This window comes from Ictidomys tridecemlineatus, chromosome 3 (assembly GCF_052094955.1).
Source record: "Ictidomys tridecemlineatus isolate mIctTri1 chromosome 3, mIctTri1.hap1, whole genome shotgun sequence".
NCBI classification, from domain to species: domain Eukaryota; kingdom Metazoa; phylum Chordata; class Mammalia; order Rodentia; family Sciuridae; genus Ictidomys; species Ictidomys tridecemlineatus.
This window is the reverse complement of record NC_135479.1, coordinates 138,024,598-138,168,776: the sequence shown is the minus strand read 5'-3', so window position 1 is coordinate 138,168,776 and position 144,179 is coordinate 138,024,598. Positions and strand designations below refer to the sequence as shown.

Sequence of the window (144,179 nt, the reverse complement as noted above, 5' to 3'; positions counted from 1 at the left end):
AACTTGATACTGGAGATAGCTATTTTGTGGCTGATGGGCAGGTGACATACAGGGTGAATACGCTGGATGAATGCACAACTCACTTCCCAGGTGTGCTGCTGGGATGGCCCGAGATTTTATCACCTTGCTCAGGATGGTGCACAATTAAAACTTATGAGTGGTTTTAGTTCTGGATTTTTCCACTTAATAATTCCAGACTGTTGTTGATCTTGGGAAACTGAAACCATGGAAGGTAACAATGTGGATAAGGGGGGATGCTGAGTATCAGTGACTCTGCTAGACCGGGGCCACAGACAAAGGTTTTACCCTCGTGGTGCTTCTTACCTATTGGAGCAGGTGAAAAGGAAGCCACAGGTATACGTGTGACTACACATCGTTTCCAGTGTTCTGAAAGAAAGAATAGCAGGTGAGACCAGCGGCACTGGGCGGTGAGGTAGTGACATGCTGAGGCAGGTATCTGAAGATTTCTGTGGCCATTTGTCTTTGATACAGCTCAATTTTCTGTTAACCTAAATTGAGGGGTCTGCCAGATGGTGGTGTGCATAATTGAAAACAATGGTTTCATGTACTCTGACGTCACATTTATTTCCGAGGTGTAAGAAAGAAAATTAGAAGAGTCAGTCTGCCCTGGGCTGAATATCTCCCTTTGGGGGAGTTTGTAGTCAGAATAGATACTGTTGAGTAAGGATGCACGCATTTCTCTCTTATCATATGTGCTAGTGAGTTTCTAGTTAATCCTGACATACCTTCTCAGTTAAATCACTCAGTCATCCAAGGCTGAGAGATACGTGACTTCATGACTTCCTTGCTTTAAGGAAAGGGCCTTTGTTAAAAGAATATTACAATAGTTTAAGAGAAATCCACCCTGCAACTCTGCATCATCAGGAGGGCTAATCTTGCAGAGAATTAAGAACACATGGGGATTTCTGTGTCTGGCCATGATACAGTGACTGGTACACAAGTTTCCCTCATGTGAAAAAGTTATAAACTGGGGAAAAAATAGATAAGGTTAACTGTTGCTGAGCAACAGGCAAGAGAGGACTGTGGTTTCCAAGAGAAGTGAACTCCATGTGGGGAGTTCCATGGTCACCCCAGCTTTCTACTCAGGGGACTCCCCTAACATCATGGAGCTGGAGCTGAGCAGGGCTCTCTCTGAGCTGAGGAGACAGAGACTGAAGCCTCAGGCTACAGAAGAGGCTGGAATTTGTGGGGCAGGATAATAGGAAAAAAAGGAGCTGCATAGATAGGCAGGTTTCTGAAGGTGCATGGGGGATTGGTGTCTGAAGACATGAAGCAGATTTTTAAAAATCAGGATGCCAAAAAATTTTAAAAAAAACAAAAACACTTTCAACTCTGAAGTCTACCTCCAGTGAAAAATATGAAAATTAAAGACAAAAAATAAAGACATTTTTTTAACCAAAGCAAAGCTGAGTGAGTTTTTCATCAGCTAGAAAACACTAAAAAATTATTGAGGAAAGTACTTCATGGAGGATGAAGATAACAGATGGAAACTCAGATCCAAAGAAATTAAAATGTCATAAATGGTAAATCTGTGGATACATATTTGTTTTACTCATGGTGTTTAATTTCTTTAAAAAATTATTGGCTGTTTAGACAGTATCATGGTGTTTATAACAGATGATAAAACAAAACATATATTGTAAAGATAGGAGGCAGGAAATAGGAGTATATTCCTGTAAAGTTCTTAAATTTTACATAAGGTGATAAAATATAAATGGAAAGTAGACCATGACTTAAACATATGTGTTGTAAATCCTAGAGAAAGTTCTAAAATATAAATTAAAAAGGTATAGCCAATAATGAAGATTAACTGTAATACTAAACAATATTGAGTTTGGGCTATAACTCCAAGACAACCCTAAACATCATAATCCTGAATGTTGAGAAATCTCAAAATATAAAAGCCTATAAAATCTAATAATCTTATAATCAAAAGTTCTGAAATATCAAAATCACCAAAATATCATTCTGGACAAAATAATTTAAAAAATCTTTAAAAGGCATTTATATTTTAAAAAGGGATTTATATAAGAAACATATAAAAACATGACAGAACACTCCACAGACCACTTTTTTAAAAAGTTAATTAATTATTTTTTTAAAGATGCATATGACAGTAGAAGGTATTTTAACATATTACACATACATGGAGTATAACTTTTTCTAATAGTTATGGTTGAACATGATGTGGAGTTTCACTGGCCATATGTTCATATATGAACATAGGAAAGTTATGTCTGATTCATTCTACTGTCTTATTTCTATCCCCCCTCCCTTCCCTTTATTCCCAATGAAATTCTATCCCCCCACCCCACCCCTCATTGTATGTTAGCATCTGCATATCAGAGACAATATTGGCCTTTGGTTTTTTTGGCTTATTTCATTTAGCATGATAATCTCCAATTCCATCCATTTACTGGTAAATGCCATAATTTCATTCTTCTTTATGTCCATAGGCCACTTTATACAATAAAATAGGCAATAGTTAGATACATATTTTTGTAAACATAAACAATCAAGTAAATGAATGACAGTTGCACAGTAAAACAGTGATGAGGATCAGCAGATGGATCATATTCATAAAAAAATAGGTACAAAAGTGAAAGGTATAAATGCATATCACAATCACATGATACAAAATTATGTGCACTCAGCTTTATAACTTGTCTTTTGAAATACTGTGATAGCCAACCTGTCTTTTATGAGAGAGATCAAACACCTTGATGAATCTCACCATATATACAGTTGCCCAGAGACCCACATCTAAAGAATTTTTAACTTTCATCAATGTGAATGTACAAAAAGAACATTTCTTCACATATATATACACACAAGCACACACAGTACTTATATACAAAGTTAACATTGTAATAATGAACTTTTGCAGAGTTTAGTTTTTAAAAATGCATAAAAATGAGTTAGAATTATTTAAAAGTATTAAAATAATTTTTACCTCAAGTATTGGGAAAAAATGTGAAGATGATTTTTTTTAAGCGATGGTCTCACTGCGTTTGCTTAGTGCCTCACTAAATTGTTGAGGCTGGTTTTGAACTCATGATCCTCCTACCTCAGCCTCCCAAGCCACTGGGATTACAGGCATGCACCATTGCACCCAGTGTGAAGGTGAATTTTATCGCAAAGGGAATTATAAAAAATAATATTGACCAATGAAAATGATGGGAAAACCTTAAAAGAAAAAGTGACATATGACATATGTCAATGGCATGGACGTTGGTTCACAAGAGCTGGTTGACTTTCATGATCACTAACTACATTTTGAAGTCCTGCTCCAAGAAAAGCAGCTGCTTTTATTTTATTTTATTTTATTTTATTTTTCTTTAAGGACATATCTCTCCTTGAAGAGTATGCTCACATTCATCTTCTATCAGGTTCTGCTCTTTTTAAAATTCTGATTTGCTATTCATTAAATGAATACTCCCTATGAACTTTCCCCATCTTCTGTGCTGTGCTTCTGTGTTGTTTTGGGTACACTGAAACCTGTTCCACATGCACTCATATGCGGACCACAAATCTGGCAGGAATAATTCTGGTGATCAAACAGTAACACGATTGCCTAGACGTCTTCATGTTCTATGATGCACATAACTGTTTTCAAACCAGTTAGTAATTTGACTGTCTTCTTCAGAAAATGCTGCTGCAATCCACTGAAAGCTCTTGGAATTTCATCAACTGGAAGGAACACCAACCAAGACAAATGACACATTGATGCTGAGAGCCATAGCCAAGTAGGAATGACACATGACATTTTGGGGTTGAAAGGTGACCCTGCTCAGGGATTAGGGTGGCTCTGGGTTTAGGGTGAATCCTGCTGGGAATAGGGCGGCTTCAGGTTTAGGGTGGATCCTGCTGGGAATAGGGTGGCTCCAGGATTAGGGCATATCCTGCTGCCTCAGGCACCCACTCTTTGGAGTTCCCATGGAGTTCTTGCAGGGTTCTGAGAGAACTGGCGTGTGGAGCCGGGTGAAGGCAGTGTGTTCACGGGAAGTGTGGGCAGAGTGTCGGTGAGAGTTTTTATAAAAAAAAGTTTTTATTGTTGCTATACCCCATGCCAATCCACTCATCTGAATTTTCCACCAAACTCATCAGGCTTAATAAAAAAAAATTTATTGATATCACCTTGAAATTCACTGTTAGAACACTGATTGTGTCTAATTCCAAATCTGTCATTATGGTTTGGAATTCTGTTTTCTTCTGCAAAGCATATTTTCAAATAAGCATTTGTAAAGTGATTCACTTTTTATACACATAAATACATAAGCAAGGAGATAAGTTCTAGAATTTCTGAATCCAATAGGGATTCTTTAACATAGAATTCTTCTATGTTAAAGTCAGTGGTAAACATAAGAAGTCTATCTTCTTTAACAGTTAAATCCTTAAGCAAGAATAGTCCAACATTTAGTGTATTTTAACACTGGAGGATCCTCTCTATCAGCAAGTGTCTGTTTCAAAGAGTTGCTGAGCTGTTGAATTCTTTTATTCTTTTATAAAAGAATTTTTTGTATTTTATTTATTTTTATTCTTAGTTATTAATTTGTTTTAATTAGTTACACATGACAGTACAATGATCTTGACATATCATACATTAAAAGGCATTTTTTGAAGGCAGGGGGCAGAAATGGTATGCGATTGAAAAACTTAGCAACTATCTGTGTACAACTAAAAATTCAGTAATCCCTTCCCCAGAGTTGGCTTTCTACCCTCTCATAAAGCTTTTTGTTTTGTTTTATTTTGTTTGTTGCTATTGCTGCTGTTTTTCTTTGTTTTCAGTGGGAACTGAGGTTTTTGGGGATTTCATTTTTAGGATTTGAACATTTAGGATTTTGATCTTTTGGGATTGTGATCTTTAGGGATTTTAGACTTCTTGATCTCTTGTGATTTCAGCATCTGAGATTATGTCATTTGGGTTTGTGTCTTTTGAGATCACCAAGAAGATATACAATCCAAAAGAAGATAAGAGAAAATAGAAATAAATAAAAACCCAAACAAATAGCAGGATGGTAGATTTAAACTCAACCATGTCATTAATTATATTAAATATAAATGATGAAAATGCACCAATGTAGTGAATTGGATGGGGGAAAAAGGTAATATTTATCTACATGGTATCTACAAAAAAAAATCTTTTTTTTATAGTACTAGGGATTGAATACATCACTGAATTATATCCCAGTCCTTTTTATTTTTTATTTTGAGAGAGGGCTATATCCCCAGTCCTTTTTATTTTTTATTTTGAGACAGGGTTTCACTAAGTTGCTCAAACTAACCTTGAGCTTGAGGTCTTCCTGCGTTAGCTTCCAGAGTCACTGGATTATAGGTGTGCACCATTGTTTCCAGCAAGAAGCTCATATTCAATATAAAGATACAGGTAGGATATAAGTGAAAGAAAAGAAAAAGCTAATGAAAAATGGTAATCATAATAAAGCTGGGATGGCTTTGTTATAATGTTGTAATATAATCTGATATTGATATCAGACAATGTAGATGTTAAAACAGGAAAGTGATGGTAATAATAAAAGAGTTGATTCATCAATAAGATATAGCAATCCTAAATTTGCATGCACATAATAACAGAGCTTCAAAATACATAAAGCAAAAACTGACAGAATTGAAAAAAAAAGGAAATGGAAACAATCAGCACTTCCTTTCTCAGTAAGTGGTAAACAAATGTGTCAGTTACATTTGCATTTCTGTGACTAACATACACCTGACAAAAATAACTTAGAAGAAGAAAAGTTTATTTGGGGCTCCCAGTTTCAGAGTTCTCAATCCATAGATGCCTGAGTCCATCGCTCCAAGATAAGGCAGCCCATCATGGAAGAAAGGAGTGATGAAGGAGCACTACTCCATTCATGGTGCCAGGAAGAGGAGAGACAAAGAACAGAAGGGACTATAGGGAAGATAAGTCCTTTCAGGACAACCCCCATGACCTCCTCTTCCAGTCACTCCCCACCTGCCTACAGCTCCCACCCAATCAGTCCATGCAAACTAGGATGGACTGATTAGGTTACAACTCTCATAATCCAGTCATTTCACCTGTAAATATTCATGGAATATGCAAGAGCTTTGGGGGGACACTAAATATCCAAACCATAATAACCAAGTAGGGAGAAAAATATCAGTAAGGATATCACAAGATGGTAACATTATCACCAAATTGACCTAATTGATATTTATAAAGCACAATTCCTAAAATCAATACATAAACACAGATGTACTTGTAACACCCACAAGATGCATCATATTCTGGACCATAAAGCATATTTCAGTAAACTTAGAAGGTAATAAATCAAAAAGAACATGATCTGTGACCTCTGTGAAAATAGACTGGGAATCCAAAACAAAAAGTTCTGGAAGTCTCCTAAATGTTTCAGAATGAAGCAGCATACTTCCAAACAATGACAGGGCTCCTATAATAAATCATAAAAGAATGAAAGTATTTTGATTGATAATTTAAAATGCATCATATCAAAATTTGTGAGATTTCTGAGCACTTTAAGAATGTTCACTTCTGGGCTGGGGATATAGCTCAGTTGGTTGGGTGCTTGCCTTACATACACAAGGTTCCATCCTCAGCACCACAAATAAAATAAAATTTAAAAAAAGAATGTTCACCTCTGGTCAAGATCAAGATGAGTAATGGAGACCTGATTTGCCTTTTCATCTGAAAAAAACTAAAAAATAGACAACATATATATTAAATGACAGCACTCAAGACATTGGACATTCATCAGTGAAAGATAAAAATGAGACTGGAAACAAGTGAGATGAGCCCTACTGTTCCCCCACCTTGCTTCCCAGAGGAAGCTTACAAGCCATGACACAGGGAAGGAAAGCCCAGGGAGAGTCCTGTGGTCTCCCTGAGTCTAGGAGGAGCTAGCAGGTTGTGCAGCAAAGACAGCCGGTGGCCTTGTGTCAGAATGCATGAGAGGTGAGACTCATGAAAGTCTCAGAGAGTCCTCCATGAATCTTTGGCTGAATATTGATGAGCACATATATGAGAAAAGTACCCAAATCAGGGGAAGAACCACCTGAAAGAATCAGTGGAAATAGAACCCAGAGCTCGAACTGGGAATAGGGCTTGTTTCCAAACACTGGCATGGAAAACCTTCTAATTATGAGTTTATTAATCTGTAAGTGTAAATCGGGTCCCTATTATTCATCTTGAGCAGACACAAAAGAATACTTACAGGAGTACAAAAATATCCAGTATCCAACAAGATAAAATTTAAAATGTCCAGCATTCAATAAAAAATTACTAGGCAGGTGAAGACGCAGGAAAAAACAAATCATAATGAGGCAAAAACTGATCAAACAGACCCAATGCCTTACTAAAACAGGGTATTCAGTAATCAGATTATTTGATCAAAAGGACAGAATAAAATCCAGAAACACCTCACGTATACAATCAATTGATGGTTGGCAGACAATGAAGCAAAGTCAATATCAAAAAGAAAGTCTTTCAACAAATGATAATCGAATAAATGGACATCCACATAGAAATAACCAAAGCTGTCTCCTATCACATACAATTCACGAAACTACTTATGGATCTTAGACCTAAAACTAAAAGCTGAATAAAACTTAAAAAAAAAAGTTTTATATATATATATATATAGCTGGGGATGTGGCTCAAGCGGTAGCGAGCTCGCCTGGCATGCGTGCGGCCTGGGTTCGATCCTCAGCACCACGTACAAACAAAGATGTTGTGTCTGCCGAAAACTAAAAAATAAATATTAAAAATTCTCTCTCTCTCTCTTTAAAAAAATTATATATATATATATATATATATATATATATATATATATATATATACACATACATATATATGTTTTACATCTTGGAGTTCATAGAGATTTCTTTAAAATAACACTAATCACTAACCATAATATTTTCAAAATTACTGAATTCATCGAAATAAAATTGTTGTCTACTCATTAAATCAAATTTTAAAAACATGAAAAAGAGCTACAGCCCTGAACGAAATATGTATAATAATAAAGTGTCCCACTAAAAATTTGTGTTGCTAACACACAAAGAACTCCCATAAGTCAATATTTTAAAAAATAAACAATCCAATTGTTTTTAATTACAAAAGAACATAGAACCATGGTAAATCATGTGAAAGTTACATTCAACATCCTAACCATCAGAGAAACGCTTTCATAGGGCCTGAAATTCCATAAGGAAAAGAGACGTCGATGGAGCAATTGAATGGCTTTTTTGTTGTTGTTATTGTTGTCCTTTTTCGATATACATGACAGTAGAGTATGTTCTGACATATTGTTACATCCATGGTGTATAACTTCCCACTGAATGGTGTTTGATGGACACAATGATGGCAGTAACCTACTAAAAAGGAAGACTTGTTGGGAGCAGTCAGCCCCCAGTACCGGCAACAGGGAGGTAAATTATCTACAGCAAATTTTGAAACAATAATAAACTAAAAACTGTCTGCTTTTCATCATCACCATGTGACAGTGATCCTAAATAGTATTAGCAATTCTATACTCTTTCCCATATGCCCTTCCTCCTTCCTTCCCCACTCACACAGAAGATAGGCAAAACCATGTGACATATCTAATGTGCATCTCATTTCCCCCTTAGCATATTTCCTCACTAAAAGCTTCTGGAAATTGGAATTTTTAACCATGACACAATACTCCTTTACATTTTGTTAACTGACTTCTTACCATTAAGCATTAAGGCCATTCCAAAATTTTAATCTTATAAACAACATGCATAATCCTTGACTTTTTTTAAGACATTTTTTTTTGAGAGAGAAATATCTCTTCTTGACTTTTGATCTCTGAGGAAAATCTTGGACAATGAATAGCTGAAAATATGTAGATGGGAGTATACAGTAGAGGAAGTCAGTAAATATTTACACACAGACTAACAGAGGCAGTGAGATACAGGATGTGGACCAAGGAGCCCCGGATGACTCTCCAGAGAGAGGAACATGGGTAGGGTGCTCTTCGCTGGAGAGCAGAGGGGGAAATGAGGCCATGTCTGGACCCCGAACAGGGCTAAGAAGTGCATGACAGTTGCCATGTTCCTTGAGACTGAGTAGACTTTACCTCTCTGCACCTGTTTCCCTGTTATTAAAATGAACTAAGAAACAGCAACTAACTCTGTAACCCTGTTATGTTGGCTGAATAAGTTACTATTCATAGAGCACCTAGAATGTTACCAGGCACACAGTGGGCACCATATATATCTTTGGAAAAGAAAAGAACCACGTGTTACTTCTGGATGAAGCAGAGGAAAGCCCAGGCAGGAAATCCTTGCTGAAGAGCACACAAACTGGAGGCCTTGTTTCCCTTCCCGAGGACAAGTGACTGGCAGTGTTACCCTGTAGCTGCCTTCCAACAGAGCAAGTGCTGGAAGCCTGTGTGCACAGTCACTGCCTTTCTTTCTGGCCAGCATCTCCAAGATCAGCTGTGAGAAAGGAAAGACACACAACTGGGAGACCCAAGGCAGCTGCCCTCCTCCTCCATCAGTTCTTTGGGGATACCAGTCACCACTTATTAAGCAGTTTATGTCATTAAGCGTCTCCCTGGGGACCTGGGGAACCATAGGACAGTGTAGATAATGAAGATCTATTGCATAAGCAGAAAAAGCTCAATGGATACATGCCTCCCCTGCTCTCCCTGGCTGTCCCCACCCCAGCCCTGTCTCCCTTTCATTAGCAGCTTAAGAGGGTTCAACATGGATTTGATTTTTTTTGCTCGCTGTGGGAAAAGTCATTGATCCAGGCTTAGGAAGCCTCTCTGCATCTGTTTCCTTGGGCTGAGAATTGGGTTCCAGTTTGGGCTAAATATTCCTCTGGACGAAGGAGGATCACTTCCATCATCACTTCTGACCCAACTCCCTTCCCTTTTAGGGCCCATGAAGTCAAGCTAAAAGCCCACTTGCAGGCCCTTCAGGCCAAAGAGACCTTCCTCAACAATGAAAAGATACCTGGGAACAGGAACCAGGTGCTGTGATTTCCTCAAGGTCTTCAATTATAAAATGCCACCCAAGGAGGCAAGTACATGAGATCTGAGGGCCTTCCAAGGTGGACATTCTGTGAAGTGGGAAGCCACTGATGGACTAGGCTGCATCTGGATTCAGGTTGGGCTCAGGACAAGTAAGTTCACCAGAGGAGAAGTAGAGGCAAATGGGTCACCTGGCTCCCAGGTGAGTGGAGTCCTAGACACGCCTAACAGCAACCATGGCTTATTGTCCCATGTCCATTGACCTCTCACTTTTTGATCAGGACTGGGGTTGTGACATGACTGAACAGAAGCAGGTGAAAAGCTTCTCTCCAATTTCTAGCAAAAAGTCTCAAAGTCCCTGTCTGGGTAGTTTGGAGTGCTGTATTCCATTTCTGACCCTCTTTGGCCTTCCATCTTGCCTCTGTGCTCTGAACCTGGTTTACCAACTCATTTTGAGCTTTAGAAATACCATGTGGGTCTCTTCAGCTCAAATATGGGACTTGGAAGATCTCTCCACAACACCTCCCACCACAGTGTTGATTTCCATTCTTGGGACCCCCAAACACTTCTGCCTACCCCACCTCTCTTTACTCTTAGAACCAGAGCCCTGAGATCACATGAGACGCTGCATTGTAGTCACCCAAATTTGCTTTACAAGAAAAGTAAACACCTCTACCCTTTGCCTGCTGGTCTCTTTGGTTTGAAACAATGATGTTATCTGAATAATGGCCTGAAGTGAGTTATGAGAAGGGCCTTTCTATGGAGCCCTGTGACAGCCTCTAGTCTAGAGGCAGAGAGTCCATCAGAAAAGCTTCACCTGGAAAACAATCCACAGGCCAAGCCCAGAAGCATGTGAAGACCTGGAAGGACACACATGAACAAGGTGTGGACTACCTGGAGAGGAAGGCACAGCCCAGGGTATCTGTGTCACAAGGACCCTGAAGGGCAGCAGCGAGAAATCAAAGTAAAACACCGAAATTGCCACACTGAGAAATTGCTCTTTAATTCATTGTTTACTGATAACTTTGCTTTAACCAAACAGTCTTTGTTATAGGGTCTGACCTTTGCATTATGGGATGTATGAGCCAGAATTCCTGGCCTCCATTCACTCAATACTAGAGGTGCCTTCCCCCCATTGGTAACAATCACAATGTTTCCTTCTGGGGCCTGATACCTACACCCTTGGGGAGGCAAGTCCAGCCAGATGAGGGAAAGAAAATATAAAAACTTCCATTATTTCTATTTGATTATAAAGTGTTGAATTTACATTTATTAACATTAATGACACCCTTAGCCAAGATAGGCCAGTGAGATAACTGTACCTTGGACAGCTTGAGAGAGAAACCCTCATTTGTTCTATCACTTTCAGCTTATTACAAAGAGCTGTGGTTCACATGTGTCCAGTTAAGTGTATTTAGAATTATTTCAAATGACAAGATGGCAAGAATCCATGAAGATCCCACAGGTTACATCACAGCAAGGCACTTAAAATTGTGCTGCACGTTTTTTCTCTTATGAAAAAAACAATTTTTCCAAAAATTGGTTTTACTTGAATAGGTAGTTGTCTATAGTATGCTACCTTGTAGATATTTTAAATATAAACATGATCTATCTCTTCAAAGTAGAAGTGACATTCGACACAGAGTAAGAAGCAATATTTCTGGAGAAAATAGCATTTTTGGAAAATAGTTAAATAGACTGGAAATCTCTCTGGAAATTAAAAATAAAGATATTCTGGATAAAATATAACATGCTGTGCTAATCAGCTTCCATAACTGTAAATAGTACCTTAGACAAATCAAAGACAAAAGATTAATTTCAGCTTATGGTTTTAGAAGCTTCAGTCCAGGACTGATGGGCCCTGTTGTTTTGCTTGGCTTTGACCCTGTGGTAGCACATTTTGGTGAAACCAGAGAAGAGAGAGAGAGAGAGAGAGAGAGAGAGAGAGAGAGAGAGAGAGAGAGAGAGAGAGAGAGAGTCTTTCCACAATATCCTTTGATAAAACCTCCTAATAGGTCCCACCTCTTAAAAATTTCTTCCATCTCTCAATCAGGCACTCTGGAGAACAAACCTTTAATGCATGGGCCTTTGGGGGCACATTTCAGATCCAAACTAGAGCACATGCATACGTTTAAGTACAGAGCTGAGCTGACCTGAATTCGGAACTGAACTGAAAGTAAAGGAAGTCACCAGGAAACAAAACTGAAGGGTGAGTTTGAATGTGCAGCTATCCTGAGAATGTTGGTCAATCTCTGAAACAAATTTGAGTTTTAATGACCCTACAGGGAACAGAAGGCTAGACATTTTAGTCTTAGTAAAAATGAAAATTGGAGCTGAGACACCAAAGAAAGTAGGAATCCTCAAGAGCTATAGTCTCAGTAAAGGCTGGCCTAGAAAAAGTCATCTGGGAAAGAGAAAATAAGACCCATCATTCATATGCACAGGGGATTACATCCATACACTCATACTATGTTTACTAAAAACCGCCACCTGAAGAATTAACTTTTCTTTGCCCTGTTTTCCACTTCTCTACTACACTAGGGATTGAATTAAAAACCTCGCACATGCTAAACAAGTGTTCTACCATTGAGCTACTACAACAGCCCCAAGAATTACTGTTAGTCTGGAATCATAGCATCCCAGGGTCACCTAGCCAAAGTAAATGCACATTCTGTTTGTAATCACGTACTTAAAATATAGCTAAACCTCATGGGTTCCCACAGATAAATTCAGCTGCATATGAGCTTACAATTGAAAATTTTAAAACACATGAAAAATTGAATATAGATAACAGGATTTTTTTAAAAGTATGTTCTAAGGAAATAAACGATGTTTCAGGAAGCAAGAGGGAATAAAATGCATGAGCAAGGAACAAAAGACTTTCAAAAAGTCTCAGACATTTATGGAAAGCAAACAAGTATGATTTTAAGCATGGGAAAATATAATTATTATAATTAAAAACTAAATTAATGAGAAAAATCTAAATTAATTCTAAACATGAATTACAAACACCTAGAGAAAGAATTTGTGAACTAAAAGAAATATCTAAAAAATATACAGATTGTATATTGCTGAAGTCAACAGAAAGACAAAGTACAAAAGAAAATATCAACCAAGAATTATGAACCAAATTAAGGCATCAATCAAGAAAAAAAACAAATTAAAGACATTTTAGACAAATAAAAATGAGAAATTTCATCATAAACAGATTCTTGCTAAGGAAACTTCTAAAAAGAAGTTCTTTGGAGGAAGAAATCATTCTTTCCAGGAAATTTGGAGTTGTAAGAAGGAATGATTTTCACTTAGAACATGGATTGCTTCATTAATTCCTAATTATTAACAGTCCCATATAGAAATTTGCATAACTTAAGTCATTTATTTTATTTTATTATGGTAAAAAAGTATTTATTTATTTAGAATTAACCAACTGGTCTCAGGTCAGAAGATTCCAATTTTGTTGGCAACATCCAAAGTATCATAATTAGGAATCAGTTGAATGGACACCTTCTTCTCTCCATCAGGCCTGACTGGGTGTTCACCTTGGCCACATCAATGTCTCAGAGCTTCTTCACAGCCTGTTTGATCTGGTTCATGTTATGGTGTGGTCTTCTGCCCTCCTCATGGCAGGTGAAACTTGGTGATGGGGTATCAACTTGTATCTGCTGGGATGCTCCTCCAAGGCTATTTGAGCAGCCCAAGCACCCGTGTCTTGAGAGGTGGGCACCGTGTGGGACTCCTTTATTGGCTGTACATGCCCTTCAGCACTGCTACTTGGCTTTCAAAGTCTTTGCTTTGGCTTTGAATATGGGAAGGGCAAGAGCTTTCTTCCTTCTTCATTTTTAATATGGTCTTAGTGAAAAGGCTGCTTCAACCACTTAAATGCAGTGGTTAGATTTGAAAATAAAGTTAGGAGTTAAGGACTTTATTTTGCCTAAATTGAAATTTAGGCCTTTTAAAAAAGAGGAAAGGAAATTGGGAAATCATGATGATAAAAGCAAATGTTTGTTTGGAAATCAGTGGTAAATAAATTAGGAATTGAAATAAAACTCTTTTTCTTCCTTTCTTCCTTCCTTTCTTTTTCTTTTCTTTCTTTCTTTTTTTTTTTTTTTTTTTTTTGGTAGTACTGGGAATTGAAATCAAGGGCACTTTACCATTGAGCTACATCCCCCAATATTTTTATTTTTTATTTTGAGACAGGGCCTCACTAAGTTGCTGAGACTAGCCTCAAACTTGCAATCTTCCTGCCTCAGCCTCCCAAGACACTTTCATACATACCAAAAATAAACAATTGGAATTTGAAATTAAAAACAAAATGCCATTTATATTAGCATCCCCCAAGAGCAATACATTGGTATAAATATAATGAAATGTTTACAAGATATGTAGTAGAAAACCTACAAATCTCTGGTGATAGAAATGGAGAAACAGTTCATGGTTGTGGATAGGAAGACTCAATAGTGTAAGATGTGAGTTAGTCCCAACAATATTGAAGGAGAACAAAGTTGGAGGACTTATACTTCCTGACTTCAGGACTTTATATAAAGGTCTACTAACCAAAAACAGTGTATTGGAGAAAGAATAGAAAAATAGATCAATGAAACAGAATAGAGAGACCAGAAATAGACCCACATAAATATAGTCAACTGGTCTTTGACAAAGAAACAAAGACAAAACAATGGAGGAAAGATAGTATTTTCAACAAATGATGCCAGAACAACTGGAAAATCACATGCAAAAAAAAAAAAAGAAAAGAAAAATGAATCTAGATACAGATTTCAACAAAAATTAACTCAAAGGGATCAGAGATCCAAATGTATAAAGCAAAACTATAAAAACCCTAAAAATAACATAGCAGAAAATCTAGAACACCCTGGGTTGTTGAGGACTTTATAGGAATAACACCAAATGCAGGATCCATGAAAGAAATAAGTGAGAAGATGAGCTTCATTACATTAGAAATGCCTGCTCTGCAAAAGACAGTCGAGAAAAAGAGAAAAAAACAATCTACACTCTGGGAGAAAATATTTGCAAAAGACATTCACTAAAGGACAGTTATCTAAAATATACAGAGGCTACATATTATATGACTTCAGCTATATGACTTTCTGGAAAATGCAAACCTATAGAGACAATGAAAAGATCAGTGGTGACCAGGGTTTTGCAGAGAGGGGAACGATGAATCAATCAGGAGAACACAGAGGAATTTTCGGGCAGTGAAATGTTCTGAATGATGATGTAATGGTGGATACAAGGTAGTATGCATTTTCCAGAAAACAGATGACACACATGGTCCTAAACTAAGAATTGTAGCTAGTCATGATGTGTTGATAGAGTCTATCCATTGTACAAATGTACGGCATCAATGTCAGATGTTAATAGGGTAGGCAGTTGGATAAAGTATATTGAAAAATATTTGTATTTGCCACTTGGTAGCCATGGGACATTGGTTCCAGGACCCCTCTCCTTTAAGACACAAAAACCTATGGATGTTTAAGTCTCTTATATAGTATTTCCATCTAGCTTACACACGTTTCCAGAGACTCTAAACCATCTCTCGATGGGGTGTAATACATAATACAATGTAAATAGTGTATAAACTCTTGTTGTACTGTAGTGGTTAAAGAAGAAAAAAGCTTGTACATATTCTGTATTAATGCAGTTTTAATTTTTTTCAAATATTTTGGACCTGTAATTGATTGAGTCTATGAATGTAGAATCCTTAGAGGTGGGAGGCCAACATCTATTCAATTTTTCTTTGTACTCAATTTTTCTATAAGCTTTAAAGTTCTCTAAAAGAATTAACTCCATGAATTAAAAAGGAGAATAAATCAATTCAGTAAGTTTATAAGATATAAGGTTAACATGAAAAGTCAATTGTATTTCTGTATAACAACAATGAAAATTTTGTCACCATGGCCTTAATGTAAACCTGGGAGTAGTGGCCGCTATCTGGGACAATGCAGATGCAGGACATTCCCACCACTGCAGGAAGTTCTACAGGATGGCACCGTTCTGATACAAAATAATTGCTAGGACTTTTCACTAGAAAAATAAGAAAGAGTCTCTCTTTCTCCTCTCTCACGGGTTTGGGGACTAGTAAATAAAAAGATGTCTAAAGGAGGTTTTTCATGACCCCTTCCGGTATTGTCACACTTCACATTCAAGAAGCCCTGTCAGCCCCCTGGTGGCCTTGGTCTGGCAGTGCTGGCTGCTGGGAAGAGATCCCCTGTGGTAAACTACTGACTCTCTGGGGCCACCTTGGATATCTGAGTCCCGTCCTTTGAGTCTCAGTGTCCTTGTCTGGAAAACACAACAGCTGAATCAGATGCTGGGGACTAGTTTTGACATTTGAAAACCCTTTTGATCAAAAGATCTTTCTGTGATAAATGATTAAATAAATTCTGTCACTCTGTTTTCTAGAAAAGCTAAAATGTAACAAAAAGGAATCCGAACAATGAACCGGTTTTCTCATTTGATTTGCTCCTAAAACTTTTTGGTGAAATTTAACAATTAAAGATAAAAAAAATAATAATAAAATAAAAAGATTCACTTTCTCAGCATTTTGAAGAAGGAAGAAAGGGCCGAGCGGAGAGGGAAGCATGCCAATTTACAGGTTGATTCAACCTGTTTCGACTGGCAGCTGGGGTGGTGGGGCTGGGGACACTTGACCTCCATATATCTTCCAAACAAAGTGGGAGGGAAGGGTTTTCTGCCATCCTTTGTCATCAGGCAGGCCAAGCCTGGCTAATGGGAACTGTCACCTGGGCCTTTCCAGGTCAGAAACGAAGAACAGCAATTAACTCCTCTCAGGGGCTGTGGCCCTGAGCAGGCCCTGCTAGGCCAGGTAGCTAAATCATTAAAGACGCAGTTCTTTTCTGTGATAAATTGTGCAGGCGCGTGAAACCCGCTGCTGGCCATTAATCTGGGCTAATCAGGTTGAAAGCTGGGTTGTTTTATTTAGTAATTAACGGGTTATGTGAAAAACATGATCCATGGCCTGGGGTGCGTCTATAGAGCAGTGTCCGGGAGGAGAGAATGGAGAGCAGCAGGGATTCTCTGGAGAGCCACTCAGGCCTATGCAATTACAGCCATTGGCAGGCCCTGAAAAATGACCCTGGGCTTGTATTGACACCCAGGGAAAAAACATTCCTGCCAACAGCGCAGGCGGAGTCTTGAAGGCCGATAATTGCTCTCTCTCTCCAGCCCCTCGCTGTTGCCTGCTAAGCCAAACCCAAAGTTTCAGAGATGCACGGTCATGAGGCAGGGGCCATACGGCTCTGCATGGCTAAGGGCGGCCTGTGTTTGAAAGCAGGCTGATTGAAGAGTGGTGCTGTTTGCAGAAATGATGGTCCCGAAAGGAAGGGGAGCGGTGGGAGAGACAGAAGTGTCCTTCTTAGCACATTAAGATGTGGCTCAGAGCTGGCCAGTGCAGGTTGACCAGTTGGCGACTAGATGGATACAAATGAAGCTCAGGATAACAAAAGGTCAGTGCCTGAGCTGGGAGCAAAAAGAGGGGGATGTGATGTCACAGAGAGAGCCAGTGTCACTCAGGAGCATGTGTTCAGAGTAGAGAAGGCCTTACTCAGGGCCCAGGGAGGCCAAGCTGGAGGTCAGAGCCCAGGGTGCCTGGTGCCACTGGTACATTCTTCCTGGACGCTCTTGAGGCAGCAGAGACCAAGCCTTGCCTATTTGCCGTCTTAGCTGTCCTCACCTCTTGCCTGCTTTCTCCAGGACCTGCCTCCACACCAGGTACAGGACTATCTTTTGCAGTGACTGTGGCAATAGCTACCTCCTGTCTCTGGTTCAGTCTCCCCATGGAGCCAGGGTGATCTTTCCAAATTACAAGTCAGCCTAAAACCCTTGGGGCTCCCCTGAACAGTTTAAAGATAGAAATCACCATTCTTAATAGGACTGACAGGGTCTGGCATGAAGTCAAGGCCCTGCTTGCCTTTGGTCTCTTTTCTGGCCAGTTTCTTCCCCTTTGTCCATGAGACCCAGTCACATTAAATTTCACTTGCTTCTTCAGATATACCAGGTTCACAAATCCACAAATCTGTGCCCTCCTCTCAGAAATCTCTTCCCCGTGCCCCCATCAACCCTAACTCCTACTTCATCTTTGGTTCTCAGAAGAAATGGAAAACTCACCCAGCCCTTGAACTGGGTCAGGAGCCTTCCTTGAGATGCTACTGCTCTGTTGCTCTCTGAGCAACCTTCACTTTGTGGTCCATATTGATTTGCTTCTCTCTTCCCCTCCAAGCTCAGTGAAGACAGGGACCACATGCATATTGCTGTTAGCTTTGCATTTCCAGCTCCTAAAATAGTTTTTGGTACAAAGTAAGCGGTCAATAAAATGTTGAGTGACTGACTGAATGAAGATATTCATTGACTCAGGAAGGCCTTTTGAAGGGTGTTGAATCTCAACCTCACAAACACTCCTCAGATGGCTAATAACTTCTTGGGTCATGCTGCAAGTTAGTGGCAGACCAAGAAGGGTATGTTTGTCTCCTGCCTGGTCTAGGGGTCTCCCTGGGTCACCCCAGCAATCTCCTCCATTTGGATTCTCACTTGTCACCATTCACATCTTCTTTGGAAGATTTGTTATTTAAATTCCTTGTGGAAGGCCCTCAAACTTTTTGATCAACTTAAGCAATTCCTCCAGATGTGCCGCTTATTCCTATCAGTGGGAATATTTGACATTTCAGCATAATGTCAATGACTAGAAACAATGTCAGGAACTCCTGAATGTTTACATTAAGCTTCAAGAGTCCCCAGAGGCAGTTTAGTTGACAGTAAAAAGTGAGCATTTTGGAGCCAGAGAAACCTAGGTTTAAATTCTGGCATTGCCATTTATTAGCTATTTAATTTGGGGAAATTTACTGGAACCCTCTGTGCTTTTCTTACTTCATCAATAAAACAGGGAGTGATAACAATAATAGTGGCAAGTCAATTTTTGTTGTTGTTAATAAATGAGATGCTGATAAAAAAATAAAAGACAATATGTACTTAGTGCTCAGTACTATGCTTTCTATGTCTTCTTATTTCTATTTCATGGGTGAAAACAAAGTATAGTACAGAAAGTTTCAATTAATTGTCCAATAAAGGTCACAGTCACAAAGTGGACAGCCAGAATCTAGACAAGGGCCGTCTAGTTCACTTCACTGAACCATTCCCAGCACTACCTATGAAGCCCAGGGCTGACATAGGTGCTCCATCCATGTTACCTGGTTTGAGTGATAGCAGCAGCAAAAACAACATTAGAAGTCACATTTTGTCAAGTTCTTGGCTTATAGCAGGCACTCAATAAATGGAAGATTGCGGAACTATTGTTTGCCTAAGGAATCTGTGCCTGCAAATTTTTTTCCTACTGTTTCTATCCTTTCGGTAAAAGGCATCTGTTGGAAACCCACCCAACAGTTTTCTGGGGAGTGACTGATGATATTCTGGTCTTCCAGGAGCCAGTTCTGTGTGGGTCAGGTGTCCTGGCACTGGCTGGCTTCCAGAAAGTTAGCTGCTAGGACAAGATGTGCCAGGTCCTGAACGGTTTCATCTCCTTCCAGGCGCAGGGCTAAGTCCTGTGCACACAGATCAGAAGAATATCAGATCAAAATATCCAGGATCTGGCTGGTGCAGTCCCTGGAGGAGCATGCAAGACCCGGGGATCTCAGTTGTTCATGGGACAGGGTCCTGAGGGTCCTGGGTGTCAGTTGGAGAGCACATCCTGATGGTGGCCTCCTGCCCCTTCAAGGATAACCATGTCCTGGAGAAGACATTCTTACTGTCTTCTTCCCTCAAAGATGGGCATCTTTCACGGGTCTTACTCTCTAGCTAAGTCACTACCAGCCACTCAGGTCTCACCTAACAATATACCAATGGCAGCTGCCTTGGCAATGGGGGTTCCCTGAATCCCAGAAAGAGTAGGGTGCCTGCTTAGGGATCTCCTTTGAGGGTGGATGTTAGCATGAAGATCAAGAGCCTGGACCCAAGAGGTTTGATTCCAGGCTCTGTCTCTCGTTAGTTCTGTGACTTTTCTTAACTTTTCAGAGCCTCCATTTTTCCCTCTGTACTAATGGGAATAAGGACAATACCTATTTCATAGAGTTAGTTCTGTGATGATCCTAAGAGATAACCTATGAAAAGCATAGGGACATAGTGATCGTTCAGTGAAGTTCAACTAGGTATTCTTGTTAGTAGAACCTTCTTACCCAGTGCAGGAATCCTTGCCATCGCTAACCTACAGCTGCTCTCTCTTTGGCCACTTCATCAAAGTGAGTGATGGAAGGCTCACTTTCTTCCCAGGCTGCTCTACTGTTGCCCAACAACTCTGATTATAGGGTGGTTCTTCCTTCTCTATGTGGCAACTAAAAACGATACATGGCAAGCCTGAAATGAAAGGTATCCAAGATTTATTAAATGAAAAAGATCCAGCTGCAGAATAATATACTCATTAAAGTGAAAATTGCCCTGCTCAGCCCTGAGACATCTCAGTGACTAGTCATAGATATTGACCTCTCTCTCTAGCTGATTGGTTCCCAAGAGGGACTAGAGAAATTGCCTTCTCATGGTGGCTTTTTAAGGCAGCAAGGAAGGCTGATGGGCAATTGGAGGTGGGTTTAGGTGGGAAGATTCCTAGCTTCCTGCTGGTTTATTCTCAGAGCAAATCAGCCCCAGGAGCTTGATGAAAGGAAGCCCACTCCCTCAAAAAAAAAAAAAAAGTGGTTTAGGGCCTGGGGGGTGTAGCTCAGTGGTAGAACACTTGCCTAGCACTCTTGAGGTCCTGGAACTGGCGATTGTCAGCACTACCACCAACAATAAAAAGAGTTATAAAAGTAGTTTAGATCATGTTTTTGGAATGGCATCCAGGATATAGAATTAATGGGGATTCTCAAATCTGTCATTTAAAAATTTCCCTATATCCTCAAGAGTGGGCCAGGAATCTCTTATATCAAACATGGTGCATGCACCTTGGGCAATCTCAAAGAATTCTCTTTTAGAATATTTTAAGAATTTGACTGAGCACTTCTTGTCATCCTGGGATGATGGCCTACAGCCACCCACAGCACCTGTTCCCTCCCCAGCCCCAGGGGGAATCAGATTTCCTCTCTGCAACCATTATACCTGGGGAGGATTGCACTAGTATTATGTAACCACTGCATTAGCATAAAGAGAAGACTTGTCTATTGACATTGTTTCTGCCGAGGAGCTTTCTGTGGGCTCCTGCAAGTCTACAGATCTGGGCCACATGACTATGTAAAGCACCAGTCATTCTTTTATTGGCTCTTGCAACAAACCTATATGGTGGAGCCACTGGATCTCCATTTTACAGATGAGGAAACTGGGGCAAGTGGGAGAAAGCACCTCATCACACAGTTCCATGGTGGAAGGAGAAGCCCTTAAGTCATGCTTTGAAGAAGCACAGAATTCAACCTGATCAAGGAGGCCAGGTGGTGGGACAGCACCAGCACAGCTATTTCACAAGGCAGTGTCACTTGCAAGAGACAGAGAAGGGGAAAAGAGACACAAAGCAGATAATCGAGTCAATCCCTGTTGTGCTAAACATTGCCCCAAAGATCTGGATCCTCAGCATCTAAGAGAGAGCTGAGGCTACCTGACATAGCCACTCTGCTAATTTGGATTCTACTCTGCAGTCTCTACCTTGGTACCAGGTACCAGGTGCTAGGTACAAGGTAGACAGAAGGTCCTGTGGAGGATGTAGCCTGAGTGTGGGCCAAGGGGCCTGTTTAGGGAGGCACAATTGAGGGCATTGTCTTATGATGCTGCTGATGGGACCCTTCCCCACCCAATGGGACCTGAATCTCTGGAGTATTTTTCCAGTGGCCACCTGAGAATGGGAAAAGCTTTTTCCTTTCGAGCCAAACTTGATAACTTAGAATATTTATGCAATAAACAACCTGTTTTAGTCAGCTTTTTCATTGCTGTGCCTAAACGATCTGACCAGAACAATTGTGTAGCAAGAAGAGTTTATTTGGGGATTCATGATTTCAAAGGTCTCACTTCATAGACAGCAGGCTCCATCCCTTGGGGGCTCAAGGGAGACAGAATATCATGGTAGAAGATTGTGGCAGAGGAAAGCAGCTCACATGATGCAGAAAGCACAGAGAGACTAAGCTCAGCTCACCAAATATATACCCCAAAGGTATACGCCCAGTGATCCATATCCTCCAGCCACCCACTACCCACCTTCAGTTGCCTCTCACTGATTGGGTTAAGACTCTCACACCCCAGTCATTTCTCCCCTAAACCCTCTTGAATTGTCTCACACATGAGCATTTGGGGGACATCTCAGATCCAAATCATAACAACCTAAGAGTTTGAAGTCGGGGAGGGGGATCTTTCATAAGATTATCTCCTCCTGGGCTAGGAATACAAAGGAAGCAAGGTTTGCAGTCCATTCTTCTAAGTAAATGTTTCTTCCAGGCCTCACTTTCCCCATCTGTGGAGCAAAGGACTTTGAATTTCCTCTACTCTGTTCCTAGGTGACCGTAAACCCCATACCTTGACTTCCTGTGTCCCTACATGTGGAAGCCCTAGGTACACATATCTTAAATTTTATTCAAGAGGGAAGCATCTGTTTACAGAGGAAACCCCGGAATCAAAAGCAAGAAAGCACTCCATTTTTCTGCAGCAGCTTAAGATGTGTGCTGGGAGCCACATCATCTACACTGCTACCTGATGATATAATAATCATGCAGGAGTTCCCATATGTCCCTCAGCTGTGGCCTGCCACAGCTTTGGCCTGCGGTGCCCCGTAGATTCCTCCAGGTCTGAAAGTACCTATTTTAGGTCCTGGTGCCAGGTTATACCTGTTTTTCAGCCACTGAGGAATACTGTTTTTAAAAAAGAACCTAAAAAGTGGCACTCTATTATAATCCCAGCCACTCAGGAGGCTGAGGCAGGAGGATTGAGACTTGAAAGCCAGCCTCAGCAAAAGCAAGGTGCTGGGCAACTCAGAGAGACCCTGTCTCTAAATAAAATACAAAACATTGGGCTAGGGATGTGGCTCAGTGGTGGAGTGCCCCTGAGTTCAATCCCTGGTACCCCCCTCAAAAAAAAAATCTTTAAAAATTTTTTAAAATACACAGAAGACACACACACAAGCATGTGCACACACCTACACTTATTGTTCAGCAAATGTGCTCTTGGGCCCTGTGCTGGGTGCCAGGGCAGCAGGATCATGAGAGCACAGAGAAGACAATCACTCAGGAAGTGACATCAGGGTCTGGTGACTTACATGCCCCGTGCCTCGTGCATTGGGCATTTGGCATCACATCTGATCACAGGAGACTCAGGCTGAAGACAGAAAGCTCACCTCCCCCATTCACAGAGCCGGGGAGGTCACAGAGACCAGGCTGCTGACCCACCGGCCCCCTCACTCGCTGGTCTGATCACGTGCAGCTCCCTGGGGACCCCATTGTCTGAACAGACAAGCCGGGGTTCATTTGGGAAACCCGTCCCTGGGAATGGAAAGGGAGATTTCAACCATGGAGCTGGACTTTTGTGTTCATACAACTGTGTTTTGTTTGGGGGTTTTGTCTTTTTTCAAATAACACTACACAGAGAACCCTAAGAAAGTCCCCAGGCTGTAGCAGGCAGAAGCATCATTTCTTTTTATTCCATCAGCCAGGGGGAAAGGAATAAAAAAGAGAAAAGAAAGAGAAGAAAGGGAAAGAAGCCCCATAGGACCCCTCCTGTGTCCTTCCCATCAGCCACGTGGGTTTGCACAATTAAATCTCAATAGCTCCTTCCAGGGCTTTGTGGGGCTGCGGATGCCCTGTGAGGACGGTCCCTGGTGCTCAGAGTGACTTTGCTCTTCACATCAAGAGATGTGGGGTCGAGCTCTGCCTGCAGCTCCTTCCAACTGCACCTCACTGCACGGACCCCTCCAGGGGCTGAGTTGTGTCCCAGCAGCAGGGGAATCCCACGTCAGGCAGTAAGGGACCTAGGCTGCAGAAAATGACTGTATTTGCCTCTTAATTTAATTTAATTTTTTTTGTAGTTGGCAAAGAGAATTTATCACAAATGTTTGAGTGGTTTAGAGCAGGAATAAAAAAAGTGTTTTTTTTAAATTTCAGATCCATGAGAAATCATGTAAATTGGACATAATCTAGTGTTTTCTATTTAAAAAATCCTGAATTTCCAACTTATCTGGTAATAAATTATGAGCATGGAACTTAAAATATTTTAAGTGTGTGTGTGTGTGTCTTAAATCTAAAGCTATAGTATCCAATAAACCTTTGTCCCATTTGTTAAACAAAAAATGTAAGTAAGTAGAAGTAAAGCAAAGAAATTCTCTGGAATGGGGGTCCCTCATATTTCTCCCCTCTCCTCCCCTTCCATCCATCCTCTTCCCATTTCCAGGGCAGTCTTGGGCTGTTGTTTCCTTGGTCCCTCGGCCCCTTCCATAAATCGATGGTTTCATTCCCAGGGATTTCTCAAATCCCACTGCCTGCACGGAGCATCGCTTGATCCTCTCCCTGACCCTCTGAGAGTGACCTTGGCATCACCAGAGCCCTTGCAGATGTCTGTCTACATCATTGTTTTTCTACTTCATGCACTGATATAAGAGCTTTGCCAATCTGGTTTATCCTCAGACTTGTTCTTGTCAATGCATGTGTTCCCTGGTGCCACTGCCTGATGTGCAGCAAGTGCCCCACCTGTCTGGGCTGAACTTCAGGGCACAGATTGCGAGGCTGAGCCTGGCTAGCTGCCACCTGCATCCACCAGGATATTGGTTATGGTGCTGGAAGTTGCCTCTACCACTTTGTCCAACAAAAGTGTATTAACCCCATGAATCTGCTCAATGTAAAAGAACTCATTTGGTCTTGAAGGTGTGTGTGTGTGTGTGTGTGTGTGTGTGTGTGTGTGTGTGTGTAATTCTGGTCTTCCTGGTGCCAGAAGTGGAATGAGACTCTGCAGGAGAGGTGTAAAAGACACTGGATAAGAAAACCGTACAAGTCTGAGTATAAAACTGACCAGAATGGAAAGGAAGCCCTCTAGGTCACCTGGGACATGAAGGTCAGGTGGTACTGAAGAGTCTGCCAGGTGAATTAGTGGAGTCCTTGAAGTTTTTCAGCAAAGAAGTGCAGTATCAGTTCTTTCTGAGTGTGACCACTGTTTTGGTCACACTGGACTGGGAAGGGAGATGCCAGAGACAGAGACTCTTGCACAGGTGACTGAGCCAGTAGGCCATAGTGAGGCAGGGGAGGGCAGAGTAAGAGCCACACTGGGGGAAGGAGCCTCTGCAGGAAGCTGCGGGGGTGAGAGCCATAAAGTCTGGTCAGGTGCCTCACCTGGGCCTCTGGTGCCCTGTTGGTATGTGCTTATAACTGTCTGACGCTTGCATTGCTTGAGGCCTCAGAGCAACACTCATCCCCAGCTTCTGGCCCCGTGGAAAATGCTCAAGACTATCAATGTTGAATGAATAAGAGTAACTCAAATTTATACAATGTCATTAAAAAACAAAAAAACCAACAGTGAAAGGTAGGGTCCCTTGTTTAGAAAGGAGCTAAATTTGGGATAATGTGACCCCTGGGTTGATCCCTGTCCCAGGAAGGGTACAGCTCCTAGAGGCCTCCCAGCTTTGCCTTGGCTCTTGTCACCTAATGCAAATCCAGTGAGAACACTAGGCCAGCCTGGATTCTAATCCTGCTCATCACTGATAGTCAAGGCCAAGTTCGTGGGATATCTGTCCTGTGCTGGGCCCTGTGATATGACACATCATCTCATTTCATTCCACTTCATCTCATGATGATTCTTTGAGTAACAGGTTATAATCCCATTTTTCAAAGGTAGAAACTAAAGCTCAAAAAATTCAGTGACTTTCCCAAGGTCACACAAGATATGATGGACCCCGATTGTTATACCGTGAGCTCCTTGAAGGTGGAGTATACTATATTCACCTTTCTGTTCTCTAAACCTTGTCCATGCTCTGCAACTTTAAAATGTGTTGAATACATGGGGGCTTCTGACTGATGATATATTTGGGAAACCCAGGGGGACGTAAGCCCCCTTCCTTCTAGAATTCCTGAAAACTCTGACTGCAGACAATGCTTGCAGGCATCCTTTTGAAGACGTATGGCCTTCAAAGCTCAACCTACTTCTCATTAAGTCTTTATTGGGAGCCAGATCTGACACTTAAAACCAGCACGGTCACCTGCTACTAGGCACAAGAGCAAACTTTCCATCAAAAGCGGAACAAGCTCCTTTTATGGTGAATACATCTGAAACCTGCTCACTACCCAGCCACTGTCCCTAGCCTCTCAGCTCTACCCGCCGCCCCCATCTCCAGCCCTTTGTCAAGAAACTCAGAGGAAGGGACAGTTGAACTCAGAGGGGAACATCTTTGTGGCTAGAATGAGTTAGTGCTGGGGCTGCTGGCCCAGCCACTGTGCTAAAGTTTCAGCCGCTGTGACCACACAGAGCATGCCTTGTTCTTTCATGAAAGTTCTAGTCCTAGTTTCCTTACAGGGATGGGGAGACTTCAGCAGAGCCTTTGTGACCAAAGAAATCTCCTGGACAATAGGGACACCCTCCTATAAAGTGCCAGTATCACCCTAGAGGGAGAGCTGAGGCTCCCTCACTGCACAGCTGCCCAACACTTGTAGACCTGGAAAGTTCCATGAGAGCCCAAGAGTAACAGAGGACTCTGCTGTGCTAAGCTCCTCTTAGGCCAGATCACCACCCTTAGAGAACGTTGCTAACACCAGCCACACCACGTGAGGACAAGATGATAGTACACCCAGCTGAACTGCCTTGCTCAGGAGCTGGCTTTTCTGTCTGGTGTAACTCTCTCTTTTATAGAGTTTTTTTTTTTTTTTGCCAAGAATTTTATGATCAAACACAGAAAGTTTAATGGGAGATGGTAAGGATGGAGATGGGTGAGACTTAACTGAGCAATTACCTAACGTCAGTTATTATAGGAGGCACTTCAACTATAATTAATGTTCATTAAGCACCTGTTATGTCCCAAGCACCTTACCTGCATTATTTCAGTCTATATTCATAACTGTCTTATAAGGAAGGTAGAAATATTATCAACCTCATTTTATAAATGAGGATGCTTAGATTCAGAGAAGTTGAGTGACTTACCTAAGGTCATACAGTTTTCAAGTGGTGAAGCTGAGATTTAAAGGTAGGATGTGAATCCATGTCTGCGCAACATAGAATCCCATCTATTTTTTTCTTCATTGAAGTACAACTGACTTATAATAGACTCTATGTATTTTAAGTGCTAATAAGTTTCAGCATATGTGAAACCACATCACAATCCATGTAATAAACATTCATCAACCCAAAAGTTCTCTTGTGGGCTTTCTTCCTCCTGTATCCAGACAACCAAAGATCTGCTATCACTATATATTAGTTTTTAATTCCCAAAATGCATGGTTCCTGGAATCATACAGTGAGTACTTTTTATTATTTTTTAAATACATCTTTTTAAATTCAGCATAATCATTCTGAGATTCACCCACACTGTTGCTCACATCTGTGGTCCGTTTCTTTTGACTGCCGAGTGGTGTCCATTGCATGGTTGGAAAGAGCGGTTTGTTTATCCCTTTTCCTGTTGGTGGACACTTGGTTTATGTCCAGTTTGGAGCTGTTACAATTAAAGCTTCTGTGAACATTTGTGTGCAAATCTTTATATAGACACATGCTTCTCTTACTGGCGGGAAACACCTAGGAATGGAATGCCTACATCATATATGAGAGTTGTGTATTTAACATTTTGAGAAACTGCCCGCTATTTTACAAATGGTATGTCATTTTACATCTCCATCATCACTGCATGAAGACTCCACTATTCCATGATCTTGTCAACACTTAGTGAGGTCATCGTAGCCAATCAAAGAGGTGTAGAGTGTGCTATACTATCTCCCGGGTGCTGTCTGCCACTGGTGAAATCTCTCTTTAAATATATTGTCCATGTTTTTTTTTTTATTTTGTCTGATTGAGTTTTGAGAGTTTTTGTATATTTTGAATATATAAAGTCCTCCCTTAACCTGATATATGATTTGCAAATGTTTTCTTCCAGCCTGTGGTTTGCCTATTGATTCTCCTACCAGTGTCTTTTGAAGAGAAGAAGTTTTAAATTTTGCTGAAATCCATTTATCAATTTGTTTTTATGGTTTATTAGTTGTCCTATCAAGAAAAATTTTTGCAAAGGATTTTTCCTGTTTTTTTTCCTATAACTTTTGTAGCTGTAGTTTTTGCATTCAAGTATATGACCCATTTCATGTAATTTATGTACAGTAGTTGCCTCTTATCTGCAGAAGATACATTCCAAGACTGCATTGGATGCTGTATCCTTGAATGGTACTGAACCCTATATATATTTTTTCCTTGACATATACAATTGTGATAAAATTTCGCTCATAAATAAGACACAATAGAGATTAATAATAACAAAATAGGATAATAATAACAAAATAGGATAATTATAACAACTTACTGCAATAAATGTTCTATGAATATAGTCTATTCTTCTCAAAAATATCTTATTGTACTATATTCACCATTCTTATTATTAATAATGTGAGATGATACAGTGCCTATGTGATGAGATGAAGTGAGGTAAATGACAAGGTGTTGTGACATAGTGTTAGGCTATTCCATAAGGATTACTTGAACACAGGCATTGCAATATCATAACAGCAGATCTCATAACCAAACAGCTACAGAGTGATTAATAGGTGGGTAGGGTATACAGTGCAGACACACTGGAAAAAAAAAATGATTCCTGTCCTAGGAATAGAGCAGGATGGCTAGAGATTTCTTCATAATACTTAGAATAGTACATAATTTTAAAAACAGGAATTGTTTATTTCTGTAATTTTCCATTTAATATTTTCAGACCACATTTCTCTGTGGGTACCTGAAAACTGCAGAAAGAAAAACCAGGATTGAGAGGGGATTACTTTAAATGTAATGGTGAACAAAGGATTTTTTTGTTTGTTTGTTTGGTTGGTTTTATTCTTTGCATGTGGATGTCTAATTGTTTCAACACCACTTGTGAAAAAACTATCTACTTTGCACTTTTGTCAATAATCAAGTGCCTTTGTGTATGTGGATCCATTTCTATACTTTTCGCTGCTTAATTGATCTATTTGCCTGTCTTTATGCCAAATCACATTTTCCTGATTCCTCTAGCTTTCTAGTAAGTTCTGATATCAGGAAATGTTAATGCTTTCAGTTCTTCTTCGGCAAACTTGTTTTGACTTTCCTATTCCTTTATATTACTGTATAAATTTTGTAATCAGTTTGTCAATTTCCATTTAAAAATCCAGATGGAATAGTGATGAAACTCAAATCTCGAATTACATGCTATCATTCTGAACTCTTACCACAAATTGAAGATTTTTGTCATTATTCTTACCATTTTTTAATAATGTAAAATCCAAGACTCACACGGGTTATAGAATCTTTTAGTGACACTGTAAAAACTTAATCAAGTCAGCTGCCATTTTTACTACCAGACACCACATCATAGGACTTAAAGGAGCCAAGTGGATTGTAAATCACGTCCTCAGCTGGGATTTCCCACAGGGATAAAGCCATCATTAGGTGTTTTCTTCATTGCAAAATAGCTTTTCCAAAATGCCTTCTTCGTGTTACCTCTCCTGGTATCCTAGTTCTTCAGTGAATGGGAATAATACACACACCTATGCCTGCAGTGCCTCCTCTCCAAGCCTCACTAGCACCACCGTGATGGGAACCCATTCGCCTGACTCATTTATAAATGCTCAACTATCCATTACATAAAAGGCATGCACTCTCCTGCTCAAAAACACCAATGACACTCAAATGCTACTGAAATGAGGTGTTTTGTTTTGTAGAGTTATGCACATTGAGAGAAGAAAGCGGCTTTAGAGATCATCTTTACCAAAACAACAGAGAAGCAATGTCCAGCTGTTTTGTTTCAGATGTGCAGGTTGATAACCAAGCAGAAAAAGTGACTTGAAGGCAAGGAATTTGTAAGTCCACTCCCACCAGGTATTCTAGTCTTGATTCTGTTTTGTTTTCAGCTTTATGATGGGGTTTGATTCCAATCTCTTGTTTTTTTTCCTCTAAAATTGTAGAAGACTGACCCTTCCAGACCATTCCCTGCCCCTGCACCATCCTCCAGGTTGCCAGTGTCCACACTCTGTGCCTTGGCTTCTCCTGGACCCTCTGCCAGTGGTGCCCTCTCCGTCATCTGTCTACAATGGTTTGTTCCTGAAATGCCTTCACTCTCTACATTTGATGCTGATGTTAAATGCCACCTCTTTCATGAAGCCTTCTCTGATTGTCCCAGTTGCATAAGTAGGTTCTCCACCTACCACCCCCGGTTCTTATCATCCTGGGTCCGAGATGAAAACACACCAGATGGGATGAACAGCATGTTGGTGACTATAAAACAGAAAATGAGTGAATTTAAGGACACAGCAACAGACACATAAAATCAAAGCCAGAATGAAACCCAAAGAGACGAAAAGAGAAAAATCAAAAGAGCCTGGGGAGTCAGTGATCCGTGGGATAACTTCAGGTAGTCTTTAAGGAGTCACAGGAGAAAGAGGGTACCTAGAGTAATATTAAAGAAATCGTGGCTAAGGTTTTTCTGAGTGTGATCAAAACTATATACTCCCGGACCCATGAAGGTCAACAAACCCTCCAGCACCAGAAACATGAAGCTCAATCAGGCATTATCTTAATCAAATTGCTTAAATGTGGCTGCTATGCTTTGTATATAGCTGGTCCCTCAAATGTTTATGTGTTGAAAGCTTGGTCCCCAGTATGGTGGCACTGAAAAGTGGTGGATCTTTTAAGAGGAAGTGGGTCCTTTAAGAGATAATTAGATCCTGAGAGCACTACACTTAGAAAGAATTAATAGTTCTCACAGGACCAGGTTAGTTCCCCCAAAAGCAGGTTGTTCTAAAAGAGTGAGCCTGACTCCTCCCCATTCTCATGCTTCCTTGTCCCTGCCACGCACAGCAATTTCTGCAGGTAACCATCTCCCTTTCTGCTTCCGGGCCATGTTGTGATGTAACCATGAGGGCCCTTGCCAGTGCCAGCACTGTGCTGTTGGACTTTCCAATCATCAGAAACATAAGCCAAATAAATCTCTTTTCTAAAGCACCCAGCTTCAAGTATTTTGAGGAAAAAAAAACGAAGCAAAAAAGTTTGTAAGCAGCTTAAGAAAAAAGATGTTATCGATGTAATGGGACAAAGTATAGAATGAGAGCAGACTTCACGTTGAAATGATGCAAGTTAAAAGTTTGGAGCAACATTTTTCAAGTTCTGAAAAGTCAACCAACTTCTCTATATCTAGACAAACTATCATTTACAAATAAAGGGGGAAATAAAAATTTCTTCAGACTTATAAAAGCTGGAAGAACTCAGCAGCAGAACATCTACATCATAAGAAATCTTAAAGGAAATATAGGCATTGGGTTGAAGGAAATGATACTAACATCATCGGGGTCTGCAGAAAGGAATGGAGAGCACCAGGAATGGTAATTGCACATGTAGGTGCATAAGATCTTCTCTCATCATTTAAGTTCTTCTACAAGATTATTTTAAAAAGATAATTGCTTAGAAAACTAAGATGTCCCTCTCAAAGATTTTTCTCAGATTCACTGTACCTTCTGTTTCCATAATGAAAATCAAGACACAAAATGCCTTCTTCTCTCATAGGCTTTTCTTGAATTATATTTTCTACCTGTAAACTCAGACCCCCCCACTTCTGATTGTCTAAAAGCTCAGGTATTAGCAGTGCTTGTCTAGGTACATAATAGTCACTTATTTAATGTTTGTTGAATAAATTAATGATGGCATTTGTTAATGGGGGAAAAAGACATAACTGCCATTTAAAGCAAAAATAATAAGATATTGGGCATCCATAGAAGTAAAATTTATAACAATAGTACAAAGATTGAGAGAGGAGAAATGGAAGTATACTGCTGAAAGGCTGTTATATGCAAAGCATAACATTATTTGAGTTAGATATATGCACATAACCAAAGCTAACATCCCAAAACCATGTAGCTATAGCTAATATGCCAATGGAGGAGATTAAATGGAAAAATAAATTATAGTCAGTTAGTGTCATGAGCCACTCGCGGGCTGTGTGTGGACTGTCACACATCACTGCCTAATTGAATAGGGAAATCTGGTGTCTGAGAACTTCCAGTGGACATTTCCTCTGGCTGACTGCCCAGAGACATTGTGAGCTCAATTCAAGTTCTGCCAGGTCCCACACAGCAGCAGAGATGGGGTGACCTGCAGCCGCACAGCCCCTCTGAGATGGGTGTGACCTGCTAAGATGCCAATCAACCTGATGACTGAAGGACATCACCAAGCAAGACTCTACTCTTGAAACCTTACCCTTGCTTTTGATGTACCCCCTTAAATAAACCACAGGAGCCATTTTCTAATTGTTTAGCTCCAGCTCTTGCGTCGACTGAACCTATCAGGGCTCCATCTTTAAAACTATCCTTTCTGACTCTTTGTCTTTTGTTCTTCACTAATTATTCTAGACTTCAGTTTATCAGGATGCTTATCCCTCTGAGCAGGCAAAAATTCCCTGGCAAGGTGCTGGCCACCCAGCAATAAGTTAGTTCAAAAGAATGAAAAAAGAGAGGGAAAAGGAGAACAAAATGTCAATCAAACATGTAGAAATATCAAAATGATAGGTTGAAATGATTGGATTTACACCCAATATGTCAATAATCACACTAAATAGAAATGGTCTATACTTATAAATTAAAAGGCAATGTATGAGACAAATATAGAAGCTTAACAATTGGTGAGTCTGGTTGAAAAGTATTCCCATATATTTTCTTATAAATTTTCTATAACTTTGAAATTATTTTAAAAATTAAAATTTAAAAATCATAACCTTTGTAATTATTTTTTAAAGCAATAGATACTGTTTTTCTTTTAAATTTCTGTTCTTAAGTTCTCACAGGCTCTTGCTTTTCCATCTCCCTGAATTCTGGTGGGGTTGTGGCTCTGGGTAGGGAATCAAGACCTGAATTTCAATTCCTGATTCATAAGGCATATGACTTGATCTCTCAGAACCTCAGCCTTTTCATCTGAATATGGACACAATAAAACTTACCCCACAGGGAAACAGTGTGACGTGTACAAGGATGTCCAGTGCTGGTCAGTCAGGAGCACTTAGTTAAAGGCTCGATGCTCAACCGAAGCCTGGACCCAGGAATCTTGAGTCATTTTTAACCCATAGGGTGCAGTTGAGAAAACCCTTGTCTCAGGAGTGAAGGCTTAGGCAAGACATAAGAAAAAAAAAATGCCAGGAGTGGTCATTGATTAGCTCCTGGACAATCTGCTGTCCTCACCCACCTCCAGGAGATCCTTCCTGATGGTTGAGAACCATTCAAGTGCAGTACACACACCAATGACTCTTTCAACAGCCCCAGCAATGAGGGAGAGTGTGCCACACCACACGGCCAACCCCCGTGCTAGTGCTATCGGCTCATCTCCCTGCCCATTAGTGCTGAGACCCTGTGATTTCACAGCTAGACTCTGGTGACAGACCTGCAAATGGTCTCCTACCCTCCATTCTTGCTTTGTCAGCTTCCTTCTCATCTCCAAATTTACTCCTATCTCTGTACAATAGCCAAAGTGATGTTAAAATATGTATCTTTTAATAGACTGTGTTTTAGAGCAGTTTAAGTTCTCAGCAAAATTGAGAGGACAGTCATAGATTTCGCATATGCTTCCTGCCTGCCTGCATGCATAATCTCCCCCATTATCAGCATCTCCCAATTGGTACAATTGTTATAATTTATGAGCCTGTAATGATACATCATTATCTTTGAAAGACCACGAGGGTTACACTAGGTTTCAGTCTTGGTGTTAAACATTCAATGAATTTAGATAAATGTGTAATGATATGTATCCACCATCATAGTGTCAAATAGTAGTTTTGTTGCCCTAAAAATCCCCTGTGCTCTGCCTCTTCATCCCTCTTGCTCCTAACCCCTGGCAACCACTGATGCTGTGCCCACGGTTTGTCTTTTCAGAATGTCATGCAGTTGGAATCATATATCTGTATGTTTTTCACATTGTTTTTTTTTTTTTTTACTTAGTAATACACATTTCTGATTCCTCCTTGTCTCCCTCTATGGCATGTGTGTATGTGTGTGTGCACTGGAGCACGCATGTGTGGGTACATGCCTATACGTGCACTATATTATTCCTTTGTCCAGATATACTAAAGTTTATTCACTCACCTATTAAATGATATCTTGGTCATTTTCAGGTTTGAATAATTATGAATAAAGCTGCAGTCAATATCTGTGTGCAGGTGTTCACGTGGACATGTTTCCAACTCATTCAGAAAAATGCCACAAAGTACAATTGCTGGATCACATTGAGCATATACTTAGTTTTGGGTGAAACTGCCAAACTGTCTTCAAAATGGCTGTACCATTTTGAGTAATCAGCAGTATCCAATAAGGGTTTCTCACCATCTTTGTCAGCATTTGGCATTGCCAGTATTTTACATTTTGGCCATTCTAAACCACATGCAATCATATTTCTTTGTTTTTGTCTTTGTTTGTTTGTTTGTTTTGTTTTTTTGCTGGAGTGGGGATTGAACCCAGGGCCTTGCACTTGCTAAGCAAGCACTCTACCACTGAACTACATCTCTAGCCCTTTTTATTTTATTTTGCGACAGACTCTCACCAAGATGCATAGGCTGGCCTCCAACTTTCCATTCTCCTGCCTCAGCCTCCCAAGTAGCTGGGACTATAGGTGTGCACCACTGTGCCTGACTCTTGTTTTTAATTTGTTATCCCCTAATGGCGTATGATGTTGTACGATATTTACATGCTCACTTGCCATCTGTCTTCTTAGGGGAGGTGTCTGTTAAGATCTTTGATGCACTTTTTAATTGGGTTGCATGTTTTCATGTAAGTTGTCAAAAGTTTTTGAATACTAGTTTTCTGTATACTAAAATATACATATCTGATATACTTTATCAGATTTTTTTTTTTTGCAAATATTTCCTTCCAGCAAAACAACCTTTGGAAAAATCAATTTGGATTATGTCACTTTCTTGCTCAAAATCCTTCAAGGGCTCCTCATTTTCTTCAGCATAAAAACTCAAACTTCTTAGCTTGTTCCAATTTAAATCAAACCTAGACTTCAATGTCACCCCCAGCCTTCCTTAAAGACACACACTTGGTTCCAGTCAAACTAGGCTGTCCTCTGCTACCTAACCCTCTGTATGACATTTATTATGGAGCACCTATTGTGTGCCAGATACCATATGATGTATATTTTTATAATTTCTTATTATGACCGTGGTAAAGTAAGGGTTTATTCCAAGAAGACAGTGGAACTGAAGGACACCTGGATTGGTTCTGCTCTCTTTGACCTCCCATAGCACTCAGTGCCCTCTTCAGAGAGGACTTCTCTAAAATTATTTCTTGCCTGTGATCAGGATTCTTACTGTTCCTTATGTTCAATTTCTACCAAACCAAGCGAGCCTCTTGGGATGAGAGTCCTCTCTTGTTCATATCTATTTTCAAGAACAGGGCTGAGCCAGGAGTCTGAACTGAATGAATGGAAACCTCCTGTGCCTGAACCCTGTGCATTCCAGCAGCATTTTGGAAAGAGTCACCTGGGCCTCCGCACACACCACAGTCTGCTTCCAGGGCGTTGGGTGACTAGGCCTGGGGTATTTCTGGCACCACGTTCTGGAGGGAAATGAAGCAAAGACCTCAGGACAAGGGAGGTGATAAAGTTGCCAAGACTCTGGGTCCCTGCATGGAGGCCTACAGGCTAAAGGCGACCACGGGTCCCTCTTCCTCTAGTTGGTAGAGTCTCTTGACTTTCTGGCCACTGTGGATAAGCATGTGTGCTCTGGTAAGAGGATTGGCATGGACCCAGGTTCTGGGTTTGGGTTTGAGGGAAATTTAAAGGTTCTATCTCATTGTTGGGGCAGCTGGGAGCACAAAGATTCTCTCTAGTCATCACCAAGCCAGCTCCAGGGTCCCGGCACGCAGCATTGGGCAGCACACTGCAAAATGCAGACCTGAGATCCTCATCTGTAAAACAGGAGTCATGATGGTTAGGCATGGTGGTGGGAACAGGGGAAGGAGGGCAAGCCAATTCTGCAGCAGCAGTGTCCTGGGGATGTTGCAGGGGTTGATGTGAACGCAGGAGAGAAGTAGATGAAACGGAAATTTTGCATGGGAGTAAACAACTGTTGGTGCTGCTGTGGTTGTTGTTTGTTTGTGTTTCCTTGCAGGGAATACGGTGTTTTTTTTTTTTTTTTTTTTTGTCCCTTGACAAGAGACATGAAGTCCTTTTAAAAAAGCCTTCTTGGGGATACATTTGTCAGCTTACTCCTTTCTGCCTGTGGATACCTCTGAGAAAGCATCATTAAAGTCTCCCTCCCTGCTGTCGTCATGTCTAAATCGGAGTCCTCGAGAGAGCCCAGGCAGCTGTGGAAGCTATTCCTCGAAGGGCTGAGCTTTGAAACAAGCGATGAGAGTCTGAGAAGCCAGTGTGAACAATGGGAGACGCTCACAGACTGTGTGATCACGAGAGACCCAGACACCCAACGCTCCAGGGTTTACCACTCATGCCACCGCGGAGGAAGTGGATACAGGCAAGACCACACAAGGTGGTGGAAGAGATGTGGAACCAAAAATCTGTCTCAAGAGAAGATTCTCAAAGACCAGGGGCCGCTTAACTGTGAAAAAAAAAAAAATCTTTGTTGCTGGCATTAGAGAAGATACTAAAGAACATCACCTATGGCCAGGCATGGTGGCACACACCTGTAATCTCAGTGGCTCAGGAGGCTGAGGCAGGAGGATGGCAAGTTCAAAACCAGCCTCAGCAAAAGAGAGGAGCTAAGTAACTCAGTGAGACTCTGTCTCTAAATAAAATACAAAATAGGGCTGGGGATGTGGCTCAGTGCCTTAAGATCAATCCCTAGTAAACCCCCCCCCCCCCAAACAGAAAAGAACATCACCTACAAGATTATTTTGAAGAGTACAGGAAAATTGAAGCGATTGAAATCATGACTAAGAGGAGCCTTGCTTTTGTAACTTTTGACAATCACAACTCTGGATAAGATTGTCATAGAGTGTACTATAGGGATACTGCTACATCAATGTTCATAGCAGTACAATTCACAATAGCTAGACTGTGGAACCAATTTAGATGCCCTTCAATAGATGAATGGATTTTAAAAATGTGGCATTTATATACAATGGAGTATTACTCAGCACTAAAAAATGACAAAATCATGGAATTTGCAGGGAAATGGATGGCATTAGAGCAGATTATGCTAAGTGAAGCTAGCCAATCCCTAAAAAACAAATGCCAAATGTCTTCTTTGATATAAGGAGAGCAACTAAGAACAGAGTAGGGACGAAGAGCATGAGAAGAAGATTAACATTAAACAGGGATGAGAGGTGGGAGGGAAAGGGAGAGAGAAGGGAAATTTCATGGAAATGGAAGGTGACCCTCATTGTTATACAAAATTACATATAAGAGGATGTGAGGGGAAAGGGAAAAAAATCAAGGGAGAGAAATGAAGTACAGTAGATGGGGTAGAGAGAGAAGAGGGGAGGGGAAGGGGGATAGTAGAGGATAGGAAAGGCAACAGAATACAACAGACACTAGTATGGCAATATGTAAATCAATGGAAGTGTAACCGATGTGATTCTGCAATCTGTATACGGGGTAAAAATGGGAGTTCATAACCCACTTGAATCAAATGTATGAAATATGATATGTCAAGAGCTTTGTAATGTTTTGAACAACCAATAAAAAAAATTAAAAAAAAAATTCGTCTAGCCAAAGACACAGAGGCAGTTCTGGAAACTTTGGTGGTGTTCGTGGTGGTGGTGGTGCTGGAGGAGGAAACTTCAGTGGCCATGATGGCTTTGGTGGTAGCCATGGTGGTGGTGGATATGGTGGCAGTGGGGATGGCTACAATGGATTTGGTGATGATGGTGGTTATGGAGGAGTGGCCCTGGTTACTCTGGAGGAAGCAGAGACTATGGAAGTGACAGGCAGTAATACGGAAACCAGGGCAGTGGCTATGTCAGGAGTGGCAGCTGTGAGAACTGTATTGAGGAGAGGAGGCGGAGGTGGCTTTGGGTGGTACCGGAAGCAATTTCGGCAGTGGTGGAAGCTACGATGATTTTGGCAATTATGACAATCAGTCATTAAATTTTGGACCCACGAAGGATGGAAATTTTGAAGGCAGAAACTCTGGAGGTGATCCTTGGTCAAACTAGAAAACCAAGGTGGGCTGCCACCACAGCAGCAATAGCGATGACAATGACAGAGGGTTTTGATACTGCCAGGAAACAAAGCTTATCAGGAGAGGAGAGCCAGAGGAGTGACAGGGAGGCTACAGGTTACAGCAGATTTGTGAACTCAGCTGACACACTGATGGCCTCGCTTCTACAACAGAAGGCATGGTTTAGACAATGCTTCTCAGTCTGTATTTGGGCTGTAATTGTGATTCATCGTGTAACAGGTTATTTTAGTTTCTGTTCTGTAGAAAGTGGAAAGTATTCCAACAAAGGGTTTTCATGTAGACTTTTTTTTTTTTTTTTGCACCCATGCTACTGACAACCAAATGTGATGATCTGATCATGAAACTGAATGTGTCTTTAAAAAAAAAAAAAGTCTTCCTCGGACTGGGTGTGGTGACAGAGGAAACCTGGCCCAGACACTCTCTGCAACTCACCTCCCCTGTGAGGCCTCTGTCCTGAGCTGAGAGTGCCAGCTCTGATGTGCCTGTCAGCCATTCCACTCCCCACGCTGTGTCCCCATTCTGTGTCCCCACACACGCATAGAAAATGCTGTAGGCACGCTAAAGGGAAGAGGGATCTGGTGACAGTGTGTCCAGAGGGTTAGTCTCCAACCTTCTGCTTTAAATCTGCCTGGGACACGTTTAAGAAAGAGTGGACCACATTTAGGACCCAAAAACAAAACAAGAAAAAATTAAGATGCCTCTAGTGGTGACCTGGCTTCTGAGGCTTTGGGATGGTGGTATGGAGGAAGGAGGCAGGTGAGGCACAGTGGGCCCGGCAGAGGCCACTGTCTTAGAAGGTACACCTGAGGCTGTGTGTTGAGACTGGCTCACAGTCCTCCTGTGTCTGCACCTCCCATGCTTAAGACCGGATAGTGGGGAAGCCAGGGACCGTACACTTCCATTGGCAGAGGCTGAGAGTCAGGAAGACCAACTCTGTCGTTCAGTGGAGTCAACCATTGCTGCCAGAGCTTGGAAGGGGCTTGCATGAGAGTTAGAGGTGGAGCCAAAAGCCGACGGTGCCTGGCTGAGTTGGAACTATGTCCTGCTGGTGGAACACATGTAGTATTGGTTTCCAATGCCACGTTTCAAAATCCTGGGACTTAAAACAGTCAAGACTAATGTATGCTAGAGGTCTAGACAGAGGTTACCCTTGCTGCAGAGAGTGCCTGGAAGGGGACACGGGTGGTCTTTGGGATGTTAGAAGAAGTCAGGGTCCTTGACACGGATGCTTGATACCAGGGAGTGGCAGTGTGTGGAGAGTCATCCAGCTGTACAGATTATATGTATACTCATGTGGCCCGGGCTCAGTGGTGCACACCTGTAATCCCAGTGGCTCAGGAGGCTGAGGCAGGAGGATCGTGAGTTCAAAGCCAGCCTCAGCAAAAGCAAGGCGCTAGGCAACTCAGTGAGACCGTGTCTCTAAATAAAATACAAAATAGGGCTGGGGATGTGGCTCAGTGGTCGAGTGCCCCTGAGTTCAATCCCCAGTACCAAAAAAAAAAAAAAAAAAAAGAATCTTGTGACTTAGCTACTGCTTGGCTGCTCCCTGAGGTAGGTTTTAAACACCCTCAGCCGTAACCATGGCAGAGGAGAAGGTTGGAGGGCTGGCTGCTGGTGCATATTGGCAGAGCAAACACACGGGCCTCCCAGCACACCATCCTCTCTGTGTACACAGGGTGTTAGGCCAGGCTCTGCAGAGCTGCACTTCATGGTAACAAAGACAACAATGCCACCATCTCCTAACTGTCAATAGCATGCCTTACTCAAGTCTTTGGTCCAATATTTGCAGAGCCGGAGGAGCCACGTCTGCGTTGCAATATTGACTTAGATTCATCACTTACCAGGAAGACCTGAGTGTCTGTGCTGCCTGCTCATCGGCCGTGGCCTCAGGCAACACGCGTGGGGTCGTGGAAAATCACGACTTGGTTTCATGGCCGTTGTGGCTGTTGTCTTTTCCACGTTCCCTGGGAGTCAGGCTGAGGCGGGAGTCAGGAGTTTCCAGGCTGCTGATGAAGGTCACCTGAGTCCTCTGTAATGCCACCTGCAAGATTTGGGAAGAAAGGAGTTGGGAAAAATGAAACCTAGAACCCTCATCTCTCCAGCTGCAGCTTCCAGGACATGGCAACTAGAAAGCTTTTCTTTATGAAAAAAATTTTTCTTTTTCATAAGAAAAACAAATTTCTTTTTTTTATGATTGGGCCAGACCCTGTAAATGCCAAGCCTGTGAGCCTTCCCTTCAGGACCTGACTTCTCCCAGGAACTTCTGAGTGAGACACTTTAATTTTTAATTTTTAAAATTTGTTTTAATTAGTTACACATGACAGTACAATGACCTTGACACATCATACATTTGAATCAGATGGGATATAATTTCTTATTTTTCTGAGTGTACAGGTTGCCGAATCACATTGGTCATGCAGTCACGTAGATACCCACAGCAGAGACACTTTACATTGACAAATCCAAGAGACTCTGTTGCCAGGGGAAGCAGTGGCTCCCCCTTTGTAAGCCCCAGGGTCCCTGAGCCGGGCTGTGACCTGTGACCTCCTGGCTCCCTGCCTCAGTGTCAGCTGGCGAAAGCAAGGGGCCAGCCTGCATCAGCTGGACAAACGAGGGCCTGGACACACTGCCTGGAGGCTCTGCTTTTGCAAGGGGCTGACCCCTCTCTGCAGGTGCTGTGTCCCCAAGGCAGCCCGACTGCCCCCTGCCCCGTCAGGTGGCAAGGAGCTTCCATGTCCCTGCTCTGAGAGTGTTTCTCTTTGCTCCCTTTTATCAGCAATGCTCTGACCAGCCTCCCTGCCCTGCCCTTTCTCTGCCTCCAGGGCCCACACATTCAGGGAGGCCCCCACAACCATTAATTTAGCCAATTTCCTGGGCCACACCATCCCCTGGGGACCCCACTTTGGTGGGCAGCAGCGGAACAAGACTCCCTGCTGTTTCCCTTCCCTTTTAATGACATGGGACAAGCTTCCTTGAGCTGACTCTGGGAGGCAAGCCCCAGGCCAGCCTGGCTGCCCTCCGCCAAACAATGCACACATGTTCCGGAGAATTCCCTCCTCGCCTAATCCGGGCTGGGAAGAAAAGGGCTTTTCTTCTTCTTGTCAAAGGGGGTCTTCGATGCTAAGATACCATTTTGTGTCTCAAGTCATGTCACGGGACTTCTGCCTCGGCCTCACTGCCTGCTCTTTAGAAATGAAAGACACAGTCCTTGATTCACCTCAGGACAAGTGGCCCCCACCCTGTTCTCCTCTGAAAATAAAAGGGGGCTGGGGGCCAAGGGAAGCAGGAAAAGCTCCCCACGCCCACTGTTCCTTTCTCATCCTGGCAACCTCTGCTTTCCGGACTGTTTGCGCAAAGGATGAGCAGAGAGGGCAGAGCCTCACCTGCTGATCTCAAGGGTCATGAATATTCTTATAATCCCCTGGAAAGAAGGGCCCTTTCATTAGTGAAGCAGATCCTGTCCTGGCCGCCTCAGCTCTGCCACCTCCTCCTACCCACTGGCTCTGGCCTCCTGTCTACTGTCGTCTCCACAACCTCAGGGGCCCTGTGGGCTTTAAAGCCTGGGCTGGATGGAGACCCAGGTTTCCACCAGGCATCACAACACTATTTTCCATCCCTAATCCACTTCCCTATTTTATAACAATAAAGAGGTTACAGACATGCAACCTGCTGCGACAAAGGAGCTGGCTTCGGTATACAGAGAACAAATTTCCTGTATTGCTGGTGGTTGCATACATTTATGTTTACACAGTAACCTTTATGTGATGAATGGATTTGAAGTAGCTTTTGGAAATACCTACGAAAATTCAGATGAAGAATTCAAAGTTAAACGGGAGAAAGGTAGCAAAATGAAATCAAATCAGAAAAAAAAAACGTTTAATACCATCGACAAGACATGTAAAAAGTTCCCTATCAGCACAAGAATAGGCTGAGGCTTCCTAGCAGCCAAAGAAAAGGGAGAACAATGGTTAAGAGAAGCTAAGAGTGTGGTTGGTTTTAGTCAGGAGAAGCAGTTCTCCCTCACAATGAGTCTGAGATACCTCTATCAACTTGTGGGACCGCAAACAAAACGCCATACGCTGTGTTGAAAGAGTCTCCCCTAACATTGCCACACTAAAGGTATCATTTCATCAAGCCATGCTAGAATTCTCTGAAGTTGGATTCTCTGCATATTCTCAAGACAAACAGGCCTCTAAGGCTGTTCAGGTTTTCTTTGGAGTCCATAAACACCACCACCCAGTCAGTGCCACACAGGTAGTACTCTCAGGGGCCTGTCCTGAACATACTGATGCAAGGGACAGGCTGTGAGCTGCACTGTCCATTGAGGCCACCACTCATAGCCCCAGCACAACAGAGCCACAAGGAATCCACAGAGCAGAGCTGGGCCTGGGCAGCTGATCTAGGCTGGGCAGCTGATCTAGTGCAGCTGATCTAGTGCCCTGAGCCTGGGCAGCTGATCTAGTGCCCTGAGCCTAGGCAGGCTCACCCTTTGCTTAACAGAGAGCACAGGAAACATCTCTGGAAAATAAATCATACTCCGGCGTCAGGGTGAGTGAGTGGACCCTGCATCAATATTTCTGATGTCAGTCTTGTCTTTGGTTTGCAAACAACTGGAACTTAAGTTACACGAAAATAGTATCCTAGTAACTATTGGTTTTGAATAGTTAATGATGAACACTCATCATTAAATGCTAAGCATTTATTGGGCTTTTAACCTAAAAAACCCTGAACACACAACATATATACACTCTCCTTTTCCTTTTTTAATGAAATGACGAAATCAAGACTTAGAGAAGAATTTGACAGCACACAGCCAGGAATTAGCAGTGCCAGGATTACAACCCAGTTCTACCAGATTGGAGGACTCACAGTGTTCACAGGATACCATCCAAGAAAGAAAATCAGATTAGAATTGAGCTATGGAAGTCTTTTGGTTCAGAGACCATTATTATAACAAACCAGCCTCACAATATTGTCCTCCAGGGATTCATTTTTTGCTATATTTGTTTTGGGATTGGGCCTCTAAAATTTCTTTACAGCTAGGGCATTCTGATAAACTCATTGATTTGATAATAAGTTATTGTATTTGGCACTGCATTGTGTGAAAATCAGATGAAGTCTCTGATCTCTCAGAATCTACAATCTAAATGGGGTAGATGGACACTGAGAACGTAATTAGAAACATGGCATGTAGTAGGAAGGCACAGTTCTGGGTGCTTCAGAGGCATCAAATTAGTCTGAGTAGGGGTGAGGTCAGGGAAGAGCTCCCAAAGGAGGTACTATCTAAGCCTAAGGAGAAGTAGCAGTGAGTGGGGCACATGGAGGTGGGGGTCGAGAAGAGCAGGTGCCCAAGCCTCGGGTGGCACCCAGTGTGTTTGAAGAGTCTATTTAAACAGACCTAGAAAGTTGGTGTGACTGAGGTTCACAGATGGGAGCCTGGAGAAGGCAGAGGTACACCTCTCGGGGCCTCCAAATGCCTTACTGGTGACTTTAGGTCTTTTCATGAGGACAATCAGTAGCACAGGTTTAAGCAGGAGAATAACAAGTATAGGTTGTGCTTTAAAACATCATCCGGCTGAAGTAGTGAGGGTGGGCTGGGGGAAAGCAAGAGGGGAAATGAGGAGGTTCTGCAGGAGCTCTTGGCCAGACCAGACAGGGAGAGGCATGGAGGGCTGAGAGATGTTCAGGGATCCAGTAGGCTCTAGAGAATGATTGGATGTATATATTAGGGGAGGGAGAAGACTCAAGGACAACTCCTAGTTTCTGAGTTGAGCACAAAGATAAATATCACCATTAAGTGAAGTAGGACAGAATGGACTGAGTGCAGATTGGGGAGGATGATACTGAGGTCAGTTCTGAAGGACCTTTGAGAAATGCAGGTGATGAGGCTGATGAGGCACCAGTTTCATCACCAGCCTGGAATTACTGGTGATTAAACTATGGTTGGAGCTTTAACAGTAGCTGAAATCCAGGGACAGTGGACAGACTGAGGGAGGACCAGGACAGAGCTCTGAAAAGCAGAGGAAGAACTGGCAAGGGAGAGACTGAACACCTAGAAAGAGGGGAAAACCAGGAGTGCATGCTGTCATGGAAGCCAAGAGACATGTAGTACTTCAAAGAGGCAATGGCCAAGAGTGCAGAATGCAGTGGTGGTCGTGAGGGTAGCCTGGCCACTGTCCAATGGATGTCATGACATGGGTGCCACTGGGGACCTTAGGCAGAACAGTCTTGGTGGAGTGGTACAGGTCATCTGGACACAACTCACACATGGGGATCCCTGGCTGGACCACCTTCTAACTTCACACCCTGGCTGGACCACCTTCTGGAAGTCACCATTCACATAGATAAATCCTGATTTCAGGTGAAGAGACAAGAGGTAATTGTCATGAGAGCAGATCTTCAGATATTTTACACAATGGGTAATTTCAAATAAGTCACTGCTTTGTATTCTGCGGTTTGGCTAAAGGATCAGACGCTACACTACAGAATAAAAACAGTGATTTTCAATTTTTTTGTTTTGGTTGTAGATGGACACAGTATCTTTATTTATTTCTATTTGGTGTTGAGGATTGAACCCAGGGCCTCACACATGCGAGGCAAGTGCTCTACCACTGAGCTACAGCCCCAGCCCGATTTTCAAAATCTTAATGTTAAAAGTTGTGAGTACCCCAAGTGTTTGTTGGTTGTGTCTCTTGATATTTATTATATTTAAAGTTAAAACAGAAAAAATTAAATACTTATCAATTTATTTGAAAAATCATAATCATATTAGCATAAATAACACTTATGAGAAATGCATGTAGTGGTGAGAGCATTGTTTTCATTTTGGCATTTCTCTTGAATGTCTGTCTTGATGAAACATGACTGAATTCTCATATCTTCTTGTGCATTAAGTCTACTGAAATCTGTTGTTCTGGTTGAAGTATAGGAAGAAAACTTGGCCTCACAGTTATGTAATAGAAAACATAAGAATTTAATAATTTTTTCTCAGGTAATTGCAAATCTACTGTACCTACACTTGACAAAGGTTAGTAGTAAGGTAGAATCTGAAACACATCAATGAACTTGTCAAATTCTGTGAGCTAAAATCCATTAGTGTGCCTCCCACTTTGTAGGGATCTCTACCCATCCCTGATTGGCCATTTGTAAATATGGATTCCCTGGGTTATGCAGATCTTCCAGAGGTTGGTGTATATTCATTCTTCAATATTAAAAAATCACATTCATTCCTATCACCACCATTTCATCAGAAATTTACTGAGAATCTGTCAAGTGCATGATGGAAGATAAAAAGCTTTTCAAAGTTCTCATTTTTGTTTGAATATGCAGCTTTATTGTTGGCAACAGTTACAAGAGGGCTGTTTTCCTTGAAGTGGCAGACTCACTCTGCTCATTGGGTGAGAATCCACCTGCTAAATGATCAAGTCTGAGTTAACAGAAGTTGTCAGTCCATGCTTTGAAGCAAAATATTCCTTGAAGAAAGTGGTAGTTTAGTTCACAACCCTAACTATCAACACAGTGATAAGGGCACATTAGCATTATAAAAAATCATGCTGTCTCTTGGGCCTCTAAAAGGATCTCAAGGATACCAGGGGTCACAGAACACTCATGGTCCACTGGTGGTGCAGAAGGAGAGTTGGCATCTCAGAAGGCAGTTAATTATCAAGACTCTCTTTAATGCCAAAACCAAATAAACAAACTAGTAATAATAATAAAAAAGAGAACAACTTGATAGTTAAAGGAATTAGAAATGCAGTCTGTGCTGCAGTTTTAACTGTGTTAGAAATTTAGCACAGGAACCAGACTATTCCGTTAAGATTTGATTAATTGGTGGGTGTGGTGCAAATGCCTGTAATCCTAGGGACTCCAGAGGCTGAGGCAAGAGGATCCCAAATTCCAAGCCAGCCTTGGCAAGTTAGTGAGGTCCTAAGGAACTCATTGAAATCCTGTCTCTAAATAAAATAAAAAAAGGGCTGAGGATGTGGCTCAGTGGTTAAGTGCCTCTGGGTTCAATCCCCAGTACCAAGAAAAAAAAAAAAAAGAGAGATTATTCTTGTCTGTTACTATCTTTAAAAGACTAGAAAAAGTAACTCTGAAAGCTATATGTCAATTAAGGAGTTTTATTTATAAAAGATAGTTTCATAAAAACAGAATCAAAGCTTTCACAAAGGTTCAACGTGACAAGGGCCTTTAGTAAAAACCAATCAAATCCTCTTATTGATGGGGGGAATAAAGCAGATTTTAATCAAATGATCACGTTTTAATTTTAGATAGCTCATTCTGTCAAGAATGTGGATGGTACATGAGAGGTGAAAATGATGGCCAGTAGCAGTAACAGAGGTGAGGACATGTGTCGAGTGAACTGTGCCAGGATCAAGGATTGGAAGGAGAAGATGGTAAAAAGACATGAATCAGATGAGCTGTGTCAAAAATGCTAGATCCACACCCATCCACACACATACTTAGCAGATAGCAGACTATCCCTTATGATAAAGCAACAGTGAGATGATTTTATATAAGCTGTGCAATAAATATAAAATAATGATGATGATTCTGGCTTACTTCTTTCTCAATGAATTTTAAAAATAAAATGTGCCTTCAACATTCAGAATTCATTAAAATGTATAAAATGGGCATGAGAAATGCCATTTTCCCCTGTTGATATTCACCCGTGGGCCTTTCAGAGTTTGAAATAGTTTGATGTTTAGAACAAAAAGCTTCTGTATAAATATGTGCATCTCTTTTCAAACAAGGTTTTGACTTATCCATGGAGCTGGAAGTAGTGCATAATGGCATCTCTGTTTGAATACACACACATTTTTGCAGTTAAATTTTTTTCACTGTCACCAAAAAAGTTGACGAGAACAACATAGAAGAGGAAGAGTTTATTTTGGCTCACAGGTTGAGAGTGTTCAGGCAGTGGACAGCTGACTCACAGCTCTGGGCCTGAGATGAGGCAGAGAATATCATGGTGGAAAGCAGTTCAGATCAGGGCAACAGGAAGCAGGGTGCCACTCACTAAAGATAAAAATATAAACCCCAAAACATGACCCCAGTGACCTAACTCCTCCAGCCACACCCTACTGTATCTATAGTTACAAACCAGTTAATCCATATCAGTGAATCAATTCACTAATTAGGTTACAACTATCATGATCTAATTGTTTCACCTCTGGAAACTCTTGCCTTGTCTCACGCATTAGCTTGTGGGTCATCTCATATCTAAACCATAAAATTCCACTTCTAGCCCATGAAAGTTCATAATCATTTAACAATGGAAAATACACTTAGTACACTTCAAAGAGTTCCAGCATTCCTCAAAAGTTCAAGTCCAAAATCTCATTGGAAACTCAAGGCAAACTGTTATAAAGATCAAAAGTAATATATATATATCTTCAATATATAATGGCACAGGAGAAACATTTCCATTCCCCAAAGGAGAAATAGGAGTATAGGATGGGACTAAAGCAAGATCCAAATCCAGCTGGGCAAACAAGACCTGTAACTCCATATCGAGTGCCTGAGATACAAGGTATTGTGATGTTTTCCCTAAAGGGTTTGTGTAGCTCTGCCCCTGTGGCCTTGATGGTTGCAGCGACATGGGCTCTCTTTTGGCTTGTCTCTGCTTGATTCCTACAGCGGTCCTTGGCAGATGGTCCAGAGTACTGGCATCTCTTAATCTTGGGGGTCTCCACTGCAGCTTTGGCTTCCTTCTTAGGTCATGAATTGCCCTCTCAGGGGCATCCTGCAAGCGACTAGGATCTTGCAACACTTTGTCTGGCCTCCCAGGCCTTCCTTTGAAATCTTGGTGGAAAGCTCCACAACCCCATAACTTCTACATCCTGCATTAATGTACAGGTAACACCACATAGACGATGCAAGGTCTGCTACCATCTTGAGCAGTAGCCAAGTCTCCTGGGACCAGGCTTGCAGCAGTCTTTCAGTGCTTGGGTGGCTGAGCACAGCAAAACAACTTCCTAGGCCCCTCTGGGCAAGCAGGGTGCCCCCATGGTCTCAAAGGCATTTTTACCTTTACAACCTTGAGTCTTAAGACAGGTGTGGCCTTGTCAATTCCAAGTTGCTCTCAAGCCATCTTTCCTATTGTTTCTGGGTAAAGTACACAGTGTCTCTTTAGTGGTTGTAATGTTTTTAACAACCTCAATTTCCTTAGCCCCAGTTTTACATGTACTTTTCTGGTCAAACTTCAAGTTTTTCAAAATTTTCTCCTCCTGATTATCATAGTAAACTTGGCAAAAAAAAAAAAAAAAAACCCACCCATAATATCTATGTCACCATTTGAATGCCACATTAATGAGTCCATCACTTTTTTTTTAAACCTTTTAAAACATTTATTATATTTTTAGGTGTAGATGTTTAAATTCAGCATCACAGAAAATCTCAGGACATGGGCAAAATGTATATAGTTTCTTTGCCAGAATGTAACATGAATGGCCTCAAGTCCACATTCCAATAGAGTCCTCCTTCTCCTCTGAAACTTCATGAGCCCAGTCTTTACTGTCCACAGTCAACGGACATTTTGGTCTTCTGAGCTCCCACCATTGAACTATGCTTATGGCACTCTAAAGGTTTTCCAGCTTGCATCTCTAAGCTTTTCAAAAATTCCTTCCCTTGCAAACCAGCTCCAAAACTTCTGAACCATATGGTCAGGTTAGTCACAGTAATAACCCCTCCAATTGGTACCAATTTGTTTTAGTCAGCTTTTTCATTACTGTGACCAAAAGACCTGGCATGAACAACATAGAGGAGGAAAAGTTTATTTTGGTTTATAGTTTCAGAGGTTCAGCCCATGGTTAGCTGACTCCATAGGACTGAGGTGAGGCATCATGGTGGAAGGGCATGGTGGAGGCAATCAGCTCAGTTCACAGCAACAGGAAGCAGAGTGTTCCACTCACCAGGGACAAAATATAAACCCCAAAGACATGACCCCAGTGACTTCCTTCCTCCAGCCACACCTTATCTGCCCAAAGTTATAACCCAGTTAGCCCACATCAGTAGATTTAGGCAATGATTAAGTTACAACAATCATACTCTAATAATTTTATTTTCCATCTAAACCATAATAGTGGACTGCATGAAAAGGAACTGTTATCTCAGGGTGGTGGAATAGGTGGGAAGGAAACTACTACTACACCTCCATCCCATCTGTACCTGCTCTTTTTCTAGGCTCTGGTCAAACTAACATGGCCTCTCATAAAAGGCCTTATCAATTAGTGAGCAGTGTAACTTCAGACAACCTCTTGTCTGAAGAGTTGATCTGTTGGTAAAATGGTTATGATGCCAACCTTGGTATGTTAAAACAAAAACAAGTGAGGCAATGTATTTAAAACCTGGAGCATAGTAGATATATAATAAATGAGAATTTCCCTCCAGTTCAGCCTCATAATAAAGCTGCATCTCAAAGAAGGACTAGAAGTCATGTTATTTTAAGAAAGCCTCATCAGCAGCATCACCAAAATCCACTGAGGCTAGAGATCAACAGAAAGCTGTAATTTAGCTGCTAAAATTTGAAAATTGAGAGGTTTCACATTAATACTCAGAACTCCAATTTATCTTGCAAAATGCCTGGCTGTGGAGGCACTGAATCATGGCCCTGTACCTAATTCTTCATGTGACAGAACAGAACATGCCTGGGCATCAGGATAAAAGTCTGTAGCTCTAACATTAGCTTAAAAAATTATTATTTTCTCTGGGCCTCTTTTCTTTTTGCAAAATTAGAGCTATCACTGTTTTAAAAGCTGTAGTTCATTTTTTTAGATAAACAATGAAAATCCGAGGGCAAAAAAACGTATATATCACTCTTCTAGTCACACCATACTCTATACAATTAGCCAGATATTGGGAGGCTTTTAAACTACTTTAGAATATATAAATAATTGGTTTGCATAAAAGATTACTCAAACTACAGACATCAGTATAAAAGCCACAATGATTCAGAAAGGAGAAAATATTTTTAAAACAAATAACTATTTTATGCTTAAATACATGGGAAGATTTGAGCTTTCCACTATGAGATGATGAACATGCAGACATGCTGCATATCCATCTGCTCTAGAAAGTTCCTCATTTCCATATTCTCATCTTGTAGCTGTAAGGAGGTTGAGCATGCCACGCCTCATCTGTGGAGGCTTTCTGCTTGGCTGGCTTCAGACAAAGTTACCATTAACTCCCCAACCTGCAAGAAAATGATTTGACACAAAGGGTTCCAAAATGTCCTTCTCTCCCCCTACAAGCCTGCAAACAAATGGTACAGGAATGAGGTCAGAAAGGAATCCCCGCCTACCAGGCCGCTGAATTCATTTACCTACCTCAGAGCCCATTCAGGGAAAGGGGTGGGACAGGGAACAAGAGATGCTTGGAGGCCAAGTGGAGTTTGGGGGTCGAGCGCTACATTACAAGATTTGACAGGCCTTTGCCAGCCTTCAGCTTCTTTGTGTCTCTCACATAATAGAGAAACACAAACTGAGCAGCCCAAGATCTGTGGTTACACCCTTGGACAGAGCACACTCTTTGCAAATGCTAATAGTATTGTAGCATCCTGTCACCCAGGAACACAAAAAAGGATGTTGATTTTCACATGAACCAGAACAGGCCCATTGTACACAAGTTTGTGACCAACTTGTAGTATCTGCACATCAAAAGTCCAGCCAATCATAGACAGCTGGCGAATTGTATCAAAGGCGGGTGCCCAACGAGAACATCCAAGTCCAAATGCTTCATTCCACCAATAGGGTACCATAACATAGTACTTTTGACATGAACAAAAATTACACTCCACAATCTTGATTCAGCTATAACCATAGTAATTACAAGAATGTAAATGTGTCAAATGTTTAGAAAGAAGAAACAATGTGTGGAAATAGAAGTGGTTTTGTGCTTGGGCCCACAGTCTCTCAAATGGCAGAGGCAGCAAATGTCAGGGATGTTCAATACCCACTCATTTTTGAGGTATTCTGAAAAGATAAACTCAGGATCCTGAGTTTTGGCAGAAAAGTAGCTATTTTCATTCTAATAGCCTTGGGAAGCCAGACATATCTCAAGGCAAGAAAATTAAAGAAGAAATGTATATAAGATTTCTGGAAATAAATTTAGTTGAAATTATAATGGCTTCTACTAATAACTTTCAAAAGGGTTAGATTTATTGGACAAAAGAAGACAGTCAAAAGGAATAATTTGAGAAAATCAAATATTCAATCAAGGTTTTAAAAACTAGGATAAAAGTAATTGTTTCTTAACAGGGCAATTCAAAAAAAACTAAGAGGCTCTACATGGGTAGGTGAGAATTAAGAGAAATTGCAAAGCACTAATTTTTACTCCTAACACTGAAGGCCTTTCTTTGGCTGACATAAAATTTTAACTCCCGAATCTCATCTTGTCCAGTAGGGCTGCACAAGGAATCACATCTTTGTTGGTAATTCCATTCTTGCAATGCAACAACAGCTTTGTATAGTTAGGGCTATTTCTATTATTAAATGAGCTCATTTTGCCCTTTTTAGATGCATCATGTGCCCTGACAGAAAGCATTCCTGATAGCATAAACATATTACCTTTCCTAAAAGTATTTCTGGAAGGACAGTGCATTTCAGAGAGTACACAGGTTTATAATAATACTGCTTATGATAAAGGATGCACCCCCCCCCCCAAAAAAAAAAAAACAAAAAACACCCTGGTTTCTTTGCTCTGGATTCAGATTTTCTACTTACTTCCAACATTTCAAAGGAAAACATAAAATTTCCATAGGACTAATTTGGCAAGATAGGATACTGAGAGTTAAAAGGCTTCAAGGGAATTTCTAGACCCCAAAATCCTAATGGTCAATTATAATACTCCTCTTTGTTTTCTGAGTCCAGCTAAGACTTTATTTTATTTTATTTTTTTAAAGAGAGAGTGAGAGTGAGAGTGAGAGAGAGAGAGAGAATTTTTAATATTTATTTTTTAGTTCTCGGCGGACACAACATCTTTGTTTGTATGTGGTGCTAAGGATCTAACCCGGGCCACACGCATGTGAGGTGAGCGCACTACCACTTGAGCCACATCCCCAGCCCCAGCTAAGACTTTATAAGAGCTTCGTGAGGATGTATTCATACTCCAGGAATGGCTGCAAACTTTTGGCACTTCTCCACATCCTTCCTCCAAACGCACGTAAGACTGACAACAAGAGGTGCCTGATGTGCCTCTTGATGTCAGTCTTGCTCATGGCAATGAGAAGGCAGGCTCACCATTGTCACTGGGTGTATGCTATTTATGTCCTTGAGACCTCGATATGGTGATTTCTAGTTTTTACTCTATATAAATTAATTGTAGAAAAAGATATATATATATATTTGGCATGCAAGGGGATAGGCTGTATACACCATGGCAAATGTGAGCACTTCCAACATAAGTTCTCTAGATAAATACATTTTTTCCATATTTTTAATTGGTACATTATATTTATACATAATGGTGGATTCTTTGTGACAAATACACTTCTTAAAGGAGAAATGACATGACATTTTGCTAATGATGGAGGATCAATTCTGTGTTAAGATGTATGGAGAAGAACGTAAATGACAACAACAAAAAAATGGAACATAGACTATGCGAGCAGAAAATGGCTGGGTTCATTCTTTCATTTGAGAGATAAACTAAATGCAACATTTCATGGCACCTAAAGCAAGGAAACTGGTAAGATCTTGTATTCTCAAGGTCAGAAGGAAATAAGTGTATATATATATGTTAGAGGAGGAAACTCTGCTGGCACAAAATTATCCAGTAATCTTGACATCAATGAACTTAAGTGATAACAGATTTATTAGACTTTTGCAATATACTTTGTATTTCCTTCAAATAGATGCATCATATACTAGTACTATTTGTTTGTGGAAGTCAAGGACATTAATATTAGATAAAGAAGTACTACGTAAGTAGTCCAGATAGTATTGCTTTCTGATGATTTGGCCTGATTCTCAAACTTTAGTGAAACAAGAAGTTGAAATGAACCTACTCCACACAAATTATTTCACAAATATTGCAGGTCTCATGAACTTTGGTTAAGTGTGAGATCATGTAAGCCATAGTGAATAAAATTCTTATTTCCATATTGTTCCTCAATGATTCAGTAACTGTAAGAGTAAATTCTGCTTTGAATATCATAAAGTGCAATGTGTATTCCCAACAGAGCAGATCTATAGAGATCTATCTCTGGGCTCATGCTAACTAGGTCTTCAGCAGTGCCTCTTATCTCATTCTCAATTCCTTGAGTTTACACCTGGGTTAATAAATAAAAGCAGGGGTCGGTGAGTGGGTCCTGGGGATGTGGCTAAGTGGTTAAATGTCTCTGGGTTATATCTCCTTATCAATGACTTGACCCTAAATGAACCTTAACACTGGCCCTACAGAATGTGAACATCACTCACAAATAATCTTTTAGAGAGGGACTATGTACAAACTCCCAAGTTTTAAGCTAGGAATTCTGTTATTTTAAGAAACAGGTTTAACTTAATAACTTATGATATAGGTGTGTCTTCAGGCTCAAGATCACCTGGTTTACCGGATATTGTCCTACTTTATTTTTCTTTTAAATATAGTATTAGTTGTCAATGGAGCTTTTATTTATTTATTATTTATATGTGGTGCTCAGAATCAAACCTATTTTTTTAAACAATTTTTGCAGTACTTGTCTTAACCCTCAAGTTTTCCATATTTATCAATTTAGTTTAATGTGTGTATAACATGACAATCCTAATTATCATAAACTGGGTATGTGATTATTTTAAAATACTTTGTAACATGATACATCATATTTGTATATGGTAGTTACATTAATTCTGAATTGAATATGCTAGAAGAAAATATAAACTGCTCTTATAAGTTTTCAGTAACTAAATTCTGAACTTGAACTACACAAAAGATTAAGAGGTAGCATGACTGAAACTTATCTTGCCTGTGCACCTTCCAAATGAATTTTTCTTTAATTTTTAAAAAAGGGTATTGACATTTATTGATCAAAAATATATTCTACAACAACTGAGTCCTAGTTATTGAAACAATCATGTCTTTTGAGCCTTAGTAAACCTCATATACGACTGAATATGTTAGCATCACTAATGAAAATGATGGCCACGGCAGCAGAATGCAATTACAAAACATGTTATATATTTTACCAAAAAAACACCAAAATGCTTTGACAAGTATTGAGATATGGAAAAAAAAAACTTCACCAGTTGAAAATGGTAATATTATAACTGTGCAGTGTCAAGTATGTGGAATTTAAGCTTTCGTATAAAGTATGTGGAATTCAGCTACATTTGTTAGACCATGAATTTGGTTACACTATAGGGTTCCTCATTAGAAACAAAGAAAATTTTTAAAAAGATGCTCTTCAATAATAAAATTATAATGTGATTTAATTATCTTTTAATTACTTATCTACACAAATGACCTTAGATCAAGCACAGGCAAAATATAAGTTGCAATAACATCTACACATGTAGTATGAGGTTTTTAAAAAATAATACAAAGTTCATTCACAGTGCACAAGTGAAAAACAAGCTTTAAATATTTAAATAACACATCGCCATGATCATTCAAAAGGTGAACACATTTTAAAGCATATTTCCATAATGCTAATATATCTGAAAGTAAAATACATATCAGACTTGAAAATTGAGATAAAGACCATTACTATGATCCCATTTATTGAAGAGAAAACACCAAGTTTGTTTTTTCAGGTAAATATATCTAAAATAAATACATACAAAATTATTAACTAGCTAAGGAATTCATCTTTAAAACTCATACACTGAATCTTGTATATGAAATTCCCAAATTGTAACATTAGGAAGCAAAACTCTCCACAATATTTCCTACTCACTTTTACATTATTGGTTCACATTTGGTCACTAAATAATTTATGTGAAGGAGTCCTTCTGAATAAAGCCTGGAAAGCAGGGTAACACAAAGAGAATTTAATTAAATGACAAGATAGGCTGACTGCTCTGCCTGTGACTATGGCCACAGTCAATTTGACAGTGAAGAGCAAGAGCTGCACCACTTGCTTCACCTATACACACTGATTAACACCCTGTCCAACTAATTTTGGCTATCATCTGTTCAAAATTCTTCAGCCTCCATACAAAGCTGTATTCTCCCCATTTTTTGAAAATCCTGACATCAAACAAATGATTTCTTGTCCTATTTGTCTTCACTTCTGCATATTGAATATCTGAAATTATTTTTTTACCTTGAATTTCAATCATTTTTAATTTTTGAACTATAGACACAACATACAAGATTTACTGTTAAGACTGAATTTTATTTTTTTCTCTTCACAGCATCTGCATTTAATAAATACCTGTTTTTTGAGGGCGGGGGAAGCATATTTAGTGTGAGATCAGCTAAAATAAAAAAGAAAAAACCATGAAAGAAGCCAATTTTAATGAAGGGGACAGATAGGAAGAATGTCAGTATTCATATGGGACTGTTGATAATACGTTTTTATGATCTACTTAACATATTTAAGTTATAATATTGCTCTCCTCAAAGAAGCCGTCTCTTTGTCCCCACCACCATTTTTAAAATTTATACACATGGAAGTGATAAAAATTACTGCCTAACACGAGGGCATTTTTTTTCCCCCTCTAAAGTTCACAGTAACAAATATGGTCCTATTTCTTTCTTTCTTTTTAAAGAAATAGGTGTGTAGTTGTAAGGAGTGTTTTACAACTTCATGAATATTACCATTGCAAGATGTCTGCTTCAGTGAGGGGTTACCTACCTATTGTAGCTATAGGTAGTAGTAGAGGTAGAGGCTAGCTAGAGTGTTCAAGCAGTGAAGCCATCTCCTAATCCTTGTATAGAACATCACAAAGTTCACTCCCTTTCTGCTGACCACTGTCCATAGACCCCCCAAAAAACACAAAATGTTTTTTTGACTACTCATCTGCAAAATAACAATATGTATACTGCTGTTAGCTGCTAAAAATTGGATCTACTTTTCTTATCAAACAGTGTAAAGCAAATATTCACGGAATTTCTAGTTTCTGAAATATTTTGTGATATTCTCCAACTCTGTATATGAGGTGTCATATCTTGAGGGGTTATCATTTTTTCCTGATTAAAAAGAAAAAGTGGGAATTGGGCAAAGAAATTGTTATCAACAAGGGAATTATAACAATTCCAAGAAAACATAAAACTATAGAATAAAAACTGTTATACAATGGGCATTTTTATTAGCATAATAAAGACTTAAAAAGGTAGCAAATGAGAAAGACATTTTAAGTAAAAAAAAATGGCATATTTGCTTTAAAGCCCTTTAACCAATAAAAATTACACAAAACACAAGAAAATGTTGTGAGGGTATTATTATAACTGAACTGCAAAGAATTAAACTTTAAAATTTTCTTTAAATTTTCAGCTGAGAGAGGGAATGGTCAACATCATTCTAATTGTTGAAAGTTTTAAAAATAGTATATGGAGGCCCTGGGAGTGTAGCTAAGAGTATAGCATTTGCTTGGTACATGCAACGCCATGGGTTTGATCCCCAGTACTGAGAGAAAAAAAAGAAAAAACTCATATGAAAGAAAGTCTTTTCCTGATTCCTAGTTCAAATGTTTGACAATATTCTAAATAAAATTAGTCAATTGATTATTCTTCATCTTTTTCATCATTTGTCATAATCCAATGGCTCTGTCAATAGGAAAAAGAAACCACTGTTAACAGGAAGTCTAACTTAAATATACAATATTCAAAATGAATTAATTTCAAATGGATATAGGGAGTGTAAAAATAGCAACTGAAGGTAAGCTGCTACTGACAACTTCCAAGGCTAACTTCTTGTCTAGCAATGAAGAGTTGAGGTTCCTTTCAATGAATATACACTGAATTATTATAATCCAAATTAACTTATCCAAGGGATTCTTCTGTTACCCAGTTTTCTTTCATGTGGTGAATATAAATTGAATTATCACGCTCAAATAGTTCCTGGATATAGAACATTAAAGATACAGACAATGACTTAGCAGGCTACCATCATTTTATATACAATTGATAACTTCTTAAAAATTGCTATGTTTTATTCCAAAACAACTAGCATTACATTCCTGGAAAAGAAACTTGACAGTGAGTAACATATGTTAATAAATTTAGTGCCACCACAAATAAGACAACAGCAGAGAGCAAGTTTCTTATCTTCAAGGAGTTTACCTAATGGCAACACCAATCTTATAATCCCAATTTGTCACTCCAGAACAACTGAATAGGATGTCAATGCCATTTCCACTGTTTTTTCATTCAAGGCAGCTGATTTTTGGTAAAAGTGCCTGTAACGCACATAAATTATTTGTATCCTATGACTTTATTGTATGGGTAGAAAGGTGGAATAGCAGAAGAAAAAGAGGCAGGACAAAAGACTTTGAAGTTTTCTTTCTCTAGACGTACGTAGAGGCGATTACATTGTGAGTAGAATTCTGTAAAAATAAACCCATTTGATAAATTTAGGTCTAGGGAGACAAATGCAAAACTTCTAAACAAACTTTATTACTGCATGATCACAAAAAAATTGAAGTTTCACTAAGTTTGCAAGTTTTATTGAAATTTTTAGAATATCATCTACCATAAAACATTAGCATAATTTTATCAAGTATGATGTCTGAATGAAAATATATTAGAATTCATTTCTTTTTAGAGAAAAGTTTAAAATGTAACTAGTAGAGAAGACTGTACAGTTGTGTTGGGTATAAACATCCTCAGTAAATATTAGAATTATAATTACTTCAAACTATTTTTTAAAAAGCAAAATGAAGGCTAAGGAACTCCACATACATTAAAACTATAATTGAGCAATTAGTTCTCCCAATGCTTGGTAACTTTTCTAAAATGATTGGAATGAAGAAAGGTTACCACTCTGCCAGATTTATTGTTTTAAATGGATCTTTAAGGTAAAAAATAGATCATGTGTCCAATTCATAGATATTTTGCAAGAGTTTAGAGTCATAAATCACAAGGATTGCGAAGGGTCTTAGAGACTCCAGGCATGTAGGAAACAAGAAAAATTGGGATGGTTTTCCTATGTGCAAGGTCTCTCCATGCACCAGTATCATCACAACCTGCTTTTTAGGATTGTACTATACTGTTCCTGAGACACTCTGGCAGAGAAGAGGAATATCTCTAGCAGCAATGGCAATTCTAGATATCACACTGACAACATTAGAGGGCAGACTCTATTATATAAAACACTGGCTAATTGGAAAGCTGAGACAGGAGGATCACGAGTTCAAAACCAGCCTCAGCATTGGTGATGTGCTAAGCAACTCAGTGAGACCCTGTCTCTCAATAAAATAAAAAATAGGGCTAGGGATGTGGCTCAGTAGCCAAATGTCCATGCCCCTGGGTACACTGGTACCCCCCAAAATAAACAAACAAACAAATAACACTGGCTGGCTTTGAATTTCCTCAGTTAATTACAAAACCCAGAAATGTAGCTTGTAGTTTTAATGGATTTGGTTTCTGAGGGTTTTCATAAATTATTTCCCCCAAAGGCCATATCTATAAATGAAAATATCATGTGAACACTGGTGCCAAAAAAGGAGAAGATCCAGATCATGAAGCACTAAAAATGTTCATTGCTAATCCTATCTAGTCATACTAATTATCATAACCAGAATGATATTGGAACATTTTATGGTTTTTAAATAACTTTTTACACATGGAAGATGTAGAAAAATTTATAAATGTAAATAAACACCTTTAAAAGCACCAAAGTTATATTTGGCTTGTGTTAAAGATAATTCTGCATTTTTGTATACTTCCATATATCTGTTCTTTAAAGAAATAAGCAAAACAAAGCAACAAAGCTTTCCTTGGAATGTGTTTAACTCCTTCCTTTCTCATTTATTGCTGGAGTACTGTTATGAATGATGTATGATCTGAGCAGTACTTCTCTTTTTAGTTTGTTTTCTCAAAAATATATTCCCTATAGTAGAGAAGAGGTGGTAGTTTTGCTTAGACTGAACTGGGTACAGCCAGGGAAGTAACTTTACATTTCTACTCCTTCCAGTTCCCACCCTATCACATGCAGGCTGCTTGTACCCAGCTCACAGATAAGGAATGGAAATTTTACAATAAATGATAATGGCTTAACCATAGCATTTTTTCCCCTTCAAATTCTTCAGTAAAAGCAAACAATTACTGATTATAATGCTACTAAGGGAAATCCTTAAACATATATTTTATTAGAAACATGCTTAGAATGCCAGACTTCACAGAATCAGACAAGTGTCAGTATATCAAGATCAGTAATAAATTCTAAGGCTGTGTAAGTTAAACAGAAAAAGGTTTATCTAAATGCTTTTAAACAAAAGAGAAAAAGATTAAAACAATTATTAAAATTACTATAGACAAGCCAAATAGGAAATTTTACAAGTTGAATATTTAACATATACATAATTATCCAATAATTATGAACAAGGGATAAAACAATAACACAGGTCAGTTTTTAACATGCAGATGAGGAGTGATCTGCAGATTATAAATATCTTAGCTCTTTACATTCACCTTTGTTCTGCCTATAATGAATGCTAGAGGATATTTTTGGTTCAGCCAGACAGCAATCAAGTTTTTTAAAGGAACATTATATACATGAAATTCAGAAGCTATTTCTCAGATTCATACATTAAAGTTATTACATTGTAAGGAACAATCAGGATATAGTCAAGCAGAGTAGTAAACTGCTAATAAAAATTTAGAATACAAATTTTCTACTTGGTACCAAAGCAGCAGCAGACTCTTTACTCACTTAATACGTTTTACTTCTCCTGATGAAGAGCTTCAATGAAAGCGTCAAGTTTTTCTTGAATTTCTCTAACTTTCTCTATGGAGATAAAAAGAGATAATGAATGAGTTAGCTAAATAAAAACAAATTTATTTTTTAAAGGCATTGCAAACCACAGGAGATAATCACTTACTAAAAGGTCTAATATACTTACTTAACTATCTGAAGAATAAGGAAAAAAGTTAGGGCCCCACTACCATACCATCTGAGGTCTACATAATGTTTTTTGAAAGAGGGAGGACAAGATGTGTGTGCTTTGGAATCTATTAAAAGTTAGAGATTCTTACAGAGAATGCATGTATAGAATAGATGTACCATTCTGTATATAATTTTAGTAAGTTCTCAGATTCTTTGAAGCCCAAGCAAGGACTCAGCAAATCTAAAACAAAAAAATTTAGCAAGACCATTTTTAAAAACTGAAAAAAAGGGGGGGGGAACCAAAAAGGAACCAAAAAATATATTTTTAAAAAATGAAAATACAGATGGATTTCTAACTGTTATTAAACTAGGAAATGACTGTTTAAGTATAAATAGGAGAAATAACAAAGGAAAGATCAACCATTCTGATCACATAGAAATGTATGCTTTCACTTCTAAATATCACAAGATTAAAAGGCAAAGAAAACAGTGGGAAATATTCACAACATACAGAGAAAGGTGATAACACTTTAAAAATACACACAAAAAAGTACTTTTCCAGTTGTAAATGAAAAAAGTTTAAAAACACCGGAGCTAGTAAAGGCAGATTTACAGTATTTACTTGATATAAGTTTTTCAGGTTTATAGACTTCCAAATAAAATCTTGGAAATGTACATTTTTCTCTACAAAGGTGAACAATCTGCAGTATATAATGATCTCTTACTGAAAGTGGAAAAGTCATGATTCATATTACTGACAAATTAATCCTCCATCTCCTATATTATGGTTTACACTAAGCATGATTACAAACAGTTTTGTAATATAATTTAACATATTATGGAAATTATCAGATAAAGTGAGCTGACTGGTTCAAAGCTAATGATCTACAGGTAAAACTGGCAAGCATTCTACTTGTTTCCACAGAAAAATCATAGACGATACAGTTCATATTCAGCATTTATATTTGAAAGAAAATAATCTGCAATTAAAGATACAAGTGACTTTTTTAACAGCAAGGGGTATTAGTGATGAGTACCCAATAAAAGAAAGAACTGTTCTTTTTTGTAGATTCTTAGCATCGCATGCAATCAACAAAGCATTCTATGGCTGTGTATTAAGACCGTAATATCACAATCTTTTTCTGGCAATTTAGTATTTCTAACTTTTGATTAAATTAAGATTAATATAAAACCAAGGGGGAAGAAGGGTCTCCTGTTTTAATCAAAGTATTTGTTGAGCATATATGATAATAGTTATCACAATGGTGATGTTACTTCCTTATAGACAAGATTAAACTAGAGGACTGTAGAGAAAAATAATCCCAACCTATGTCTTAGTTTAGTCCATATATTTTCATAGTCTGGTTTTCATTTCTTAATAGCAGTCAAACTAGTAAACATACGTACCTCCCCAAAATAAGGCTACATTGTTAGTTTTTAAAATTATTCCGTCTAGTTGCTTAGAAACAGTCAAGTCTGTTTTTTGCAATGAGTAGAAACATTTCCCAAAAGTACAATTTATCAGTTAAAGGATTTTTTTAAAAGGGTGTACAGGAGAAGGATAAAGTTTTCTAAACTGTCTCACAGAATTCTGGAAATGGACAGTCTTTAAAAACTTGAATAGCACAACATACAGAAACCTCAGAGGCATTTAGAGGCTCAGTAGTATCTCTGAATGCTTCCATGATAAATACTTCTACTTGGGCATACCGTACCTTATAAAGAGATTTGATAACATGATTTGAGAGCAACCAGGCAGCTAGCCTTTTACCCTATTAATGACTTCTACCCTCAGCTGGACAAAATATCTGTAGGCATGAGGTACAGTGGTATCACTTAAAAGAACTATTTAACATGAAAACCATAGAATTAAAAAAAAAAACAACCTATCAAATTTCCCGTAAGAAGTTATGCTTTTATTAAAAAAATTTATAATTAGACTATCAGAACACGGTACCACCATGCCTGAAACCTCAAGAATGACACAAAGGGAATTTAAGTGGGGAGCAATTGGGATGGGTGTCATGAACAGAGGAGAAGCTTACAAGAAAAAAATATCAATTGTCACAGATGTATTCTTTTAATGCTAACTAAAAAAAAAAAAAATCACTTATTTGTCATTTTTTCACCTGCCCAATGCACTTACGGTACACGAAGATAGCCTTTCTTTGGGAAGCATTCCTTGGTTACTCTTTCACTCAAAATCTATGAAGTATCTACTATGTCTGTGGTAATTTCAAATGTGACATTTCAGTTGCAAGTGGTGGCACACACTTATAATTGTAGTGACCTGGGAGGCTGAGGCAGGAGGATCACAAGTTTGAGATCAGCCTCAGCAAAATTTAGTGAGACCCACAAAACTTAGGGAGACTGTTTCAATATTTAAAATAATTAAAAAAAAAAAAGACTGAGGTTGTAGCTTAGTGGTAAAGTGTCTTGGTTCAATCCTTAGGGCAAAAAGAAAAAGAAATTTCATTTGGTCCTCATTCAATCCTGTAGGTGTAACTACTAAAGATGTGGATATTAAAGTTTGAAGAGTTAGCTCTGTCTGTGTTTCTATAATTCAAATGTAGTATGATTCAGTATCATAAACTGAATATCAATAGTAATAAAGCAAATACTATTATTTTAAGTCTATTTGTTACAAATACTACCTTTAATGTGAAATAAGATATATTTCAGTTAAAATCAGGAATATGAATATAAATCAGATCAAGTGTTTATAAAGCAAACTCCCTTTTCTATTAAAATTTTATAATTACAGAATTCTGATAGAATTTGTGATTTGATAAATGAAACCAACTCAGGAAGGGATTAACAAACTACTATTTCTGTTACACAATTCTAAATGAAGTGAATATGGAGTCTACCTTCCATTTTACCCAATGTTTACTTAAAAGATGAGCTATTTCAAACATCAATTCATTGTGCTTCTTGATTGAGTCATGAATATTCCCATAATCCCCGACTCATAAACCGCCAGTCTCAGTGAATGAAGTTCCTTCTTTTTTCTTCTCTTTAGATGACTTGACACCCATTCACGTTTTGGGTCTCTTTATCTCCACATGAAATGATACTGCTACTCTCATTTTCTTTTTGAGTCTTCTGATACTTGCTCTAAAAGTCTCAAATATAGACTAATCTGTAATTAGGTTTTGAATACACTGTGAATGCCAAAGGCCAAACCCAGGAGAAGGTTCACTTCAGTGGTTAATACCAGTTTAGAACAGGAACAAAGAGCTACACACAAAACACTACCACATGCACTGAAATAAACCTTTTACAACTTTTGATGTTTTTAAAGAAAGCATGAAGAAACAAGCTGCAAGCTTACTACAGCAGGGTACTTTAAGCAAACCACACATCCAAAGATCCAAATGTCTTCAACAGAACTGTTTTATAACATGCTGCATAAGCATTTTGTACCATGCTTTAAGATAACTCGTAGGTGAGATTCTGTTATAAAGAGCTGTTCACTGATAGACTAAAAATTAAAGGAACACTTCTTACTAGTATATGTTGTTCCTTAAAAGATTTGCCTTTTATTAGACAATTATACTATGCAAGTACCTTTTAGAAGAAAGAATATAAAATGTGGGGAAACATAGGGAAAAAAGAGTAAAAACAGATTCAAAATAATGAACGATAGTTAAAATCTTTGATTAGACAAAGGCAAAAAAAGTGCACTTTATAGCTGATAAAAGGAAGAACCAGAGATACAGTCAAATGGGTACACCTCAATCTAGCATTTATCTTCTGAGTCTTGAACACTGTTTTTTTCCCTTAGAAACAGGCAGGATTATTTTTAAAGACTCATTAAAGACGACAAACAGAATATTACCTCTTGTTACATGAGGAGGAGGCACCAATTCATATCTCCTGAAAACCTAGTTAAGACTGATATAGACTTCCAAAACTGGGATCCTAGACTTCTAGGATCTGTGAAGGCTGGGTTATTTCCATTATTTCAAAAATTCAAATGGAAATTTTTGTTTGGGCTAGAATTATATCCACTTTCTTCATGACTGTTTATTTAGGTTGATTGGGAACTACAATTGATAACTCCATGTTTCTAATTTAAAAGCCTGTAAGTATATTATTGTAGACAAAATTTTCTAAGACTCGACTTCACAAACAGCAATAAAAGGTTTGATGACCTCCCCCCCTTTAAATCCCTGTTCTAATCCTCTGATTATCAATGGGGGAATATTTTATATCATTTTTAGAAAGGAGAGAACATAATGTGATGTATATCACCTCATAGCTTATACTACAATGTGGAATTTTGCCATTACCCTTACAACTGTGGAGAATTCATAGTCCTAGTTCTAATTGATCACATGCCTATAATTATATCTTTTAAAATTTTTCTTTCTGTTTACTCCTTGGGGTCTATTTATTTGATGTTAACATTCTGGAAAAAATGTAATCATAAACTGCAATATATTTTCACAAAGCTATATGATTCATCTTGGAAAGATCAATTTTATAAAAGTTTTTCTCATGAATCAATGTGGGGAACAGCAGGGACTGCTTTTATGAATTCCCTACTTAAAATCATTGAGCCTAGTACAATACTTGCTCTGTAATAGATGTCCATGAATATTCATTCAGTGTTCAGAGTTGAGTGAACCAACTTAACGATAACGTAATTCAAACAGTAAAGATAATTATTAAAATATTTGCTAGTTTATGACCCCTAAACCATATGATTTTGAAAGAAAGTTTGGCTTAAGAAAGTCTGTGAGGTAAATTATAACTTATGTTTGAGCCAGGCTCATTTTGGCTAATATGATCAAAACCTCTTCAAATACTTTCTCCATATTTTGAAACCTATTCTCCAAAAGACTTCAGTATGAGTACACATAGATTAACCTTGTATCCATGTTTTTACACCTGTTAGACCCTTCACCTTTTCTAAGTGGATGGTGAACCTAATTTCAGCTCACTGATTATTGATCTGCTTTAATTACCAACAGAATATTATCATTCTAGATGCTTATAAATATCAACAAATATAAAATATTTTTATACTTTAGAAATAATATTTATGGAAGATTGTCTATGTGGTATGTATAATTCATCTAGTTCTTTAGATGTTTTATCTTTAGGTAAATTTAACCAAACAGCTGTGAATTTGGACTGCATCATTTTCATTTTTCACAGATTCCTTATGAACTTACACTGAGGAACATTTCTATGAAGAGTCCATGAAATGCATGATTATATGTAGCCACCTGATTCACATCCTTCAATTCTGTCTCTACTTTAAGAGGACGGATGAGCAATTTCTCTCAGGTATGTGTACCTAGCATACTTACCCATCTCCTAAGTACCTGTCTGACAGTCACCATGAATCAGGTAACCAACTTAGTTTTCCAATGTACACCAACCATTCTGCCCCTATCAAAACATGTGGAACTCTTGAGTATGTTATTTTGAGGGGTTAACAATCTTAATCCAAACTTCACTTCATTTGCTTTAGATTTTCCCTTTCTTCCCATTCAATGTTTTCACTTAAGTATTTTTATTTTTTGCATAGAATATGTTTATAAACTGCCTCAAGTCCTTTTAGGGATAGGCCAGGAAACTGATAAACAAACTAACAAGCTTGTTTGTAGAAAATGCCATTAGCCAACTGATTTACACAATATGCCATAATATTGTAAAAGTGGGTCTTTTTATATTGGTAATGCTTTCTAAATCAGTAATTTAAGAACATTTTGCAGGGTGGGGACAGGGACTACATATTTGTCATATTTAACCTTCTAGGAATAATTTCTACATGGGCAAAGGAATTTATTTTTATTTATGCTCAACAGTTGGAAAGCTCAACATTATAAATACCTATAGCATTTGTTTTCAGCAATAGAAGTAAAAGATAATAAATTTTTTATGGAATTCATGATCATCTTTTTAAATATAAAAGCTATACAGATTCTACTATAAGATTACAATTGTCTACTGTGAATTATTTTGTACGAAGTACATGAAATATTCCATATTATAACTATCAATTCAAATTAGGAGCAATAAAATCTTTAAAAGTTTTTGTATAACTAATTAGAACAAATAAAAAAAGTTATTCTACATATGCATTTAACACAGTTTTATTTTCTCTAATAAAGGAGAACATACTTGCAAAGCAGGTAAATAAATTCCATTTGCCTGCTTCTGCAGGAAAATCTAAATATCAATATATTTTTTAAAAAATTAGGCAATTAATTAGGAAGACTGAAAAGAAATCAGTGAAATATTCTGTCTCAATAAACTTAAAAAAATTGATCATTTTTTTTTCTTTTCTATTTTCCTCCATTCTCAAAAGTATATTATTGCTCTGAGTTTTGTTAGGAGAAAAGCTGAAACATTTTAAGAAAAGAAAAACCACCCAGGCAGCCCTTAAAGAGATAGGACACCATTTATCACCTGCAAAGACAGATTTATAAGAAGAGGGCCCCTTCTGTTCCTTTAAGACTGCAAAACAGATGGGAAGTGAATGGACAGTCAATGAGAGGAGAAAACACATGGGAGGTGCTGCTGTATGTATGTTCCCAGCATAAGAAAGAGGTCAAGATTGTAACTGCATGACTGGGTCCTGGAAAGGGTCTTTCTTCAAGCTGTTACAAAGACAAATGCTGTTCCTCATCCTGCTGTCAAACTGTTATAAATATTGGTTTGTCAAAAGACCTTCAGTGCTGAAACTTTAAAAAAGGAGGCGTAACAGACAAATGAATCATGAGAATGATTCTTAAACAGTCAGATCATAAATGTAATTTTAAAAGTAAAAGGAAATAAGTTCAGAGAATGTACTGATTCATGAACCCAACTAAAAATTCACGAAAAAAAAATACAGAATTAAAAATTTCAGTACTTAATAGTTATAAATTGAGATAAAATGCAAAAATGAAAAAGTCATATTTCCTAAAATAAGATGTTGCATTAGGACAAAGTGTACTAAACAAGAAGAACAGAATTCATGCTTTATCAGGCTGACTTTACAACTTATGTTATTCATCACAACAATCCTGGAAGGAGGTATAGTTACTGGTATAGGTTGAATATCCCTTATCTGAAATACTTGGGACCAGAAATGTTTTAGATGATGATGATGATGATGATGATGATGATGATGATGATGATTTTGGAATATCTGTTTAGACTCTATGGGATGAACATTCCTAATATGAAAATTTAAAATTCAAAAGCCCAGAAAAGTGTCACGTTAGCACTTAAAACTGGATTCCGGAGCATTTTGGATTTCAGATAAGAAATGCTCATCTTGCATTGGTTCCATACAATTGAAATACAGCTCAAAAAATGAAAATAACTTCAGAATTACTTTTACATATTTGTTAAATTAGAAAATCTTTTAAATTTTACACCACAATTTCTTTTTCTCGGTAGAAAAGGAAAATCAAAAGTTAATATTGCAAATGACAAATATTATAAATTACTTTTTTTAAACAAATGAAACCATTATGCATATCTTGAGGAAATACACTTTTTCTAAATTCTTAATGACTATTTCACTAGGAGAGTAGGCTCTAAAACTAACTAAATCCAAAAACAATTTCAAAAAGATTTTATCTCTAACATATATTGTAAGACCCAGCTTTATCATAACTACTTATATAACTGGCTAAAAATCATTAGGCTCAATGAACATCAATTTCCCCCCGTAAACAATGGAAAAAATGCCTTATAAGTTCCATATGACTTTAAAAGAAATGTAAGTTTTGTAAACTATAAAGCACTATACAAACGTGAGACAGATGAAAGCTGATTCCAAAGTATCAAATGATGCAGTTACAATGGGAATATTTTCTAATCCCAAGTGCTAATGCTTTCTCTTATTTTCAGTAATCTTGGAAAAATTCTATTTCAGCAGAAGTGAGAATAAAAAATCACAAAGTTAAGAAGCAAGTGCACTGTTATAAGTAGGGCATCAGGCAAACAGAGTTTTCCTGAGTAAAACAAAATCAAGATCAGAAAGTAGCTGGACTGTATGTAAAAACCAATCATTAGTTTTATGATGAGATTGATTTGAGCATTGAGAATGGTTTGGGAGACATAATGAAAACATAAATACATATAGGAAGGCTAGGGTCCTAAATGTAGGTAAGGGATTAACTTTCAAAGGACAGTGATTCTCATTACATGTTATACTACATTCAATATGGTTTCTGAAATATTTGGAACTATATAAAGTAAATGGAACCACAGGTTTTATTAATGTTGCTCATTTCTCTGAATGAACATTTTGAACTAAATTTATGTGAGGAAAAGTAAGTGAAATTTAGCTTACTCTGACAGATGAGAAACTAGAAATAAGGGCACCGAAAATGAAGATATAGGGGTATAACAGGAAATCAACCAGAGAGCACTCTTAATGAAAATTGTGTTCCAGAAACTATAAATTGGTAGGACTACATTACAAATTTTGTTAAATTACAATGTTAAAATGGTAATCTCTGATTGGCAACACTTAAAATTTTACCATCTATATTTTTGTAATTCACTATAATACATATGTACTAGTTCTGTGATAATAACAATTTAAAAAACCCACTAAAATTATGACAATGTACTTGGTAAAGATCTGTCTAAAGACATATACCTCAGGGTATAAAGTGGTACAATAAAAGGAGATTCTAAAGATTAAAAAAAAAGAAATCAAATTCTTGGCACAGAAAGGAGATCGAAGTTAAAAACAGCAAACTTCTTTCTATGACACAAAATACTAAAAGTAGGGAATAGATGAAAGAAATGTTCTAAGGAAAAATTAGAACAGAATGTTCTGTACACAGGTGGAAACAACGAAAGAGAAAATCTAGTATTTAAAATATGCTAAACAAGCTGGAAAAATTCACTAGTACAAGAAAGATTTTAATTCATTTTCAGAGGACAGACCCAAGATTGGAAGTTGTAGTAAACGAGAATTCACTGTGAATTACAACCACTGAGGATGATACCATGATGTGCAATTACCATGTGGATCTCATGCAAGTCTCTTGGTACTCACATAACCATGAAGAGGTTATCTGGGAAAATATCTGTTACTTTGAAGACTATGCATAACATGTACTATCTTCCCTTCCCATGTACAAGATAATTAAGATTATAAAATTTCTAAGGTAACTTTTAAATTGTGCTAATGGGGGTTAGGGATAAGAGTTTAGAAATGTATAAAATTTAGAAATTTATAAAATCATAAAAAAATTAACATTCCTTTCGCCTTAGCCCACCCCTCCAACCACCCTGAGAACTGTACTTCACAGAGGCTACTAGTTCAGTGGGTACCGATTCACCAATTTTTAAGCTCTCTGTCAAAAATGTGTTCATATCTTGCTTAATTTGGTTTTTTATAATTGTTGCATAGGTCAGTGGATTGTTTTCTGATTATATTTAGGTTTCTGTTCTATTTTTTTCCATTTTGGAAATGGGGAACTCAAAAACATAAAAGTTAAAAAACCAAACCAAACAAAATTTAATACAAATAAAAATATTCACTCTAATTTCTCTCACTGAAAAACACACTAAGTATTACTTAGAAGGGGAGAAATAGCCTAATCTCTAGGTTTAAATATGTGTATTGGCATTTTGAAAAATCAAAGAGTATTTTCACAATGGCACATAAATAAAACTTAACTTTAATATAAAACTGCAGATTCAATCCCTAGATTACTGAAGCAAACTTTCTTGCTTTTATTAGTACTTTTAACAAAAGCTGAGTTTAGAGTAAAAAGAATATACTTGCTAACAAAGTATTGAGTACTAGTAGCCTATGTAATAATATGGAGCAGTAAATATCCTTTTAATCTTGTACCAATTTATCGATATCCCACAGTCATGATTTTCAAAGAGACTCAGGCCATGAAAAATGTGCTCCATTCTAAAAGCCCATTTTGATTCTGGATTTCCTCATCAATAATTTGGAAAGCTAACTACCATAGCCTTGTCATATGGAATTCTGTGTATAAATAACTACTTCTCTAACACATAGGAGTTTCCCCAAGGATTATTTTGTTCTGTGAAAACTCTTCTTTTTCTTCTTTGTTTCTATTTATTTATTTATTTTTTTGTGGCTAGAACACAAAAGCAAAGCCTGCCTCATTTTGCAGACTTAATCCTTTACTATCTTCCTTAGCAGCTTTCATCTGTCAATTTCACTTTACTATTAAAAAAAAAAATTACAAAGGCAGAATTTAAAACTGCAATCACTTTTACCCCCCAAAAAAGATGTCTTGAAGAGTCTATGTACATAATGCATGAATTTAAAAAGAAGGGGAAAAAAATATTCACTCAATACTGAAAAAAAAGTTTAAGCACTGATAGCTTAAAACAGAAATAAATTATTTTTTTCTGCTGTGAATAACAACATTAATCTTTCCCTTTTCCAAACATATACATTTCTAGTAATAACCACTTCAAAAAGTACTTTAAGAGAATATATTTTAACTGTGGTATATATACATAATGGAATATTACTCAGCATTAAAAGAGAATAAAATCATGGCATTTGCAGGTAAATGAATGAAGCTGAAGGATATTATGCTAAGTGAAGTAAGCCAATCTCAAAAAAACAAATACCAAATGTTTTCTCTGATATGAGGATGCTGATCCATAATGGGGATCGGGGGTGGAGCATGGGAGAAATGGAGAAACTTTATATAGTGCAAAGGGAAGGGAGGGGAAAGGAGGTGGCAGGAGGGTAGGAAAGATGGTGGAATGAGATGAACATCATTACCCCAAGTACATGTATGAAAACACAAACAGTGTGACTCTACTTTGTGTACAACTGGAGACATGAAAAACTGCTCTATATGTGTACTATGACTTGAAAGGCATTCTACTTTCATATATAACAAATTAGAATAAATAAATAAATTTAAAAAAGAGAATGTATTTGAATAAACTTAATTCCTAATAAACATATAAAGTAAAAATTTTTCTTTTTCTAAATAAATTGGATGGACTGCAATTAGAAAACCACTGATGACCTATAAATAAGAGGCTTCCATGTAGCTGAAAGCAAGACTACAAAATATGAGGAAGCGAGTGGGTAAGTATAAAAGTGAATATAGCAAATGTAAACTGCTGTATAAGAGAAACGAGATGACAGTTTTCTGATGAGAGAGAGTAGAAGAAGGTTTTTTAGGATGAAAAGGGCCTCCCTCTTCCTCCTTTTAAGTCAAGAGAAGGGGATTAAGGAAGACTCTGTATTAAAAGATCATGATCAAACATTCACAGAACTTGTATAATATATAACATAAGGTATGGTGAACTGAAGACTGAACCAGATCACATGGTCAGAGTGGGTCAATCATAACAAACATGAAAATATTTTCTTTAAATGGTTATTTTGGTTGACTTACAGTTGCTAATAATGGGAAGCCTTCATTCTGTTCAACTGAACAATCCACTGGCAGTACCTGAATAAGGTTTTTAATAACCGAAGGAAGGCAAATATGTAGACAGGAGAGAAAATAATGGTTTAGGTTCAAGTGATAATCATCGAAAAGGAGGTACATAAGAAAAAAAAGAAAGGAAAAATACCGTTTAAAGAAATGCTAGAAGCTAGGAGAGATGAAACAGTGTTGAGGCTAAACAAACACAGTAATAGTATGAGAAACAAATGAGGATATAGGAATTATGGTCCTTATAGTGCATCATTCCCGCCAGAGCACCTTATTCTATTCTTTATGATGCACCCCCGCTTTTTTTCCTTTTAAAAAAGATTTCCTCTGGCCATGGATGGTGGCTGCATGCCTATAATCCCAGCAGCAGCTAGGGAGGCTGAGGCAAGAGAATATCGAGTTCAAGGCCAGCCTCAGCAAAAGCAAGATGCTAAGCAACTCAGTGAGACTCTGTCTTTACATAAAGTCAAAATAGGGCTGGGGATGTGGCTCAGAGGTCAAGTGTCCCTGAGTTCAATCTCGGGTACACACACACACACACACACACTCCCTCCTCTCTCTCTCTCACACACACACAAAAAGATTCCCTGTGGATCTAGATATCTAGAACTCTACAGCTCAATGTTACCTTCTCCACCTTTAAATCTTTTTAAAATAATTTTCTTGGGTTAAGTCTTTAGAATGAAAATGAACATATTATTGTAGATGGAGTTCAAATTAACTTACCAAATTTTCAACAGTCACATTATCGAACTTAAAATTTTTATCCCAATTAAAAAAAAAAAAACAATAAATTGTCTTGTTGTGAAGAGGAAGAACTCTCCAAGAGTACGTGTCCAGGAGCAGGTGATGATGGATGTTGGTGGGACAACAAAAATTACCTTTGGAGTCTTGTCAATTCATGTCAGAGGCAAACTTCTAGGAAAATAGTTTTTTACATGTGTACATGTAACTTACTTTTCTGTGAAATATAAAGTTCCAAATTCTTATTAATATTTTTGGGGTGATTTTCAGTCTAACAATATTTCAGGGTCACTGTTTTTATCTACAACACTCAAAGATATGATATGCATGGGAGAAGTTTAGGAATATAAAGTGACAAATGGAAATTAAGTTCAAGAGTTATCTTAACATTTTTCCTTTCTAAATACATTAGAATAAAACCATACTGGCTAACTAATTATCTGATAATTTAGCTATCTGATTTTTATTCAAGTTTTACCATGACATAAAGATATTCTATAGCTATTCCATAAATCAGAATAATGTTTAAGTTCAAAAGGGTCTTTTTAGGTATAAGTAGCTATAGTACATTCCTCTTCTCAGCTTTTAAAATGATAGTTTTAGATTATTTTGCTGCCTTCTTACCATCACTTCAGAAATGAACTAGTACATTTAATAATGCAATTATTAAATAATATTAACTATGAATAAAAACATTTTCATTATAAAAATGATTTATTACTGAATATCTGGTAGCTAAGAATAAAAAAGAATCTTCCATCTATAGACTGTATTTTTAAGTTTTAGGATCACAAATGAATCTTATGCAGACGAAGATACAAAGATTCTATCTTGGCTCATTTCTAATTATCCAGAGAAAGCATAGGATGAAGGATAAGAGGAGACTGGGAACGTGAAGAAACACAAAGAGGAGCCCCAACAGCATTGTATACACCCAAGAGAAACAAACTTAAGTTTCCAGAAACAATTGCTTGCTGTCTGGGAGATGCTCAGGCATCAAACAATAAAGAACAGTCAACAGAGGCAAGAGGCCGAGCATGCTGCTGTGATTCCTTCTCTCTAATCCCTCTGAGCTCCAGTAAAAAGGCCAGCTGTTGCCACCTCGCGTAGGGAGTCAGCAGAGCAAATTAACTGCCAGGATGGGGGAAGTTGAAGATATTGGAAAATTCTAATTTACCAGCCTCTTTAGTTATACTGTTTTTAACACTAAGGATATCAAACTACTATTACAATAAGCCTGTACAATGGTAACCCAAGTAAAGAAATTTATCACTGTTGACACATTTCATTACTAAATATGAAGTAATACACTGAAACTTGTTAGAAAACATTTCAATGCTCCCAATCTAGCTCAACAAAAAGCCTGCATTTAGAATAATGGCCACTTTGTTCAATTAAAGATTCCATATCTGTCACAACTGGACTTTAGGACTCTAAATATGAACACAACCACACTAAAAAACTGTCTGAATTTTGGGCAACTTAAAGGCTACTTAATTAAGGTGCAATCTGACAGAATATATTTGGAGATACATTTATAAGTCATATAAAGAAAATTAATTCCTTTAATCTGTTTATGGCTTCACATATACTTTGGAGTTCTTTTACCTAGATGTTCTATCAAAGTTCTCATATAGTTTGAAAGCTTTTTAAATTATAGGAAGTACACAGAATAACAGTGAAGATGAAAGTCATTATCACTAAAATGTATGTCTTTCTGACCCACCTTGTGGAGGATACTGTTAATTATGGAAGCATCCCCAAAAGAATAATTCTGTATAATTATATTTTTTCAAAGGTTTGAGTTTTCCCCTATAAGTTAGTTCAGTGCAGTATTAAAATATCAGGTTGAAAGTTGAGCAATCTAAATGAATGTTAATGGCTCTTTAATTTTTGGGTTATCAATGATTACACAGAGAATACCAAGTAAAAGTTGGGCTTTAGTGAATGAAAGACAGAAACCTAAGTCTCAAGCAATTTTATAATAATGGTCCAAACACTCACAATAACCTAATTAATAGTTGATACAATAATCACAGAATAAAGAATAAAAGAACTCCATGTTGTACTGAGGATGCTTAGCAACAAACAGTATGAGCCATTGTTACCGTGCCCAGATCTCAGTTTCAAAGGAGGGATGGGGGAAGAACAAATTACAACAAAAGTTTATTAAATCTTGGGGCTGGAGTTGTGGCTCAGTGGTAGAGTGCTTGCCTGGCATGTGTGAGGCACTGGGTACAATTATTGCCACCACATAAAACTAAATAAAAAAAAATAAGAGTTCATCCACAGCCAAATATATACAAAATAATATATATATATGTTTATGAAATCTTAGCATTCATTTGTTTTATATGACAATCAAAAACATTTTAATTTATAAATCAAAATCTACTATAACAGAAAGAACAACTCTGAATTGAGCCATAATACCAATCTTCACCTTTCTAAAGAAGGTATTTTAAAAGTGGTCTATTTCAACAAATAGTTTGGTTATGTTACTAAAAATTACACTAAGAGTTAAAATGGATTCCATCTAAGTTGACATTATATTTAAAAGGCTGTAAAAAATCCTTTGAAATTAATCTTACTAGAAAGTCAAAAGAATTTCAGAGGTCATAATGAATATATTTCAATATTGGACAGTTCTAAGTGTAAATAGGTACTGAAAAAAAAAAAGGAATAAAGGTACAAAGATGAGTTGCATTCTTATTAAATTGTCCATGAAGTAACTCAGTCTTTTGATATATTCAGGTCATGTTTTCAAATGTCATTTTCAACCAAGATCCTTACATTAGTTATAAACCACAAATCTTTTTTTTAAAAAACCCTTTGTGTGAAGATAATGTCAGAATTACAAAAGTTGCAAGAACACTACAAAAACATTTTTTCCTGAAACATTACTGTCTTTATGTCCCATTACTCCAAAATATTCTATTATGTATTACCTACAAATTAGGATATTTTTCTAAACAATTCCAATTAGTAATCAAAACTTGAAAACTAATACTGGCATATTAGTACCCAGAAATGCTCAGATCTCATTTAAGTTTCACTGATGGTCCCATTAATGTCCTTTAGACAAAATTCAAAAGTTCAGGATCAGACATTCCACTAAGTTTTCATGTCTTTAGTCATTCTCAGTTTTTCCTTCTCTCTCATGGTCCCAGTAGCTGAAGATTATGTAGACTGTACTTTAATTTGGGTTCTTCTGATATGTTGTTATGACTAGATTTAACTTATGCATCCTTACTAAGAATATCTTGGAAGTGAAGCTAGGGTCTTCTCATTGCATTCTGTAAGGTGGCACATGGTTTTGATGTGAACATTACTGATATTAACTTTGACCACTTGATTAAGGTAGTGATTGTCAGGTTTATCCACTATAAAGTTACTCTTTTCCTTAATGTATTTTCTGTGGAGATATTCTGTATGATCATAAAAACATCCTGTTACCACTGATCTTATTCACTTATTGACATAACTATCAATTTATGGATTCCTATTTCATTTGATGAATTAAGATTTGTTATTAATATTTATTTTGTCATCTAAATTGTCCCAGGTTTGGCCAGTTAGTCTCAACAGGGCCTCTGTGTCCTGTTGACATGTGCCCATCATCCTTCAAGCACTTCCTTACTTTTAAACCCTAATATGCTGCATATTTATCCTGTCCTCTTCCTGCCTATCTCCAGAGATTCTCATTTCTAAATATGAATCCTCTTCTCTATGCTTCTTGAGACATTTTTTTCCTTCCTCATTTCTTTGCTCTTCTTAACTAGCTTCATTTCAATAGTGAATATATCTTTTCCAGAATGAGGAGAAACAATGTACTACTTCTTATGGACTCGTTTTCAAGTAAAAATCAATGAATCACTGAAGCAATGAAATAATTTAAGACCCAGGTAAGCTTAAGACTGGTAAAAATATGATGCATCAAAATTTTAATCATCCTCACATTATACTACTCTTCACTATTTTGAAATTATAATGAAAATTCTTGATAGCTGCTCTTTCTCTAAACTTTATAAGCTAACATACTACCTACCCTCTTAAATGAATATGCTGTATTAGAAACTTTGGTCTGTATGATACAGTATTGGCTATTAAGCTCAAAATTTCAGACTGAAAGCATCCATGATGATATTCCCAAGAATTTCACCAAAGATAAACAATAAGGTGAAGATACTTTCAAGACTCTTTTTCAACTACTGAACAAAATCATGGCTCATCTCCTTTAGTGTGAATGATGAAGCTGAGTCACTGGTGAAACCCTTGCTTACGAATATTATTTGGTACATTAACACCACTATAATTTTATATGGACAAAAGGAGCACTATGAAGCCATAGGACTACTTGCCCTTAAAAACCATCAAGAGAACTTGGCTTGATAGTACACAGAATTTGAGTTAGTAATATTCTTTCTTTAAATAATCAAACTGGGAGTGGAGTACAGGGTATAGGATTATGCAGGCTCTATTATAAAATATTAGAAAAAAAACATCATTTTTCAATCACTTAAAATATATATGCTGATAAAATTCATTGAAGTATTTTACTGTCTTGATAATTATCCTGAGGGATTAAAAAAATTGTACACAATTGTGACAGTGACATATCTAGTACTAATTTAGCATGAAATTTTGAACCAGGGACTTCTAAATACTTGCAGAACAAATTCTCTCAACAATCATTATTATAGCAGTCATCTTATAAGTAAAGGAGACATGACTTTGGGAGATTCTGCCTAAGATACAGCTAATAAACGCAGTTCAGATCTGAGTGCAGGTTTTTTGTGTTAGCATATACTTACCTCTAATGCCAAAGTGGCATGAGAAACCTAAATATAAAGACAGATGACTAGAAACTGAGATGTAAATGTGTGGATGTGCATCTATACATGATTAGATGTACACAAACACAACAGTATTTCTAACTCTCTACACTGAGAATACCTGGGAATTGTGATATTTCGATAATATGAGACTATCCAGTTCTCAGATCTTGATTTCTAACTAAAAATCTCTAAAAACTGAAAGCTGGGTTAGGGAATGAACCTGGAACATTTTGCTATCTGGAAGGATGATGCTGGGACAACAAGTGAAACTTGAACAGAGTCTGAGAATTACATACAGCAATGTCTCAGTATTAACATCCTGATTTGGGTAGTTGCTAGAAAATCCTTGTTTCTAGGAAATACACAGAAAGTACTTGGAAATGATGGGACTTTAAGTCAGTTTTTTACTCTGACAGTTCCAAGAGAAAAAAACTAAAGTTCCTTGTGGATAGATACTTTAGCTTTCCTATAAATTCTAGATTAAATGGAAAAACAAAACAATGTAAAAGGTGAAGGGGGAATAGGAGGTAAGGCAGGGAGCAGGAGGATCTACTTACTGAGGTCTTCTGCCAGTTGAACTCGTTTGCCAGTCAGCAATTTAACTTTCTTCTCATTGTCTTCAGCAAAATCTTCCAATACCTCTTTAACGTTTTTCTCTAATCGCCTAACTATTCAAAGTAAATAAAAAACTTGAGGAGCACTGTTTTTATGATGCAAAGAATGATAAAATTAACCATACATGAAGAGTAAGTCATTTTTTTATCATTTATCAATTTTTGCATAAAGAAGGTAGATGCTCGGTATGCTTTATCTCCCAACCTTTTTGAATTACAATTTATTTTTACTATTTTCGGGGAAAATTATAATTTTCAGCTTTTCTAATCAATCTTTTTAAGGAAGTATTTTGGAATTGTTTTATTAAAAATGTCAAGTTAGCCGGGCATGATGGTACATTCCTGAAATCCCAGTGGCTCAGGAGGCTGAGGCAGAAAGACTACAAGTTCAAGGCCAGCCTTAGCAACTTAGTGAGACTGCAAGCAACTTAGTGAAACCCTGTCTCAAAAAAAGGTCAAATTAAAAAGCAGTTTCTATGTGGCTTACCTTCAGTATTTGTAAGTTGTTGTCGTAGAGTATTTGCAGTGATAGCAAGCATGCGCTGTATTCGCCAAAATAAGACCACATCATTGCATTCCAGCTGAAATATTAAGTAACTAAGATTAACAAATAAAAAGTAAAAATGAAAACCATGACTGTAAATACATGTAACTATCAAAATCAGAATTTATCCTAAGTTTTAACAAAATATTCTTCTTTACTGTAGTTTATATAAACTACAGAATTTTTTCTATACAGATTGATAGGATCTTGCATGATTTGGATTCTATCTCAACCACACCTACATAGCTTTGTTTTAATTCCTATGAGTAAGCAAATAAACTTGGTAAGTAGAAAATTTCATTGTGTTACAAAAGTAGAAATTCATAATGTATACTCTCAATTTATACGTAGGTTTAATTATGTCCTTAAGTTAACCTCTTTTCTTTGAGTGTGCAAGTCATTTTTTTTTTAAAGCTTATTCTGTTACGAAACGTTCTTTTCAACAATTAAAGTTATGCAAGAAACTTGACACTTTTATATAGGTTCATTTAAATACAGATTTATTTTAAGCTGCTGAAAACAACAGAAAAGTGTTTTGGAGGTCTCACAAATACAGCTTTTTCAAAAGGATATTTAAAAGTATTTTTACTTATTTAAAAAATGGTCAAAATACATCAGTCTGCTGCCAGCTAGGGGTTACTTAGAAAAATGTTCTAAACTATAAAACAGTTCATTATGACTTTAGTTCTTTTAAAGAATCATCTAAAACAAGATTCTAGTGATATGAAGAAATAATTAAGATATATGATAGACTTAAAATAAAAATTGCTTTGCTGTATGATTTCCATTATGCAAATGGATGATTATACTTACACACATACACTCCCCAGAAAAAGTTAAAAATGAGAAGTACACAGAAATGTTAACTAAAATAACTTTCAAGTCTAAGGAGTATAAGTGATTATTTATTTTACATATTCTTTTACATTCTTTAGAGGCACTGGGAATGATATGTATGGTAGATGTAGTCACTACCAAAGTAGCACATATATTTGAAAAGATGAGTTAGAATACCTTTTATAAACTATATATATTTTCTAGACGAACAAAGGACTTAAAATTCAAATTAAAATTAAAGCTGAATTTTCAATATCTTTAAACAACTATTGCTAAAAAATATTTCCCTTTGTTTTGGAAAACCTTACCTCAGAATCTACAAAATGCCTTTGGTAATAATAAAAGCCTCTTCGACAAAGGTTACAATGATTTAGAGCTGTTTTTAAGAAATGTCTTCTATAAACTTGATGCCAAGTATCTTTAATCTAAAATATGAAAACAAAAATTAGAGTGTTATTTTATACTCTTCACATTGATCAATCACACTAAGAAATTATACATAAAATTTATTACAAAAATGTTAATTAAAAGCAACAGCAAGGTTGTTATTTTATCAACCTTCTTTATTCACTTACATTGTTTTTCAAGCCAAAATTACATTTACTAGTTTATGTATTCCAAAACATGCAATGTTTTAAACAAGCTTGTTGTTTTATTCAACCAATTTGTAGAATAGATAGCTCGGGAATTATCCTTGCCTAATCAGGACAAAGGAAACCAAGGCAAAAAAGAGGCTGAAAGGCAGAGTTAGGACCAGGAATCTGTTCTTGGAACAACAATATTTTTTCTTGTTGGTGCTGGAGATTGAACCCAGGGACACTTAACTACTGAGCCATACCCCCAGCTCTTTTTTATGTTCTATTTAGAGACAGGGTCTTGTCAACTTGCCGAGGTTGGCTTTGAACTCACAATCCTCCTGTCTAAGTCTCCCAAGCTGCTGGGATTACAGGTGTGTGCCACTGTGCCCAGCTAATATTTCCTTTTTGATAATTAAACTTCACCGCTATCATACCAGTATGATCCCTACCACTTTATTACTACATAATAGTATTAGAGCTCAATGTTTCTTCATACCTATTGTCTTTCTTTGAATATAACACGAATAATGCTAAGGAGACAAACAAAACAAGTATCAACAACATGATTTGACAGATAGGCAAAGTGGGGCTCAGAGAGCTATCAATTATTAAAGGTAATATAATGAAACTGTATTAGAATTTAGAACTCCTGACATCCAATATTCTTGTGATGACATTTGGCTTCTTATTTTAGATTTTTGTAAGATATACTAAACAAAGTATCACTTAAAAAAATAGATTTCTCTTGTTTACAGAAAGATATATATATATATATATATCCAATCTATATCTTTAGATATGGGCAAAAGCTTAAAAAAAATCATACAACATTTTCTACTCCACTATTAAGAGAAAATCCTTCCTACTGTATTAACCAAATCAACATAAATTTAAAAGTATCAAACTGAATATAAGAAGAGTATCACTTAAGCAAAATATTTGGGACCAGACATATTTCAGATTTCAGAATTTTTTGAAGTATCCACATACATACAACAAAGATTCTTGGGGACAGGACCCAAGTCTAACCATGAAATTCATTTATGTTTATATACACCCACACAGCCTATAGGTAACTTCATATAATATTTTTAGTGCCCCTGAATTTTGACTATAACCAGTTACATTAGGTTGGATTAGAATTTTCTTTTTGTGGCATCAAGTTGGAGCTAAAAAAGTTTCAGATTTTACAGGATATCAGATTTCTGAATTAAGGATGCTTAATCTGTACAACTTTTTGTTAATAAGAGTAAAGACCAGTGTAGACAAATTAAATCTATACTCAACTAAAAATCTCATGTTCAATTTATAAATAATGTTAGTTTTATAACAGCTTTAACTACTTTCATGTTGACCAGTTTTTTATTTTCTTGTGAAATTTAAAGCAAGTATATTTATTTCTCAAGTGCAGAAACATAATCTTTAAAAAAATCTTATGGGTGATTCTGAAATTTTTATATGACTGCTCTCCCCACTAGATTAACTTTTCTAACTGGGTTTCACTTAAGCTAATATTAAAAGGAGTTTCTGAATCCTTTATTTTCTAGCAGGAAATGGAGACCTGTAAAGTTTTATTTTGTTTTCTAAAAATTTGTTGCAAATAATCATTATGAAAGTAAGCAAAAAGTAGTCTGAAGTTTAGATTGTCCTCTTATTTATCATAAATAAAGAAAATGAGATAAAATACAAAGGTCTTATCCAATTCAATAAAAGCACACATATTTTTTCTAAATCTATCATATCTATACTTGACTGCAAAACATACACAATATATATGCAGAAATGAGCCACATTTAAACAGAAATTCTATTTTGCAATCTAAAACAGTGTGACGTGATGCAGTTTCACCCTTTTTTTGCAAGAACTGCTGAACTTGCCCAAGAAAATCCAATTTTCTAAATTTCAATTTCCGATTTATAGATTACCCTTTAAAAAGCAAAATTGAGCATAACATTTCTTCACAAAATAACTTCATATAATAAAAATGACCAAGTTTTCATGTCAGCAAACGTGGAAATAAAATAACATTAAGAAGTTAGATATCTATGCAACACATTAGAAGCAATAACATTGTACTGCATAAAACAATGATTAAGAAAGCAGATTTGTGTTTTTCAGCAATATTTATTACCAAGCTTGGATCTACTTCTACTCCTCGGGATTCCAGGTTCTTTCGGACGGTGGTTATCTCATCACTTGCCAAATAAGCTGGGTGTTCCTCATTACATTTCAACATCTTCTCCAATTCATTCTTTGTTTCATTGTGAACAGACTTTAAAATGTTGAAAAGAGGACTATGCTTAGATGCTTTTACTTTGGCACTTGTAAAAACAGAATCCAATTTTAATAGGTACATCGATATTGCATAATAGGTGACACAAGCTTAATCACAGCAAGAAAAAACACAGAATCCTAACACAAATATGGGTAAGTGATCTATGAATGCGGGGCAATTTGCCTTAAAAAGGGGGAAAAATAGGAATCAGACCTATTTATTAAATTTTACTCTTGCTGCAATGTTTTACTATTGAAGACACAGCACCAGGTATCTTACTATACACTTCCTTTTCTCCACCTACTTTAGGCTTAGGGAAAAGAACTCTGAAAACGAGAAAAGATGTTCTATAAATGCCCAAGAGAACTCAGATCTGTTGACCTTTTTTCCCCCTGATTAAATGCAAAATGCTAGTTTGATATTTTAAAAAAAGTCTTTTCATTAAAAATCACACTTCAGACTGTTCCTGTGAGGTACTTATCATTCTTAAATGATTCACTTTCAGCCTCTTCTCTATAATTGTTCATAAAGCTCAGCAAAGAAGGAAAACAGATATAATACACATAAACACACATTATAAGTTTGAAAACAAGACTTTTATACTGTGTCAAATTAATTTTTCATTTTTCAATCCTTCATTTAAAATTGTATGATAAAAAAAATCTATTACTCTAAACAAGTTACAATAAGACTTTGCTCCAAAGTGTACCACAACTATGGAATATAAGTTTTTAAACAAGAATAACACTTTTAAATGCAACTAATTAGCTTGTAAGTAGAAGTACCAATTACTACTCTCTGAAGATATGGCACATTAGGAGAAATATTAGTAAAGAGGCATTCACTGTTTGGTTAAACATTTCTATTCAGTTTGAGGTAGGAAGGAAATCTCTGTTAAAGGAGTTCCCTCTAATTCGCCGTGGCCTGCATTTTCACTTCTACCTTCCTAGACATCAAGCACTTCACCATGACACTTAGTCTTCAAAAGACAACTTCTCTCTTATTTATCCTGAAAATTAATTCAGCTCAGACAGGTGAAAATGTTTCAAAGGGTATGATTTTCCTAGGAATCTAAGGAAAACATAAAATAAAAAATACTTTTCAGAGCATGTAGCATGTATTTGTAATTTCACAGGACAATCTTTTTTCCTTTCCTGCTAAATCCTGTTACTCAAGACAGAATTGTAACACAGCTACCTAAACTTGCAATATGAAACCTGGAGCTATTCTCAACCTCTTCTAGAATTTGTTTTCTGTGGTAATTTCTGAGTGTGAGGTATAGAACCAAACAGGAGTAGGAAGGATTGAAGGTCAGAATAGAACTTGACTTGCAAGTCTAACACAAGGCTATCTTTTGAAGGAAAAAACAAATATAAAAACATCTCCCCAGGTGATTCAGAAGTGTCTCCCTCCACAGCCTAAATGTCGCCTCTGTTCAGTCAGCTGGGTACACATGTTGCCCTGTAATTTTTGGGAGAGAAAGCTCTTCTCTGAAAAAGAAAGCTCTTCTCTTGCTCATCCAGGCTTACACATCTTTTGCAATGACCTTAAAATAAATTCCTTTACTTCTCTTCCAGTTCTAGTAAACAAACAACAACAACAAAAAATTTAAAAACCCTGATAATCAGGAATCTTTTCCAAGTATGTTCTGGCAAAGGATATTTACCACTAGATGCTAAGGCAAGTTCTGCTACTGTTGATTATTATGGATATTTTAGGCCCAATTTCCCCTAAGCTTGAATTGAAAATTCATTCAATTTTCTCTTGAGTTTATCTGTCTTACACCAGCACTTTGTAATCAATCAATGCCTCTTCCTGTCTCAAATGTCAGAAGCCTCTAATGGATTCCCCAGAAATCCTCCTCTGACAGATCCCCTCCTCTCAGCCCATATGTACAGGAGAGATAATTGATGTACCCTAAACACATGTTCTAATCACCCATTCTGTCTACTTTCCCAGCTTCTCTGCAAGTTCTTAATGAGTCGTTGTCCACAAAAGTCTTAAGAGGAAAAAAGAGAAGGAGAGAAGATGAGAAAGATGGGACTGGGAGAGGGAACTGTATTCAATATTTGAGCCAAGTTGAGAAATCGGATATCTTATGAAACAAGATATGTGAAAAATTAGAAGAAAATAGGGTGTTGATTATTTAATTCAACTATTTAAGATGAAAATAAGAATATAAAGAACAAAGTGTATGTCCTTAGGTAATTAATTTTTCTACTTTTTAGTCATTTTTTTTCTCTAATTAAATGGGTACAAAAAACAAAACCAGAACAGAAAGTAGATTGGATGTTACCTTTTTCTTACAACTTCATTCATTTGTATATTTAGATTCTATATTCTATTTAGATTCATTTAAGGAATAAGTGTAAGAACAGAGGTATAAGCCTGAAAGTGAGACAGGAAAACAAGCTAAAAACAAAGAAGGAAAAAAAGTGGTGAAGGCAGGGATAAGGACATGAATGACATACATTTTTCTGCAATTTACTTATTTTTAGTTATTTATCATTAGACTTTTCCATTTTATTCTTCTGAAGTGCTCTTTTAACGTTTATTAAAGGAACAAATTCTGTAACTATGTCCTGTGTGAATTTTATATTTACATTGCAAACACAGGAACAAAATATACAAAGCAATAAAATAATGCAAATAGATTTCCAACAGAAAAATTTAGGGAGAACAAAATACGGCAAAAATCATTAATTATTTTTCTTCCTAATCATAGTCTATGCATCTTTTGAAATCCTTTTCAGTTTTTTCTGTTCATAACTAATCCTTTTTTTTGTAGTTGTAAATGAACAGAATGCCTTTGTTTATATTTATATGGTGCTAAAAATTGAACCCAGTGCCTCACCTGTGCTAGATAAGTGTTCTGCCACTGAGCTACAGCCCCATCCCAATCTTTTTTTTTCTCTTAATCTCAAGTAGAGAACTGAAATAAACAAAGTAGTCAGCTAAAAAAGGGTCATGTTTTATCTTCATTTTCTTTTATTAACACAGTTACTTGACTTTTAAAACCTTCTCAGATAGTTTATTCTTTATTTTAAAGATTCATTAAATCTTAGAAGGGCAAATATAAAATATTTTAAATTCTTAGGATTGATCTAGAGCCAGGCAAAGATTATATTTTAATGCTTGAATTAAAATGAACAAAGTTATATTATTATGAGACCACAGAATCGTTTTTACCTGTTCTTGGGTCCGATTTTTCCAGTATATCCACCTTTTTCTCCAGTCTGGGCCTATCATGTTTTCAATTGCATTTTCAGCTGGGGAAAAAAAAAAAAAACTTAAATTAATTCATCAAAGGACTTAAAACATCAAAGGACTTAAAATAGCATACTAACAGGGACACGGCCACATCAATGTTTATAGCAGTACAATTCACAATAGTTAAACCCCGATATTCCGGAGTTAATAATTTAGATGATCTTTTTTTTTTTTTTAATATTTATTTTTTAGTTTTCGGGGGACACAACATCTTTGCTTGTATGTGGTGCTGAGGATCGAACCCAGGCCGCACGCATGCCAGGTGAGCGCACTACCGCTTGAGCCACATCCCCAGCCCATTAGATGATCTTCACCTTTCTTTTTTGCCATATGAACTAACATTTAGGTGGAACCAACCTAGATGCCCTTCAGTAGATGAACAGATAAAGAAAATGTGGTATATATACAAAATGGAATATTATTCAGCATTAAAAGAGAATCAATTCATGGAATTTGCAGGTAAATGGATGAAGCTGGAGATAAAATGAAAAGTGAAATTAGCCAATCCCCCAAAACCAACTTTAAGCATGCTGAGCCATAATATGCTGTGTGTGTGTGTGTGTGGAGGATTAAATGAACTCTAGATAGGGCAAAAGGGAAAAGGGAAGAGAGGAAGCATAGGGTTAGGAAAATTAGTGGAATGCAATGGTTATCCTTACCCTAAGTACATGTAAGAAAACATGAAGGATGTAACTTTACTTTGTGTACAACCAGAGATATGAAAAATTGTGCTCTATATGTGTAATATGAATTGTAATGCATTTTGTTGTTATACATAACAAATCAAATTTTTTAAAAAAGAACTTTATTACTTAACAAGGACAAAAATTATTACTAATAATGATCTTACTTTCTTAACTATTTCATATCAATATAAAATTAGTTGAAATAAAGGAAAAAAATGATGATTGATATGGGTACATGTATAAGAAAGAATTATGTGTCTAAAATTTATGAAAAGTACAATTGCTTATAGAATTCCTAAAAGTGCAGCAAACACAAATATTCTGAATTGTACCTTTTTAGAATATGAATACATGTAAACATCATGTATCAAATTTATTTATTCTTTTTAGTAGTCATAAAACACTTGACTGAAAAATCCAACAAATATTCAACTATATGACGAAAATCTTGAAATGTTTTATTTTTACACTGTTCACTACTGCTTCACCACTGCCAATGTTCAGAACTCAGTTCAGAACTCACATTCAAAGATACTTACTATCCTTGAGACGAGCCTGAAGAGCTTCTTCCATAAAATAAATAGCTGCATCCCACTGCTGCTTATCAGAAATGGACCTGTCTTCTAAGGCATTGTGCTGAATCACCCTCTGCAATACAAGCAATGAAAAAAGCTGGGTTTGACTTAATGTCTCCTTATTTCAGTAATTTCATATCAGCTTAGTAAATATTCAAAATAACAGATGTATTTAAAATAGCATAAAAACATATCCCTTCCATCAAAATGCAGGAGCTCTTTTAATTGCCTGCTTATTGTTATCTTTCTGTCTAAAAAAAATAAACAGTGGAGATCCTCTCCTGGCTCACATTAAACAAGTTAACTATGAATGAAGGGGAGATAAAGGTAGTGGTAGGTAGGCATAATACACATTGAACTGCACAAAATGCAACAATCAGAACCTCGATATTCAGGGGTTAATAATTTAGATGATCTTCACCTTTCTATTTTTTGCCATATGAACTGTCATTAGTATTTTTTTAAAAAAGAGGAAAAAGTAATAACTATTATTTCATTGTTAAAAGCAATAAAAATAGTAATAGGGTAAATAAATGCTTAAAAGATCTAGATCATATATGTTAGATATTTGTTTTAGCTGAAAATTTGTTTCCAAATTTTATAACTTTTGAATGAATGAATGAAAATAGCATCATTCTCTAAGAAACCCAGTCTTCAAAGCACTTAACAAGAATAAACACAGTTTTCCAACATGAAGACAAATATTTCTTCAAAGCAAAGTTATAATTACAACCAGTTCATGGTGAGATACATAGTTTCTATAGCACTGCTCAATCCTTTCATTCAACAGTATCTCTCATGACTCTCTAAGCACAGCAGATACTTAATAAAGGTCTGATTATGATGGTGAATATTGGATGTTGGTCAGGAACTAGACTCTGCAGTCTGAGCAGGCTCTGAACCCCAGTTCTGCCAATGACAATTGGGCTGTCCAAGAGTTACATCAAATAATGCTTGCAAAATGCTAAGCAGAGCTCCTGGCACAAGGCAAACACTGAACATATGGTAAAGATTTTAGACCCAGTTATCTACACACAGGCCAATAAAATGACTAACTTGTAGAAGTTTACGGGAGCCTGCTTACTACAAAGTTTGACTCATTTCTGAAATGATAGCCAAGATGAAATAGCAGAGAGAGATTTTAGAAGAACAGAGAAATGTTAAAGGGAAGATTACAGAAAATAAATCTATTTCCTTACTTTAGTATTTTAAATTAAGAATTTAATATTTAAAAAGGCATATAAAAATAATCTCCTATGGAAAAAACTCAATTTGAGAAATCATGTTAAAAATGATGCTGACATCCTAATTAAAAAATGACATACCAAACTATCTTCTGCAAAATCATTCCACTTGTGGCGTTTAATACTTTCTTCTTTTACAGCCTCTTTAAGTTTATCAAATATGTCATCATGTTCTTTTCCCTTGGGTTCTGTCATGAAGCGGGAAAATTCTTCCTGTAGGGTCTCCCAAGCAACCTACAATTATTTAAAAAGAAAAAAACCCTGTGTTTATACTACATACTTTAATATGAAAAATAATGAAATCAAGTCAAACAGATGTGATAAATCAGCTTATCAGGAAATGCATATGAAGGAAAGTACACTAAGAAAAAGGCAGCAAATATAAACTATGGTCTAGGTAGTGGGTGGGACAGGTTTGGCTTCCTGACATGTTTGACTATTTAGACACAGTGTATTAAATTTTTAGAAATTAGTCACCAACATTTAAAAACTGAGTGACTTCATATAAATTTTATGGAGAATCTGGAAATAATATACCCACATTCCCACATGACAACACCTGGTAGAGCTGAATAGGGGCCACATCCTTTAGATAAGGTTTGCATTCCAAGTCGGCTAGCAGATTTAGTTAACTTGTTTATCTTTATCATCATCATCATCATCATCATCATCATCATCATTTTGGTCCTAGGGATTGAACCCAGGGGTGCTTAACCACTGAGCCACATCCCCAACCCTTTTTATTTCAAGACAGGGTCTTGCTAAATTGCTTAGGGCCTTTCCAGCCACAGGTATTACAGGTTTGTGCTACTGGGCCTGCCTTAGTTAACTTGTTCATTTCAACCTATAAGACAATTAAGTTTGCTGGCTTCTACACCATAAAAAGTTCAAAATTTCTTATTGAGTCAACTATCTCCACATCTTTGCCTTTAAGCAAACACATGAAAAAAGGCATAATTACTTTCAAAAATAGCTTGAATACAAACAAGATACAAGCATTATTCACTACTGTATTATAGTTAGCTCCTAATAATCTAATAAAAGGAAGAGTACAGTATTAAAAAATAATTAAGAACTAAATCTGGTTATGATTAAGTGGGCTTTTAAATGTTGGACTTTGTTTATCACACCCTCATTCTATATATAAGAAGTTATGGCCTAAAGACAAATGATTGTCAAAAGGACACAGTGCGTTGTGAGGTATTAACATCTGCACTTCCTGACCCTTACCAGATCCATGTTCTTTCCATTGTGCCTAAGGTTAAGAACAATAAGTGGGGCTGGGGCTGTAGCTCAGTGGCAGAGCGCTTGCCTTGCATGTGTGAGGCACTGGGTTCGATCCTCCTCACCACATAAAAATAAGCAAATAAAATAAAGGCATGCTGTCCATTAAAAAACAAACAACAACAAGAACAATAACAAAAACAGTAAGTGGCAGGAGACGAAATCATGGTTTTTATGATCACTTACTATTTACACTTAAATCTTAGGAATGAAAATATCCTCTCATGGGATGGGACTCAGAAAACTGTTAGGGCCAGTAGTAAGGAGGGCTAGTGAAGTGGTGGCAGTAGCTCACCAATTTTTATTCAGGGTAAATATCTTGAGAACTGTGTGAAGCAACATAGTACTTAGGTAGAAAGGCAGCAAGAAAGAGAGGCTTGAGGAAACTGAGAACAGAGTTAATGCAGTACAGGACTGAAACAGGACAGGAAAGGGGAGAAGTCACACCTGAATAATTAGAATTTGTTTTTAATGTCAGTGTGAAAAAAAAATTACTTTCAATGTTGACTCTAATTTTGTGAGCAACCTCACAAAGAATACTCCGCACAGAGCAATGTGCAGGACAGGTCAGCCTGGACAATGATGATGATCATAATAGCAGCTGCATTTCCTCAGTAGTTACTATGGGTCAGGTGTTATTTAAAAATTTTTTACATATATGAACTCATTTAGTCCTTATAATAACTCTGTGAGGTAGAAAACAGCATCATTTCTGTTTTTTAGATGAGAAAACAGAAAGGTTAAACACCCAGCCCAAAGATCACACAGCTAAGAAGTTGAAACAAGATACACAAGTAACAAAAATGGATTCCTTAAAGTACTTTTTATAATTCTTAGTCTAATTGGCAAGAGCCTACCTATGAAAATGAATAGTGTAATTTGAGCATTGTAAGAATGAATAAATAAAATGTTTGATCTATTAAACATTTTCCTAAGTTGTTCAATATATTTCACATTCAAACAAATTTTGCTGGTTTTGTTAAATGTTATCTTTTGGAGAAGAACCAATGCCCTCGGGCAAACACCATCCCAATTAGCAAATTTTTATATCTACATTAGCTGGTAGCAACATTAAGGTTAGTTCCAACAGAGAGATGAGGAACAAAGCATAAATGAAGTATAAAGACCAAATAGAAAAATAGTGGCTGTGATGAAAGTAAAATCTAAAATTCACAGCTCCTACTCTCTTCAGATAATGCTTCTTACCCATTTAATTAAATTATATCCTAACCTCTACTGCTTTATTTGGAAGCTGTTTATCAGTCCACTGTTTAAGCTTGATATCCACTGTGGTATTAAAAGTTCCTGAATTCATGGTTTGTGCAGCTGGAAGATAGATGTTTTCAATCACATGAGTTGATACTCTTTCCCACAAAGACTGTTGAAGGATTTCCTCCCTGAAAAGCAAAACAAAATTATAAGAACATCAAATTTAAATATAATAAGTTTCTAAAAACAGCTTGATTGAAGTATCATTAACTTACTATAAATTGTAAATAAAGTTTTGACATGTGTATAACATCTATGAACTACAGCAATCAAGATAACAAACATATCTATTATCCCCAAAGCTGGAACCACTCTATGTACTGTGACTATGATTAATTTATACTTTCTAAAACTTTATTTTGTCTTCTTTCACTCAACATAATTATTCTGAAATTCATCATGTTGTATGTGTTAATATTTCACATACTTCTCATTATTTTTATTACGAGAAGTATTCCATTGAATGAATCTGTTCATCCATCCACCTGTTGATGGATGCTTAGGCTACTTCTAGTTATTGGTTATTACAAGTAAAGATGTTATGGGAATACATTTAAAAATCTTTGTAAGGACATATGCTTTCATTCCTTTTGGGAAAATGTCTAAGAGTGAAATAACTGGGTCTTTTGATAATTATATGTTTAACTTTTTAAGATATCACTAGACTATTACACAAAATGTTTGCACCATTATACATTCCTACCAGCAAAGAATGCAAGTTCTATGTTCTCTATGTCTTTAATGGCATTTGGTATGCTTAGTCTGTCATTTAGGCTATTGTAGCAGGTTTACAGTGGTATCTCCTGTGGTTCACATTTCTCTAATAACTAATAATTTTATGCATTTTTCATGTGCTTATTTATCTAACATTAACATATACTTTATGTGTTTACTGTAGAGTTTAACACAAAACTTTTGATGTAATTTTTACAATTTATCAGACCACCTCATAAAGCATAGTGATTTTATGGTATTGCTAGATGAAATAACTTAACACATCATGATTAAAGAAATAATATAAAATATGCATGATCAAGTTGAAAATATTTATAAGAAATTTTAAGAACACAGATCACTAAATAAGAAAAAGAAATTATTTTAATTAAGAAAAAAGTGAAATCTTAAGAAAATATTTGTCTTCCCTTGAGCCAAATTTTACTATAATAGGATTCAAAAACAAACAAAAACTAAAGCATAACCAAATCCAACCAAATGAAAACAAAAAACCACATTGTTTATCATATGGTCAGTCTTCAGCATAACCTCAGTCAACGGTGGAGGCCAATCACAGAGCTCAGAGTGGCTATAGAAACACCCCTGTTGCCCCAAAGCAAAATAAAGAGCTTAGCTCCTGGTTTCACCTGGCCAATTTTAAGGTCTTTGGTCAGTTATAACCAGAAAACTAGAGTTCAAGGAAAGGATACATCACTGATGCCCAAAGAACAGAGACCATTCAGTCACTAAGTAATGACAAAAAGTGGATGAATTTAAGAAGATGAAAGAAAAGGAGTTTTTAAGGGATTCCTACTGAAATGCCATTTGAAATACAAATAGGAAGATGTATAAAAACAGAAGAGAAGACCAGAGTTCAGTCTCTCACCTCTAGGGCTTTTTTCTACTCCTGCCTCAGAACAGGTCTGATCTGTTATTTCTTTTTAGGACTCTTGGACCAAGAATATACATCCCAGACACACTTTTGAAACTGTAACAAAATCCAGAGTACCAAATTCTTTTTTTTTTTTTCATTTTTTTTTATTGGTTGTTGACAATTTTTTTTTTTTTTTTTGGTGCTGAAACCCGAGTACCAAATTCTGACAAGCCTACTGCTTTCCATTCTTATCCATAATAGACAGCTGCTATCACTTTCCTTTATACAGCCTCTCCTACCCTTTCATCACCAAGTTGCTGTCCTCTGTCCCAGGCTCCTACTGCTCCCCTCCATCACTATTTTTAATATGGCCCCAATATCAGTTCTATAACAAATAAGGAATTTTACACTCTCACTCTTTCCCTGTTCCTTTTATCTTTAAACCTTTCTGGCTCTCCCTTAAGTAAAGTGATTATCCTCAAGTTTTACTGAATGGAAGCTGTCAGCAGTTAAACGTGCTTCAGAATTGGAAGTTAGAAGCTATGTTTTCTTTACCCTATAATCTCTCTTCTAGATCATTAGTCCTCAACTCTCTCATAAAAACTCCTGTACTATGAAGACACCCATCTGGTTGTACCCATCTGCTATCCTTCCTGTTGCCATCATCCAACAATTCCCCTAGCATGTTCTATAGATTTCTTCATTGTAGGTTTGTCCATCATCCAGGGATATAGTCTACAAATACACAAAATACATATAACACTGTAGTTATACCTTCTTTATCGCCAAGAACTTGATCTACATTTCAATTTAACTAAGAAATACTTTTTGAAGTGGATTTTTTTTTTCTTTGAAAGAAGAGGACTTATGCTGGTTGCAGTGGTGCATGCCTGTAATCACAGGCTGACTTGGGAGGCTAAGGCAGGAGGATCTAAGTTTTAGGCCAGCCTTAGAAACTTAGATCCTAAGCCTAACTTAGCAAGACCCTGTCTGAAAATAAATAAATAAATAAATAAATATTAAAAAAAGGGCTGGGATGTAACTCAGTGGTAGAGTGCTCCTGGGTCCAATTCCCAATATCAAAAAATGAATAAACAAATAAAACGGAGAGAAGAGAACTTACTCAATATAATAATTTCAGCCAATACAGAGAAATAAGTCCCCCAAATCTTTTTTCTAGGAGACACACACTTTGTAGTTTATTATTAAAAAGTATAGTGCCTATATAAATATTGTATATGGGTTTGTGTACTTACACAAGTGGACCATAGTATTCATACTAGTTTATAAATGCTTTTTACAAATCTTAATGTACATGTTTCCCATGTTAACATCCTGTATTTTTTAGTGGCTGCACAATAATCTATAGGAAAATCAAATACTATGTAATTCTGAATAGTTACTGTCCATTATTTTTACATTTATAAACAAAACCAAGGTGAAGATTCTTCTGTGTTCATCTTTGTCAAATATATCTTCATTTTCATATATTCCTAGTAATGTCATTGCTGGATATAAATATATTCGATTAATGAACTCTTCTTCATTAGCTATTCATCAAAACACTCAAATCTTGTCAATTCTATTTTTAAGGTAAGCTTTTGAATATCTTGAAAATGGCTCCTCTTCTTCATCTACACTACCACTACCCACATTTAAGCCATCATCACCTCTTATTGTAGCAGTCAACTGCTTCCTTACTTCTAGTTTTCTCTACCAGTATTCCATTGCTATATCACAAAGATCTTTCTAAAATATAAATCTGATCTAAACCTCTTCAATGGGCCCCACTTATGGAATAAATTCTAAGCTTCTGAATATGGCTTGTAAAACTTAATATTCTGGTTGTCATCTATTCTATTTCTTACTTCCTGACTCCATCTATGCTAAGCCAGTGGACACAGCTACCTGGCTCACCTCTCTTGCTTTTACTGCCTGGTCTCCGTGATACCTAACACCAATGCACCCATTAAATCTCTGATTATGATTTTGTAGCTCTTCAATTTCTCAAACTTGAATTAGGGGATTCAACTGTGCTTTTCTATTTTACTTTTATTTTCATTATTTTAAACTAAATTAAAATAAACAATACTTTTCACCAAAAATTACATGAATACCAGAGTACCTTTTTAAAGTCCATATCTATGAAGCCAACCAACTCTCTTACTGGAAAAGACATATACTTGTTGATGGTAACATGTTAATGATATGCCAGTATCTCCTACTCATATTAATAATTGGTTCTTGAAAACCAAGTACTTTATGTAGAAATGCTGACAGTCTACAATCCAGTACTTGTCAAATCAAAACCCTAACTTTTTAAAAACACAACTAAAATACAGTTCAATGTCTACAAATGAATAAAAAAATGTTAGGAGCTAAGGTGCTTATAACACTGAAATATAAATCAGTCCTGTGATTTAAATAATTATATAGACATTAGGCATGTGTCCTAAAACATCACAAGACATTATGCAGCAAGAGATACCAATAAAAATTTTTAAGGCAATATCAACCATGTCACAAAAATTAAATGTTTTTAGTGTAGTGCAGTTAAATTCAATGTGGCATAAAGTTAGATTAGGACTTGTTCTTGTGATTCATGTCCTTTTAAGCTCTAGAGTCTGAAGGAAAAAAAGTAAATGAAAAGATGAGAGAATCATCTGATTGACAGCTCATAGAAATAATTCTCCAGGAGCCAGATGTCACAGTTCTCACCCTTGCCTTTTCAATGGTCAATCTTGCAGTACAGGTTTCTTATTCCTTCACTATCCATTTGGCCCCCTGGTATTAAATAAATTAGATTTATCTTCTGGGTTTGCATCAGTGTAGATATTCTTTGATTTCAGGATTGCTCTGTCCAACCAAAACTAAGGTTTCCATTTGATGATGCCAGAAATTAATTAGCAGAAGGATCAGTTTTCCCTCCCATAAACTAAATGATTATGTGTTTTAGTTTACAAATCATTTACGAACATTACTCTCATACAAAGTGACAAAGCATTTAGTTCTGTATTTGCATCTAAACACAAATATTTATGTATCTGTTTCTTGCAAATTCAAAAGCTAACTGACTTACACAACACTACTGCAAATAGGTTAAAACATAAGTATATCAAACATAAGAAGCTGTATCATATATATATGATTAATAAATCAAGTATAGATAAGATCAGATCTCTTTTTTGGGGGGTGAGGATTAAGGAGAGATTAAAAATGGTCAAGTACTGCTAAACAGATCTTACTTATCTGTGACGCTGAGATGGGAATAGCAAACTTGAGAGGCAAGTCTGGGAATTTAGAGAGACCTTGTCTTAAAATACAAAACTAAAAAGGGCTGGGGATGTATCTGAGTGGCAGAGCACTCCTGGATTTGATCCCAGTACAGGAAAGGGGGGCAAATATTGACTAAGAGAGAGGAAGGATCATTACTGAGGAAGAAAGGACACTGGGATGGGGAAACTAGTGAAACCAAATTCAAATTTAAGGACTAGACACTAGTGTCCTGACTTGGTGGTGAAAACCTTCAACAGAGCAAACATAGAAGGTACTAAAAATATTTATCATAAATGGTGGTAAGAATAGTTTTTCTACAAGAATGATAAATTCTTAAATATACCATAGACCATGTATGGAAAATAATTTAGGCACAAAGAATTTATTAATCAATATAATGATTGCAAAAATTTCAAAGCTACTTTTATATAGCTGACTGAGGTACATATAGTTTATTTGTTTATAATGCCCAATCCAACAAATTTAAGAATGCCCAAATTAACACAAAACATAAACTGAAGGTGATCCTTCACGTTAAAAGAGATTCGTGTGAGAATTTACCTTAGGTAAAATGCTGCAGAGGTAAAAATGCAAAAGTAAATAAATAAATAACAAATCTTGAAAATGTGATCTGTATACAATATAGCAGGAGTATGTTTAGAAAGCAATAACTGTCCTTACTCTAAAATGAGAACTTGGGAATATATACTACTTTCTCTTTATAAAACAATTTTCTCTACAGTTTTTTTCTCTATGATTAATCTAACAATGAATTCTAATAGATTGTTTGCTATGTATATAAAGCATAATTTATGAAGACTTCACCTAAATGATTTTATAGAAAACATGATTATATATTTATTAACTGTAAAGAAAAGCCAAAGATTTAAAAGACCATATAGAAAGTTATCTTCCAGAAATTCAATGATTAGATTACAATAGCAGACATCTTGCAAAGATATAATTTTATGCAACAATAAACATTGCTTTATCAATCTAAGTTTGCATATTTCATTTAATTCAAATAGTAACATCACTGAGACAAGGGATTAATGGCAAAGTCAAATACTCACCAATGTTTCGGTGTAACCTGGCTCAAACTGATAACTTCATCAAGGATTTCATTTTTAGCTTTTTCAAATAGTTCATTCTAGGCAATATAGATACAAGTAAGATATTTTGAAAGACAATAAATTTGCCCTGTTATGATTTTAAGGAAACCAAAAAAAAGCCTTTGGTAGGGTAGTAGGCTTAATTTATGTATAAATATGCAATCCTAGCAAAAATACTCTTATAATCTATTTATTTTGAAATATCATTATCAGATAAGGACAAAAAAAGTGATATAAATACTGATATAAATGACCACCTTACTCAATTCTAAATGTAGGTTTTCATTAGCATTTTTTCCCCAAAGATTTCCATATTACTGATGTTATATGAAACAATATTTATCTATTTAGTGTAATAGTAAATAAATGTTGGTTGGTTGTTTTACAACAAATGGTATTTTAATATTAAGGAAAAACAATATTCAGTTTCCACTAAATTAGAGTCTACTTCTCTAAGGTAAAATGCTGAAAGGTAATTTTTAAAAATTTTTGATTACACTTTAAAGAATATTCTTCAATTCTCAGGAAACATTTTAACACTTGTTTTGATATCTTATGATACCTAATTACATTATGAAATACAGTGAACAATTTATTTTAGAAGAGATAACTGTGTCTATATTATAGTCCAAACCAAAGCAGTTTAGCTAATAAGATCTCTCATTAACATCAATTCTGTTAGAATATAGTAAATTAAAATATCTACAAAATATACGAGGTACCATATATTACCCGATCAAGTTCTCGCAGGCGAGGATAGTTATTCTTCCACTCAGTTTCAAGGTTAAAACGTGTTGCTGAGGAAGAAGAAAACTGTTTTAAGTTTATGATTCTCATTTATTTATTTATTTATTTATTTCTATGTGGTGCTGAAGATCAAACTGAGTGCCTCGCATATGCTGGGCAAGTGCTCTACCACTGAGAGACAACCCCAGCCCCATGATTCTCTTTCTTCTCAGGTGTAATGGTGAAAGGCTATCTTGCATATCTTCTGTATCAACCGGATTTCTGAGGGTGCACCTATGATTAGTACTCTGGGTTCTTAACATCTCAGAATTTTATAATTGCAATAGTTATCTAATATTTTCTTTGATTCTAGTTTTCCCATTTCACAAACAGGTGCAGCAGCTTGGTATGGCTGCTAAAAGAAGGATCTGGAGTTAGACCACTAAGATTTAAATCCTCAGTCTAACTGCTATGTGACACCAGTTGTGTAAATTACTCTGCACCTGTATTCTCTTTTTTTTTTAATTTGTTTTAATTAGTTACACATGACAGTACAATGATCTTGACATATCATTCATTTGAATCAGATGGGATATAATATCTCATTTTGCACCTGTATTCTCTTCTGTGAAATGGGAATAAAAATAATACTTAACAGGTTGCTCAGGTACTAAGTGGGAAAAATATATAAATTTTCCAAATGGGAAAAGAGAAGACTATATTCTCACCAGGTGATGATATGTACGGAAAGACACAGAGCAGTAAACTGTGGGACTAAGAAAACAGGACAATGTAGCTGAAGCACAGGGTGCTCTGCGTCCCAACATGTTTCCTCACATTTCTTTATAAAGAGAGAATCGAAGTTCTGTATAGTTTAGTAAGTAAGTTTCCTCTCAAACATTACTACAAACTTCTTGACTTTTTAAATACTCTGTAATGGCTCCTAGCAATGTTTCTTCTCAAAGGGAAAAATCCCATAATTAATGACACACCAAAGGTTTGTGTTTTTTCCATTTTCCACATATTGTCTAACAGTAAATCAAGTACAACTTCTAGGCAACTATAAAGAAAGGGAGTGAAACATGATGGATGCTGAAGATTGCCAGCTAATAAAATGTCTAAATTTGTTTGCTTATTTTAAAAATCCAACTTACCCTTAAAACTATCAGCCTGTTGTTCAACTGACTCTCGTACCATTTTCCAAAAGCAGTCTGATACAGCAAGGCTTAAATTTCTTGTAGTCACTTGGTGTGCCTTTAGCATACTTGTCCTATTGAAACAAACAAGAGCTAAAATATATTCAAACGGTAAAGGGACAATAATACTACCACTAACTTGGAGAATGCACGTGTGTGTTATGAGAATAGCCACTTATATCTTTTATATAAGTTACGACACTGTCAAGTATAACTTTCTGTGGTGAAGAAAAAGTTCCACAACTGGGCAATCCAATAGAGTAACTGCTAGCTATATAGGGTTACTGAGCCCTTAAAATAGTTGGACTCACTGGTTCTCTACTTGTCCAGTGTCAAAAATCCTTTCCTGAGTGTGATAAAATTTTTAATTTTATCAAATATTAATTAATTTAAATTTTTAATAATTGCAGACTAGCAACTGTTGTATTGACAGCACAGTTCCATGTCTGTCAGTTCTTCCCAATAGACATTTCTGTAGGCTGTTGGCAAATACACTATTCTATTTCCAGAAACACTCTACGTATAAAGCTTTAATATAATTCAATTGCCCTTTTAGCTTTTCCTTTTTAGTCAATACCTCTATTAAATTCTGATAATACTTATTCAGAGACATTCTTTTGACATCCTCAGTTCAACTTTCCCTAATACTTTAAAACAAAATGTGAACACATATTTTAAAAAGAAAGTGCTAATTTTAAAAAATCACTTTCTAAGTGAAATAACATAGGAGGTGTGAGTGCTGTCTTCCAGTGTCCACATCTTCAGGGGCAATTTATCTTCCCTGCATCTGCATACTATGTGACAAACTGTTCCCAATTCTGTCAGAGTAGCTGAAGAACTTGCTTATTAGATACAGACCACTAGTTGGGGAAAAAAGTCCATGTTAAATTAATAGCTACAAAACAATGACTTTTTAAGTGAAAAGATTTAAACTATCCCCTCAATATAAATTTTAAGAAGCAATCAAAAGACTACCAACCAAGAAAAGCCCAGGACCGGATGGGTATACAGCGGAGTTTTACAAAACCTTTAAAGAAGAATTAATACCAATACTTTTCAAGTTATTTCAGGAAACAGAAAAAGAGGGAGCTCTTCCAAATTCATTCTATGAGGCCAACATCACCCTGATTCCAAAACCAGACAAAGACACCTCAAAGAAAGAAAACTACAGACCAGTATCTCTAATGAACCTAGATGCAAAAATCCTCAATAAAATTCTGGCAAATCGAATACAAAAACACATCAAAAAACGTGTGCACCATGATCAAGTAGGATTCATCCCTGGGATGCAAGGATGGTTCAACATATGGAAATCAATAAATGTTATTCACCACATCAATAGACTTAAAGATAAGAATCATATGATCATCTGGATAGACACCGAAAAAGCATTCGACAAAGTACAGCATCCCTTTATGTTCAAAACATTAGAAAAACTAGGGATAACAGGAACTTACCTTGACATTGTAAAAGCTATCTATGCTAAGCCTCAGGCTAGCATCATTCTGAATGAAGAAAAGTTGAAGGCATTCCCTCTAAAATCTGGAACAAGACAGGGATGCCCTCTCTCATCACTTCTATTTAATTTAGTCCTTGAAATACTAGCCAGAGCAATTAGACAGACAAAAGAAATTAAAGGCATAAAAATAGGAAAAGAAGAACTTAAATTATCACTATTTGCGGAAGACATGATTCTATACCTAGAAGACCCAAAAGGGTCTACAAAGAAACTACTAGAACTAATAAATGAATTCAGCAAAGTGGCAGGATATAAAATCAACACACATAAATCAAAGGCATTTCTGTATATCAGCAACAAAACTTCTGAAACGGAAATGAGGAAAAACACTCCATTCACAATATCCTCAAAAAAAAATAAAATACTTGGGAATCAACCTAACAAAAGAGGTGAAAGATTTATACAATGAAAACTACAGAACCTTAAAGAGAGAAGTAGAAGAAGATCTTAGAAGATGGAAAAATATACCCTGTTCATGGATAGGCAGAACTAACATTATCAAAATGGCGATATTACCAAAAGTTCTCTATAGGTTTAATGCAATGCCAATCAAAATCCCAACAGCATTTCTTGTAGAAATAGATAAAGCAATCATGAAATTCATATGGAAAAATAAAAGACCCAGAATAGCAAAAGCAATTCTAAGCAGGAAGTGTGAATCAGGCGGTATAGCAATACCAGATTTCAAACTATATTACAGAGCAATAGTGACAAACACAGCATGGTACTGGTACCAAAACAGGTGAGTGGACCAATGGTATAGAATAGAGGACACAGAGACTAATCCACAAAGTTACAACTATATTATATTTGATAAAGGGGCTAAAAACATGCAATGGAGGAAGGATAGCATCTTCAACAAATGGTGTTGGGAAAACTGGAAATCCATATGCAACAAAATGAAACTGAATCCCTTTCTCTCGCCATGCACAAAAGTTAACTCAAAATGGATCAAGGAGTTCGATATCAAATCAGAGACTCTGCGTCTGATAGAAGAAAAAGTTAGCTCCGATCTACAGACTGTGGGGTGGGGCTCCAAATTCCTTAATAGGACACCCATAGCACAAGAGTTAATAACAAGAATCAACAAATGGGACTTACTTAAACTAAAAAGTTTTTTCTCAGCAAGAGAAACAATAAGAGAGGTAAATAAGGAGCCTACATCCTGGGAACAAATTTTTACTCTTCACACTTCAGATAGAGCCCTAATATCCAGAGTATACAAAGAACTCAAAAAATTAGACAATAAGATAACAAATAACCCAATCAACAAATGGGCCAAGGACCTGAACAGACACTTCGCAGAGGAGGATATACAATCAATCAACAAGTACATGAAAAAATGCTCACCATCTCTAGCAGTCAGAGAAATGCAAATCAAAACCACCCTAAGATACCATCTCACTCCAGTAAGATTGGCAGCCACTATGAAGTCAAACAACAACAAGTGCTGGCGAGGATGTGGAGAAAAGGGTACACTTGTACATTGCTGGTGGGACTGCAAATTGGTGCGGCCAATTTGGAAAGCAGTATGGAGATTCCTGGGAAAGCTGGGAATGGAACCACCATTTGACCCTGCTACTGCCCTTCTCGGACTATTCCCTGAAGACCTTAAAAGAGTATGCTACAGGGATACTGCCACATCGATGTTCATAGCAGCACAATTCACAATAGCTAGACTGTGGAACCAACCCAGATGCCCTTCAATAGATGAATGGATAAAAAAAAGTGACATTTATACACCATGGAATATTACGCAGCACTAAAAAATGACAAAATCATGGAATTTACAGGGAAATGGATGGCACTAGAGCAGATTATGCTTAGTGAAGCTAGCCAATCCCTAAAAAACAAATAAATAAATAAATAAATAAATTTTAAAATACTTTTGCAAGACACTTACTTTAGAAGTTTTGAATTCTGAAAAAATTCTTCTTCATATTCTCTTATAGCTTCAATGCTTTCAGAGCTATTTCCTAAGGAAAAAAATGACGATCAAATTTTCATCAAGGAAATTAATATTTATTACTTGAAAAAAAAACTGAAAATGAGTTATAATAATCCATCTTGCATACCTTTTCCTGTTACAACAGCAAAATAGCCCAGAGCTTTCATTGGGAAGAGCTTTCCTTCAATTATCTGTTGAATCTGTTTTTAAAAGTAGGTAAAATAAATGAGATAGAAGCTTACATAATTTTTAAAAGGACAATACATAATTTAGAAAGCAAAATAATTTGTGATGCTATACATGTTGAGCAAAATATATTAGTATGTACAAAAGCATTTAAATGTAATTCAACTGCTGTTTGAGAAAAACAAATACATTTAATTTTACTATTAAAATGTCTTATTAAAACATATGCACTGAAATTAAAACTTGGAATGATTATGTAGTGCTTTGGAGTTAATCTCTGAAATCCTGCTCTGCCACTGAACAACTATGTAGCCTTAATTTTTTCAAAAAGGTTGTTGAGATTATGAGAGATAATACAATACTTCGAATAGGCAAAGAAAAGCACTCAAATGATAGCTTTTTATTATTATTTCCCCAGTGTCTTCAATTATCTAACCTCTAAACAAGCTGGATTGTCTTCTTTTAGTCTTTCTTCTTTCTCCTTCCCCCACCTCCTTTTTTAATAGTTGGACTCATTGGTTCTCTATTTGTCCAGTGTCAAAAATCCTTTTTCTGAGTGTGATAAAAACTAGATGCTAAACCCAGAAAAGTATATATATGCACAGAAAATATAAGAGTTTTTACCCCTGAGGCCCATTCAGATGAATACTGGAGTAGGAATTCCTCCTCTAAAACTCATTACAATCTAGGCTAATGCTGAATCTTTGACATGAAAAAGAACAAAATAAACTTTAATTCCATTTCAAATGAAATTCAAACTGACTATTCTACAAAGGAGAAAAAAAAAAAAAAAAAAAGAAAGGTCTGGAGAGAAATGGAGGCCATAGAAATTTGTTTCTACTTTACTTCTCTCCTCTACATCAGGACCAATACAGCCACATCAGGCTTTACTCTTAAAAATAAGGCACAGCGGAGGTTATGGAGAGTTAATACAGCAGGCCTGAGAGAATCCTGAAAAAGGCCTGCTTCCTTTTCCTGGCATCTGGGAACTTAACTGATAAACAATCCCTTATACTGATATAAAACTTACTCTAAATGACAGTGGCTCTTTGTACAAGTAATGTGGTTTATGCTGAACAATGTGCCTTCCTTGTGGGAGTCTGGAATTTTGGTACATGAGGATGTCTAACTGACAAAAAACCTTAGGTGTGAAGTCTCTAACGAGCAATTTGTGGCTGCCAGACTTCCTTTGTATCCTTTCACTGTAATAAACCTTAGGTGTAAATATAACTATGTGGTAAGTCCTGTGAGTTCTTCTGTAGAATCACTGAACCTAGGGCTGGTCTGTTTGGGAGACTCCAGATACTGAGGAAGAGTCCCAGAAGGTGTAAAATGGGAAGGACACATTCTATGAAGTAGCAGTGGGGCTGGGTACCAAAGTCTAAAGCTGTTGTCACACACGAGTAGGACAATATTACTCAAAGATGATAGCTTCCATGTATATAACAAATACTTCTGTGCCAAGCATTATTCCAACCACTTTACCATATTTATTAAACTCATTAAACCTTCACAACCTATGAGACAGTACCATGAATATCCTCATTCCACCAGATGATGAAGCCTTAAGCTCTGAAAAGTTAAAAAAATTTACTCAAGATTACACAGCTACAAATGATAAAGCCAGGATTTGAAGCTAAGCAATCTGGCTACAGATTTCTAGACTCTTAACACAGAAGTTTCTGTCTTTACAAGTAAATAGAGAACATCTTTAAGAGAAGACTTGAACCCTAATAAGACACACAAGAAGGGGGAAGAAATAGGAAAGCTGTTAACAGATTTCAATGAAATTATTCTAAACATATTTCCCTAAGAGACATTTGAATACTACATATAGAACTCACAGAATTTAAAAAATGAAAATGATCTTAGATTTTATCTAGTCAACTAGACTAATGGGCTGGATTCTGGATTGACTGGATACAGAAAAGTGATTAAGTTTGCCTAAGACCACACAACCAGTTGATAGTGGAGCACGCAGTCTTGATGAATGAGAGAAGGTAATCCTTCCTGCAGTAAAATGGCATATGTAAGATCCAAAATAAATCTATACTACCACTGATTTGTGGAAGAAAGGAAGGGAAGGCAAACATTAGCAGTTTAAAATATTTTGTAAGTAAATTAGTTACAAAATACATGGAATTTTATTTATATTCCCAAATTACACTTGAGTAATTTACTATAATTTTCTGATACTTCATTTTAAAATAGGAATCAAATCCCATAAATACTAACAAAGATTAAAAAATAAAAAAAAATTAACCAATCCCTATTACAGCTAGAGCTATTAGGAAGAATCTGTTCTTATAATAAACAATTTGCTCTCACCCTGCTTGGACTAGCTACATTTTTCTCTGCCAGGTCTACTTTGGTCAAAACAAATATGGTTCTTCTTCCATGAGGATCCATTTGACTGACTAAGTCTGTAACAATACTGCGTTCAGCATCCACAGATCCATCTGAAAAGTTGAAAAATGACATTATAATAATTGCAAAGTAAATACAAACTATATAGTTAATGTCTGCTTTATAACAAGAACCATTTTCTTAATACATTTACCTTACTTATGAAAGAAAACTCTGAACAATAAAAATTTCTATGATTCCTAGAATGAAAAATATGAAAATATCCTCAACTTCAATTCTATATACAAATAAAATGAAAAAAAAGGAAAAGTAAACATCTATTTGTCTTGTACATTTACATAATGTGCATTATTGGGGGTGAAGCTTAGATTACTAAAGAAAGCATATCAATGTAATTAAAATTGTTTAGTATGATTTACCTTGAATACACAGTATGATGGCGTTAGGATTCTGCATGTAAGCTTTGCTGATACTGAAAATAGTTTCCTTTGTGTCAGGAGCCATGCCTGATGTGACAGTCTTGAAGAAAAAGGTTTTAAATGTCATTATAAATGTTACCCACAGTAGAAATTAAAAAAAAAAAATCATGTTTTGTCTATACTTACATTTATCACACCTGGTAAGTCGACGAGCACCATCCTCTGTAATCCAGGGCCTTTCACATTTAAGGATATAGTCTATTCAGGAAGAAAAAAAAAAAAAATTGGGGGGTGGGTTGTTAAGAATTGTTTTGGTGCTATATATTCTGAAAATTCAGCATCTCATCCATTCAGATGAAGCATTTGGAAAAAATAAAGTTGTTCTAATCTTAAAAGTAATTATTCTAGAATATTATCTACAAAATGATACATTATTTAGATTATTTTTCAAAAAATTTCTGTATCTTGGGACAGCTATAATCAAACATCAATACCAATACTGAAATTTACTTGAAACTATAAACAATGCACTTCTATAAAACATTTTGAAATAAACTGCAACTCTTACCTCAGGGCTAACTGTACAACCTTCTTTCACATTTTTCCTCATTCGAAGTTCTATTTCATGTCTTAATGCTGCAAGCTGTTAAAGGAAGATAACAAAATTCAAAGAAAATATTAGTTCACAGATATTCCACTTAATTGTCTTAAAAGCTCACAGGGCTTATAAAGTTATACACATAAGCCTTGGATGAATTCTACTTACATCTTCCTCTTTGGTAAGATCAAACTCCCGAGAACTATCCTTAAACAAGGCTACATGGTGAGGACCTTCACTTAGAGTCACCTGAAATTACAGAAAACAAATAACAATGATACATTTATAGTCAATATTAATTTCTACAGCACTTACCTGGTCCAGCCAGAGCCACTGCATCATACACATCTGACAGTTCTTCACACTAGAGCTATCACTCTGGCAGTTCTGTATTGCTCATGTATATATCACATGTGTTGTGATTTTCCAACAAGATTACTGACTACTTCATATCTTGTAACCAAATGTTCTTCCCCTTTTCATTCCCTAGTCAATGTCATGCAGAATACAATGAAACTTGAAAAATTCAAAGAAAGGACTACAATTAACTTCAAAGGTGAATTCAAGTAAAGGGCAATTCATTTATTCAACATTTATGCTTACGACCTATTTGTCAAGTGTTGCAGTTAAGAAAATATAGTTGACTGGCCCTGTCTTAGGCCTCACTACATAGTAGGAGAAATATACATAGACAGAACAGAGTGACAAAGCCTAGGGTGCCACAGATAAGAATGGCAATGATATTAGGAGAGTCTGAGAAGCTTTACCCAAGGAATGGCCCTTGGACAAGGGGTTTTATGAGAACTTCTAAATTTCACCTTCCTTAATTTAGCAATTATACTTTTCAGACTTTAATTTTACTATTTTACTTTAAAAATACAACTCCTTCCACTGACAGTAACTACCAGATTAGATTTAAAAAAAAAAAAATAGTGCTGAAAGCAACTATGGCATATCCTGGACAAAGTCCAGGATCCCAGGGGGATTTGCAGGGGATTCTCCTGCAGCTGTTTTCCATCAGAGCATTTGTTGATTTGTGGCACAGGGCAGAGGACAAGAAAAAAGCTTGAAACCTGCAGCAGTTTTGCTGGATTGACTAAACAAAAACTGGAGTTCAGGTTTATCAAGTAGACATGATTCCAGAGAAAAATAAACTGCAAATGTGACACCCTGACAAAACTGAGTCCTATATCCTGTGCACTGTTTGCCTTCAAGACATGTGCATATTAGAAAACCAAGCAGAAAGTAGCAGCAAAGAGACTAAAATGCTAAGTCAAGACTTTGCTAATTTCACTGTCCTGGGGAGACAAAAATATGGAGTGCAGGGTCCATCAAGAAGGAGAAATCTGGAAAAAACCTGGAAAAAATATTAGACGACTAGTGGCCAACTTGAAATAGACAAACCTTATCTGTTTCAAGAAAACCTGTTCACACTACAACTACCTACCAGAACAAAGTTAATTCTCTCCTGCATTATTATCCACAACCTCTACAATTAAGGTACTAGTAACGACACCAAAGGTTATTTCCAATTGATTATGAAATGTGATATGAAGCATAGGTTCACTTTGGGATGTTGGAGGTACCCCAAATTCCTACCAATAGTAAAATGGATTTATAAAGTATGGTACATTCACTCAATAGCACGGAAACATGAAGAAGGAACAAGTATCACACAACACAGCCAGACCCAAAAAAGTGCATTCTCTTGTTTGAATCATACTAGACTGCCCAATACTCCTTGTTGCAATTATAAAAAGATTTCACTTCTTGAAGATTTTGATATCAGCTCATTGTCTCATTTTCTACCACTATTCTAGCTATAATTCTTGGTAATTTCCAATTTCCCAATTCTTAATAATTCCATACCCACCCCACCAGCTAACTGTAAAACAAAGAACAAGGAACACCCCCTCCTCACCAAAAAACCCACAGATTCACTTTAAATTTATGTCCACAGATCTTAATGAGGATTTCTAACTCATCAATCCTAACACTACTTGACTTCATCAATTCACTACTACAGGTACATCAACTCCTCATAAAGTCGTCATTTCTTTCTCTTGTCTCAATCCTTTCTCCTTATATAACAGCTGATAATTTGGCTTCTCATTTCATTGAGGAAGCAGAAGCAATCAAAAAATTTCCATATATATTCCACTATGTGTCCCCACTAGTAAACTGAAATGATTGCTTTTCATTTTTTTTTTTTTTTTTGGTGGTACTAGGGACTAGGAATTGAATCCATGGCTTTGCACAGGCTAGGCAAGCAATCTACCACTGAGCCACATTCCCAGACTTTCTAATTTTATTTTGAGACAGGGTCTTGCTGAAGCTGCCCTTGAACTTTTCATCTTCCTGCCTCAGCTTCCTGAGTAACTGGAATTACAGTGTGTGCCACCATATCTGGCCACACCACTGACTGACTGCTCCTCAGTCTTTGTTGTAACCTTTCAGCAGCATTTGACCTTACTGATCACTTCCTCCTCCTCACTATATTTTCTCCTGATCCCAGTAAGGTCCTGGTTCCCCTCCTACTGCATTGGCTGGACCTTCACACATTCCTTTATTGTCTCTTCATTCAACTTTTTAATATCGAGAGTGCCCAGGACGCAATTCTGGGTCCTGTGTTTAGGTCCACAACCTCCTTAATTACTAGCATATACCCTCTCTTTCCCTATTAAATATGGCAAGAAATCCTGTTGTTGCCACTTTAAAACAGATTCAAAATCAAATTATTTCTTATTACCTTCAATGTTACTTCACTGGTCCAAGGATCAACTGGATAATCTGATAGCCTCTCACCTGGTTTCCATGATTCTTTCTATCTTGCCTTTATCTAGTTTTAACATAGCAGCCAGACCCCTTAAAAGGCAATATAATTTTGCTTTAAATTCTGCACTGGCTCTTTGTCTTATTCAAAATAAAAATCATGGTTTTTGCAATGGTGTGCAAGGCCCTAATGATTTGCTTCACTCAGTCCTACATTATCTCTGTGACATCATCACAATTCTCCACTCTGGTCAAGTCACACTGGTGTCTTTACTGTTCCTTAAACATGACAGTGCTTCTCTCCTCCAACCACCCAAGGAGCTGTAGACTAGCCTGGCTAGCCACTGTACCTCCACTGTCCTCATCCACACTCTCTTTTTCTGCCACATGGGCATTCTGGCTGTGCCACTTACTCATTTCTACACTAAGAATCATTCAAAATGCTATATAAAACTTCTTTTAACTAAAAGTTAAAAGAAGTTTTATATAGCACTTCATTCAGATGGCTGTTTTTCCTACCTTCACTGGAGAACGTGTCATCATCTCTCCAGATCCTCGAGGGAATATTCGTGCTTGAGCAATCATTTCCAACACACTTGTTTTTCCAGCACTCTGATCTCCAACCACAACAACCTTATCACAAAGCAAATAACATTTATTCATATTTCTCAGATAAAAAATTTGCTTAAATAGATATGAAATGTTGCTTTTTTAGTCTTTTAAAATTATTATAGTTAAAATATGAGTTTTTGTCTAACCTACTGAGCCTATCTATTCATTCCCTCTCCCCACTTATTGTGGGTTAGCCTCCACATATCAGCAAAAACATTCAACCTTTGTTTTGTTTTGTTTTTTTATTAGTTGCTCAAGACAATACAATGATTTTGACAATCATACATTTGATACAAATTGGGTATGAATTCTCATTTTTCCACTTGTACAGATTGCAGGATCACATTGGTTATATAGCCACGTATATACATACAACAATACTAGTGTCTGTTGTATTCTGCTACCCTCCCTACCCCCCTCCCCTCCCATCACCTTCCTCTACCCAATCTACTATGATATATTTCTCTCTCTCTTTTTTTTCTTCTTCTCCCTCACATCATCATATATGTATTTTGTATAACAATGAGGGAAGGGAATCGGGATGGGAAAAAGAAAGACAATGGAATGAATCTGAAATAATTTTCCTATGTACACATATGAGTACACCACAGTGAATCCCACCATCATATGCATCTATAAGAAGGGGTCTTAACTAGAATAAGATACATTCTATGCTGGTACAATTATATTACAATGAATTCTACTGTCAAGTATGATTAAAAAGAAGCAATAAAAATGTAGAAAAAGGATGATATAATTTTAAAAAAGAATAATTTATAAGATAGATGTGTCAGTTAATATGCTATATTAGGTCAAATTTCTAAGAATAGGGGTTAATGCTCTACTAATGTAATCCATCTTTTCGGTATAAAATATCAGTTAGATGGAGGTTCTAGTTTCATAGAGAAGTAGGAAAAAAGTAATGTAGAAAAGGTTGAATTTGCATTAGAATGAAGAACAAATACCCTTGGAAGCAAAGGGTTATTAAATATCATATTAGATTACTGGGGAAAAGTATTGTGGTCATCTTCAGGGTGGACTAAACATACATCCTTCTGAGAAGCCTCATGTAAAATCTGATAGAAGGTCATATCAGGCAATGGTAGCCCTGAGTTGACTGTTTCGTGCTGCAGAATGTAGTTGTTTGTTTTGATTTCCTTTTAACACGTGGTGATTTTTCTCCCCTTTGAAAGGGGAAAAAAAAAAAGGCTTTTTTTTTTTACATGTGCCATGAAAAAAAGATAATTTTTGGGTTTAGAAACAAAACATTCAGACATCCAGTTTCAGAATCCATGATCAATAAAGCCAAATTAAAAATAAAAATAAATGAGTTTTTGAAAACTCATGACAAAATGATGGTTGATATAGCAAAACATTAATCAGATCCATTATTTATAGCCAAATTTTAATTAAAAAAACTTGTGCTAATCAATTAAAACCACTTTTTCTAATACTAGACTACTAACTCGCCACAAATTTTCTATAGCTATTTACTCTTTATAAATACATTTAAATTCTATTAGATTAAATTTCATTTGTGTGCCTAATTTAATTTATGGTTCAGGTATTTTACTATTATAAATCTAATGAATTTATAATGCCAAATATCCAATAGTCTTCCTTCACAACATTATACAATACATAAATAAGATGTGAATATGGAGCAAAATAAAGAGTCAAACAATACTCAGTGCTTAAGCTATCATCTGAACACATAAATAATATTATATAGGTAAAAAATTATGTATGTCTATGTGTGTGTATATATGTAAATGCATACAATATGTGTATAGATACATAAAACTTTTAAGAAGGTGATTTTTGCTAATGAGCAAGTTCATTGTGTATTATTTTTTCACTTACCCGTGGTAGATGATCTTGTGTATTATAACTGGCATCATAATCAGAGAGAACATCAAGAACTTCTGAATACATATCAATCAAAGATTTCTGAAAAATTTTAAAAAATTAATAGAAAATTGAAACATTAAGGAAAAAAATACTACAGATGTGTCTAGAGAAAAAAAATGTGATATGTTTAAATTGTTTTTCCATGATTATACTGCTTTTTCCAATTACATGAATATATCTTCATAGTAAACATTAAAACATTAAGGGATGGGAAAAGGAAGAACAGTGGAATGAGTCTGATCTAAATTTCCTGTGTTCACATATATATGAAGATACCACAGCGAGACTCACTATTATGTACATCCACAAGACACTATTAAAAAAAAAAAAAAAAAAACTGTAAGAAAATCAGTTGAATAAAGGGTAAAATGCCATTTCATCTTCAGTTTACTTTAGAGTTTCAGTTTAATTTAGGGAAAAAATTTAGAACTTCCTAAAATTCTAATTAAATAATAAAAGAAGGTATTATTACTGATGAGCTAATATTAAATGTCAATAGAGGAAGACCATTAATACCAAAAAGGCCATAAAAGAGGCCACGTGACCAATTGCCAAGGAAGCTATTATTCTCTGCCAAGTATGGGGTGTGTGTGTTTGACAGGAAGAAAAAAAAAGGATAGAGAACATATGCAAATAAACATCTGAGGCTAAAACTAGAGAAATGATCACCAAGAGGACTGTTAAGCCAGTAAAAGAGGTTAAGCTTCCTCTGACACCTCGGAAGGCTACTATGTTAGAGCATCTGGGACAGATATCCTAGATTGCTTCTCTGTAGATAAGGAATGAACATGGTGTCTTACATATAAGTAAAATATCTGAAGACCAAACAAATAAGCAAAGTGGTCTGGAAAAAAAAGACCCATTTAATAATTAAAGATAAGGTGCTTTTTTTTTTTTTTTAAGATGTTTTAATGCCAAGATAGAAACAACTTTAGGGTTTAAGTGTCTTAATCTTTTATACCTGAAAGTAATTAAATGATAAGCAACTGTCATTCCATCTATCTAAGAGCAAGCAAAAAAATTTAAAAAGAAATTTCATTACCAATGCATTTTATGAGAGAAAATGCCATCTTTTAGGTAAATTCTCAACATACAGTTACATTTGGATGTGGCTTTTCTCAACTGGTAAGAGCCACTTGTAAATGAAGCCATGCTAGTTATCTATTTTGTACTGTCACAACTTAAGAATCAGAGCTAGCAACACATTCTTTAAACTAGAATGAAATCTTTGGACCTTGGCTACAGAATGTATGTGCCATGAGTACTTATTGTGCTTACTTACAACATTTAAGCTAAATGAATTACTTTAATTTCATTAAACACATATGGCTTGGCTTGGTTTGGTGGGAGATAGTGGTAATTACCAATGTGCTAATAATAATATCATCATAGGCTTTTTCGAAAAATTCTTATAAATGCCAAAGAAGCTTCCTTTAGAAGATGAATGTTAATTTTTAAAATCAAATAAAGTGGCTCAGTCATTCACTGGAAATAATAGTAAGGCAATGATGATGTCATAGTTAAATGTCCATCAAATTAATAATTCTAATTATATAGATGTAGAAATTAAGCCTAGAGATGAACCAAGTATTTCAGAAAAATAAATTCCCAAGGAATTACTCTTAAAAATAAGGCTTTTAGGAATCCAGTATAAGAATAAATCTGGGAGACTGTTGACATTAAGTTGGAAATAAAAGGATAACAAAACATTTTACAGTTCTTTAAAAACTGGTATCAATGAACAAAGGTATGTGTCAAAGTTTTGAGAATTAATAAACTGAAAGAAAATACCTTCAGCTTTCTATGATGGATGCCTTTATCGTCTTTCTGCAATACTAATTTTCTCAATTCTTTGTTCTCCTTTTCTAAACGTTCCAAGATTCTCTGATACTTTAGCTGCAAAAAAATAATACATACAATTATATAAGAAAAAGATGGGTCAACAAATATTAAGTCCAAATTAAAATCTTCCAAAATTTTGAAGTCATATCACCTATTTAAAATATACATATTACTTTTAAAAGGCTTATAAGGCAATAATGAAACTCTGAATATTAAATAGTAAAATTCATAATTTTCTATTGTAATTTAGCATTTAATTTGAAAAATTCTTAACAAATTTCTTACACTGAAAAAATTAAGTTATTTAGAAATATCAAATATGTGTGAATTTTAAAAAGCAGGTTCTGAAGAACACCCTAAAAAGGCAGTATTTCTTGTTATTGTCAAAATTTAAGGTTTTCATTATAGGGCCATTCGACAAAAATTCAGATTCTTTCCATTCCCAAGTTATTTTGTTTTAATTGATGCTATGATATAAAGTAATAATAACTACAATACTTGAGCATGTAGCACGTGATAGACTTTCTACTAAGTTGTTTCCCATGTATTAACTATCTTAGCCATCCTAGAAACGTCACGTGGCAGGAGTTATGCAGAGTAGGATCTTAATTTAGGGATGTGTGGTAGCATGCCCAAGGCAACCTAGCTTGTATTGGTGGAGAAAAAGAGTTTTTGAATATAAGTTTGTCTGAGTCAGAGGTTCAAATTCTTCCGTTTTGTTAAATGCCAATGCCCAGAGAAAATGTCAATATTTAAAATAATGATATAAAAATAGATTGTAAAAAAAACTAATAAATTCAAAGAGGGTATTCTGTCAAAGGAGTTGCTTGGTAACCATCTCCTCTTCTTAAGTGAATGTGATCCTTTTGAACTGGTCTTCCTCATTCTTATTTCTTCTAAACATTGAAAAATGTACAAGAAACTACTAAGAAGCACTCTTCCCAATAATCAGCAGAATGTTCCTGTATAAATGTACATCATAGTTTTCATAATAGAAAATAGTTTTTAAGAAAAGTTTTTTAAAAAGTTTCAATCTTTTGATTAAAAAAACGTATTAGAACAAAGTTATCAGTTAAACATGGTCCTATCCTCTGAAAATGTCCAGCTTAAACCAAGTTAAAGAAAACATATAATTGAATCATATAATATAAAACAGTTTACGTTGCACTGTAAACATTTTTTACACATCCATTTATATCCACTAATAGCACATATAACAAAATTCTGGTAGATTACTGTTGCCTAATATGGTAGTCACAAGCCAAAGAAACTACTGAACACTTAAAATACGGCTGGTCTATGAAGATATGTTGTAAGCATAAAATATCTTATTTAATACTTTTACATAGATCATACATTAAAATTAAAGTATTTGAGACATATTGGGCTAAATAGTATATTGTTAAACAATTTCATCTGTTTCTTTTCATCCTTTTTTAATGTAAAACTTTCAATTTTTCAGGTGACCTGCATATTTCTTTCTACTGGAAATCACTGATACAGACACAGCTAATTCCATGGTTTTATTATATTATGAATTCTCCATACAGTGTTGTGTCAATGCTCAGTGGCTAATGACTACAACTGTACAAGTCAAAGGGTTGATATTAAGGGATACATAAAGGTGGTAGGATTTCCACTGGCTCATTTCCTCGTAAATATGGAATCTATTTGGGGATTTATATTTTCATTCTTTAGTACACATGTCAACTACAGCAATGTGCTATTAACTTGTCTTGCAAGGTTCTAGAACAATAATATACTGTAGGGCAAATCACAACTTCCTTGAAAGATTTTCAAAACAAAGATTGCTAGGTTCCGTATGTATAACCAATGTGATCCTGCAATCTGTATACATGGTAAAATAAGAATTCATAATCCACTTGAATCAAATGTATGAAATATGATATGTCAAGATCATTGTAATGTTCTGAGAAACCAATTAAAAAAAGAAAAAAAAAAAAGATTGCTAGGTTCCATTCCCAGAGTGGGACAGAGACAAGAATTTGCCATTTTTTAACACCTCCCAAAGAACACTGATACTTCTGATCTAGCGATCACACTTTCAGACCAGTGAATTTTTTAACTTACAAAATGTAGTTTTATTAATGCACTTTAGGATAAGTGCCATTCTTAGTCTACCTTCTTCTTGAATAGATATTGCCAATTATAAATAACCACAACAAAATTTTCATTAGGTAACTATGCATGCGGGGGAGAGTGACTGGTTCATTTATATCACACTATAAATAAGTATAAACACTGAGCAACCATATTTCCTTCTAAATTTTCTTAAGGCAAGTCTTTTTAGCAGTGTGGATTTACATAGTGCAGTGCAGTTTTAGCAAAGTTAACTATTTTAGTTACTCAATCAAAATAATATACATGGCCAGAAGCCAACAACAAAATCTCTTCTAGTTCTTCAACCTTGTCAGTTTTAAAAACATAAGTTCCTCATATATGTGTGTGTGTTATATGTGTATGTATGTGCATGTACATACATTACCATATCAAACCATTTTAATAGACTTTAGTTTCAGTTTAGTCATTTACTTGAAAGATTTCTATATGGAATGTTTACTCAGAATTAATTCTTCACTGGGATTTCACGGTTCTAAGTCAAATATGCCCAAGTCCTTCTTCATTGTACTGCTAGACATTTTTTGGGTTCATTCACACTTTTCTTTCAAGGGTTTCCTAATTTTACTCTTGGATCTTCATTTTTGTTTGCTTGAATTATTTCAATTTTCAGATAATGCAGGTTGATATCTATATAAATAGCCATACAGATGAAAATAATAAACAAGGTATTCTTGATTGTTGCAGAATCAACATTGTGAAAAGAAACCGTTAGATCAGAACAGTAACCAGGACCTCTACAGGAGGATAATATTTATAGTAACAGTACCAAAAAGTTCTGGGTAGATAACCTTTGATTAGGTGGTGTTCTTATAGAAAGGGATGAAAAGTTTATTTTCCAGTGATTACCTCTAGAATCTCCAGGTTTACATTTATAATTTACATACATTATTCCCGTTTTCATTGGAGGAATTATGGGTACATCTGACTGTTTTAAATGCATCACTACCAAATCTCTTCAAGGCTTCTTTGATCTCCACTCATGCAATCCTGCTTTACACAGTACTTCTCCCAAAGTGAATTCGTTCTTCAGCACCGTGATTTGAAAGCAGTCATCTCAAATTGTCTAGTATGACAAATGTATCATCATCTGCTTTCACACACCAATTAGCATCTTCTAAATAATGGTCATGAACATACTGAAAAGCTTTAATTGCTTTCCAGTACAGGTACTCTGCTCCTTTGGTTTTTAATCCCACAGCAGGAAAGTGTTTAACACCACTTTATTATGACAATGAACTCATGGTAGCTTTTACATGTTTGGACTTTTTCTCTAGATTCTGAGGAACTACCACATCCCAAAAAAGAATTTTAACTTTTTGATAGAGGTTTTCAGTGATGTCTGTGTTTTCATCTTTATATTGGCTAGAAACTGGAATCAAGTTCATTTATCCTTCTAGATGTTTCTGTTGTCATCATCTTTTAACTTTTAGAAGTAATTCTAGCATGAAGATCATTATGAAGAATATTAGCCTATGTGCCACCTGTTCTCCCAACAAGATACTTACTAAATAGCTGAAAACATAAAAAAAATCCACTGAGGATGGTTAAAAATTTCAACCAAGATTTAGAAGTTATTGCCTGAAAGTGTATTTGTGACATCAGCAACTGCTCCCTCTTATCCTCCTGGGGACGAAGAGATAAGACAGACTGATGACCTTTCCTTCTCCTCCTAGCAGCAGCAAGGCTGCTGCTGCTGTTGAGATCTCTTTAGGCAATGAAGATGGCTAAGGTAGGCCCAGCATGCATTCCAGCTTGCTTACTTCACTTCTCTCCACAGCATGTCCACATCTATAAAACCACTGATTCCTAACTCCTGCTGTATCACTATACTATACGGCTTTTAGTGTCTTTAGATAAATACCAAGGAGTAGGATAGCTGGGTCATATGGTGGTTTTATTCCTAATTTTGAGGAATCTCTATACTGCTTTAAGAGTAGTCGTACTAATTTGCAGGCCCCCCAACAATGTACAGGTGTACCCCCGATCCCTGCCAGGATTTATTATTGTGTTCTTAATAACTGCTATCCTGACTGGAATGAGATGAAATCTTAGTGTAGCTTCTATTTGCATTTCCTTGATTACTAGAAATATTGAACCTTTCTTAATGTATTTGTCACCCATAAAGAAGAAAAAAAATTATGAAAACAGAACATCATGCTAAGTGCAATAAGCCAGACTCTGAAAATCAGGGATTGAATGTTTTCTCTTATGTGGAAGCTAGAGCAAAATAAGAGAAAGAAGATGTTGGACAGGGGTGGTCAGTATCATAAATATATGGGGAAGATCATTAGAGTAAAAGGAGATCCAGAGAGAGGAAGGAAGAAAAGTGAAAGGGAAGGAAATATGAAATGAATTTAACAAAATCACATTATATGCATATATAAATGTACCACAGGGAATTTCACCTTTATGTATATGTAGAAAGCATCAGTCAAAAATAAATAAGCAATTGAAATAAAGATCAGTAGAAGAAAGAGAATGGGGAAAGGAGGGGAGGGAAGGATGGGAAGGGAGGGAATGTGATTAAAATCAAAGTCCATGCCATGTATGATTTTGTCAAAATGAATCCAACTACTATGTACAACTATAAGTGCTCTATAAATAAATAAATGGCAAATAATAAAAAATATATGGGGCCACCCAGAACATAGGTGATTGTAGCATACAGTCGGGTATAAGACTCAATGAAAAAATCAAGGAAACCTGTGACTCAAAATATACATATTAGTTGTTTAATTTCATCCAGATTGATAATTGTTTTTTTTTCCTAAATAGAAAGACCCAAGATGAAAAATCTTTTAACTTTTAAAACTAACTCTTAATGATTGTACATTACTGTTATTTATATAGAGTATAGATGATGAAGTGATAAGGCAATTTTGCACTAGAAAGTCATCTACTAATAACACTGCACAAGAACAGATCTTTAAAATGATGATTTTACAAACTATTAAAAGAATAGCTTTTCAAAGTGGAACCAGAAATACCTTTAGAAAAGTACAATCTGATTGGTTTCAGGCTTCAGAGAAGCAAAGAAAAAGATTTCGGAGAGCTCACTAGACTTATGTGGTAGTAGACTCAATTCAAATTTCTTTAACTGTTGCCAATTAAAGAAATTATTTTATCAATATAAAAATGCAAGAGTCAGTTCATGCAGGAACAACCACTTTCCTTCCTTTTTTCACAGTACACTCAAAATGAGACACATAAATGAGTTAATTCAATACTTACATAGCTTCTTCTTAGTTCTCAATTAGCTTTTCTCTCTTAGCGATAACAAGAGTTTATCAATAACAATTCCAAATATTGCTTTGTTGAAAAAAGTAAACTTCCAAACTTACATATCATCAAACTTACATAGGATTATTTTTAAAAAAGATCCTGGGTTTTCTTACTCATCAGAATTACCTGAGTATGCAGAAGTTCTTCTTGAAGTTGGTCAATTTTCTCTTTGTCTGACACCTAAATATTTAAAGAAAACTAATTTTAGTTAACTAGAGTTAGGTTTATATAGAATGTACAGTAAGTTAAATTTTTTAAAAAGTATCAAGAATGAAAACCGATAACTTTATATGTATAATTAAAACAAACTTTAAATCAAGTGATTTTTTTTTAAAGAAAATACCGGCATCCAACAATAAAAATAGGTCATCAAAATTTTATATATTAAGAAGTAAAAACCTTATAACAGAATAAATTTCCTGTTGTCATTCCAGTCATTTCTTATGAATGACTTGTTAGAAAAATAGCAGACCAACCAACATATTTATTCTTAAGAGGTTGTTCTGTACTAAAGCACAGGGACTTACATATTTGGAGAATAAGCATTCATATCTCTCTAGAAATAAATTTTGGGAAATCAGATACATGGAACTAATTACAGCTACTGTAAAAGCTCATTGGTCCCAGTATATCTTTTAAGGAAAAGTTATTCATTTCTATACTTTAAATAAGTACATTATAAATGCAAAAAGGTAAGTTGCATTTTCAGAGCTTTAAGCTGAACCAAATGCTTGTTTTTAAATTCAATTCCAGTGCAAGATCTGCTAACCCTTATACTTTAGGGAATGCATTTGCAGCAATGAAACCAAGTATAGCAACTAACATCAATTTGAACACAAAACAAAAAAAGAATAAAATCCACAGGTATTGTGTAAACTACTTCAAATTGTTATTGATAATGTTAACATAAAATATTTTTAAAAACTCCAGAGAACTTTATAACAGGTTTTAAAGTAGTCACAATACAAATCTAAATGCAAAATACAATGATCAATTGTAATAAAAACGATGTCACTTATGACATTCACAAACTGTATTTTGACTTCTTGATAAGGTACAGAAGTTGTCATCCTTAGTCTTTAAAAATTACTTTCTAATTTCTGAAAAGTTAAAATTTGTAGATGTGAATTTATATCACAGGAGGAAAAAAAATCAAGTTAAATTCATATTCTTTTTTATTTAAATCTTTGCACATATTCACTGGGCAATTTAAGCAATCAGAACATCAATGGCAGCAAATACATGCGAAAAATTTTTAAATGATTATTGAGGTAGACATTAATAAATCTTGTCCATGCTATAAAGTTATTTTCAGTTTTTTGTTTTTTTTTTTGTACCAGGGATCGAACCAAGGGGCACTTTACTACAAAGCCACATCCCCAGCTCTTTTAAAAATATTTCATTTAGAGACAGACTCTCACTGAGTTGCTTAGGGCCTCATTAAATTGCTGAGGCTGACTTTGAATTCATGATCCTCCTGTGTCAGTCTCCTGAGCTGCTGGATTTACAGGCAAGCTGTAATCTACTGTGCCTGGCTATTTTCAGATTTTAATTCCTATTTCTAAGTATTTTTCAAATTTTTCTCCAAACTTTTACTTAGATAAATGCCAATACTTGCTAGAAATAATAGACATATTTTCTTTTTCTTAAAAGACCATGTCTGAAAATCTCAAAGAATGACTTGGTAATGAGAAAAAATATTAAAAAAACTTTGTTTTTGCAATTCCGTATACAAGCAGAAACTTGCTGATAATATTTTTTCTCATTTTGACTATATGTATGTAGAATGGACAAGAATTATTAATAGTCTCCTAAAACATAAGGAGATAAGCAAGTTGAGGAGGAGCCCATAACCCAAAAAACAAAATTTAGAAGGCCAATGAAAAAAGAAATAATTCCATGTTACAATCATATGGTATGCCATAATTTTGTAATAATATGGTCATAAATAATTTGTTATGCAGATTAAATACCCAGATCATTAAAAAGGCACTTTGAGATTTACTTTGCTTATTAAATATTCACCCAAAGGGAGCTAAATATGTAAAACATACATAAACATTAGTTTCAACTATTTTAATTTTGAATATGAATATTTACTGATTTCATACAATATATCCTAAATTATTATAAAATCCAACATACTCAACATCTGGGGCAATAATTAAGAAACTAATAATAATTATGCAAAAAAGGTTTAAATGTCTCTTATAAGCCAAGAACTGTAAAAGGTTAACTTAGTTATTAGTTTGGTAAACTAAAAAGGTTCAATATAAAGTTAAAATGATGTTTTTTAGAACATAACTCAATCTTGATTTTAATATTAGTATTTAGAATAAAAACTGTTGAGATCTATATATATGTATTTGGATTTGGGAGAATATTTAAATTTATTATTTGCTCTTCTGGCAAAATTGTGAAAAATAATTCATGCATAGTTTACTGACATAGTTCCTATCTGCTTAGTTTAATGCAGCATCTAAATTAATCTTAATGTTATATTAAAAGACAAGTGGTGGTGGAATAAAAAACAGATCTATTTTTTTTTCTAGAAAACTTTTAGGTTTCTAAAACAAATGTTAAAGTTTAAGGAGAATATACGTTTACATGTTTTCTTCTACTTTCAACCAGAAACTTATCCTAAGTCTTAGCTAGTAACTTGGGTACATTTTATTTTGATGTGCTTTGCTATTAAATTCAGCCACTTACAATGAGAAGCTCATGTCCTGTTGTTTAACATATTTAGTTTTCGTTATGAAATTAATTTGAAACTCACCCTGACAGAAATGATATCAATGGTCTTGAAACCAGAGCTTTTCTACAATTCCAGGGCTGTGAAACTGATGGAGAAAGAGCGGAATCCTCCGCAGAAACAAGCTAAAGCTGAAAGAGAAAAACCTTTACTAGCTCCTCACAAAACCAAGCCTGATTTTAAATAAGTATTTCTTACTATTAAGCCATTGTGGCATTCTGAAATACATATACAAGAGGGTCACTGAAAGATTTCTATATATATATACATACTTTTAGGAGGCAAAACTACCACAGGCAGTTTTAATCTACTAGCTCTTCTTGAGCTCTTTTACTCAGAAGATACAGAAAAAACTTGTTAGTTGCTTCTAACAAAATATTTAAAAATGAAGACCTTTTTATAGTTTCAAGAAGGTAAGGGAAAAACAATAATTAAAAAGCAACAAAAAGTACCCATGGTTTGTTTTATACCTCAAATAAAACCCAAATGACTGAAATGACAAAAATCTCATAAGAATTTTGATCATGCCAGTGAAGAGCTGAAAAGTCACTTCTGTACCAACTCTAGGAAAGAGGAGGTAAAGATTAAGTAAGGAACTCTTCTTTCAGAACGGTAAGGAGAACTCGTTACAAAAGAGTGTAAATTATTTTTTAAAGTCCCACTTATAATTCACAAAAGGCAACAAAAAGAGGGCACAAACAAGGCCTGTCTGGTGCCCAACTAAGTGTATTTTAATAAACAAAATAGAGACCTAACAGTCTCTATTTTATAAACAAGGAAAGAGGTACAAAATGCTTAAATGAATAACCCAATAAACATTAGAAATAGGAATAATATTTCTAAGTCAGAAGTAAAAACTAGTAAAATAGGCCTACAATGGATATTAACCTTTTATAATGTAGAAAATGAATGAGTGTTCATTCCTAATATCCCTGCATTGCTAGATTCAAAAGCACAATGATAATCTTTAACTCTATCTTAGAATCTTAAAATGACAGGGACATATTCATCATTATAAAAAAAAAAACACTTCAGAACAACTTGTAAATAAAGCTATATTTATATTTCTAAGTATCATACTAGAACATACTAACTCCTCCCCCTTCTTTCTGCAACAAATCTATGGTATGAATAGGTTGGCCTAAACATCCAATTTGATAGACTATTTAAAGGGCACTCACAGGATACAGAAAAGAGAAAGTTAAAGTACCACTTAAAATAAGTCCTTCCTTTTAACACATCTACTTTAACCACATACAAAAAGAACTTATTTTCTTTTCCTTCCTATGTTATTTCTTTATTGAATGCTAATATAGATTTTTGATTCCACAGCCATGGAATTGAGAAGAGCCAGTAAGTGACACTGAAAAAAATAATAGAATTATGATGAGTACTGTCAAGTATTAACCACCACCAAATGAGATAAGGTTAGCCAGCAGAATTATGGAGTCTAATTATTATCTACAGTATTGGTTGATGTAGACATTAGAACTCTCCTGGAAGTTAACTGTGTGAATTAATCTTTTTTCCTAAATAAAGTCTGTGTATAACTTTAAAACTATTTTATCTAATAGATGTAACATAATTAACTGATTTTTGAGATCTCAGAATATAACGGCAAAATCATTAATTATTTCACTGGGACCTAAAAATCTTGTTACAATACAAACTTAGGAATCTATACTCTGGTATTACCTAACAGCCGAAGCAACCTCTTAACTGCATCAATTTTGGGGTGAATCAATAACTGGACCACATAAACAGTAACTCATAATCTTACTCTAAATACAAATCCATGGACACTCACAGATAAACTAATCTTTGGAAACTAAATTGCTATGCTTGAGCTTGATATTTTGAGCTTTATCTATACTATACTACATCCACTCCAGGAAAGTTACATATCTTTATGATGTATCTTTTTTTTTTAACTTTGTTAAAAATAATTTCTTGTAACTTGAGTCCATAAATGGATTAAGATGACATGATCTTGGCAGAAATGGCTGATTAGCGTGAACATATCAGTAGCCCCCTTAAATCATCCATCACCTTGCGCTTCTGTTGGGCATAGCTCGTGCTATACTGGCCAGCAGCTCTGCGTGCTTCTTCTTCATGCTCTTGAATTTGCTGTTGTAAGAGAATGAGCTCACCAAGCAGACCCTGCCATGAGTTTACAATGAGGAGAAGAGGAAAATTGGGGAGGAGAAAAATGTTAAACCAAAGGGCACAACGAAGAATAGATGTAAGATAGGGAGGAATGGATAGCTTAAAACAAAAATGGAAACTCATGCACCTTTAGAGCCTTCATTTAGCTGAGCTCAGTACTGCATTTCCATTTTCACCCTCAGTAAAATTAGATGTCTCAGAAACATAAAACAGCATAGCTTAAAAAGTGAAAAGGAAAATGCAATCGTAACTGTTGAATAAAGTAAGCCGGATATATAATATCAACACACAGTAAAACCTAGACTAACTGGAATGCTCCAGGAAGGCAGCATTGTAGTTCATTGCATTTCCTGGTATAACCCTTAATTTTGAATTGCCAATGTGAGCCAATGTATGTCCCTAACTTGGAGAAAAAAGCAAAACTGCTCATCTTACAGGCCTAAATTTAATACTCATCCATAATCTCATAGGACTAATTGGAAGACTATACTAGCTTATTTACTTATTAAATTATTATTCTTAAGTAAATATTTTTCTTCGATACAATTTCTTCAATTGAAGACTACAATCTCTCAAAATCCCGTTAATTTGAGTTTTCTAGCATCAAGGTAATCAAGGTTTTACATTAACTCATATATTCTATGTGCTTTTGCACACAGCTAAAATTAAAATTTTTTATAAGTTAAAAACTGTGTTATGCTCTATTTTGATTTTATATAATATTAAATAACAAGCTTGACTGTATTTTCACTTTTTATGAGCTGTTTTTTCGACATTAAATAGAAATAGACTCTGAGAACATAACCAAGTAAATATCAACTACTAAGCAAAAACACTATAAAAGAACATAATAAAGACATAGAGATAATATAATTATTATGAAAATTAAAAATGAAACAAAAGCCAGTTTGGATCCAGACACAAAATAATTACCTTTTCTACTTCTAAAATTAATTCCGCTTAACTGGGAAATGATAAATGGGTACAATTTTTGTTACAATGTATTCACATGTGGCATGATAATAAAAACATGTAATTCTATCTACAGTATTTTTAGTTACTGGTCTATAAGATAATCAATCTTGAGAAATGTGGAAGAAAGAATAACTAGAAATTGACAAGGGCATAAGTTTCATATTTTCTCAATCAGAAATCCTAAAAAGGTAGTTTCAATGAATGAAATAACTAATTTGTATAAGAATAGTGTCTGGAAATCAATGGGCTCTGTTTTTATAAAGTCATAAAAACACAGACTTAGGAAAGCCCCTACTTACAAAATAATCTAAATTAGGAGTTTCAAATAGTTTCAGAACTTTTTAAATGACTTCCAAAAATACTTTGTTTTGTAGAATTAGAAAGTCCAAAATGCTAGTAAACATTGTTAAAATATAATTTATCCAGAGGCTTAATTTATTTTATCTTATAGAACCCAAAGACTTAAAGAGTTTTCCAGAAAATAAATACAAAACTTAGTATTATAGTAAAGCATTTTAAATTGTATAAATGTTAATATACAATTTGGGGAATCTGTGCTTGATCCTTAATTTTAATACAGTAGGTTATGATCATTGCTAACATTAGACAATGCATAAAACTGATCAGTTTAATATAAATCAAAGGATGGAACTAATTGATATTTTTTCCATATGACAAGTGAAATTTCAACATTTGTTTCCAGATTCTATAATATAAAATAGATTTATAAAGTCTGAAGTTATCTTTAAACACATATCTTTTGAATAAATCAGTTTTATTAGTCATTGTCAAATCTATCAAAAAAATAAAATGCCAACTATCTATCTTCATCATTTCCATAATTTCTGTCATTTTTTATATCATTGCTTTTCATCAAGCAGGAAGAAAAGTAATCTGAAAGACTTATTAATTTGTTCATTTATTTTGATCCATCACTTTTCAAATCACCCAAGTGTTTAGATTTCTCTGCCTTAAAAGAAGTCTTCCTATGTTGACTTACTCAGTAATGTGCCTGCTATCTATTTATATACTACCAGTAATAAAATTTATAAAATGCCAAAGCTTTTATATTTATAGCTTAAATACCCTTCCCTAGGTTATTGCTTATATATAAATACAAATGAATGGTAAATACTTTATTAGATTATAAGAAAATGCTCTCTTTCTAATAACACCTCACTTTCCTTCCAAGTCTGTTACTGAAGCACTGTTATGTGAAGATAGGTGAAATTAACTGTTACCTCCTGAAAAAAGTTGGAAGAAAACACGAATTAGACACATAAAAAGCTATTTACACTATGTTATATAGTTTAAAGAAGTTACTTCTCCCCAGTCTTAGGCAACAAATCTCACTCTCAATACCCGATGAAGGGCTTAAACTTTATAATCTAAGACCATGTGGAAGTGAGAGGACAAGGAAAGTATGCACCTGCTTTTCAATATACACTCCTCAGATGTACAAAATATATTTTTATTAATAAATATTGAAAACAAGCTTGGCCATTTTTATCTCAAGAAATAGTACACAAATCATTATTCTTAAAATACTACATAGAAAATACAGTAATTGCTATAAATAATGATAAATAATTCCTGTTAAGAATTACAAATGATATATTCTCTAAACATCTCCTGGCTGTTCTCAAATTGATACTGTAGTAATTAGTTCCATTTTCATGTATAATACTGTCACCTTTGTTTTGTTTTTAATCATGACATAAGATCAGGAAAATCAGTAGAAGTCCAAAGTGTTTTTGACCCATGAGGTTCAACTACACTTAAAAAAAAGTGATAATAAAACAATACAAAGGGAAGCATATTTAAATTACTATTTAATTACTAATTAATTTGGCAAACACTACAGTGCTCAAACTGTGTAGTCTATAAAGACATGATAGCCCACAAGCACAAATGAAACACTTATTCTCTGGTTCTGTAAGGAAGTTTGCTGAGCCTTGATTTAGAAATTTTATGGTAACTTTAGTCTCACAAAAGAACTTCCTGAAAGTAACAACTTCTTTCCCTATCTTACTTAAAAATATTGCTAAGCATTAAACTACTTTCCAAAGTTTGAATAATTCTGCTATTTAGTTAGTTAAAAAGAACTATTTCTGCCCCCCAGGTAATACATAATTCTGCTGAAGATGTTTATGCCAAATGAAAAATGCTATTATTGGTTATCACAAAGAAACAAGTCTTTCTATTTAAGATGAAATTGCTCCAATCAAGAAATATCATATTCTATGGACAATTTCTTTTAAGAGAAAAACAAGAGAGCTATTGCCAGAAATTATCAGTATTACAACATCTACTAAATTCCCTTTGTTCTAAATAGTTACATAAAAACAGTATTATATACATATATATGTACATATCAAATAAAAACATTTATTGCTGCTTTTCTTCCTTTGATCCCTCAGTTTCTCATATACTATGCTCCAGGATGCAAGCAGTTTGGGATTTTGCCTGAGAATTTAACCAAGGATAGTTGCTCAGAAAACTTAAGAATTTCCCAATTCCATGGTTACTTGATAGTGATAGTTGTGAGAATTTAATTTTGCAACAAATTCTACATTATCTGTTGTATGAGGAATCCCAGAAATGCAAACCCTATGTAAGCAACATTACTACAATTCAGAATATAAATACATTAAGTGCTTTTATAGCTAACACACAGTAACCAGAACAAAAAAATCTTTGGGCCCACCTTTGTTAACATCAAACAAATGTATCTACTTCATATCAGCCTCTCTTCTACTAAGTTAAAGCAATTAATTAATTTTGCTAAGAGGTCAACACTATCCTGAGTTCTCTGAGGACAGACATTTAGTGACAGAAATGGTCCATTAAACAGTAAGAATTCAAGCCAAAGTAAATAGTATTTCATATGGCAAGTATTCTAAACATTGAGGAGAGGATAACTGAAGGAATTAAAATGATTATTTAAGAATTCATGAAGGGGACAATAAGCACAAACAGAAATTAGGCAGGTTAAAAAAAAAGAAAGGAGATATTTCAGTTGGAAGGTAAAAATAAAAATTAGAATAACATGTTGGAACAATATTAATGTATTATCATTTAATAATTACACTGAAAATAATATTACTACTTTTTGTGATTTGAGCCTTTAAAAAGTCCTTCAAATATTTTCTGTGAATCACAAATATGCTTGTTACCTTCAGAATGGACATATTACTTACTTCTGTGAGATGTTTATGACCAAATAGAAACATGATAGAACAAAAGCAGAAAACAAAATGTCTCTTTTAACAAATTAATTTTCACTAGAACATGATAGTGTTAAAGAATCTAATAAAGAAGATACACTAATGGTCTTACTACTTATATATGTGACTAATATGCAGATTTCAATGATTCCATTAATTAAAAAAAAAAAGGCCATCAGTCCAAATCCGAAATTGTCTTGAAGTAATTTTAAGTTCTTTGGGTCTCAAGAATATTATTCAGTTTATAAAGGTGATTTCTAATATTTTCCTCTAGAAGACACAAGTATTAAACTTAACAAAAAGTATTTATTAAAAAGTGATTTTACTGTATGCCAAACATACCTCAATAAAATGGCTTAGTTAGGTTAAACAAAGTGACTTTACTATTTTTCAATGTTTTATTAATCAAAGATACACATCAGAAATTTCAATCAACATAGCATAAATAACTAATATCTGCAAACTAAATGGATATAAATCTAGGTAAACCAAAGAATCTTGATGATTACTTAGCATGTGCGGCATTCTGGGGGAATATATTCTTTCTGTAGAATTTTTGAAGACCTCTCTAACAACTTTCCCAAACACATGAGTCTAGTGAGCCTAGATTAGAAACCAGAGGTAATCAGTTCATCATGTTGTTCCTTCTGTCTGACTCAAGTCAAACTATCTGACATCTGTATTTCCTTCCACTCCCATCATTTTCACTTCTGTTGACTTTGAATGGTTCTAATTGTTCATTTACTTGCCAGGACTTTTCTGAATGTGGTCTCCTATTAGAAAGGACAAATCTTTATTTTAGTTCTAGTTGTAAAAACATTTTCCATAGAAGTCCAGCCAGAAACTGTTTCAAACCTGACAACATTTAACTGAAGTGTGACTGCTTCAAACCCTACTTTAAAATACTATTTTAAATCTTGAGTTCTCAGACATCAGACTGAACCAATTGAAAAGGTTATCAGTTAACCTCTGGATGCCACCCTAATATTTCTGATTATCATCCAGATTTTCAAACTTCATGTCTCTGTTATTTCAAAAAGGCTACTGCTATGCAAAGGTCTCTTCTTGCTTGACTGTAATCAATCATCAATTGTAGGGAATTCTCTTAAAATCAGATCAATTTATCTGTATCATGTCTGAGTAGTTCATTATTCTCAAGCATTATAGGCAACAGTCAATCTTTAGAGACATCAGCTGAGACTGGAGGTAGTTTTTTCCACATATAAATTTTTAATATTTACTATAATTTAATTGGTAACAAAAGCAGCTTAATTACAATCTAGATTCAGTGTTTACAAAAAATGTTTGGGTAGAAATAATTATTTTACTGGGCAAAATAATTACCATAAATTATAAAAAAGCAAAAAGGAAACAGTCTACAAGGGCATTTATCTTCAAACAAGCTTTTATTTTTAAAATAATTTATAAAATAAAGCAAAAAATTTACTTGCATGTCTACTGTAAAGTAAAATCTGTAAATATATTATCCAAAACACATTCTTTTGCTTTATCTCTACTGCAGAGCTCCCAGTTAATTATTGATTATTCATTTATCAACTTGGCAGTTTTAGAGGAATAATCCCAAGATAAGTTCTTCTATCACCAAAGTAATCCTAGGTCATATCAGAAAGAAAGCAGACATGCATACCTCCTCTAACTGATTTAGGCAAAAAGAAATATTGTCACTCAAAAAAAAAAAAAACAAAAACCCACACCATCATTCTAACAAAGATGCTTTCTCCCCACTTATAGATAAGTAGATTAATTCATTTATTGTTTACTTGCCTCAAGAACCAAGGCCTTGGCTCAAAATAAGCTGCACCTTACCAATAGTTAAGAGTACTATTTGGTTAAAATTATTTAAGTACAGTGTATCAAAAAAGATTAAATCAGAAGCAAATACATACACATTCTGAAATATACGTTATCCAAAAGATAAAGTTAAAAAGTGAAAGAAATAAATCTTGACATATAATTAAAATCTGGACCATTACATAAAATGTTCGAAATTTAGAGAGGGAAGGAGACGGAAACCTACACATAGGAATCATTTCTTCTTCCTTTACCCCAAATGAACATAAAATTATTTCCTATTATTAAAATTTACCATAAAACATATATATTCCATATTTAATTTTAAATGTTCAGAATATTTTTCCATGAATCTATTTATCTACATATTATTTTTGCAAAATTTTTTGCATAATCAATTATTTTACTCATTCCCAAAGGATAAAAGAAATAAAGACTAAGAAAATGTACAATAAACATATAATTGTAAACAGTTACACATGTTATTCTAATTTAGCAATTTTATAACATTATATGCAATTCTCCTATAGCTTTAATATGGATTTTGCTAAAGGAATGTACTGTAATCAACAAACTTCAAATAACCCCCCACATAGTTTTGTGGACTCTAATTTCCTACTCTATTCAATATCCTCCCCTATGTAAAATTTAGTCTCCTGAAGATTTTCATGAGAAAGATTAATAAATAAATTCAGAAAATCCTGTATAATTTGATTCCTCTTGGAGGTTCACGATGCTCATGAATATATTAAGGTCTGTGGAGTCCTGAGGAAAGGAAATCATCTTGCTTTATCTAGACTGGTTTTCACCACATGTATTTAACAACAAAACTTTTTCTTGGAGCCAATCCTTGAATTATTATTTCAGAGAATATATTTGAAGAAAATGGGCTTGTCTAATATTTCCAGAACCACCACATTTTTGCACTAAGATTAGTAAAAGTACATCTGTTTAGGTAATTTTGTATTTGCTTCTCTCATGCTGCCACTTTCAAATCTTCCAAATGGTAAACACTTTAAAAATCTTTCAAGACTACCTATAAGAAGAATTCTGTTTTATACTTACCTTTCTATAATGCTTGTCACTTTCAGATCCACGATCTGTTGCTCTAAATGCCGTTTCTCCAGGTGAACCTTAAAAATATGCAATCCTTTTAATCCTTTAAATATGCAATCCTTTCAATTCATAGCCTAAGCTAAATTCCAAACTATGTCTCATTAATTAAAAAGTAAACTGATTTTAGAGCAACTCAGAGTCAAAGCATCAAATCACTTTTATTTTCATATAGAATACTTCTAAAAATCACAGCACATATTTAACTTATTTAAAAACTATTTGGCTAAAAAATATAATTAAAAAAAAATAAGAAAATCTTTGGTAAAGATTATTTTACATGAGAGTACTTACAGTTCAGACAAATACCACTGTCATCAAGCCAAGTATATAATACAAAAACAAATTTAATATGTCAACCATGACAGGGCAGATGAGACAAACTAAAATTACTTTTCATTTCAATTATCAAAAATAATTATATGTTTCAAGAAAATATTTTGGCTAAGCAAATTTTAATAGGTTTAATCTTATACATACATATTTAGGAATTTTAGTTTTATTGCAAAATAATTACTTTATTCTCTGCACCTAAAGGATAATGAGTTTGCTTAATATATTTCTGGGGTTTTAAAATTCAGCATAAGCAGCATTATAATTTTGGTCCGCAACTTTATTTGCAACTAGTTTATTAGAAGCATTTAAAAGGCATGTTAAGGTCAGCAAAAATGTCTTTTTACACACCTAACAAGAGAAGTAGGTCAGAAGCTTCTATGACTTCACTAACCAATTTGTGACCTGTGAAAAATTAGCAGAAGGGGAAATAAAAATGTAAAATTTAATAGGAATGGCAAACAAAGGTGTCTGAGATCTCAGATTTATATCACAATAGGGTAGTAATTGGGCAAATATGCCAGGATTGGCCTTATAAATTCTATTGTTATGGCCTGTGAAATTAAATTTTGTTTTAAAATCACCATATTGGCTTTAACCAATTATGAAAAGCAAATACATAGGAAGTCTCATCTACTTGTCAAGAAGTGGTGCTATGTTTTTCCCTCACTTACTAAAAGTCAAGCATAAATTTTCAGTTTATTGAGCTAGAAAAACATTCAAACCACTGTATAACAAAATTTAGAAGGAAGTTTACCATTTTCAGAAAACTTACTAAGTATTTTAATTTAAAAGATGGAAATAAGCAAATACATGTATACATTTTTCTCTGTAGTTCTTAAATCTCTAAATTAGATCAAACAGGTCCTTTGTTACCTGTGGTGAAAAAGTCCTTCAATAAGCTGAGGCTTTCAACAATCTTGTCAATGTCTGGTGCTAACTTTGCAAGGTCTTCTGAATTAGGAAGGGCTTTTCTAATTTTCTCTGAAGAAAACCAAAATACATAAATAGTCATCAACTGTCTCAAGAATATGACATCTATTAATCTAAGGGCTATAAAAGTATTCATTTTCTTAATTCTCAAAGGAACTCTACAAAATTGCTACTATTTTCAACTCCATTTACAGATGAGATAACGGGGCATACAACAAGGAAGTAGGGGAGCCTGGGTTCAAGCCCAGGCAGGTTTGCTTCAGAATATAGGTTCTCTGGCCAATGTATTGTGGGAGTAGCAAATGTATTATGTTGAAAAGTACCCCCATGAAAAACAATTTGAAAGTGTGCTTTCCCAAAAATGCCTAGTCAACATATAACAGTTTTATTTTTAAGAAGTGCTGTGAACGAGTGCTTACAGAGATTAAAATTCCAACTCCATTTACAACTAAGAAATTAAGACAAATGTCTTAAAAAGAAACCGAGGAAAAGAATTCAATAAAAATATTTTTAAAATCACCATGAGTTACTGATAATAGCTGCTAAATATATTTTTTTCTCATCTACTTATTAAAAAGGGGAGAGGCAGTGTCTGATTAGGAGAAGAAATCATTCTGAATACTGACAGACTTTTAAGGAACATGACTAAAAGCAAAAAAGTTATGTGGCAGAATGGAAATGCTGACAAAATGTGTTAAGTAGCAAAAACAAAAAGTACATGTCCTTATGACTGTATAATTTTTTAAAAGAAACTAAAATTCTAACCATATACAAAGAAGTACAGTTAAAAGAAAATGTTTTCTATAAGGATGGTGGCAGCTGTGTTGAAGTGATGGACTACTAAATACCTTCTCATACAACTTTTTTCTTTGATATTCTATTATTTTTATTGTTAAAAGAAAACTACTACATATTAAGACTCAAAACTTAAGAAACTACCTCAATAAACTATTTCTCTTTCCTAAAGAAATAACCATAAAAAATATTTTAATGTTAATGATACGAACCAATATCAATATACTCATCAATTTCCCATACAATGTCAGGCACAATCCATTTATAATCGCTAAGGTCTGGTATCATATCTTTCCACTGATCAAAAGTCTAAAAGATAAGAAAGCATGTTAATCAGATATTTTATTTTATTTTATTTTTTTAATTTTTTATTTTTTTATTGGTTGTTCACAACATTACAAAGCTCTTGACATATCATATTTCATACATTAGATTGAAGTGGGTTATGAACTCCCAATTTTACCCCAAATGCAGATTGCAGAATCACGTCGGTTACACATCCACAATTTTACATAGATATTTTAAATACCATATAAAAAATGTAAAGAACAGTTATTTCAATTAAAACACATAAATCTACAAAGACCAGTGTATTGTATAATGTACTAAGCTGTGAGAAACAAATTTACATGGCTTTAGCTCTTCTATAAACAAATCAGAAAGCAAGCATACAAAACATGTAAATACTCCTCTACCAAATATAGAAAATAAAAAATTCGAAATATGTAACTATTTTAAGCTGATTTCATATTGGCATTAAACAACACCATGGAGAGCAGCAGGAATATATATCAGGAGACTGGACACCTTCTCTCTGAACCCAGAGCTGCCAAGAAGTGGCCCTGTGAGCAAGCTACCTAACTTTCCCATCTAGACTCAATATGAAACCTATATTTCTCACTCTCAGCTCAGGGATCTTCCTCTAGGCCTTTTTATCTCCTATAATTATAACTAAGATTCAGAAGGTACATTCCTTTTAGCATCATTAAAACAACCTGTTACATGGTAAAGACACACAATAAATGTTTAAATCAATTACACTTAACTACACTAAAAAAAATGACTTAAAACTACAAAAATTCAAAATAATCATACTGGAATAATTGGAAAACCAGTAGGAAAGTTAAACTTACCTTTTTAGCTGTATAGCCACCCCCAACAGCAGATCCCAGTATAAGATATCGAAGTTTTAAGAGCCTTGCAGCTAACCGTGCTGGCCAAAAATTCCTGCAGGGCTGGTAGCCATATTTAATTGGAGAAAGTTTCAATTTACGTAAAGGAAGGTTTGTCAGAGAAGAGAACTGTTGAAATGATGTCCTTAATTGGGGTCTTTGAAGCTTTAAGGTAGGATGATGTGAACAATAAATACTTCGTGAAACCAGATGCAGTTTTTGGAGTGGTAAGCTTCCTTTTATTCCAGAGTTATGTTTCACCAAGGATTGGCAGACTTCACTGAAACAAAAAAGTACAGGGGTGGTAATGGCACAAAGGAAATAATATAACAAAGCAATATTCTAAAGAAGATACACATGCATATGTGACCAACCGCAACGAGTCATACAACTGTTGATATTTATTTATTTATGTTGATATTTATTTATGTTGATATTTATTTATGTTGATATTTATTTTGTTGAAAACAAAAATGCATGCAAAGTTTTGCTTTTAAGTACAAAAACTGTGGCAGTTTAAAAAAGTTATTCTTTTATCTACTTCTCCCAATTCTAAAATAGCCCAGGGATGGATATTTTAAAAAATCATTCAATCCCACCTAGGAACCTGGCCCCCAGAAAAACGATAGTAGCAAAAAAGCCACCCCAATCTCCAAAAGAGAACAGAACCTACGTGTACATGTTAACTATATGAGCTCTACCCTATTCTCCATCCAGAAGAGAATGAAAGGCTACCAACAAGAACCACATGCCTAAGCTTAACACACATTCATAGTTGCTTACAAATGATCCGAGCCCAATTTTAAGCAGCTTTAAAATATTAATTCATTTAACTACATGGAACTTGAAACTTCTCAAGAAAAAGAAATTATGGAACATAAAAACAATGTTGTAAAGGATAATAGAAGGAAAGTGGAAGCTCTCCTTCCTAAGTGCCAGACATCATGCCAGATGCCAGTCATTTTTTCCCCCCTATTTCGGATATCAGGGATTGAACTCAGCGGCACTTGACCACTGAGCCACATCTCCAGCCCTTTTTAGTATTTTACTTAGAGACAGAGTCTCACTGAGTTGAATAGTGCCTTGCAACGTTACTGAGGCTGGTTTTGAACTCACCATCCTCCTGTCTCAGCTTCCCCAGCCACTGGGATAACAGGCCTGCACCACCATGCCAGTTATTTTTACAAATAATACTTACTGCTGGGTAACTCTTAGAAAAACCCAGTAAGCTAAGTACCTTCTTTCACAAATTTGCTTTTTAAAACTATGTCTTGCTTAAGGTAGAATGAGTAGTAAATGGTGGAAAAGGATTGAAAGTAGGTTCAGCCCAACAATAAAGCCCAAATTCTTTCCACAACAGACACTGGTAAGCAAGAATGTGAAAAGCAGTAGATGCATAAATGGTATAGCTCCAGATAGGAGGCTGCGATAACATATTTTTTTTTTGGTGGGGGGAGAACATGTAAATTTATTAGGGTGTGGTATGAATTTTCAGGAAGGAAATGTCATTACATTTAGGTATTGGTACACTTTAGCTCAGAATCATTAAAAATATGTGTTTCACCATTATATAATATGGAAATGAGTTTTATTTTCCTCTATGGGTGAAGATTATAGTATTTTCCTTGTGAGAGAGAATGAGTGCCTCCACTGGTTCCTCTTTGTACCCAGGGACTGAGACCTAGTCCTTCAGATCAGGGTGGTTTTGGGAGTTACCTTGTGTTGTCAAATGAATCAGGTTCAGCCTTGCAAGTCAGGCATCTACCTGAATGCATAATGTCGATGGAGGGGGAGCATAGGAGGAATGGAGGAACTTTAGATAGGGCAAATGGGTGGGAGGGAAAGGGAGGGAGCAAGAGGGTAGGAATGATGGTGGAATGAGTTAGATATCATTACTCTAGGTACATGTATAAAGACATGAATGGTGCGAAAATACTTTGTGTACAATCAGTGACTTGAAAAATTGTTCTCTATATGTGTAATATGAAATGAATTGCATTCTGCCATCATGTGTAACAAATTAGAATAAATAATAAAAAATTCAAATTAAAAAAATATATAATCTGGGAAATTGAGATGTGTTTATTAGTAACCCACAGGCCATGGCTAACCTATATCACAAATAACCTTAAGAGAATGCAACAGTGACCAGAAAATGATCTCTATTTTACTGTAATGCTAACATATCCAACCAGGAATAAGTTGAGCCTAATTTTCATAGCCTATGGTGTATGCTAAAGCACTCTTTTAAGATAAATCACTCATGTGTAACCAAGGCAGTGACATTTTGAAGTATTTGCTGCCACCTCTGAAACTATCAGGATGACAGAGTCTTGCTCTGATTCAAGATTCTATAGGAAATCTCAAACTCAGAAAAACTGAGGAAAAATAGAGTTTAATAGTAGGAGAAAATACATATTGCCAGATCAGGCACACTCTTTATTTGTAATTATACATGTAATTGTTACTTCTGATACAAAAAACTTTCTTTATAAAAGTTGGCAATCATTTTGTATTTTAAAAAATAAAAAAGCTCTGTCTCAAAATAAATCATAATTTCCACTGTCTTGTAAACATAAGTCCGTCCCTGTCTTCTTTTATCAATCAAGAGATTGAATTCTTCTGACATTAGACTCTGCATATCTATTAAGCAAAACCTCATCTTAGCTTCATATTGCTTCTACCCCAACAATCATTAACTATAAAAATTAAAGACAAAACAAATCCTTCAAATCAAAGGCATAGTTAAATGGTACAAGAGTTAAGTTTCTGAGAAGAATTAGTCTAGACAGTAAATAAAGAAAGTATGATAACAGTGTTAGTTAAAAGTGTATCAGGAGGGAAGTAAAGAAGTGGCCTCATTTCAGTTGTACCCACTGCATCTACACCATCCTCTTCTCATGTTAGATTACATCAAGTGCTCCTCTTCCCATTGAAGGTAAATCCCTAAAAGGTATTCTTGCCCTATCCTTTCAGTTTCTCTCATCTTAATGAGGAAATCAAAACCTTCTAAACCAAACTACTTTATTAAAAACTAAACCAATCTGGTTTTCACTTCTACCATTCAATGAAACAACTCTTACTTAGGACACCAAGACTTTCAACGGGCATTTTTTCCCAGTTTTCTCGGCATTGTAAGACAATCTTGACACTTCCTCATTGTTGGAACTTCCTATTACTTGGCAGTCTCTCATTTTACCCCTATCTAACTGGCCACTCCTTTTCAGTCTCTTCCTCAACTACCTTTTAAATGCTAGGAGTTTAAGTCTTGTATCCAACCTACTTCTCTTTTAACTTTCCCTAGGCAATCCTATCTACATCCACTTCCTCAATTACCATCACATACTCATGTTTCTCAAGTTTCTGTCTAATACAAATAGGTAAGTTCCGGTCGCTTGTATAGAATTGCCTACTCAACGTCCCCACTTAGGGATCAAAATGATTAAATTCAATATGTCCAAAATCATGGACATTGACATCTCTCCCATCCTCCTAAATCCTGACACTTCTACAGTATTTCCTATATCTGAAAATGGTATAAGCAGCCATCTACTTAATTAGCCAGAGTTGAGGATCCCTTTTTGATACATACTTTTATCCTTACCATTACCAAAGCACTCTCTAGAACTCACATCTGATCATTATCATACACCTGCATCCATCTTTTAAATAGATCCTCTGCATTTAGAATAAAATCCAAATTGCTGGTCTATAATGCTCTCCATAGTATGGTCTTTTTCTCATTCACTTGCCTCAAAGCTCCACCCAGACTAATTTTCATCTAATTCTTCAATATGCCATTTTCCTTCCTACCTTAAGACCATGAGACCCGCTATCTACTTGACTCTTGCTACTTACTGATCACAGTTTCACCTCTAGCATTCCCTCCCTTCCCCTGAGCCTTCATTATAATGTGAGTCCCCCTGCTATAGCTCTCAGTTCTCTGTACTTTTCCTTCATAGCATTCATAAAACTTGTATTACATAATAATGTAGTTATTGGATTAATATTGGTCTCTACCAGTAAACTAAAATCTACCAGAAATAGCCTCTTGGCTGTTTATCACTATATTTCTATGGTCTGCACTGCCTCACAAATGATAGACACTCAATAACCTGCTGCATGAACACAGGTTATTGGAGTAATTAAATTACAAAAAATAGGCCAAAGAACCTAGCAAACACTAGCAGAGTAAGTGCTCAATAACATCACTTCAACATAATTTGCACTAAACTTCACTACTGTATAGTCCAAATATATACCCAACTACATGAACTCCAGTACTGAGTTCACACCTAGGATGTTTTTGCTTCTCATTATTTTCTCACAAATTTCTAAAATTTCTATTTCGACAATGATGGCAATAATAACTATGGGTGAGAGACAGGGACAGGGATAAAGTATTCAAGTATTTCAGTTCAGTAATTACAAATGAAATGTTCATCAATTAGTTCTCTGGAAGAGATAACAGACTTTATGCAAATCCTAATACTTAAAAAGACAACCTCAAGAATTACTTCTAGAGCTTCCAATTTAAAAGATAAATGTTCATACAGGAGGGGATTGCTTTTTACAACAAGATTCTCTTGAGACACAGGTGGGAAAAAAAGAGAAGCAACTGAGATTTACTGAAGCACTAACTGTGGAGAGGGATGTATGGGTCACCCTCTAGTCCATTCCAATCCAGCCAAATGTTAGCTACACTAGTTGCCCCAAGGCTGAGAATTTGTCAGAGAAGAAGGGAAGAGCTAAGTCCATGCATGCATGTATGTGGGAACTTCCCAGAGTGAGCCTCTAATAGTATTAGTATATGTAACAAATTCAGGCCACCCCTTTACTCCCTAAAATGAAGCCTGCAAGTTGATATATCAGGTATCTAAAACAGTTTTTTCAAAGCTCTCTCATTCATGGGTATCCTGCACTGGCATCTATACCAACTATTAGCCCATCAGGTTTAAATATAATTTAGGTAACAGACTCTAGAAAACCAGCAACTCTTAAGATGAGGACTAAGATGTCATTATTAATCCTGGAAAAAGAACAGATATGAAATCCTTATTAGGATTTTCAGGAAGATCTGTGAAAATATTACAGACATAAATAAGAGAATCTTGTTACTCAAAACTATTTTTTAAAAATAGCAAAGAACAACAGAAAGCTTACTGAATTAAACATGCTTTTAAGAGCCAAAAAGAGCTTAAATACTAAAAAGGTAGTTCGTGGAGATTAAAGTTGCAATGGCCAATATATTTTTAAAAAATCAAAACCAATAATGGAAAATAAATTAAGGAAATCCCCTAAAATGTTGAGTAAAGAAAAAAAATCAGGAAAACACTAGAGAAAAACTAAGTGATATAAAGAAGAGATATGCAAAGAGGGTGAGATGATAGGGCGAAAGCATCCCTAGGTTCTGGAAGAAAGTATCAAAGCTTCTGGCTGCAGTCTTTTTTGTATACTATCCTTCAAGAGAAGATCAACTTATAATGTAAAGATATATATAATGTAGAGACACACACATACATAAAGATGAATGTGTAGTGTACATCCACATATTAGAGTACATGCATTTTTTTAACAGATAAAGGATTACAGACCATAATTTGGAAATCATGGACACACATGATCAACTTAAGAGGACTAAATAGTCATTTTAAAAGTGCCTAGAAAGAAAAGAACAGGAAAAAAAGAAAGAAAGAAAATAAGGAAAAAATTTCCCAAAACCGAAGGAAGATAATGGTCTATTTCACAAAAAGGCCCACTGAGTGCCAAGCCAGTTGGTGGTGAAAAAGGAAACCTATATCTGAACAAAAGCCCTGAGAAATTTGAGAGTATAAAGTGGAGATCCTAAAAACTTCCATGAAGGGAAAAAGAGACTGCTATATGCAAACAAAACTAAAAATCAAAAGTGATGCAAAATAGACTCCCTATTCCAAGAAGTCATCTACTTTCTTGCCTATCTAACATCTCTTTTAAAACAACAATTGCAAATATATAGTTTTCATTAATTTTTCATAAATATTGCACCCAAATAAATTGGTCTTCTCACAAGTCCATGAGCATGTGTTTATATATGTATTTCAAAAATGTTTAGGTTCCCACCTGTTAAAGAGTAGGAATTTAACTGTATTCCTTCATAATATGCAAAGGAACTATTGGCAAAAGACAAATTCCACAGTTTAAGTTTTCTGACTTTCCACAGCTCCATTTCTTCTGGTAGCTAAAATGTGCTGTCATCACAGGACATTTTTAAGCCAAGACTCTATGGCATCCATAATAACTTTAGAAACAACTTAGTCCAACAATACCCAGTTGAATAAAGCAAAGTCTACCAGTTATAAATTAGTTTGTCTTTAAATTCAATTTTGAAAATTTTTCCTACACATCTTAATTGCTCCAGAGTATGCTGTGTTTTTCAGTCTCTTCTTTTTTATTTAAATAGATGTTTCCCCATTAAATACTGAGAAGTAGAAATACGAAGTGTGCAAATAACTTACTTTGGTGCCAAGGACTGTGAATTTACTCAAAAATTAAATTCTATAGGAATAAAAATAACTATGTAATTATTCTAATTGACTAACACTGTAAGTTCTGCATTTGCACTTCAGTTAACTTTCAAAAAACGAATGGATTGTATTCCTTATAAACACTGTAAATTATCTACACCATTAAAAAAGTTCTGAGAAAAACTCAAGGCCAGTGTTTAGAGGTGGAATTAAGAGGAAAACTTTTAGAAATGGAAAACTAATATTTTTTTTTCAATCTTGCTTGATGCATATTCCTTCCTATTAAATGCCTTCAACAATGAGTTAAGTATGAAAGTTATCTAAGGTTATTAGAACAAATTATATAAAAAGATAAAGTCAATTAATACGCTTAGAATGCATACAGTAATCCACAAAAATGAAAAGATTTCTATGATTTCCTATGTAGGAGTAAAACAGGCCAGAACAACAATGACTGTATAATTTGAAAGGTGGTGCAACATTCGCTTCTTTTGCTTCAAAATGCAAGTCTCAAGTCTCTTCCTTAAACACTGTGAAAATGCTTCTTCGAACATGGCATCTATACATACCACCTCTGACACCATGTGCGTCACTGTTCTAGATCTGACTCCCAAAAGAGGGTTAGGCAAACAGGCAGAGGCCCCTTCGCCCTGCAGAAAAGCCTAAAGACTTACAGGTGTAAATGTACACATGGCATGGAGATGGAAGCAAAGGCAATTAGGGGAAGCGCACAGAAGGCCATACATGGACAAAGCCAGTACAGACATGGAGAGAATTTGTAAAACAAGAAACAAGTGAAGGCAGAGATAACAGCGAGGTCACAAAGGTGTAAAGGACAGCGACAAAAGGACAACAGAGAAGAGCCAAGACAGGCGTCCTGAGTCTTCAAGCTGGTCAGGGACGACGGTCGAAACCGAAGCCAGCCAGCTCCGCAGATAAGCCTAGTCAGAACTTCTGTAACTCGGGTCCTCAAAAATATCCGGGAATTCCCCAACCGCCCTCGGCTTGAACAAGGCGTTATCTGCACATTCTGGACGTAGTAATGGGACAATCTTGGCCCTGAAATACCGGGGCCAGGTTGGAGCCCGCACTTACCAGGCCACGGCGACCCGACGCATTCGCCACATCTCTCCGGCGTAGAGGTCACCCAAGCGCCGAGACGGCCTCGCGGGAGCCCCCGTGTCAGCCCCAGTGCGGCTCTTGATCTAAGAATGACCCAGGAAGAGGCCTCGGTAACAAGGGCACAGAAAAGCCGCTGAGGCCCTCCCAATGGCGCATGGACTTCCGCAAGAGCCTGCCCGGCACCCGTATTCAGTCCGTCACTGAAACCACCACTCCGCCCATCCTAGGGAAGCAGCACGAACAGTCCGCGGGGCCTGACGCATGCGCCCACAGTCTGTAGGCGGGAGCCGTGTACTCCGCCCCTCCCCACACCCCCGCCCTGCCCTTGCTTTCTGGGTTGAAAGGCTTGGAGAGGGAACGAGAGTGGGGCGTAGTAAAGGGTGTGAAATCCGTGTTGGTAAATGCTCACTGTGGCAACCAATTAGTAAGTGTTGGGTATTAAGGAAAAATAAAGGAGCCCAGAGACTACAAAATGAATACGATAGAGTAATTGAATAGAATAATAAAAATTAACAATTGCCCCTTCGCCCTACTTTTGTAGCCCTTCTTTGTTTAAAAGCAGTTTCATATCCTTGAAACAATCTTGGGAAGCATGAGGAGGAATCATGAATAAATTAAGTGAATTAGAATCTCTGAGATTTGAAGGGGACTCAGGTCATTAGGCCAGCTCTAGGTTTGAAATAAGAGTGTGTGTTTTAAAAAGGCATCAAAAATGTCTTTGTTCATTTATTATCTAGCTGGCTTTTACCTGAATTCTAATCCCACTGATTTGTTGAAATGGCCCTTGTCAAAGTCTCCAACAGTTCCGTATTGTTAGTGCTTAGTTACCTTGGAGCAACATCAGCTGAGCGCTCTTTGGTTAACCTGTATTTCTGTTTGGGCTTTCAGGACACCATATTCTTTTTTTTCTCCAAGAGCAGCTAATTACTAGTCTCCTTTTGCTGTCTAAATTCTCTAACAAATTTCTTAATGTTGGAAAGTCCAGGATCTTGGACATTCTGATTCCCTTCCTTTATTTACTTTCTCTTCCTAGGTAATTTAAATCCTTTGCTCTTTGAAAGTTTATATTTTATGAGAAAGTGTCCTGTGAAGGATTATGAAGCCAATTCGTGAAATTAACCAGGCTTCAAATTAAAGGGTTTTCTGCCCTGTCTTCATTTCAAGGGCAAATTCCCCTCACCCGTTCATGTACACAAAACATATAAAGAAAATTTCTTTCCCTTTAATTGTCAGAGTCATAAATCCAGATTCATCCACGCATAATCTTATCAAGCATAAACCCTTCAGACCTAGGAGTCATGAAATAGTTTTACTATTTTACACTGAATTCTCAATTTCAGCTTGGAATTAAGCAATCCACCAGTTAAAATTCTCAAAGCATTTATCTTGACATGCAAGACAACAGTTTTCAGAGTTAACCAATAAATTACGAATCTTCAGAAAGGAAGCTAAAGAGATGTTAATGGAAACTGAAGTGTTTGCATTTGTTACCATAAAATATGTATTTAAATTTTTACAAGTTTTTTTTCCCCCCAAGTTCTCCATCAAACTTATCTGTGTTCCCTGATACTGCACTCTTTCTCTGTGATTTCCTGAAAAAATAAACAGCTGAAATAACATATATTTGCACCATCATCATTATCAAACTCTCTCTAGTGCTCAGAAAAGCATGTTACAATGTTCATCGATATTTATTAACCACTTACTATAAACTTGGTCTGTGCATATAGAAGAGTAGAATATAGTTCCTGTCCTCTACTAACCTTGGTCTGGTTAGAGAGATATACATATGTAAAAATATAATAACAATGTCAAGTAGTACATGCTGAAGACCAAGAAAGATTAAAGGCAGGATCTGTTAGAGAGATAGGAACATATTGTAATCAAGTGGGCTTAAGAAAGATCATTCTGGAAAAACAGAAAACAATGAATTTGTAAAGAAGGAGATTGAAAGTCACCAAGACTAGATAGGGAACTATTGAGAAAGTCAAGTGTGAAAGGTCTGAACTAAAGTCTGACAGTGGGGAGAGGGGAGAGATCATTTTGAAGGATATTTGTGAGTGTTTAAGGCAATGGAAACCTTAATGCAGGAATTAAGGGAAGGAATCAAGGATGACTGAAGTTTCAAACATCAGTGAATCATACTAGTGACAGTACTAGTGACAGTCACAGAAATAGACAAGCAGAATACAAAGAAGGTATGGAGGGGATGTTAATGCTGGCTTTGGATTGATGACTAATGCTAAGTTATTAATGCATTATTGTAGGTGGAAAAACCTACGAGGCAGTTATAAATTAAGCTCTGGAATTCTAGAAGGCAAGGCTTGCAATACAAATTTGAGTTGCATTTATATGTCAAAGCTGTGGGTCAGATTAACCATTGCAAAATTGTGCATGGATATGGAATTGTATGCAGATAATTAAATCAATATTATTTAGTGATCTTTTGTGTGTATATGTGTGTGTGTGTGTGTGTGTGTATATATATATATATATTGTCTGTGTGTGTGTGTGTGTGTGTTATATGTATATATAGAGAGGCGTAGGTGGGAAGGGTTTTTATTTGGAGATAGGGTTTTGCTACATCACCCAGGCTGCTCTCCCAACTCCTGGGCCCATGTGGCCTTCCTATTTCAGTCTCCCATATAACTAGGACCACAGGCATGCATCACTGTTCCTGGCTTGATGATTCTATTTTTAATACTAAATGTATTATATGCAGTATAAGCCTAACATTTTTCAATGATAGTTTGCATAAGAAATCAATAAAAAATAATAAGAAATAGTGAGGGAGTTTTTTGGAATACAAAACCAAAATAAAAAATGCTTTTTCTACATATCACCTGTGTAGACACCAGGTCTTAATCCTTGAAATATGTAAATGTTACATTATTTGGAAAAAGGATCTTTGCGGATGTAATTAAACTAAAGATCTCAAGACAGAGAGATTTTCCTAGGTTATCCGGTAGCCCCAAATGCAGTCACAAAGAAGGCCATACAAAGCACAGGGAGCAATTGGTTGCAAGCAAAAGCCAAGGAATGCCAGCAGCCACCAGAAGATGAAAAGGCAAATGACAAATTCTCCCTAGAGCTTCTAGAGGGAGTACAGCCCTACTGATACCTTAGTTTCAGCCAAGTGATACCGATTATGGCCTTCTGAACTCCCAAACTATGAGAAAATAAATCTCTATTGTTTTAATCATTCCCAGCTTGCAGTCTTTTGTTATAGCAGGCCCTGGAAAGGGCTAAAAACTGAAAATTAAATGAAAAATATTACATTCTGAGTAGCATTAAAAAAAATTAGTAGCCAAAAATT

General features: G+C 35.9%; 1 protein-coding gene, 1 long non-coding RNA gene and 1 pseudogene across 6 annotated transcripts; all 3 read right to left on the bottom strand.

Annotated features, from left to right (window-relative positions):
* Positions 1-27,434: 27,434 nt before the first annotated feature.
* LOC144376363 (uncharacterized) lies at positions 27,435-40,431 on the bottom strand. Its single transcript, XR_013436767.1, has 2 exons — positions 33,133-40,431; positions 27,435-30,422 (listed from the first exon to the last, which is right to left on the bottom strand). It is a non-coding gene; the product is annotated as an uncharacterized LOC144376363 (long non-coding RNA).
* A 14,279-nt stretch (positions 40,432-54,710) lies between these two features.
* On the bottom strand, positions 54,711-141,100 carry Opa1 (OPA1 mitochondrial dynamin like GTPase). 5 transcript variants are annotated; one of them, XM_078043882.1, is made up of 31 exons: positions 140,837-141,100; positions 133,200-133,518; positions 132,279-132,375; positions 131,215-131,322; positions 130,690-130,743; positions 129,958-130,025; positions 122,762-122,872; positions 118,087-118,140; positions 112,486-112,590; positions 110,647-110,733; positions 108,691-108,804; positions 105,568-105,648; positions 105,370-105,444; positions 104,988-105,059; positions 104,802-104,901; positions 104,344-104,474; positions 101,957-102,029; positions 101,785-101,857; positions 98,321-98,436; positions 97,173-97,237; positions 96,402-96,478; positions 90,427-90,592; positions 87,993-88,145; positions 86,632-86,740; positions 85,326-85,405; positions 81,993-82,133; positions 79,592-79,708; positions 78,390-78,483; positions 77,846-77,956; positions 60,116-60,190; positions 54,711-57,009 (listed from the first exon to the last, which is right to left on the bottom strand). In XM_078043882.1, exons 1-30 carry the CDS (start codon positions 140,866-140,868, stop codon positions 60,126-60,128), a joined length of 3,048 nt encoding a protein of 1,015 aa, XP_077900008.1. In that variant the 5' UTR covers positions 140,869-141,100; the 3' UTR covers positions 54,711-57,009; positions 60,116-60,125. The 5 variants fall into 5 exon arrangements, with proteins under 5 accessions (XP_077900008.1, XP_077900007.1, XP_077900010.1 ...); XM_078043881.1 differs by having other exon boundaries at positions 54,711-57,788; positions 140,837-141,099; XM_078043884.1 differs by lacking the exon at positions 122,762-122,872 and having other exon boundaries at positions 54,711-57,788; positions 140,837-141,099.
* On the bottom strand, positions 112,556-118,074 carry LOC110599488 (glycoprotein-N-acetylgalactosamine 3-beta-galactosyltransferase 1 pseudogene; annotated as a pseudogene).
* Positions 141,101-144,179: the final 3,079 nt, after the last annotated feature.

Excerpts from the sequence above, each read along its gene's own strand:
- Opa1 (XM_078043882.1), bottom strand. The coding sequence starts at position 140,868 with ATGTGGCGAATGCGTCGGGTCGCCGTGGCCTG. Across the intron at positions 101,858-101,956 it reads TGCTGTTGTAACAGGAAAAG|GAAATAGCTCTGAAAGCATT; the intron begins GTATGCAAGATG and ends TTTTTTCCTTAG. Across the intron at positions 78,484-79,591 it reads GGCATTTTGTAGATTCTGAG|CTGGAATGCAATGATGTGGT; the intron begins GTAAGGTTTTCC and ends TTAATATTTCAG.